This window comes from Argopecten irradians, chromosome 3, assembly GCF_041381155.1.
Source record: "Argopecten irradians isolate NY chromosome 3, Ai_NY, whole genome shotgun sequence".
Lineage (NCBI taxonomy): Eukaryota > Metazoa > Mollusca > Bivalvia > Pectinida > Pectinidae > Argopecten > Argopecten irradians.
Genome location: NC_091136.1, coordinates 1,838,414 through 1,960,309, shown reverse-complemented (window position 1 = coordinate 1,960,309; position 121,896 = coordinate 1,838,414). Strand labels below are relative to the sequence as shown.

The following is a 121,896-nucleotide window of genomic DNA, read 5'->3' as shown; positions in this document are numbered from 1 at the left end:
AATTTAATGTACAGTATATATTACTATATAATACAATATTTTTTAGTATACATGAATAAAACCTTTTCACTGCAAAAGTAATAAAGATTGATTTATATTCATTAAGTATATGCCTATTTAATTTTATATCAGTATTTTCCATTTCTTATCTTAAATTGTCTATATTACGTTTTCAAAAGTAAATGTTTTATGGGTAAATTGCATTAAATATATATATGAGCCGAGAAAGCGCTAGGGAGAAAAAACTGTTTTATAGTTGTGGTTTTTTTTTTTATGTATATGGAAACCATCACATGGACATTGTTCTTTTTTATTTATATATATATATATATATATATATATATATATCGTTTACATAAAGCATTTTCACAAGTCAAAAACAACTTTGAATTGCAGCAAAAACCAGTCCTAATGTGCTTTTGAGACACTTTTTTCTTTTATAATAAGCTATCAGCAAGGATTTATAAGTCATATACGTCCTTGGCTATCAGTAATACAATAATATACCGGGTAATACATAGCTTTTAAACAAAAAGCTTTGGTGCCTATCAATCAGTTGTCTAGCGATACCCTTGTAGATCGTCTTTCATTAAAATATATACACTTTTATAATATTTTTCTTGCTATTTTAAGTTCTAAAAGTATTGTACGTAAAAATAGCTTAATTATATATTCTTTACTAAAAACTGAACGTCTTTAAAAGATCATGCAGAATTAAATCCACTTCAAACTATATGACGTCCTCCACTAATTGGTGGCTAGTCTACCTACATGTACCCAATTCAGCTTGTTTTGATTCTTAATTACCGGTACACACAATAAGTTTATGATCCCAACCCCGCAAGTTATCTTGATCGTATATTGCGTCATGGTCAAATAATTATAACTTGTCAAACATACAGGTAAGCCACAGTATCCAGCAATACAGGTGGCTCAAGGTGACCATCGATAGATGGCCAGGGGCAGAATCGTTACCTTCTGTGTTTGCACGGCTTTATGAGAATGGGGGCAGTATCTTTATATAAGATGTGATTTAATATACTTTACCGTTTAAAAATCATATAGGTTCATGAGTTTGAAACACATAAGTACCATTCTTATTAGATACATGCTTGTTGTAGAGCCTGGGTAAACATGTACACCGGTTCCCGGGGGGGGGGGGGGGGGGGGGGGGATTGGGATGAGGGATGAGGTAAAAACTAGCTGGCAAAACATATAGTAAGTGATGCTGAATACACCTCAATTATTGTCATGACAGGCAGTCGTGAAGTGGAGCTGACGGTAGCTGTACAATGCGTAAATCATACATGTCTGTCACAACCTTGAATTTACCAATAATACATGTATATATTATAATCAAAATTAATGTAGATTAGGTACTTATTCAACATTGTAATATGGTATTTTATATACATAGTCATGATAATCAGGTTTCTGATATATGTAAAAAGCCAGTGTAAAAAAATTAAATTAATGAAAAGATATTGGATGAAATATGATATTCCAATAATCTTGAAATAAATGTTTTAGTTAGCTATACACTTGGTATTTAGATTATTTTTAATTTTAATATATAAAGCTTCATTAACAAATAAATCAAAATGCACTACCAGGTAAAACACATATCCCTATTGACTAGCATTGTTGTATAACTGTACGTATTTGTGTGATGAGTACAATGTATGTATATAGAGAGGCTGCCACCTAAGTACAGCATGCTATAAAAGGACCTCCTGGGGTTGGGATAAGGTGCTACATGAATACAGGTGTTGTTAATCTGTGATACACTTGACTGAACATATAGAAGGGTGCCCAAAGAAGGCCCCAGGCCCCTGGCCCCACTCTGACCAATGTTAGGTAATTTAGATTATCATACCCGTGTGGTTGATGGAACAGTATGAAGTCCAAGTGACCATGGCAACTACAGTCCTAGCCTAGGGGTCTACCTTTCGAGCAGGCAAATTTAAGTGATCAATATACTACATGTGTGGATCATACATTAATATATATATTGTTATCATCAATTATCATATAACTCACGCGGTTTGTAAAAGAAGGTCAGAATAGGATATTTTCAAATTATCAAGGTTTCTAGAATTAAAATAATTATGACAAATTCAGAATCTAATCAACAACTATGAATCTACAGTTTAAATGGGTAGAAGTTGGATTTATTTTGATTCTGTCTGTTTGATTTGTTATCAGACATGTGACCTACATTTTAGCGATCGGTCCTTTGAACAGTGTTGATGCTCACGAGCAGCCACATGCCCGATAATAAATTTTTGCTTTCTTAAGCCAGTGCTTACAGGTTCCTCAATCGGTTGAGTGTAATAAAGTGTAATTACTAATGCCGATTTTTAACGTCTATGGACGATTTCTCATTTTTTTCCAATGCTTTGCAACGCGCCAGGTTCCATGTAGCAAATGTATACGTATTATACAAACTATTTCGCGCACCTTGCCGTTTAGAAAACTATATTCCATACATACATAGTTAAACATTTTATGAAGAATTTAATTTGTTTATGTTTATATGTCCTTGCTTTTATTATGTCCATCAATATATTCTTTTTAATCAAAATAATTTGCCGATCAAAATATCTCTTTGGCGACGATTTGCTTACACTGAAAATCTTACTCCACGCAAAGTGCATCACTTTATGCGTTCGAAAAAGAATTCCATCTTTAAACTACTTATCACTAGCTAATTATAAGAAAAATAGTTTTTACTGGGAACTATCCATTGATGAGACATAACCAGTATGTTGTTTACCGTACGCAGTTAATTTGCTTTTATAAATTTTTTAATTAACGTCCTTATTTATAAATTAAATTATATGATAATATTTATTGATAAATTTACTTTATATGTATCTATTCAAATAAACATTACACTACGAATGATTTCCAGTAATTAACGGCAATTTTTATGTTGCAATACATATTTATGTTTCTGATAGCAATAACTATTTCTATCTGTCAAAGTCAATATTGACTGCAGAATCAATACATATTTTCTCATATTTCTGTGGCACATCATCTAGTATGTCTTTGGTCTGGATGTAGTGGATATTTTACCTGGACACGATGTCCACCTGTAGTGGACACCGTGTTCACACGTAGTGCACTCCGTGTCTACCTGTGGTCTAAATCTTGTGCACTCCGTGTCTACCTGTAGTCTAAACCTCGTGCACTCCGTGTCCACTCGTAGTTCACACCGTGTGCACAATGTGTAACCTTTAGTCTACTACCAACTGTACATGTAAATTGACTGTATACTTTATAGAAAAAAATGAAACACGTTGGGTGAAAGCAAGGACGTATATGAGACACTTATAAAGCCTTGGGTGAAATCAAGGACGTATATCAGAAGGATAAGTCACACTGAGTTTTGGGCAAAGACAGCGCAGGCGCTTTTGTGTTTGTGCACTGACCGTGACGTTGGGCAAGGATTTATAAGTGATTTCCTTTGATATCCGCCGCCGCAGCCTTTGATGTAGCATGGGGGTGTGAGGGTTACCGTCTTCACTTTCTGAAGCGTGCTGCCATTTCATGAGCGGTCGTATTTTTTTAACGATAGTTTAAGACATTTCTTATAAATCTTCCGTTTTTAAAGCAAGTTATAAACGTTGTGAAATTTAATTTACTTTACATTGGCGTTTCGTTTGACTCGATAAGACAAGTATATGTTGAGAAAAACGGCTTTTATTCCCGGTTCATAAGCGTCTCGCGTGGTGTTTAGTAGAGTAAAGTGACAGACACGAATCCTTCTCACTTATAAATCCTTGGGTGAAATATAAAGGTTTCTACACTGCACTTCATTTCATGTCTAATTATCATCTAATGAGTTCTTGGTGAATTATCTTTAAAACTACCATTTATATTTCCGAAACAAAAATGTAAAACCCAGTAGATTGTCTAATAACATAAGAAATAGATCTACACACCGTATGTTGATGCCCTAATGGCTAAAACACCAAACAAATACAAGATGTCCTTCGAAACATATATGTTGACAGCGAAGATTAATTTCGTGTATTCTAATATATAAGTTATATATAAGTTAATAACTGTTGCAACCTAAAAAAATGATCACTCTTGTGTGTAAGGAACGACAACTCTTACATTGACCAGGTGCGAGCTGATCATGAATTGTCGACCGTGTTTAGTACAAACACTCCCCGCTAGGATTATATTTTGCTTTTGTCACGCGATTTTCATATTGAAAACAAACCCCTACAACACATGATACAGTGACAGAGTTGCAATATTTGAATTTCCTGAAAGGGTACAGCCATATCACAAAGTCTGCATTGGAAAAGGGCGTCGCATATTGTTTCTGAAGTTGGACTCTGCTACTGTCACGTTTTAATATAGCGGAGGAAATTAAAAAAGAGCGTACGTGACCAAAGGTAACACATCGACTGTCTCACAGGTAAATCGGAAAGACATCCCTATCAAATTGATACTAAATATAGATTTGGCTAGCTATAGCATACTGCAAGTCTTTGAATAATTTAATACTTTTCTTCTCAAAAGCGTTGCAAGCCGGATATAAAATATCTATGTTGTTTGAATTTATTTTACACTTGACTAGGCCAAGGATTTATAAGTGAGAAGGATTCGTGTCTGTCTCTTTACACTACTAAACACCACGCGAGACGCTTATGAACCGGGAATAAAAACCGTTTTTCTCAACAAATACTTGTCTTGTCGAGTCAAACGAAACGCCAATGAAAAGTGCTAGGCCTACAGTACACTTTAAACTGTTTAACGCAAGGCTACCTTTTCTAAATGCACTAGGCCCTACTGTAACATAAATTGCACAAGATTACATTTGTGTATGTCTATAGTTAGGTGTCCTGACAGTGCCTATCTCCTTATGTAAAGGATCATTATGATGAGTACAGTACACATTGGGCTACTTAAATAGATATCATATATATTTCTGTTAAAATGCTTCAAATTCTGACTCTTAAATATATGCAACGACTTGTTTCCCACGACCGTAGTCATTAGCATATAGTAAAATGATACAATTAATTTGTATTGCACTGGGTTCGACTGCCGCGTTAGCTTGCAGATTCCTAATATGTCTCGCTATAATATTCACAGGTACTGGTGAGTATGGATAATGGATGATATCAAATTCATTTTATAGTTTATTAATGTTTAACATATGTAAAGTCAACAACAACAAGAAAATACCCGCGTTGCTCAGTGGGAAGTAGTGTGTAATGGACAGTTTTGCTGCTATCGCCTATAATCTCATATTTCCACTATCATAATTAACACCTACCCATCAATGAAGGACCAAACACGTGGCGCTACCCACCGGGCCGATTATCGATAGTTCAACCTCCAATTTCACAAACACTGTTCTCCAGCGAACATGCACAAAATGTCTCCTTAAAGGCTACCCCGAAACTCAATACAGGAGGCTCTCACTCTTTTCCAGCCTACCAACGGCTCTCAACACAAGAGTGAAGACTATTAATTACGATCGAAACTCGTCTAAAAGCAAGACATGCCAAGTCCAACATTGCACAATTTCACAAGTGTTTCAAACTCAAAATATAGCAAAAATATCGACTGACAGTGAAAAATACACACACAGTAATGTTAATGCATTTCCATACTACAGGATAACAGCAAATTATGGAAAGGATTGGCGACAGATATTTAAAAATTACATAAGATTCAAAACTAAGTCCTCACAGATCAAGGCCAGGTAGAAAACTGAAAGTCTCGGCACAGTCCCCAGATCTCGTGCCCAGCAAAGTCTCGGTTAATATAATTTCTGGAAAATGTAACAACGAAGCTTACCGCAGCTTGGTTACATATACATATACTGTACATAAATTTAAAATAATATAAATTAAACTGTTCAATAATGTTACTTTAAAATCACTTAATTTTGTATTGCGGTTATTATACTACTCTACATCTATATAATTTCTTAGACTTTATATTTCCTTGATTTTTCTGATTGGGAATCATACCCAGCAAGTTAGGAAAATATAACAATAATACAGCAGAGGAAGACGTGAATTTCTTACCAAAATGCACAAAACAAAACATCACTGCCCTGAGGGTATAATATATACATTGTACAAGTCCTTGAATTTGTATGCAAATTTTTATTGTAATTTCTCCTTTTTTGTTACAGAAAACAAATTCAATTTGAAGAATTTTTGAAAAATCACTATGTCAAAAGTAAAGTTTCCTGGTGATACGGATGAGGCCCACCCAGAGAAGTTTAATCTGGAGGCAATGCCGCCACAACCAAAGGAAAGAAAACCAGGACAACTGCCAGAGGATATGATCAAACAATTCTTTACTGAGGTAGACCAAATCTTCACTTATGTCTTATAGATATATTCAACCAAAAGGGACTTTACAACTAGATAAATATGCGAGGAACATTTCTAATGAATCCTGCTTATAAGTGACCTGTGTATATAGACCACCTGCTTGTTAATTAAGAACACTTTCTATAGTGTCCCAATAAATGACTAATTATGATAAATTTGACATGTATATAAGACCACATGGTGACTTGGCTATATAAAGACTACTTTCTTCCTGTCCCTTTGATCCATGGTCTTTAGACAAGCTTGACTCTACTTGAATCTACAACAATTGCATGGCCACAGTTACGGTAAGTGCAACTGATAAAATGTGTGACATACCATATTCGACCCAATAAGTGCCCCTTTCCCTAGCTAGAAGGACCCCTCTACCTTTTTTTGGCTTCCATAACATTTACCTAGACTGAAAATACGAAAACTGTTGGTTTGCTTACTGAATTTTTTTTTCGCAAATTGATTTATTGCTTACTTTGTAGGATAATATTTTGAGAAGCTAGTCCAAATTTGTTTCTTTTAAGCACCAGCTTATTTGCTTCAATTTTTTAAGCACCCAGGACACTTATTGGGTTGAATACGGTATGTATTTATTGAAATGATACATTTTGTATTTGATGTACACAATTTAAATAGATGGCATATCGAGGTACATTGTAGATATATAATTGATTTCCAGGGATTTGTTGTGGTAGAGGACTTCTTTAAAACAGAGGAGCTGGAGGCGTGTAAAGATGCAATCCGGCGACTCATTGATGAAATGGCCCTCAAGCTGTATAACGCTGGCAAAATCAAAAGTAAGACTTTTAGTATTAAACATAATGTATTTGCTTTAATTAGTGTCCAGGGCACTTAAAAAACTATCGCAAAGGGAGGCGCTTATTAGTTAACCAAAATTTTAATTGTAGATGAAAAATGTCAACCATAATTTAATTCTTTCTCTACTAATGACACATTAATCTGTTACAATAAACATGCATTATGCCTTTTAACCTTTGAGATGCATTATCATGTCGTGATTCACATGTAAAAGACTCGCAAGTTTATGTAATATGGGATACAATGTTCTATGACATTAGTGGCATAACATGTTGTAAAACATTGTTAAATCCATGGGATTGGGGCCTTATACCCTATTTACTTATTACAGAGTTATCTACCCTTGCAGGTAGGTATTGATTGTGACATCATGTGTTTGCAAGTGTAACTTCATTCGTTTATTGGAAAATGATGTGAATTGCGCTCACAAAATAATGACGTAACAATTGATACCTCCTGCAACTCTGTATTATGCAAAGACGGAATAAGGTGAGGGGCGCTAATTACGACAAATACGGTAAATCATAGAGATATACATGGTCAATATTACCAACATCAGTATATTCTCTTTTGATGAAAAATTAGGTCATACCACTCTTGAATACAAGGAGATAGTGTTAAAGCAAGAGTTAACATGCTATTTCTTGTGATCTATTTCTAAGCACAAAAAAGCCAAAACAACGCAAGGAATTCATATTTAGATCAGGCCCATGGATCACAAAACAGATTTAAGTCTAAAACAGTCTTAAAGTTATATGTGCCGTAACTGAGATATATTTATTCATCGGCGTATTTTTATTGGAAATTTGATGGAATTGATAAATATTAGTTTTTAAATTATTCGCCCCATGTAGTCTACCTATAATAATTCTAAAGATGTAATTATAACGCTGCGAAGAAATGGTACGGGAAATGCTTAGCCCCGCCTTCTTATGCATATTGAAACAGAGAGGTACCGAAAAGTCACGTGATTGTCATTCGGAACACATCAAAATGGATACCGATCGTAAGTGCCATGCTTGTTTTTGTTTACCTTACTGCAAAGTGAAAGTATGCTTTCGATAGGATTTTCCCGTAGAAAAGTTGCAATTTGTTTCGTAATGTGAACTTATCAGAATAAACATCAGCTAAGAGCGATATAAATAGTGTCGTTTGTTGTAATTGTCACGAATAAAAATTACGAAGAATGGCGGGGCACCATAGGGGTAATTCTTTACGAAATATAAGGGAACTTTAGCTGTCAAACAAACCAACTATTATATAATTTAGTGAAGCTGTTATGAATCATTTAAATATCAGTATACCGAGGTATACAAATGCCGAAGTCACAATAAACTTCCATGCTCATCTGGAAGAAAACTAAATGGAGACTTATCCGACTACAGTATACAGTGCATGTAAATGTTACATCTGTATGCATTATAGAGTTATATGTACCTGTATATATTATAATTACCGGTAATAAGTGTAAGCAAGCACACTACACACAACTGTACATTCGCAGGAAATTCGGCCCCATTGTAAGTCTGGAGACTTATTTTATTATATGTATATGTGAGTAGAGGCATTACATATATACATATTTATTATCATATGCTAACTGATGTTTTACGCAATTCCATCAAAATTATCTCCCCCTGAATGTATATATGAAAAGACAAGATATTAAGTTATGCCATTTATTACATCAACAAAACCTGTACATTGTATTTACAAAGAAATGCCCTTTCACCCAATGGCTACATAAAATTTGAGTTACAGTTCAGATCAGATATATAATACATTATAATATTACTCTAATACAAAAAGGGATGAAAGGGCAATTACCAATATACATAATACATGTATAATGAATCTGTATTATAAATACAGTGTTGTATATGAATTAATTACAGTGAAAAAATAGCAACACTATATACATGTACATTTATATATAGTTATAATATGCAAGTTAACATACAGGTATAAATATGAAAAAAAAAAATTAAAGAAAATTTTATCCTGCACAAGTAGGTGTGCTGTGTAATGTTCTACTTATAAAAAACGTAGCAGCTTGTGCTAACCACATCCTAGATATTTATAGTTATTTATGGGGAGGGATAGGTGGGTGCAGAATGAAATAAAATCTCTGTGAAAAAAAACCCACCTGCAGTCGTCCTTGGAATCAGAATTGGACTGAGGCTTAAAAGATGACTGACCAATGAAAAAAGATACGCAAACGTATCGGTCGAACTTGTGTCAAGGTTGCTGAACCGTGGGGTGACCACAACTCGGGCCTTGGCCTACCAGGCAACAAATATAAAAGCATACAGTACCGTGTTTATACAACGAAATATACATGTTTATTTATGTATATATACATACATGTATGAAGGTATCTAATTAACCATTTTGAAACAAAATATACAAATCAATGGTTTTATTGTAGTGGATTAGCAGTGGTGGTGTGCTCATGATCAGTTAGTGAAGTTGTATGGTGTTTGTCTAGTCCAATAATCTGTGAGATGTATAATTTGACTATAGTGTATATATATGCCACATGATGGTTTCAATTCGACGCAGTGGCTGAGTGGTTAAGATATCAACATATTACCACAAGCCCACCTACTGTAGATTTCTAGTTCAATGTGGGGCAGTTCCACATACTGACTGTTTTTTCCGGATACTCCGGCTTTCCTTCACCAACAAACCTGCCTGTTAATATGGCGTTCAACTATAACACCCCAAACCAAACCAAATCCATATGAATGAAAGTAGAATGCAAAAGAAAACAATGGATTACCAATTTTAGGTATGTAACAGGAGAGCGACCAGACCGGAATTCGAACCTGGGACTCTCCGAACACTAGCCGAGTGCTCTACCGATCGAGCTACTTGGTCACCAATGGTCGACCCAGTCCAATCCCGCTACAGGTATATATATATATATTGCTGTTCCTTGTTTTCTGCACCCATTATTTTTACATTGGCTGTCACCAGTCTTTTTGGCAATCCTTTTCACTCCATCTGAATTATCATCGACATCAACTGTTTCATCTCTTTCGAATTCTGTCTCATTTCACTGTTTTCGTACTCAGACCAATTTCCAGGAACCCTTTCGAAGATATTAAATGTGGAGGTCAAGATACATGTATTTCATGAACTCCGGATATTACTGGTCCACTGAAATCAACATGGAAATTTTTTTGAATTACATATATTTTCAGAACAATAAATAGATGTTATCTTATTTCTCATACATTAAGATAGCATGTCATATCAGTACTTTACATAGGCTGGACTTACACAATCTCTGATTTTGTTAAAAATAAGCAAATTCGTGGAATTTACATGTATATCCCAGTTTTCGTTAATCAAAGGCCGATAACTCTGCCAAAAAGGGTTAGCTGAAAGTGTCAATCAAACTTGGCCAAAGCCCTGAGACATTAAACCATGTTACAAAGTTTTCGAGAAAAGCAAGTAATATTTGTGAGAGTTACTGAACGGAAACAGATGAAAATGGTATTTTTCATTATTCAAATGGCCATAACTCCGCCAAATAGGGTCCGGTCTAATCAAAGTCCTGATCGAATTTAAGCAAGGCCCTAAAATATTTATCCAGGTTCCCAATTTTCAAGAATATTCGGTAATATTTGTGAGAGTTATTGAACAGAAACTGACAGAAATGACATTTTTCATTAATCAAAGGGCCATAGCTCCGCCAAATACGGTCCGATGAAAGTGCTGAGCAAATTCATTCAAGCCCTTGGTACATTTGACCATGTGACCAAGTTTGAAGAAAATCAGTTGATATTTATTACAGTTATTGTACCGAAGCGGCAGAAACTGACTTTTTTATTTAAGCAAAGGGCCATAACTCCGCTAAATAAGGTCCATTGAAAGTCGCGATCGAACTTGGCCGAGCCCTTAAAGTACTTAACCTTGTCACCTAGTTTGAAGAAAATTGGTTCACATTTGTTACAGTTATTGCACAGAAACAAAGTGTAACAGACAGACAGACAGACAAACCAAAATTAATATCCCCGTTTCGGAGAAAGTGGGGGATAAAAAAGTATCAATATATACCTTAAGCTGTGAATTAACCCTAGTGCTGATGAATCTTCTGATGAAATTTCCAATTTTATACCATACAAAGACACATAAGGTGGTCTGAAGGTAGTCCCTTTGTCAGGTGTTGATATCATATTGGATGCAGGGGCCTGTCTCACTTTACTGTAGCTATCATAGCTTAAAGAAAAAACATACATGTACATGAACAGCTATAATAGTATTGTAACAGGCTGAGAGTAGTGTGCTGCAGCAGGCCTTGAACCTGTGACCCCTGACTTACTGGTCCGTCGCTCTACCGACTGAGTTAAAGGGAAATTCCCCCTAACGCGAAGGTAGAAGGCAACCGTATCACTATCCATATGTACAATAAAACCTGCTACAGTATCAAATATGTACATAGATATTGTATTAATGTAAATGAAAAGATGTAGAAACACATGTAGCAAAATATATGACATTCAGTTGAAGTGATTATTACAGGGACACGCTAAAGATTTTAAGCATTCTATGGCTATATATTACATCTAAGAAAGTGTCATATCAATCACATTCAAACTTTATTGACATCGCCATGCTCACTGTACGGTAGATTACCCCTAATCGAGCCCCACAATCTCTATCAATACACTGGTACTCGATGTTTTAATACACAATCTACATTGTCAGAGTCATTTCCACTCAAAAAGTAAATATATATCCACACTTATCGATACACGAGAGCGAAAAGCGATGATCACGTTATATATTTGCTGTAGTCATCTAGGATCTAAGTCACTGTTAACGATAACGATACTCACATGGCGAGGAAGAAAGCTGCTAACTTCATGGTGGAACATGAGGTTTTCTCTTTCTTTCACCGAATTCCAACGCTAGATGTTTTCGCCAATAACCACTTTGCTTTTATGGCGCTGTTGTTGATACTCTAGGTTGATTTCCTTCTTCTCAGATGGCTATAGGTATGACGGCCTTCCACGCTTTCGTTTTGAAGTGGGGGAAGCCATATTGTTTTTGTTTGTGACCTGCTGCTTTTGTCACGCATGCGCTGACAACATTAAGTGGGCGGAACCTATGATTTTTAGCAGTACTGCCAAAAATCGAATTATTAATTTTGTAATTTAATTACTTTTAAACCAGTAACTTATTTGCATCGTAATTAACGAAAAGTTCACAACTTTTGATGTTTAATGATATATATAAAACTCTGCTATATTCGCGTCAGAGCTAGTTACGGCACATATAACTTTAAGTGTAGACTTAGCCAATCACAAATGGCGTTACAAAACTTTACTTCATATCTGATTGACTTAGCTAAAACTTAAGTCTAAGACTTTTTCATGATCCTGGGGCCTGGCCCCGATTTCTCGAAACAAAAGTGCAGACTTAAGTCAAAACTTTTCTCCTTATGTAACTTATATGAAAATTTATGACTTAAGTCGGTTTTTGACTTAAGTTTGATTCGAGAAATCGGGGCCAGGTCGCCATCGGATAAAATTTTCCCAATAATGTATTTTTATATTTATATGCATGTAGCTATAAACTCTATATCAATATTTAACTTGTGGTTTATTGTTGCAGAGCTGTACACAGAGTTAGGGTTTTATGAAAGACTGACTGCTATTGAAAAAGAGTTTCCTGGAGCTAACATTGTCCTCCACAAGCTTGGAGCCATGCCTTTGGTAATTGTCAAATTCATCATGATATTGACTTTAAACAATATTTATTCATTATGATTTAAATATAAAAACATTTTTTGTTATACCCCTATAAAATAGTTTCTATATAAACAAAATGCCAATAAATGAACTGTTCCGTCAAGCCGTCCAAAGAACTATTAAAATCGACTGTTAAAATGTGCTGTTGGACCGGAGTGACGTCACAATGGGATATAACAAAACAGTTATCGACTGGGCTTTCGGGTAACAGATGATTTGTTGGACCCTCACACAAACTGTTTGTCTTCGGGTCCAACAAATCATCTGTTTCCCTCAACCCCAGTCAACAAATGTATAATATGCAAACTTTAAATATTTGGATCAAAATACAAAATTAAAACTTGTGTTACAGTAATTAGGGCCCCGCATCGAGATGCGGGTGCCCTATAGTAATCAGGTTGTCCGTCCGTCCGTCCGTCCGTCCGTCTGTCTGTCTGTCTGTCTGTCTGTCTGTCCGTCCGTCCGTCTGTCCGTTTTTTTTCTTTTGCACATTAATGATGGAAGGGAGTGGAGTATTTTCCCCATATTTTACATGATGATTCCCCATCCATCCTAGATCTGCTTGGTAATTTTTCAGGCTGAAATTAAATTAAAAAATCGGCCATCTTGGATTTTAACATTTAAAAAAAATCACAATGTTGTTGCTCTTAACTGATAAACATTTTGTTATAACATTATGATGCAAAGTTGTTCAGAATTAAACAAGGAGTTGACTGTCCAAAGGTAAGGTCATGGGCCAAGGTTACTAAGTCAAAGGTCAAGGTCAAATTTAAAAAATTATTTTCTCATGAACATTTTGCTACAACATTTATAATGAAGCAGAGTTGTTCAGAATTAAACAAGAAGTCAACTCACCAAAGTTTTGACTGCTTAATGCACTTTTACATGATTAAAATATTTGAGCAAGACCTTTATTCCCTTCCTTTCACATTTGTTATGTGTTTCTTCAGCAAACTATGAGGTTTACCTTGTTTAAAAGGGGTATTTGAGTTAATTGTATGCTCTTAATGTAATGTTAGCTTGGAATCAGGATTCAAGTTAAATACTTGGAAGACTTTTTCCAAAGAATTATAATAATGTACCATCATCGGTTTCCCAATTAATGTTGACATTAATTATTTATTAGCAACATATAGCTAACACGGAAGAATTCGTTGTCAAAATACTACTTTTCCACTTAAGCACGTCAGACACATAGCGGGGCCCTTTCTGACGTGTCAGTGTTCTAGTTCTGTTACTAAATTCTATGTAAATTATTTCAGTTATATGAGGAGAAAAACCAGCAAAATTTGTTTCAAATCTGATGCATACATAGTTCTATAATCAATGGTATATATGTTGCAAGAGTCTTTGATACAAAAAAAGATCAGTGAAATGTAGTGGCTGAATTTTGGAATGTTGTGGTTAGAAATAGTTAAAAATGCACTGGTGTTTGTAGATGGATTTAAAGGTGGTAGATTTTTAAAGTTGTTTTCAGTGAAACATTTTTTGAAAGAAAAAGGTAAAAAATTATTACCTTTCTGTTCAAAGATATAAATCAATAAGGTTTGACAGTACAGGTTGCTTGAAAAATACTTTAATTATTCTAAATCTGTAAACCTTGAGTTTGATTTGTTTTAATTACCTTTTGAATCTAAATTGAAAGTCAATTTAATATTGTTACTGATTTAACATTTCGTAGGAAATACAACAACTGTGGTCCAATGAGCGACTCTTGAATGTAATAGAACAGCTGATTGGTCCGGACATCATCGGACATCCCGTGTGGAACCTCCGTACCAAGACACCTCAGAATGAGGCTACTACAGTTCCATGGCATCAAGGTAAAAAAAAAAGCTTGAATAATTAAGAAATTAAGTGCTTAGATATAAGTTAATCAGTAGAATGACAATATACAATGAAAGGTTATACTTCCAAAAAGTAAAGAAGAAATATCTGAATATAATGACTAAATATGGTCACTCACAACACAGTTAGGTGCTATACTGGATTCAGTTAGTCTGTCTGTATACATAACAATAAACCAGTTGCTTCTTCTAAACTACTGGATTTACTTAAGGAGGAGTAAGATACCTCCATTTTTTAGTGGGAGTGTACTCGCTCTATTATTTTCCTTGTCGGGTGTAGAGTCTGTGTACATCCGCTATATGCGCAGATTCCAACTGCACACGTGATACCGGAAGTCGGTGTCACATACCGTTTGATAGATTTTGCCGTGATTTAAGTGACACCAACCTTTCAAAAGCATATACTAAGACATACTTGTCAGCAATAATCTACTATAAATTAAGAACAGTGACATTACAAAGTGCTAAACGCATTTGTTTTGTGTAAACTTCAAGCGGCGTATCATACAAACTCTTGCATCGGTCACAATATTCTAAGCATCTGATTGACTTCCGAAACTTTCGGAACAATACAATGCAAATCAGGTTAAAATAGTCAATAAAAGAAAGTTACGAAACAGATAACTTTTAGTACAGGCCACATATCTAATGTATTTCATATCATTCTAGGTCCTAGGTGTACATTCCACTACTGCTTACTTTTGCTGCAGTCGGGTGTAGAAATATTTCTAAAATCACATATCCTTGCGTAAGAGAAACAAAAAAGACAATCTATAATATCAGTCTGGGTGTTTGAGCTCTAGATCTAATGTACCCAAGAAAGGCGTTCAAGCGAGGCACAGGTAAGTCACCACGTGCACAGACACTGGACAGTTTTCTAGCGGACGACTGTTTTGAACATCGAAACGAGTCTATCATATTAATATCTATATAATAATAAACACACTTCTATTTAACAAGGAACACACTTAACAAAGTTCAAAGGTATTTCACATTTAAAGTTCTGATGAAGTAAAGGAGAGTATTTATTACAATACACCAAGGGCGTAAACCATCTCCTTGCAATAGTTCCAAGGATAATGAGCGAAAGTGCTACGTACACAGGGACACCTGTTCCCGAGGATGATTCCATACTTGAAATTAAGGTTAGGAAGTATAGTTAGCGAGCACTTAATGTCTAACAGTCATATTTCTAGTTTCAGAGTTATGTCCCTTTACTTTTAAACCAATGACAAACTACTTCTAAACTACTGGAAGGATTTTTATGAAACTTGGTGGCAATAATCCTTATATATGTACATTTTACATGTAGATGTGTGTAATCTATATTGGAACAAGATACTGTACTTTCACCTTTTCAGAGTTGTACCCCTTTGTTAAAAAACTATAAAATAACTATTCCTCCTAAATTACTTGATGGATATCAATGAAATTTTGTGGGAGTAATCCTAATACAGTGTAGATGTTGTTAAATCTGAAATCATTGGTATGTTTGTTAGGATGGTATTGATTAAGATTTTAGACCCTGGTGAATTAATTTGATAGGTAAAGTAAAACATAGTTATAACCAATATATGAGAATTTAGTTCTTCATATTTACTTACATATGACATGGCCTTCATTGGGAAATCAAAAACACAGAATTATATGCATAAATATATTTTACTCTATATGCCATATGAGATTTCCTTGATGCAAAATTATACGATGTATGCTTTCTAATATGTTATGTAGGTATTGATTATGACATCATGTGTTTATGGGTGTAACGACATACTTTTCGGAGAAAACAATGTGAATTGCAGACACAAAACAATGACATAATAATTAATACCTACCTGCAAGGGAGCTAACTCTGTAATATGCAAAGACGAAATACATGAGCCAAGTTTAGCACTGGTTATCTCCAGGAGTACACAAAATACACATATGGTTTATATATACCGTTACTCTGGTATTGTTTTACAGATGTCGGTTACCTTGACAACAGTTCCTACACTGTTCTCCAGCCTACAGCTTGGATCCCACTGCTCGACACGGATGAGAACAATGGATGTATGCAGGTATTATTTTAGTCCTCCTGTAATTGTTATATAATACTGTACTCGCCGTTTTTAGTGCCCCTCCACTATCCACGTCCCTTCCCTTTTCCAGAAGAGTTGGAAGTTGTATAACACGCCCATGGACATAACAACATATGATGCCTCTAACATCAGCATTGTATACCATATTACCTAAACTTATGAGTCTGTTACATGTGAATCATGACATAATGTGTCTCAAAGGATAAAAGGTATATATATATATATATATATATATATGCATGTTTAATGTGCCATAAGTGCAGAAAGATTTAAAATATGGCTGACTTTTTTGTCCACAACTTACATTTTGGTTCATTAAAGCGAATAGTCGGGCAAGTGACTGTAAAATCGGTAAAAATGGTATTATCCAGTATAATTTCTTATGAATTAGAAAAATAAAACTTTCCGTCAAAATCGCTGTACATGCGAAGAAAATAATAATATCTATGGGAATCCTAAAAGTCCTCCCGACCGGCTATGAGTGCAGTTCAACCTTAACGCATGCGCAACATCCACCACTCTCCGTAGTAAACAAAACATGGCTACCGTAGTTTTGAACCAAAAGGTTTCCGCCAACACAACCAACTGACTCACCTAAAATGCGAAAGGAAAGGCAATGGAGCAGCGACAATCCCAACAAATGACTCGGTAAACATTACGACGCATGGAGAGTGTTAATACAACTTGTTATAGTGAAGAGAACAGTTCAAACGAGCACGCGGCTCCGGACCGCTACTGTACGTACCTAGGCCTACTACCCGGTACTCCCTGCTCAGCTGATAGTGAGTGAGTCTTCGTATTTTGATCATTATGTAAATAGTCCCTAGCAGTATTTTTTCATAAATGAGTGGTCACATATGGTCACATGTTTCATACCTGTTCCCCAATCGCGTAAAACGTAACCCTGGGGTAAATAGCGGTTCTTTCGTGGGGCCTCTTTAGGGGTAATGAATGCCCTGTATATTTATAAAATGTACCGTTGTAATGCATGTACAGTTAGAATGTAACCGCTAGTGCATTATCAAGCTAAGATTTGTTTCAATTAATCAATAATATTATGCTACCGGTCAATTCATACAGTTCTGATGTATATATTTATAGATTTTTAATTTGTAAATTTTTGTTCTGTACATGTTCTGGTAGTGTTATACACATACATTGTATATAGGATTTACATTGTAGGTTAATTGGTAAAATTGTATTGTATATGTTCTGATATACACATATACATATTTATCCTGCAACTGTCCCACATACTGACCGATAACTACTGCCGGATAAACTTGTGCTTTATCCGTCAATACGATATGCTTTATCCGTCAATACGATCACAGTGAATTTGTTCCATATCTGACGGAACTTTTTCTAACTTGACCCAGAACTTGAACCTTCCGGTGAATGAAACGTCATTCAGTCCCGCTAAAACGTGACGTCACATTCACCGAAATGACGTCATTTTTACGATATCGAAAATCTCGTATGGCGGTGCCGTCTTTTTCTTGGCTCATGACAAAGGTATGTATTGTTAAGTAATTCTTTAATGGGTATTTATTGTTATTTGAGTATTTTCATTTCCTTTCATTGATATATCACACTGAATAGAATTACGGTGACTGTTTGTGAATGCGCTTATTTATTTCCCACGGCAGTAAAAAGGAGTGCACTCTCATTCGGTTAAGTGAATGAATCTTTACCTCCGCATCAAAGAATCGTCTCGCTTCGAGCGAAACAAAGTAAGGAACTGTCAATTTGCTTTCGTTTTGAATGCCATAATGGTTGCAGGATAAACAGAATACACGGTTAGTATCTTACAATACAAGGTTTATTTTGGTGCTCGACACGGAAAGCCGAGATGACTCGGCAAAGCCTCGTCATCTCGGCTTTCCTAAGTCTCGCACCAAAATAAACCTTGTATTGTAAGATACTAACCGTGTATTCTCTATGTACATGTAGGTTTTAGCTTGTTCTTTAGATATATTTGGAGGACACATACAGTATTATTTCTGGTCATAATAATAAATAGTGTTTGTATATTTATTACAACTGTACCTGGTTCATGTGTATATGACAAACTTTACAGAGTTGAAATGTACTGCAGCCATGTATCATTTATAATTATTTTTATTTTTTTTTTGGAACTATAGATAATGAATTTTGTATCTTTTTTGAAACAATATTTGATTCTATCAAATGCATCAGTGACACATTCACAACTTATAAAATGTTTTCTCTAAAATAAAAAAAAACCCTGTAGAATGAACCTACATTTATTCATTTATATATATTTGAAATTGATCATTTCAATTTTTGTCATATTCAACAGATATAAAAAATTGTTGGTTCTTTTTTTCAGGCACCATGCATGCATAGTGACATGAATACATCTAAAGTTCATCCCTTGGACCTGTATACAAGTGTATGTATACATATACATACAATTAGCATCATATGAAGACTGTAAGAATGTTGATATGAGTGCTCTTGAAAGTAAACTTTTCCAATATGGACCTAGAAGATCATGAACAGAACATTTAAACAGTATTAATTTATTAAATGTTCCTTTCAACTGTAATCATTAAATAAAATTATGATGCAATGCTTTTTCATTGTTTAACTTTGTAGAAATATTTGTTTATATTAGTCCTCTAGATCCAGTGATTATAATTCTTGCATCCATATGCCGGCCCATTTGTTTGTCAGGGCTTGTGAGATAGCTTTTCAATTACTTTTAAAATATAAGGATTTTTTTTACATATAGCAATATAGATACCATTGTCTTAGGATTTCTAAATTCTACTTTACAAGAGAGTAGACTCAACATATAAATAAAACCATAAAACTAGCAAGTTATCTGAAATGTTAAAAATCTTTTTGTCTGAACCAAATTTCACATTTATTGTCTATGTGTAACTTGTACATAGATCATTTATGTATTAATACTGTAGTAACAGTGATTACAAACACATAGACTAAAATGTAGTATGTAGTACTATGTACATCTGTCTTTGATTTGAGTTCTAAACAAAAAAGTGGTACCTATTGGGAAGTTGTGACTTGGGCGGAGGGTGAAATACAGAAGAAATAGCTACACATGGAAAAAAGAAAGATATACAGTACCATATGGATTCAAAGTTGCTCCAAAATCAATGAGACTAAATAACCAAAAAAAAGCCATGTAAACCCCAAATATGCAATGACAGATCAATGATAAAGCACCATTCCACTTCCAGTTATCTGTAGCTATTTCTTCTATATTTCAACCCCCCACTCAAGTTACAACTTCCCATCCTCATGATTCTTCTGTCTTTTAGCCCCACCCCCCCACCCCACACACACATACCTGATTGATTGTCATGTTATTTCAGGTTCCTATTCAGGTATTATTCCTAAAAACCAAAAAGGGTATACACACTGTGTACTCTCAAAGGAGGGGAACCACTTCATTCAAAAATGGAATTTACAATTTCATCTTAATTTTGAAATTTTCAATTTAATTATTAATTACTGGACTATTAAAACAGTGTAGAACCCCTCGGCTACAGACAAAGTACTGTGGTACACATTTCTCTTAATTAATTACTTTTCTTCAACTCAATCATCTTTTTCTCCAGAGCACAAAAAAGAACAGGAAACAACAGAAAAGGAAAGTAACATACATGTAGGCCTATATGTTTTCTGGAAATATATATGATGTGTTAATTCTCACAGCATAGGCCTACATGAATGTGAAGAATTAAATATTATCAATGTTTGAGAGAATTTCCTAGTTGTAATTCTATAGCAGCTACATGGAATGTACGTTTACATATATACATTGTACGATACATATACATCATAAAAGTTTCTTTCCTTCCAGCTGGACATTCATGTCATCTCTCTCCAGAACTCAAATATTGTTTACAAAAAAAAAAAAAAAACAGAGACATAGATAATTTAATTAAATCTCTGCAAAAAAAACTACACGAATAATTGAACACATATATTGTACTTGTAAAATATCTATGTATGAGCTAATTTATTTTCACATCTTTGACAGCTACATGCATGGACGTTCTATGGAACGTTTTCGTGTGTGGTTTTAAATGGGAAATTATGTTACGATTATTTGTATTTAACCTTCATGATTCGGTTGATGTATAAATACGACGAATGCGATGCTGCAATAATTGCCCCTTGCCGGGGCCCATCTCTGCATCGGCCGAATATTTGTGTCGATTTCCATGTACAAGATGCTTTTATCGAAAAATTATTACAAAGCATTGTCATTAATGTAAGAATACTTCATTTGCATCAAATGTATCATCTCAAAACAATAATTTGCATACCGCATTAGTGGTTTATCACACGAAACGAAACCGACACGACTGAGAAACACATGTCCATGTTGACATTTCCACGCAGCCTCGTTTTCAAAGAGTTTGGCGAATTTATATTTAGAACTGTGCTAAATTTACACAGGGCTTCCCCAAAATTTCAATGGTCAAAACTGGACACCGTAAGCAGAACTTGACCATCATTATGGTATACAATGACTTTTGGAAGGCCAAAGAACGCATTTAGACTGGTTTCCTTTGCCCGACTATTCACTTTAATAATGATTGAAAAAGATAAATCAACATTTAAATTTTGTTTGCTTTTCGTTTATTACCAGGGTAGTACCTTTAAAATTTCTTGTTTATATGTATGCTAGGAAACGTGTGTGTAATTGCTAAAGAATTGATTGTATCCATAATACTCACCAGATGATGAGCAAGGGTCATAAGACTGGAAAGATAGCCACTCATCAATGTTGTCATGGTGGCACATGGTATGTGATGCTGGAGGAAGAGGAAATGAAGAAATCTTTAGGTAAGCTGGGCGACAGCTGTATGCTGCCTACCACACTGACTACTGTAAGCATGGAAATTTACGCGAGGTGGGATTTTCGCTAATTACATGAAGTTCGCTTGATCATGAAAATTTCCCATGGTTAAAATTTTGTACATGTATAAACCTTGTTGTTAAAAGTATGAAAGTGTATCTATCATGAAAATAAAGAAAGTCTCACATGTGCAAATAGCGAAATTAAGCATAATATTGTGTAATATTATTTTCAAAATTTTTACTTTGTAATTTTACTGATCTTATTTTCTGATCTGAATGGTATGGATATGAGTATTTGTAATTTTACTGATCTTATTTTCTGATCTGAATGGTATGGATATGAGTATTGTGTTCTGTACCAATTATTAATGTATATCCTCATCATATACCAAAACAAGGGATATTCATTTTGGTTTTATGAACTGTTTGCCTCTCTTTATTTAGCAATTACTTATATATAACCCATCTGTAGACACAACAATTGACTGACTACCCTCCTAAGCTACTGGACAGATTTCAATTAAACATGGCGAGAATAATCCTTACACAGTGTCTGGATGAAGGTTCTGGTTCTGTGAAATAATAGTAACAATTAGGCCCAAACAAAAAAAAATGTCTGTTTAGGGTTACCCGACGACCCTAATTTTTTACCCCCGACCTTAATTTTTTTTCCACTTTTCTACTAAAAAAAATTTAAAAAGTCGGGATTTGGATCTCTGACTCCGGTTCCGACCATCATTTTAGAGTGAAAGACACTAAAAAAAATTCAAGAAAAAAAAAAATTTCTCCCCACCTACCGACCCTATTTTGATAAGGAAATTAAATGCCTGAATAGGCTTTTTTGACATTATTTCTGTGTACAATCTGTCTCCCTTTCAGTGACACTTTCAAAATTTACCAAGTATGTAACTATAAAATGTCCTCAAGGCCGCGATATCAATTAATCACAGCTTTTCACTTGTATTTATTTCATTTTTTTCACTGTTTGATGTGATGTTAATGAAATCTTTTTGCTTCCTTTTCAGATATTGATGTTGAAAATGATAAACAGATCTGCCCTATACCATATAGAGGGATGCTTCTCTTCAACAATCTCATACCACACAGGAGGTACGACTATAACAATGTCTATCAGTGTAGTATGGTTGGATTAAGGAGGAAATCTGATTTGTAGTTACAGTAAAACATGTTTATAAGGAACATGCTTACAATCAATTCATGGTTATTACATCATAATTGACTGGTCGCCAGGCAGTATGTGGCCATGCCTAGTGTTCACACACAATTGTTCTAAAGCATTTTAAGTTTTCGTTTAATGTCAGAGCAAACATCGTAACATACACAATACAAAATGCTTAGTCACGTGCGGTTTGATTGACAGCTGGCAATCACTCAATTTTCACTCCCCGTCAAGATTCCTACAAATTGTCTGTAACATGTGTACAATGTATAACAATTTATGTTTTACAAAGTGATTTCGTTGGTCCCCCAGACCTCATGAGGTTCGTTAAACCATGGTTTTACCGTACACATGTATATTAGATTCTAGTTATTGCCAATTTGATTATCATAGTTAGAGTTATTGCCCTTTGTACAGGATTTTGAAACACAAATGCTGGGATACCTTTTGATGACTTCCATGGAATGAAAGCACACACAGCTAACTGTAAATACAGGGATTCTTTGGTATAGTTGATGTATTCGGAAGTTCTAACAGTACATCCCTAGATGTTGCGATTCTAGGCCAGGGGTCATGCTGATGTGACCCCGAACGGAGAGTTGTTAGATCTTGTATTGGAGCGTAACACAGACCATAGTAGTGGAGCAGAATTACAAGTCGAATTTTAATTAGATTGCACTTTTCTGAGAGCACAATTTTGAATTTAGTTTAAACCTTCTACATGTTCTGACTGAAATGAGAAAGGAATTAAGACTTCAATGTGAAAAAAAAAAAGATTTATAGAGCTATGTATAATAAAAACTATATTTATCAAATCAGAAAATACAGGAAAAAAGTTTTGAACTGTTTACTGCATTCAAAAGTTAAACCATTTTACATTGTTAGCTCACCTGGCCGTAAGGGTCGGTGAGCTAATGTCATGGTGCTGTGTCCGTCGTCCGTCATCCTTCCGTCCGTCGTCCTTCAACATTTCCTTTAAATCTCTACTAGTCATAGAGTTATTCATGGATTGTGACAAAATTAGACCACAAACATCCTTGGGAGAAGGGGAACAGAACTTGAATAAATTTTGGCTCTGACCCCCTGGGGGCAGGAGGGGCTGGGCCCAATATGGGAATTAGAGGTAAATATTCAAATTCTATCAGAAATGAAACAATGAACCTGTATTCAGAACATTTCTTGGCATTATACAAACCAGGTGAGCCATACAATAACTCTGGGCTCTTTTTTTCAGTCTTCCAAACATGTCCAAACAAATTCGATGGAGTTTCGACTTAAGATGGCAGCGACCTTCAGAGCCTGTTGGATTTTATGGTATAAAAGAAGGTATATTGATGAGATCGTCAAAGGACCCAGACATGAAGATAGACTGGGAAGAGTTTAATGGTTTGAACAGACATGTTAAAGCTCAAGAAGCTGTGACTGGCCAGGCAAGTATGAAGCATTTAGTGTCTTTCAATTGGCATTCATAGCCAAAATGAACGCCAACTGGAAAGAGGAGAATTCCATGAAGCGCGCTATGAATGCCAAACTGAAAGACATTCAAATGCTTATATTTACATTTGATAACAATTTTATGACAAAATCTCAAGAGATTTTGCGTCTATGATGAATAAATAATTCATTTATATCATTAAAGATAAAACAGCCATTTGAACAGCCATCTTTCATGATTGCTGCCACAACACTTGTGATGTCACGATGATAATGATGTCATAATAAGCATATGGCAGTTAATAGACTGATGAATGCCAACTGCACTTGGTAAGATTACACAGTGGGACTGCAATAAAAATTTACATATAATTTATAATGTCCATTTCTTTAAAGACACCCCAGGATATACTCTAAGTAATATTATGATATCCATGTAATGTCTGTTTTGTTTATTTTCAGGACGTTAATGAGGAGTTTGACATCACTATACAAGGTCCATGGATGAAAAAATGGGAAATTGTGCATGTCAACCATCATGTGAATGCTCATCGCGAGCAAGAGGGGGACGCTTCAAAATGGACAAAGGCATAGATTAGTAGGGGACAAAGGAACAAAGGCTTAGGTCAGTTGTAGATGAAGTCTTAGATCATTTATATATGGACAAAGGCTTAGGTCAGATGTGGACAAAGGCCTAGGTCACCAGTAGACCAGGGGTCAATAGTGCTTGGAAATAGACATACTAACAGGAGTTGAAATATATCTTTAAAAAAAAACAAACAGAAGGTACCCCAGAGAGACCTATTGGTTGTGTTTACAATGATGACAAATTCTGAGATCGGAAAAGTTCATCCTGCTGAAAATACAGGTGCAAATTGGGAACATTATTTTTTCATAATGTTTACTTTGGAAGATTTGAACAAAACAGACATGATGTTTTATTTTCAAAAAAACTTGACTGTACCTATCCTCACTATTCCAGGGGTTAAATGACCAATCACAGGCCCACAGAAACTGCCTTAAAGATTAGAGTGTGGTGCTCAACTTATAGTGACATAATGTGCCATTATTCAATTATTATGAAGTACAGAAAAGGAACAAACTACATGTCTTATCTGTTGTCGCACAAAGTCTTCAGTTTTGCTATGACACGTCCAGGGCTGGATATTACAACAGTGATAGTAACCCCTGGAGTATTAAGGGATGATAGTACCTTGAGGAGCTGATAAGTGATGTGATCAAATAAACATTGTGATAACATCTATTGTTCTAACGGGATATTTACATAACCATGTTATCTATCGTGTTTCACTTTCTGTTTACGTTATGTTTAGTTGATTGAAACATCTAAATATTTTTTATATGAAAAGTATAATTTTAAAAGAAGTGTCATGCGTAGAGTATGTGGTGTGGGTGATGGAATTATATTTATCAGTTTTCTTTAGACCTTTTTAGCCCACCATCATCGCTTTTATGTCTGTGGTCCGTCATTTTTCCGTCGGTTAACAATTCTTGTCACGGCTATTTCTTAGAAAATAGTGAAGGGATCTTTTCCAGTTTCATGTACAGGCTCCCCTAGGGCCCTAGTTATGAATTTAGCATTTTGGGACAGATCTGTGACCAAAATGACCGACAGGATGCCATCTTGGATTTGATAATTGAAGTTTGTTACTGCTATTTCTCAGAAAGTACAGAAGCAATCTTTTTAGCCCACCATTATCAGATTCAAGTAGCTTTTTGTCTGTGGTCCGTGGTCCGTCCGACTGTCCATTGACAATTTTTGTTATCGCTATTTCTCAGAAAGTACTGAAGGGATCTGTCTCAAAATTCATATGTAGGTTCCCCTAGAGCCCTAGTTGTGCATATTGCATTTTGGGACAGATCGATTCAAAAGATGACCACCAGGATTTTGATAGTTAAAGTTTGTTATTGCTTTTTCTCAGAAAGTACTGAAGGGGTCTGTCTCCAATTAAATATTTAGGTTCCCCTAGGGCCCTATAGCTAGTTGTACATATTGCGTTTTGAAACCGATCAGTCCACAAGATGGCCACCAGGCAGTCATCTTGGATTTTGATAGTTAAAGTTTGTTATCGCTTTTATTCAGAAAGTATTTTCTTACATTTCATTTCATTTCATTTCAGCAAATTTTATTGCAAATAATGTGCAAATGGATTTGGCAACAGGCAAAGCCTTATTAGCCAACTCCAAACAAATCTGGTATAGTATAATTATTGACCAAATATTTTAACATTTAAAGTGAATAGTCGGGCAAAGAAAACCAGTCTAAATGCGTTCATTGGCCTTCCAAAAGTTCTCACATATTAATACGACGGTCAAGTTCTGCTTAGTTTCCTAGTTCTGACCATTAAAGTAAAGAAAAGTTGAAAGCATTGAAAGCGAGGCTGCGTGGAAATGTAACCACGGACATAGTGAGCCGAGAGGACGTTTTAGAATTTCAATACTTTAAATTAATTTCTTCGTACGCAGACAGATTTTGACGAGAGATTTTATTTTTCCATTTCATAAGAAATTATACTGGATACATTCACTCCATTTTTACTGACTTTAGCCATCCTTGCCCGACTGTTCACTTTAACATTACATTATAATGAACATTATTATTAGTGTATCTCCCCAACCTATCACAGTAGAAAAATCTAAAAAAATCTTTCAGTTTCAGATATCTATTCTGATACGCATTGCAATAAATATGTATTTTTTTCTTAATCACAATTGTCACAGTCATGCATTAGAGTTTTTGTGTTAAAATGCGAGTGGGGAATATTAGAGTTATGTATTTTGGTTCTGACTGGTTATCTTTGTTCATTAAATAATGGACATATGAATTTCTGAGCTGGCAGATTAATATTCATAATTCAAGAACTTTTGTTTATAAAAGTATTTGTTTTATCAGGTTCCATTCATAAAGTATTGAATGGACATATGTACAGTTGTGTGACCGCAAAACATTCCAAAAACTGCGTGCGCACTTCTGTGTGGTTCGTATCGCACAACGCACAGATGTGTGATCTGGACGATTGGTCAATCACAATTTGCGAAATCATTCCATAAACGGACCGTGTTGATGAGTCTAATTTACTTGTACTGTCATTTTAGTGATATCTAAATCTAATACTTAATTTCTGTTTAAACATATGTTTCTACACGTGTAATATTCCATCATAACATTTGAAATGTAGTTTGTTTGATACACATTTAATTGTATTGACAGTTTGGGCAATCTTTATATATATTATATATATAAACATGAAATCGATATTAAGTTGTGTACATTTATTACAAGATAAAATGAATTTATTAACTAAAAGTGATGATATAAAATAATGGGGAGTGTCATATATATATAATTCGAATGTTGTCAAGAGACATTTTATTCATACATGTAGATCTGTTTTAGTGTTTACACATACAGTGTACATGTATGCATAAAATAAAATACTTTATAACATTACATGTTTATAGATGTACATATACATGTGTAGTATACCCAATGTAATTGTTACAAAAGTCTGTCACATACACTTATTGGGATATAGGTATACACTCTACCTGCATACACGTAATTAGAAATGACTTGCGAACTGTTAAACTATGTAGGCACAATGGGCTGTCGTTATGGTCACTCTGCCTAGGGCCCTTTTCTCCCTCTTTCCCCATCCCACCACCTAAGAAGGTAACACCTTACCTGAGATGATCAGTCAGGAGCACAGGTAAGGTTTACCTATTTTCTTTAACCCCGGGGGTCCATTATAGCATTCAATACAATTGATAGCATGTTGCGATCGCCTCTGTACCTGTATAACCTGATTAGTTAAGTTTACTTTACCCCATGTGTAATTTTGTTTCAAATAATAATAATAATAATCTTATATATAGCTACCTTTTTATCAAGTGCGCTTGTTCTTTCAATTGAGAATAATTTTTATAATATTGATTTTTTTTCTCAAAATGAAGATTATGTATACACATTGTTTTGTACATGTATCTTGTTTGTATTTTATTTATCTTTTTTTAGGGAGAGGGAGAGGGGTTTATTAATAGTTAAAAGTTATACTACATGTATATATGTACACGTAGAGACAATACCCAATGGGCTCCCTTATACCCCAGCCCCACCCCAAACCTACCTACAGTATATATATATAGCTAGCTATTGCATGTGTTTTTCGCCGCTCTGACACTAATTCTGCACTCTGGTCATGAATTATTTTACCTGCAATTTAACTAATATCCTGTCTCAGGTATGCATACAGTGTATATACAAGTCCAACAGATCTAGTATAGAAAAGGATGTGAATACCTGGATGAATGTACGTAAAACCAGATAATTAGATAATATATAATATAAATTTCAGGTAAAATCTATAATATAGCTAAAATAAATGTAAAACTGTATCTTTCAAACGATTTTGCGTATAGTTAAGTTAGAATATCTAAATGTAATTTCTTAATTGATAAAGTTGTCCTGCTTTAAAATATCTATATGATTTGTTTAGTTATTTATATACAATCAAATTTTAAAACTGAAATACTGATAAGTTAACAATAGAAAAAAACCTTGAAGACGTTTATTAAATACGTAGTAAATCAGCATTGTAAAGGTCGAATTAGCCGTTACAGTAGACTGTTTAGCAGCCCCAGGAACGTAAATTGTCAAGTAAACAAAACAAAACAAAATATTGTTATTTTCAAAATTAAAATTGATATCCTTTTATATCAGATTTAGATTTACCGTGTCTTCAATACAGTAGAGATAAACCCCATCACTGTTTCGCATGTTTACTGAATGAAATTGAATTCCTAAATTTATATCAACCACGATAACTATCGCCCAGACACCGTTCTTAACGCACAGACTGCACATCGTGGGCACATCGCCCAGACTGCACATCGTGCATACATTGTGAGACACCGCACATCGTGTAACGTTGTGTGGTCAACTGTAGGTTCCCCTAGGGCCCTAGTTGTGCATATTGTGATTTCGGACTGATTGATCAACAAGATGGCCGCCAAGGAGCCATCTTGGATTTTGATAGTTGAAGTTTGTTACTGCTATTTCTGAGAAAGTATCTGTCTCAAATTTTATATGTAGTAAGTTTGAAAAAATTTGAAAAGTAGAAAAAAAGATCCATCTTTCCATGGTCAGACATAGATCATTATTTGGTGGGCGCCAAGATCCCTCTGGTTTTATATGCAGTATGTAGTAAAAGTTTTAAAAGCAAAGAAAAGATCCCTCATTCCATTGTCCGACATGGATCATTCTTTGGTGGGTGCCAAGATCCCTCTGGGATCTCTTGTACATTTATATTACACTATGCAATTTAACACCATTGTACACATGTATAATATATATATAGTACACTGTACATTGTATAGTATGATATTCATGGAAAACAAACTGATCCTGGCAAAGTGTCAACTTTTCCTCAGGTGCAGAAATTCAGGAAGAAACAAGAGAATGTGTAAAGTCAGATGTAGCTGATTGGTTTGTTGTTTTATGTGTTAATTAATTTTGTACTTTGTTTTGTTAACTAACATAGTTTACAACAATCTTTGGTTCAGTGTCTTGCGTCTTTTTGGAATTGTTATTGTCACTTTGCTATCTATTTACATGACCAGTAAACATTTTACTAGCAATACTTGAACCACTCTGATGATATTTACAACGACTCCTGAATTTCCTGAAAACACAAGCATTTGTGTCTAAATCAAAACAAAAGCTAAGCAACTCATTTGATGTGTTTTACACGATTTAATATCAATTATTGTCCAAATTATAACTATTGCTTTATTTGATTGTACACTGTTGTTTGCAGTAGTGTAAATATCTTTATGGAAATACTAGCATGTTGCCACTGTGCATGGATTCGTAATTTACTAGAACAGTTATAGATTTACCAGTATGTAATTTGTGTACTAATGATGTAATTATAAATGCGGATATGTACATGTATATTGGTTAACTAAATTTATACATATATTGATATATATATTGAATCTTTAAATCACACAGGTCTTGAAAAGCCCTTGAATTTGATGCATTTCTAGAAAAACCCTTGAAAATTGCTAAATGTCTGAAGAAACACTACGCATAAAAGCCTTTAAAAACCTGAAATTTTAGTGATTTTTTTATGTATTAATGAATAGATGGCTTTAATTAATGTTAATAAATATTAAGTACATCACTGCAGCAGCCTATATTTCAAAGAATTCCGATATCAAAATGTATTGCAAGAAAAAACTTGACGAAGGCAGCAATTTTGTCACTCAGTACTGAAATCCTGGTGTTACCTCATTGGTGTCTGACTTCTTGTCATTGTTCATTTAATTCATCCCAGCTGGTAAAATTAGATAGGTGACATAAGCAAGTATATTACATGGATGAAGTCAATGCATAATTGTGTATTAGAGCAATTAACACTGTGATTTGACATAATTAAAATGTTTATTATATAGCTGAACTGAAATTTACATCAGGGGGTGTTAAGATAGATAAGAACATTTTACTGTGAAAAAATATCCTTTGCCCAATATTGTGTGTATTTATGAACTGTAGCTTAATGTAGTCCAATGTCTAACACTGGTGCGGAAGGCCTGGAAATTCTCAAAATTTAGCACGTTTATAGTATATGAAATTGTGAAAGGATCATCTTTATAGTTACATGGCATTCCATCATAGGAAATTTGTATTTGTAATATCCTTTTAATTTTATCTTCTCTTTAATCATTTATACATATATATGCTGGATTTTTTCAGAACGCATGAAAAAATGGCAGAGGTGTTAATATTATGAATTTTTACGACTTTTCCAGAAATTGTTCTAAAGTTAAATGATGTATGTTTTTGTATGTCATTTAAAAAGGTATATATTTACATTGCTCATATTTTCACCTGTTTTGTGTGTACTACAACATATACGGAGCTTTTACAGGGTAGAAAATAAATATGGTATTATAATATACCTCGTTGTGTTGACTCTATACTACTACATTTATCAGATTGGCTCTGATGCACGGAAGTAAAGGCTGTCAGTACCGTAAACGATTCGCTTTTTAATACAACGCGACTAGCGTTTTTAATACAACGCGACTAGCTGTTGTATTAATGCTATCCGGTTTACTATTGATGTGTAAGACTGAGTAGGACTTGCCCTACAATGACATCTAGTGGTGACCTCTTGAACCATTTCATTCATAAACTTCTATTCTTAAATTCCCTATTCATTGAATAATATTCCTTTGGACCAATCAGTAGTCATGGGAAGACTGCCTTCTGATTGGTAGAATACACAGAGTGTGTATAGAATACACATAGTGTTATATAATACACTGCCCATCTAGGTCAACTGTTGCTTGCTGGTGACTCCTCTGTCCAACTTACATAATCTCTGTTAATGATAACTTACTATCTAAGGCTTATAGACATAAGAGTTTTAAAGTAAACTAATCATATGCCCTTTTTGTGTACTTTAAAATAATGTTTTTAAATGAATGTTAATTACAGATCTGAGGTAAAGGCAGAATAATGTATAAGGCTGCCCTCATATGTGCATGGTTTTACCAAAATAGGTGTATGTCCAACATAAGAAACAAAAGAGTATATTAAGGATAAGAACTCATTTTAATGAAGACTTTTGTTTTCTTTGTAATTTTCATGTAGGAACTTTAATGAAGAAAAATGTCAAACAAAACATGTATTTTCTGTGATCAGTTGAATGTTCTTGAAATAATTGATATCAAAGTCTTTATAATATGGTTTATATATTTTGATTTTGGAAATTCATTTGATTTCATTTTATTTTTCTGTTTCTGTTGCGTTGTATTTGCAGTACTTTGAGTACTTTGATTATTAATGCTATCCGGTTTACTATTGATGTGTAGGACTGAGTAGGACTTGCCCTACAATGACATCTAGTGTTGACCTCTTGAACCATTTCATTCATAAACTTCCATTCATAAATTCCCTATTCATTGAATAATATTCCTTTGGACCAATAAGTAGTCATGGGAAGACTGCCTTCTGATTGGTAGAATACACAGAGTGTGTATAGAATACACAGCGTGTTATATAATACACAGCCCATCTAGGTCAACTGTTGCCTGCTGGTGACTCCTCTGTCCAACTTACATAATCTCTGTTAATGATAATTCAAATTGAACTTACTATCTAAGGCTTATAGACATAAGAGTTTTAAAGTAAACTAATCATATGCCCTTTTTGTGTACTTTAAAATAATGTTTTTGAATGAATCTTAAACACAGATCTGAGGTAAAGGCAAAATGATTTATAAGGCTACCCTCATATGTGCATGGTTTTCCCAAAATAAGTGTATGTGCAACATCATTTTAATGAAGACTTTTGTTTTCTTTGTAATTTTCATGTAGAAACTTTAATTAAGAAAAAAATGTCAAAAAAAAAACATATGTATTTTCTGTGATCAGTTGAATGTTCTTGAAATATTTGATATTAAAGTCTTTATAATATGTTTTGTATATTTTGATTTTGGAAATTCATTTGATTTCATTCTATTTTTCTGTGTCTGCTGCGTTGTATTTGCAGTACTTTGAGTACTTTGATTACGTTGGTGGGAATCTTTTAAAGAGGAAGAATCGTCTTAAATACATTTTTAGAAATGTTTCCGATGGGTTTTTTTTTATTAGTTTGTGTTAGTTTGTTACAAAACATTACCACATAATGTGGAACTTTCCGTGATTATATTTTAGTTCAGTTCTAGTCTTATCCACAGAAGGTTAAACATTTGTTCAGAAAAAAACGCATTTCAAAATCACAGGAGTTTTAGATATCTTGTTCCATTAGACATGAATAAACGCACTTCCCTTGCGATATGCCATAAACACGATTCCCTCTCGATGTCGTCTACACCCGATGACAAGACCAAGCTTTGGTAATCTTTCTTAACATAGCTTTATCATTTATATCCTCCTAAATAAAACCGAACCTGTCGTCATTACTACAACACCTTCATTTTGGCAGTAACTTTCGTCGTATTTGGTTCACTATAGTAAAAGCATGTAATGTATATTTACACTATGGATCTATCCCACCCCAGCCTTTTGACTCCTGGCGGTCCAGACCCTTAGTTGATACAAAATTGATTTCCTTTCGGTCAAGGACACTGCCGCAAAAAATGTTAAACCCATAAATACTTCCATGATTACAACAAAAGGAGCGATTTTAAAGATTTGTATGTTCCCTTATGTAGGATGATTCAGGTCAAACTTGGTAGCAATCCACTCAGTTGTTCAGGACCTAGTAGCGATTTATTGGAGATGTTGACGGACGGACATTGTGCTGTGGTTTTCGAGCCAGGTGACCAAAAAAAAGTGATATTACCAAAAATAACGTATGCTCGTTTGACCTTTGAAAGTGAAGATGGAATAGACTTTTGTATAGTGTAATCAAATATGAACCAAAAAATCTATCGGATACATGCTCTCTCGGGAATGTCTCTCCTTTATCAGAAACAACGCCACTTGAGTTACTATTTATTCCAGACAGTTTCTATGACATTTACATGCTATCTAAGTGCGACGTAGATTTGATAACGCACACAACACGAGCGGAAACGCAAATGTTTTGAATTCCCCAAAGAAATTAGGCCTGTTCAAAATTGCAGGCATTCGGAAATTACATTTATGGATTTCTTCAGGAACTACATCTATGAAACGGGTCTACAAAGGTGTCTATTTAAACCACAATATTCAATTTGTATCTCGCCCAGAAATATTTCTTTCTAGAGAGTCATCAAATTTGAAATTTCCATTTAAGAAGAAACTTTTTCAGATGTAGAGACTAACAAGCACAATGCAACTAGGTCAATGTAAACTTGACCTAGCGATCAAAGGTCAAAACTTGACCTAACGACCAAAGGTCAAATGCCAATCGGATCCCCTCGGACTTATTTCCGCTAATCTACGGAAATATTTCCGAAGATTGACGAAAATTACTCCGAGATGTCGCGATTGGGTCAGCTGCATAGTGCTCGATTTACTGTTTGAAACTTATTCTCGGGGATTATTTTTGGAAATTATTTTTGTAGCCTTTGAAAACGTCACTCATCAGACTGGTTGTGATCAGTAAAATCATAATTTCGCGAGGTAACGAACTCCGCAAATTTAACGAAAATAAACCTCCGCAAATATTTGCAACTATACAGTATTATAAACCTTCACTTTCGCTCGTTTCGGGCCAGGTGAGCTTATGTCATGGCGCGGCGTCCGTCGTCCGTCGTCCGTTCGTCCTTCCGTCCGTCAACATTTAATTTAAATCACTACTTGTCCTAGAGTTCTGCATGGATTTTAACCAAATTTGGCCACAAACATCCTTGGGTGAAGGGGAACAGAACTTGTTTAAATTTTGGCTCTGACCCCCCGAGGGCAGGAGGGGCGGGGCCTAATACGGGAACTAGAGGTAAATTCTACAAATCGCTACTTGTCCTAGAGTTCTGCATGGATTGTAACCAAATTGGCCACAAACATCCTTGGGTGAAGGGGAACAGAACTTGTATAAATTTTGGCTCTGACCCCTCGGGGCAGGAGGGGCGGGGCCCAATACGGGAACTAGAGGTAAATCCTATAAATCACTACTTTTCCTAGAGTTCTACATGGATTGTAACCAAATTTGGCCACAAACGTCCTTGGGGGAAAGGGAACAGAACTTGGATAAATTTTGGCTCTGACCCCCCCGGGGGCAGGAGGGGCGGGGCCCAATAGGGGTAATAGAGGTAAATCCTATAAATTACTACTTGTCCTAGAGTTCTATATGGATTGTAACCAAATTTGGCCACAAACATCCTTGGGGAAAGGGGAACAGAACTTGTTTAAATTTTGGCTCTGACCCCCCGAGGGCAGGAGGGGCGGGGCCCAATAGGGGAAATAGAGGTAAATCCTATAAATCGCTACTTGTCCTAGAGTTCTGCATGGATTGTGACCAAATTTGGCCACAAACATCCTATGGGGAAGGGGAACAGAACTTGTATAAATTTTGGCTCTGACCCCTCAGGGACAGGAGTGGCGGGGCCCAATAGGGGAAATAGAGGTAAATCCTATAAATCGCTACTTGTCCTAGAGTTCTGCATGGATTGTAACAAAATTTGGCCGCAAATATCCTTGGGGAAGGGGAACAGAATTTGTATAAATTTTGGCTCTGACCTCCCTGGGGCAAGAGGGGCGGGGCCCAATAGGGAAATAAGAGGTAAATATTCAAATTCCTTCAGAAAAGAAACAATGAACCTGTATTCAGAACATGCCTTGACATTACAAACCAGGTGAGCGATACAGGCCCTCTGGGCCTCCTGTTATTTACTTCATATATAACCAAAATTCCTTCATATATAACCCAATAAATGCCTTTATTTGTTAGCGGGTATTACGCTGGCCAGTCCGTTGACCTAAATTTCTGTCCTAATTTCATTGCATCAGATGTGCTTCACACCCGACGATCATTAAAGTTCGCTATACCTGTTTATCTGTCGCTTTAATTCGGATAGTTAAATCAACTTAAGTCGTACAAGATTCACGTTTAGTGAAAATATACTGCTGTCAATGAATACAGTGTAATGCATATCAATAGGTTCTGGATTTGTCACGCGGCTTGCGAAATGTTACAACATCCAGGATCAGGAATTTCCTACCAAATTAAATGTCATCGAATTATTCGTTGGTTAATTTTGTGGTTAGCGTTCTTTCAATCAATTACAGGCATCGTTCTACACAGCTTATCACGCGGAACCAAATTGGAGGAGGTTTTGGATTCTGATATATGTTTAGAGGCAATCATGAAGGATACTTTGGAAAATTGTTTCCATAACGATTGTTATTCCGTCTTTGCATATCACAGCATATCCATTATGGCGTCATCATTTTGTGAGCGAAACTAACGTCTTATTCTCTGAAAACCATGACGTTACGCGTGCAACGCACGAAGTAACAATCAATACCTATCCGCAAGGGCAGATAACACTGTAATATGCAAAAGCGAAATAACCAACCATGTGACAATTGTGACTTAATAGAATCTTACATGGGCCTGTCAGGTGGACAGGGATATCTCAACCCGAGTGAAAGATTTTGGCTATTCAACCCGAGGCCTGCCGAGGGTTGATGGTCGAAATTTTTCACGAGGGTTGATATATCTCTGTCCACCTGGCAGGCCCATGTAAGATTCTTTTTCTCACATATTTTAAAGACAAATGATGAAGAAAGTCGCTGTGCGTAAAAATGGTCGCATGTATTGATGACGTCACTGTCTAGCGCGTGTGAGCTGTCTTTTCCCTACCCCGGTAAAATGCAGAGTTATCTTTTCCCTAGCAACCGCGGGATAACCCTGTCAAGTATGGGAGAAATCACAATTACAATGACGATAGAATAACAGATTATATGACTTTCAAGGGATTTTGGTGTTTTGCAGTCCGTTCGTACACTTCATTCTAATCTACATCATGTAGTAACTGTCACTATAGAAATGACTGACAACAAAGATATACAAATTTGATTAACATTTAATTTATAAACGTGTGTACAAACAGACTTTGTGAATGGATGGCACACATACGTACAATAATAGGTGAGAGGGGAAGACGATGCATGTCTTTGTCATTTGTAGAATTGTGTATTGATAGACAAAATAATTCACATCAGGAACAATAATGTAAAATACAATTACATGTATATAGTATAGCCGGTTATTTTTAGCGGGGAAGATATTTTCGCGATTTCGCGTTACATTGCTATGAACGCAAAAATTTGAAATAATGAGAAATGATTGAATGTAATCTGCCTTTAAAATACATACCGCAAAAAATAACTGGTTATACGGTATTTCATCGAGTTCCCTCGTGCTTTATAGAATATTCTCTGAACACACCACCTCCTAACTCCATGCGTAAACTGATGCTTTTTTCAAATGTGGACAAAAATCCTCTTTAAAATGATAATGGGACTACCAGAAAAATCTGATATTACGTCACATTCCGGTGAACGACAATTGGCTGCCTAAATTGCGGATTATCATGATCGATCCTGGTGTTTCGAAAATCAAAACTTTTTGGAATATTTTACCAACTGCTTGACCCTGAGAAAAGACTGTTTTACGATGTTTTGGATATCATCAGATACCTTTGAACAAGATAATATATAAGGTTAACACAAAAACAAACAAATACTCCGTTCATCACTTTCCTCTTTCTATGTATGAGGTGTGTCAGATGAATAATGGTACAAAGGGTGCACTAATTTCCTTGCGAACCTTCATGACGTAAACTCTTGTGGGGTATTTTGATGATCACGCCTTTTCAGACATACATTATTCACACATAAATTTCCACAGGCGATTTCATCGTCCCATTTATTTTGCTAGCACGTTCCCACAAGATCCACGAAAAAAACGTGGAATCCCATTGGCTTGCGTCATGAAATGATGTCAAAAATCTACTGACCGAATGTACTTCTTTTCCGCACCACATAAATGAACTACTTTTCATCGTTCGATTCTTCGTCACTTTCGTCTGATCCTAAGTCCGGGGGTGGGGGAGAGGCATTGCCTTTTCCCTGCCCTAACATAACTTTGATGGTTGGGAAGTCAGTTGGTTCCACAAGATCAAGAGGCCGCTCTCCGTCCTCCGTCAATAAATCCTTCTTAGCTCCGTGCTGGAGAAGCAGTCTGCAAACAGATCATCACCGATTACTCACATATCTATTTAAAATTTAGATCCAATCATGTTTATGAAAGATTTCATTTTTTTGCGTTCTTGATAAATGTATTGAAAAGAGATGGTTCTGTTAAGTTAACAACGTACATTAGTATGTACAATACTATATCACGCCAAGCACTGAAGAGTAAGTGTTCTCATTCAATACATATCTTAAAGCGGATGCATTAACATTTCTTAAACCGAATACAATGTATTTCAATATTAAGAATTTAAGGAAAATTGTTGTTTTTTTTTTTTTTTTTTTTTTTTTTTGTTGTTGTTGTTGTTTTTTTCTTTGTTCAAATACTTATTCAGTGTTCTTTATAAATTTAGAATTTCTCTATAATGCATTTTAGGATGTAAAGAGGAATTCCGATATAAACGTCTACATACATGTGCAAAGGATGTTATGTCTGTAAAGACTTGTACACCCCAGACATTATACTCTACAAGACTTACTAGCACATTGGATAATGACGATTTTGGAATTCATGTCCCGTAATATTACCACAACATAATAACATTATGATAAATTGATGTTTGAATTTTACAGGAGTCACACAGACGTGCTGTCATTTAGGGCGCCATTGGTTTGACAAGTTTGTAAGTATTACAGTCAATACAACAGTCAACTGAACCACGCGGAATGAGGAAACAATTCGAACTAAGAATCCTTCAGTTACAACTTACTTTGCAATGTCGGCATGTCCTTCTGCGCATGCGGCATGTAAGGGAGCCCAGCTGTCTTCGTCTTGTTTGTTAACGTTGGCGCCATGTTCAATGAGCAGCCGAACGGCCATGATATTTCCATCTAATACTGCCTGGTGTAAGGGGGTTAAACCTGTGAAATATAAAAATTAAATAGACAATTGAGAAAACTTTTCTATCAACATCATACACTGGCTCACCAGAAACCATTTTGTGATAACAAAGCAATTGATTATGACCATGGTGTCTTATTTTTACTCGCCTTCATACAGTTTGTTTTCACACTAACTATTCACATTAACAGAACGAGGAAAGATTAAGGAGAAGAGAAATATTGCAATCAAATGGTTAAAACTGAAATGTCATTCTGTCGTCGACTTCTTCAAGGACTTGGAAATTAACACTCAATGACAAAAACTCTAAAGACAGTGAAGGGAGGAAAGTCTGAAATCAACTGACGTTATTTGATTAGCAATCAACGTCATTCACGCGAATCCATTTACACTCATTTATTAAAACCAAGCTTGTTGTAATGAATATCTGGTTCCACCACTGTCGGCGGGACGCAGTCGATGCAGTCACCATGATTACTAAACATTTGTTTTACTGATTAGGTATGTTGTAATTCAAATTAATCTCAACGCATCCCCTTTCTTCTCAGAACATACTTCAAGAGCGGGTAATTGGCATATTCATATATATGTTCATACAGATGGAAGGAAATAACACAGTTAGATAGCACTCGTGTCTGTTGGAACACCCTAGACTGGCCACCAGACCCTACGTAGTTGAGCATAGTTCTTTACTAGATTATCTCCCCCTAATTTGAAACTCAACAATCAAGCCAGATTTAAGTGATTTGTTTATAATATTCTAGAGACTGGTGGTCAGTTTAGGAACTCCCTTGACCTTTCAACCTTTCTTTAACTTGTGAAATAGAAGTATCCTACCCACAATAAAGAATAAGGCAATGACCTTGATATCTCCTTGGAGACCAAATATTTTTGTCACAGATTTGATCAGCATCAAAGATGAAGAGAATGGACGTTGACAAATGATCGAATAGAAACTATTTAGGTTAGACGTAACAAACACACACTACTTCTCTGTGGTTGGATGAACGAATACTAAAGGATTGGATTATTGTTTGATAAACTATTTTTCCTATTCGAGCTTTAAACCAATATAGTATCAGTCGAAATTGTGCGAGTATTCCAAAACATAAATTGATGTTTTTGTAACAAAACCTCTCGGCATGTGTAATTGATAAAACGGCAAACATAACAAACGGTATCAGCGCTTTCATGTTAATGAAGGTACCGCCTTCCATATGAACAACAGCTTTTAACACCCCAAGAAGGAAAAGCATGGAGAAAACAGTTTTTTGAGAAGTTGGAATTTGTATCAACTATGGTCTTTTATCACTTAGTTCCGTCCCTTTTGACGTATGAAAGAAGAAATTGGAACACATCATGTTACTCTCCCCCCTCTAACTATCTATAATTTCCATGTAAGTATTCCATTCTGTACCCATTCTAGCTCATAGGTATGATGCAGATTGTAGAACAGAAAACACCATTGTTCAGGAGGCACGCGCGGTATACATTTCCGCGTGCGTAATGCACATGTAAATAGCACGCGGTACTGACAGCAGTGTGTAAGACAGATGTTATATGCAGCAGTCTCTGCTATCTTGTTTTGGCTTCTTGTAATATGTCATACATACGGTATGTTCCAAGTCTCGCCGTGTTGTGTAATCTGTAAAAATCTAGTCCAGAACAATCCATAAACACATCAAATTTACTGCGCCAATCTTATTTGAGACAACATTTTATCGCTCAAGTCGTCAGTTACCTAGTGACTTCGCCTTGTATTGTTTTTTACATGTACGTATACGGCTGGTGTAATATCAAGAACGTTGTGACGTCATGATAATTAAGGAAAACGACGTAATGGCAGGCATAGAAACAAAACGACTTATAACCCCCTTAATGTTTTGCTTAATACATTGTGCTGATTTTCGTGTTATACTGTTCATGACCCGCTAATTTATCGCTTGCTTTACTGATGTTGGTATTTTATTATCTATATCTCGACGATATATGGTTTAAGTTTAGACTGCGTGTTACCGCTACTGATGCCATTTTGGCTGCGTCCATTCACATACAGATTATGTAATCATGCGCTTTAATAATTCGACAAATACAGGTAAACAACTATGTTCATCTTAAAGACGTTTTCGCTGGGAAAACGATTCGCGATTTTACTACGATAATATAAATAACTGGCAATATTGTATCTGGTATTGCTGTTAAGTCTTATTTTTTGTGTTAAATGATACCTGGTATGGTATTTCTTAAACTAACACTATAGCCATTATTATTTTTAACATGGAGGCAGACTTGTCCAGGGGCTTTTACAATGTCTGTATGACTTTATAGATAAGGCCATAAAATCCGTTTCTAAAATAACCCATGAAATCACGCATGCCTTAATCAATGACCAATGAGATTTGCCCAATCTATACGGGATTATTCAATCATTAGAACATCTATTCAAATTTAGAAATAAACGAGCAAGACCTTTGGCGTGATTATAGTTTGTAATTTTTGAATCTCCATTTTAACTCTAACGTTCTGCTTTTGAATTTTTTTTGTGTGTGTCTATATTTCATTTACATATTTATGATACTGCTCTCAAATATGCACTTTAATATCATACTTTGATATCTAACATTAACATGTATTCATATATAAACAACACCATATTATTATAAACTTCTCTATAATATCACACCATCAACATATCCCGTCATTGTTCTATATATAGCCGATTTTAATTGCTACAATACCGTAGACTAAACAACCGCCATTACTGTTCGAGAACAGCAGAATCCTTTCCATTAAATGATTAGATTGAGTGATCCCGTTAAGAGACTGTTCTTAAACATTGATGATAACCAGTGATGTTATCTGCAAACGACGGCAGTTCTGTTCTATCTACTTGAATGCTCGATGAATTCTCTGTGTGTCACCTGTCTGTCTCGACGTTCAGATTAACTAACACAAAATGAAGCGTTTAAAAAGTGTATCGTAAACAATGCATGTTATCTAAAGTACAATTCTTGGTAAAAATAGTTAAGCATCTACACATCTAACCTTATGTAAACGTTTTGGAATTGTTTCAAAATTTCGATCTTTGAACAAAGTTTGAGGTTACATTTTTTATGTCAATTGATTTAGATCTGTGCATATTTTACCCGTTCTCCATATTATATCTTTAAAACAAATAAATAAAATGAAATGAAATAGGAAAATATCATGCCTTCATCACTCATAGGGAGCTAAGACTAGAATGTCAAACCACCATAACCTAGAGATGGAGGGCTATTGGGCACTTCAGATTTGTGGGAAAAGAAAGAATTCTTTTTTTTCCTTTTTTTTGTAAGTGAAACCGTCACCTCATTGTAAACTATGTATTTGATTCCAGTCATATTTAATTCCAGTAAAGTTAACACCATTGTTGCCTTGAAAATACTACAATATAACATTAAGAAATAACAAAGCAGCTATGTATTGGGCAGGATACGTTGCACCAAGCAAATTGACAACCGCAGATTTTTAAACCATAATGTCCATAGCATCTTTCTAGGCACTAGATATGGGCGTAATTACGGATAACTACCGGCTTTCATAATTATGGCATGTGCAGTTAGCAATGTAAACAAAGCGTTTCTCGCCACAGCTGGCCTGTACTGGCCCAGGCAGTCATGTAGCGACAAGGCAGTTGTTTACACTAGAGTTTAAAATATTGTTTGAATCAAAGGCGAAGGTCATGCCATTCCAGCATCCTGCTGTATTTATGCCATTTTTATGTGCTGCCAAGAAGCTTATTGCTGTGTAGAGATTGTAATTACGAGGCTGTCGAGGGCTGGCGTAAACAGAACACATCTTTGATGGTTATGATTGTGGTCAGTGCATAAAATAAGCACTTGACGTCGTATGTTAAAAGTAGCAATAGGAAAGAAAGGAAATTTCAAACGTAACATAGAATTGTTACGGTTATGTTAAAAGTTACCCCTCATGTGATTTATATCTTCAGTTAGTAATCCAACTTAAAAAGTGTTAAGTACATATTATATAATCAAAGTATTGGGACGCACAATATATCCACAGAAAGAGGATTTAGTAACACGAAAGAAATAACCTGATCACACCGATCAATATTTAGAATATCCATTGCAAATGTTAAAAGGTTTCACCAGACATCTTTTATAAGGTAGATTTTAAGACTTTTGGTCAGTAGAATTGGGTCAGTGACGTACTCTATTTCTCCACCAACCAATTGAGGGAGGACAACACGTGCTCTTTTATCAAGTTGTTGTACAATATGTAATTACAATACATAACAAAGGTTGGCATGCGCAATTTTCAGTTGAACTTCAATGAAACTCAAACAATTCATGTCAACATATATAATAACTGAAATAGTATCGATCTCCTTATCTCTACCTTTCTCCATATTTCCAAACACCCTCCCCCGTCACCTTCCCATTACGTAGAGTCAGTTTCGACATTCTCTCTCTTGTGTAAGAATTCTTCTCTCGTCATCATCTCCGACCAGCTTTCCCCTCCCCTTCTCTGTTTTGATAACTGACCTATCAATTATATCTCGCCCTTCTATATAGCCTAATAACAATTTTGGTGATTACCTTTATGCCACTTCTCGTCGCTTTTCACTTTTGAACTCTTTCTTCTCTCCTTTATTTTAATGTATTGTACGTGTACTAATCTCCTTTCCCTCTCTTTCCCTATATTCCACTCTGCCATTGTCAGTACCTCTATCCCTACCCTGTTTCCAGCTCCTCTCCTGCTATTTTGATTCTATTTAATCCACTGGGACACCCTTACCTGTGTCGGCCTACCCACCCTTATCGATCACTTATCCAGCCTCTTCTTCCCTTCCACCACCCCCTTATCATTTTCCATTATCAATATTTTATCACTTACCCGCATCGTTGATCCCACTTATATCCACCTGTAAGCTTGCTCGCCGTAACATGTTATTCAATCCCTGGATATCATTTTCTTTTATATTGTCCAGAAACACAAGTTCATCCGGGAAATGCACCTTCGGCCGCGACTTTCCCGGATTTTGTTTGGCGTATAAACTTGCCCTTCGACTCATGTTTATGATCCAAGTTTTCCTAGAAGCTGCTGAATCTCAACTTTTACAAGTAAAACCATTCTTCTTTATACGGGTGAATCCCCTTGAAATCCATCACACAGTCCACACACACCCCATACTGTAGTAATGTTACGCCCTGTAGTCTGCTTGACGTAGTAACCCTCCCCGTGGCTATCTTATATCTCGGGATACTCTTGGTGCACACAGATAGTCCATCCACATCTGTATTATGGTGCCGAGAGTATGGCCGGGTTCAAAACGGAGCGACGTATGGTAGCAGACGTGAGCGAGAGCGTGCTGGTATTGAGTTACACCATCATCGTCCCGGCTTTATACCTCAGTACTCGTCCAGGTCCACTCTGCAAAAAAGCCAATTAATACGAGGATAATTAGAGGGTTCTACACCGTGAGAAAGATGCTCAACATTGCCTATTGGTACGATGTGTTACTTTGTCTGGTACGTGACCTTTTTCAGATCTTAAGTGATAAAGTACGTGTAGGGAACTGAACACTCTTGCCGTTATCTAATATCATTGTAGGCTCAAGTTATTTTCGTGGTTTGTGCGGTCACAGAACCGCAACCAAAAGTTTTTTGTACTAACACATCAAATTTGCGTTAAGTTAAAATTAATAATAGAAAAAGTTGAGAAAAAATACTTTGTGCAAATAATGATTTTATTCGTATAGTGTTAATTTTCTGGATACAAGGGCAATTTGTTACAGTCTTAGGTACAATTAGTTTGATTAATAAAGTATTAATGTTGCACATTATATTTATAAAAATATCATAACGTAACGATATATCATGAGATAAGTAAGGCTAAGTTCGCTTATGATAACGTTACCACTGCGTCATTATGCATATTAATTAGGAATTTACAAATCTGATTGACCCGTTGGTAATCACAGTCTAAAACGTCTAGATGTTGATGGGATATGATCAATGGATATGATATACCCCATATTGTGAATCAACGATTGCTTGTTACGCGATGTTTTTTTGTGAGCCAAAAACGTAAGCACAAATCTTAATCGAAACAGGCAACACAGGTACGTAGTCTCTCTATGTTAATACTCAACATCGTTATCAAACTTTTTCCTTATTTAGTTCGTCTATCTTACATTTTGGATCTAGACATTTCAAAGAGTTATTCTTGTCGTTTTATTATCTAAGTAGTAATTTGATGTTGCTGGTCGGATGACTACTTAATTTGCATTGATCTTAATTTCAAATTACAATGATGTCTTGCCATGTAATCGAACGCTCCTCCATCGACATTTTCGATATAATGTGTTATAATCAGTGGGATTGCACTTTATAACAAGCAGTACGTTCAGGTGTCACAAAGGGACAAAGACACCAGGGATCTTATCACACATATACACATTACATAAAGGAGAGTAAGTAAGGCGGAATAAAACCGAACAACATCTTAAAAAGGACCATTTTGGAGGATTGAAAGGCGGGGATCGACTGCCTGTTGTCCGACAAGTTTAGCGGTATCTGTTGTTAAATTATACATGTGTCTATTTCACCAGTAATCGACACCAAAATTGCAGTGTTAATTGCTGAGCAAGATTAAAGTTTTGTTCAAGATAAACGTAGCAGATAGCTTTAAAATGCCACACTGAAATAATTAGTGGGGAATTCAAAGGCGGCGTAACATGATAACAATCTTGATAAAAATTTAACAATTAACATTTCTCATGAAGCAGGAAAGTTTGAAATCTTATTAGTTAACAAAAACACGAACAGGAGAGAATTCGATGTTCAAACAAAAGAAAACATGTTTCATTACAGCGTCACCATAAGAGTTTACAAAAATACTTTGTGTCATTTATCATTTACGAAGAGACTAAGAAGCTTAAAATTGACAATGGAATCTATAAACAAAGCTCCCCGACATTTCAGCATTAAGAGATTAAACGAAGCTGTCGACATATCGGTGTAAACGTAAATGGGACATTTTAAAAATGATGTACTTCCAATGATTGCGAGCAGACTTCATTATGTGTCTAATGATTTGCTTAAGAGAACTGACAAAAAATAATGAAGAATAGGCTGCATGATAAAATCTTACAGATGTTGCTAAAAATAGAAATTATTCAGCAGAATTTAATTTCCAGTTGTATTTCAAATATTTGGCTCTTTATTGCGTTTTGTGATCTTTGGTAGATTAAACTTTCAGTTGGGTAATTAGAAATAGCAAACGTTCGACTCCAGTGCCGTGCTCGCTATGAAAATTTCATAGGCAGGTGAGTTGAAATATTTTGAAGAGATTCATCTGTCGCAATTCTTTTTAACTCCACTTCCTCTAGGAAATCATTTATCAAACAACCGGAAATAAAGACGTCCAAATGGATTGTCGCTCACAAATTTCCATGGACTGATCTCTATCTATGATTTTTCATTTTGGGGACTCGATTTTATAAATGGGTTTAACTAACATTAAAGATATGTTTGGAATTATTGATCACAATTCACGAACGTCAAACACGTTAATATCTCATGACACTAGTATATGAGGAGGAATTAATGTTTTACTTTTTATCTTTTTCATGAAATAATCCGAGGATGCAAGGTAAAAGCACAGGAGCATGACGTATTATATGGGTATTTTTATATATTTATACTATATATCATTCATAGGAAGTCAAGCTCCTGTGATAAAAGCTGTTGCTGTTATCAACGCTGTGAGCGACAATATTGTGTTGCAAGTGAATGCGAGAGTCATATACTGTGAAATAATATTTTTTTAAAGATTTCGTGGTAAAAGTATTTACAAAACCAGTAAAACGTTGCGTTCAAAAATTACTCTAGATTTTTTATCCTCATTTTTCGTCATTTTGCAGTAGAATAATTAATTTCACTTTTTCATTATTAAAGGAAGACGCGAAAAAAACACAACATATGTGCGCTTTCGTGTCACGGGAAATGTCAATACTGTGTACACATTCTAGTGACGGTGATGTTTTAACTGTAGTTTTTAAGACAACTTTACGATTGCAATTCTATCTCGCAACCACTTAAATGTGGTGCAAGGACGCTTCCCGATAACGCAATTAACCCGTTAAAGGTTACACTAGTGTTTATTGATCACATTGGGCCGGGATAATTCCATCTTCAAGTTAGCTAGAATTCCACTAAGCGCGCGCGTGAATTAAGGGCTGAACGACGGCACATTTTGTGGGAGGAGAGGGCAGACTGCGGAGTGATTCCAAACAATTACCGGTACGTTAGTCATTTATCAACACAAAACTTCTGTTGGTTTGATCTTCGTGACGTATCGATCAAACGCGACCTGAAGATCAGGAGGATGACGTCATAGCATGACGGCAGCGAGGATGTCAAATTGATTTCCCAGGTATTCCTTACAACGGCCAAGAAAATATGACGTCACACTGTAGATAAAATTGTAATGTATCACATGGTGTGAGCGATGAGGTCGCTAAAGCAGAAGCTTCTTCTGACGACACGGATGATCAAAAAGAATTTATCACTAAATATCATAGAGTTTTTTGCTTAACTTTTTTTTATCAATTTTTTTTTTATTTTTTATTATTTTTTATTTTTTTTTTTTTTTTTTTTTGTAATTCATGTTTCCATCAATACTAATTATCCGTATATAAATAGTAAATTTTATAAGCTAAATCCGTTAACCCTTTTCTCTATTCCTTTTAATCATAGTTGTGAATAAAAACTGATAGAAAAGCTAAAATTCTTATAGACACCCAGTGTATATTCATGGGGATTAACTTATTGTAGTATTTATAGTGCAATCACACTGAAGCATACTACCGAGAACATTAATCCGCCATCTCACATCACACTCAAAATGGAGTTACTAGTCATCTCACTACTAAAAAAACAAGTGCAATATTTTACTCTCCTTATCATATACTTATGTACAACAATGATGCATGTTAATAGAGGAAACTACGAAACGAAACAACAGATTAAAACAAACACGTTGTGGGACTAAGTAGTTTTTAATATACTGGTCAGGACCACATCTCAATCAGTCGTGACGATATCATTGAGAGCCAGGCTAGGATAAACACCCCTGTGTTATCAGTAGGTAGGTACCACCGTCATTTTTCGGCCTGTGGGACGCCAAAGTATACCAAGAGGTCTATAACTCGGATGGTCTGATCATTCTTTGAGCCTGATGGTGTCCATCAGAGCAATGTATGTAATTACTTTCGGTACCAAACTAACCCACTAGAAACCCACTGATACGTTTTGGCAATAAGTCTTTTCTCGTCTTATAATAATGTAGAAAAGTACATGTATATTACAATAATGAAGACTGTGTCATCTCAAACCACATTTAGGTTAATGAGCTTGAAATTAGGAAGAAGTATTGTTTTAACTACGCTGTTGAAATTACGCCAAAACATTACCCTATATCCTCACTTAAGTGAATTTTCTAGATTCCTCCGAAAAATCAAGTGGTTTAGATTTATCTACAGCATATGTGTAAACATCCCACAACTGTGCTCGGCGGATGAAACAGACGTCATCGCACCAAGCTCGTAAAGCCAAGATAATAATAAAATGCAATTATAAGTTTTCAATAGTCTCAATGTGAACAATTATTCTTATCTATTTTGTAATTGGTGAATCTCCGCGAATTTAGATATCTCCGACTACTACAGAAGCACGCCTCTTGGGAGTTTGCAGTTTCGCTTTGGTTACAGATAGCATATAAAATTACCGGAAAGAGGATAATGAAAATTCCTATGTCAGTTTCCAATAAATGAAACTGCCGAAATAATTCTACGGGTTTACATGTTTCCCGAAAGACCCGCATGCTTTAGCTTGTTTTAGCAAAGAATGCGCCAAAGAGTTTGCATGAATTATAAACTGTTTGTGTGATATTGGTTGTAGTTACGACAATTTGTTTGTTTGTTTGTTAATTTGTTCCAATGAAAGGATATGATCATTCAGTATTCCATTGCATGCGTTAGATGTCACACATTGTTGTTCGTGCAAACATCAGTGTATTTATGATGCAGACTGAAATCAACTACCTTATGTAACCCCGACAAGAATTGTATATTCTATCAACTGTTCGTGAATCCATTAATGTTAAGACATATTATAATTATATACATGTATGCCATTTTACATTTTGAAAATTTTGGAAATTCGCTACAAATTCTAGAACGTTTCGAAATGCTTGCACTATTGAAACTTTCTGACGCTGCAGAAAACTTCTTTCGCAGAGTGGTCTTGAAGGGAATATCGCCAGTATGTTTAATGCTGTACGACCTAGTACGTCTGAGTAATTGAATATAATTGAATTTGGGATAAATTAGAGGTTATGGGCTCTCATGCATGTCAAGATTACATTTGCTAACCCATTTCTCTGCGTGCCGTTAAATATAGACTCCTCGTAAGTTTGTGGATATATATGAGCATTTCATTGAATTCAGAACCCGTAAGCCATCTGGGCTTAAATTCATTTCCCAATGAAGTGATAAGAAGGCCTACATACACATATCTGTAGAATTGTTCTTCCATGTAACTGTGTCTGTTGAATTATGTTTTTAAAATTAGTGGTAAGTTAGCTTTCATTGGTCGATTTGCTTCTTCCGAGATCAAATATCGATTTCAATCGATTTGTCTATCGAAGATGTCCTTTAGTAAGTAAACATCAATACTGTTACAATGGAATGGATACAAACTACTTTTAAAGAAAGGATATGCACGTTTTCATAATATTTCTAAACATTTCCTTCATGTTGTAAATTAAGCAGCGAATTATTCGTAAGGTTCCTTACACCAATAAATCAATGTATGCAACAAATGTTATAAACTGTCCTTCACCTTTGTCTGAGCTGCAAATTACACAAAGTTGTACAAGGTATATCTGAAACTATACGAATGGTGCACATTTCAGATAGAATAATTTACACAGAGCTCCAGAGCTCTTTCTTGACGATTTTGAATTTAATACTGAACAACAAGTCGAAATCGACACCGGGCACCGTCTATTTTTATTTACTTTCTTGTGCAGTCGTTGCATAGATAATTATGCCATCATCATCATCGGTAAGGTAAAACTGAGAAATTTAATCCCTCATCTAGTATTGTAGGGTTGTAACTCAGTATTTCTACCTGTGCTGATGTCATTTTATTATGAATATAACAGTTCGGCAATATAACAAAATGACACATTTGATAAGTTATGTCGGAAAAGGTATGGAATATATTGCTTTGTATCAATTATACACCTGATTGTATTCACGATAATTATCAACATCTATCTGTCTCTGTTTACTACCGAGGACATCGCGGGCAACAGTCAGTAACACACCTAACACATTAACATGACAGTATGATTAAATGATATACGTTAAGAAAGTTATTAAAAAGATATATTGAATAGATATACGTTTTATTGACTGGAGATCGTTATAAACTTTCAATAACTTTCTCATTAATTGTCTTCCTTTTCGTGAGGATGCTAAGAATTTGAATAAAATTTTGTTGCATTGAAATATTATAAACGTGTAATATGTTTCCCATACACATAGGTATGGTTAGCAGAGATAGGTAGGTAGTATATGATTCGCCCACACGTATCACGGTTGTACCGTAAACAGGATGCGGTGTGTTGATATATGAAGAAACCTGATTGAGCCAACTCATTTCGTTACGTCATCACCTGACAGCATACGCATGAGCAATGCCAGTAATTTGCTTCATAGTTACGAGCTAGATAATCAGAACAATCTATTTAGTGTGGTTATAGTCGTGTGGATCGAGTCCCGAAATCGATAGCCTGACATTTCGTCGGCTCTATTCCCTACTGCACCAAGATTCCCGCCACTCAGATGGTATCCACTCCCGGTTATAGTCAGTTTCATACTTATGTGGTTCTCTACATGACATTCATTTTGATATTATCCTCCTGTGATTTTAGTTTCGATGCAGCAAATCTCTTTTATCATTAACAGCGATAAGCTTTCCTCCCATCACATTTGTGATTTAGCTCCAGAGAATAATATCCACAATGTTTACGAGACCACATTCGTACATGATCCGTGAGTGTACGTAGCTTTGTATATGATACTGAGAACGCCACAACAAGAGTGGTCTATGAGACGGGCTTTAAGAAACCTTTATTAATTGCTCTATGTCAGAATGCCTTCTATGAAATCATTTCCACAAGAGCGTTATGGTGACATATGATAAAACTTTGATAAAGTCAGAAAATGTCCCTTGGAAGAAACCTTTCTCTGAACAATCTATTCCATATACATGTACGTGTTCCATAGATATGTTTATCTCTCTCATAAACCAAAAACTGTCTATACATATACATGTGCATGTACTGCTTATAACTAAGCAGTCAAGGCGCAAATAGAAAAAAAATATTAATTAACTGTTCCGTTCTAAGATAAACAAGTACGGTTATGATGCTCTCTAAGAAAAGTACAAACATAGCATTGCATAGATATATATATAAATCCCTTATGCAAATTGACTCTGTGATTAAACTACGAGAATAGGCTCGGTATGACACTCAATACATCATAAGTAGAATTACCATCTGTAATCACCCAGGTAACATCCATCTTCTCTATTTATATAGATGAGAAGTTATCTAGTTTTAATGATTTGTATGATGAATGGAGCGAGAATGAAAGATCCATACAGAACGAACTAAGTTCAATGTGCAGCATAGCGAAATCTGAAGGTTGTAAGCAGCATAGCGAAATCTGAAGGTTGTAAGCAGCATAGCGAAATCTGAAGGTTGTAAGCAGCATAGCGAAATCTGAAGGTTGTAAGCAGCATAGCGAAATCTGAAGGTTGTAAGCAGCATAGCGAAATCTGAAGGTTGTAAGCAGCATAGCGAAATCTGAAGGTTGTAAGCAGCATAGCGAAATCTGAGGTTGTAAGCAGCATAGCGAAATCTGAAGGTTGTAAGCAGCATAGCGAAATCTGAAGTAAGAAATCGAGGTTGTAAGCAGCATAGCGAAATCTGAAGGTTGTAAGCAGCATAGCGAACTGAAGGTTGTAAGCATAGCGAATCTGAGTGTAGCGCATAGCGAAACTGAAGGTTGTAAGCAGCATAGCGAAATCTGAAGGTTTAGCTAGAATGAAGCACATTTGAGTTGAAGCAGCATAGCGAAATCTGAAGGTTGTAAGCAGCAAATTGAAGAAGGTTGTAAGCAGCATACGAATCGAAGGTTGAAGCAGCATAGCGAAATCTGAAGGTTGTAAGCAGCATAGCGAAATCTGAAGGTTGTAAGCAGCATAGCGAAATCTGAAGGTTGTAGCAATAGCGAATCTGAAGGTTGTAAGCAGCATAGCGAAAGGTCTGAAGGTTGTAAGCAGATAGCGAAATCTGAAGGTTGTAAGCAGCATAGCGAAATCTGAAGGTTGTAAGCAGCATAGCGAAATCTGAAGGTTGTAAGCAGCATAGCGAAATCTGAAGGTTGTAAGCAGCATAGCGAAATCTGAAGGTTGTAAGCAGCATAGCGAAATCTGAAGGTTGTAAGCAGCATAGCGAAATCTGAAGGTTGTAAGCAGCATAGCGAAATCTGAAGGTTGTAAGCAGCATAGCGAAATCTGAAGGTTGTAAGCAGCATAGCGAAATCTGAAGGTTGTAAGCAGCAGCGAAATCTGAAGGTTGTAACATATCATACGATAGATCAATATTGTAATAACGCATCAGATCAGAGACTATTGTAAACAAATAAAATGTAAATAAGATGCCAAAGTGGACTAAGTAGATAAACTCCATGCATTAATATCCAGCTCTCCCCGTTATGCATTGATTTGTCGGTTATCTTTATTCAGTACCTGTGTTATGTGTATATAGGCAATGCAACAAGAAGATAAATGTATATAGTGTAGTGATAGGCGTAAACCAAATTTACACGAAAGACTCCTGGATGGGTGAAGTACCTGCTACTCCAAAGGATGAAGAGCGCTATGAACAGTATCTGTATTAGTACGTTACGTATGTATGATGTTACTACTTTCCTATGTTTAGTGGGACTATAGTTATGTTATTGTTTGTGGGCGTAACGTCATACCTCTATACAAACTAATGAGGTACCAATCAAAAGGATATTTTCACTGCCAATGCTGTATTCCGATTGGTCAAAAGCGAGTGAAAATATTAAAATTGATATTTTCACTGAAGTTAAATATATCGCTTTTATTTTCATCGAAAAACCTTATACAACGTATTTCACTCCAAAAAATGTAAGAAAAAGCATTATCAGACCAAATAAGGGTTTTTTCAAACAAAAACGATTGCTTGACCTTTTGGTAGACGATATGCTGACAGTGATAGTATATATGGGCCTCAATACTCCCATTATATTCCTTCAGCTCTGTAATTACATTACGTAGAGCGATCTATCTCCCGTATGATTACATTCTTAGCCCAGAATTAGATCTTTCACTAGAAAATACAATACACGCGTATCGATCGAAATTCAGGTTACATACGTTAGGCACAAGAGAAGCTTTCATTTATAGAAAGTTACACCTAATCTCGTACTATATTTTGAAACGATGTTGTCTATATAGTTTTCTCGTAACGGTTACCGCTTTTAAGTATGATTGCACTTATATATATAACTGATACTCGGGCATAATTTGATCACTTAAATTGGTGATCAGGTCAATCTCAAGTGAATATTTCAAAACATTCAGCAAATTATATTACAGTTCAATGCGTTTTACAGGTGCCTCGTTATTCTAGGTCACGAGAAATGATGTTAAGGAACTAAAGGTAATAATGATTGTGGGCGACTTAAACATAATTTTAAAAGGGATAGATGAAAAATACCGACGACATCGGATGGAAGGTGCAAACATCGCTCGGAAAATAACCGAGAATATTTTCAATAGAATAAATAATTTTCAAAAATTTTCGAATGAAAGTACATTATTGTACTCTGAATCATGTGACCGATTGAATCCATGACAGTAGATGACGTCATATCAAAGGACTTAACGATCCATCAGCAGTTTGTACCACCTGTTATCTCTAATGAATTTACAAAAATATATAGATATATTTTCTGAATCGATATACAGTGTATTTTGTAATCACTGACCAGTTCTTGGCGGACAAAAACAAACGTTTCCGCCATGTTTAAAAAATCGCAATAATCGAACCATAAAGTCCGCCATGAAAGGTCATGTTATCAATGTAAACTAATGTTAAAGCTCCAAATACCCACAATTTACAACCTCTAATATTGACTTATACTTGGTTTGATACTCGCCATTAAGGTTGACGTCTGACATTTCAGCCAATGTTGACAATTCGTGTGAGTTTATTACCCAATATACGGATGACTTGATTGATGGACAAATCAACAAATACACGTCTATACCTAAAGTGTGTACTTAGCATGCTATCTCAAATCTGAAATGAATACCAAACAGAAAAAAACCAGCTATTAAATAAGAACAGCTACATTGAATTGTAGTCGATGTAGACTACTTTAGAAAATCTCAGTACCGTTTCCATGATCTAGAATTGCAGATGATGGAGGTCACTGAACAGTGCACATGCATTACACAAGCTAGTTGCAATCATCCACGATTTCGTAAAAAGTGATGATTTTTTTTCATTTTAGGTTTTCTTTCAAACACACTTAGTCTGATAAGGAATAATATCGGAAACCGTAACAAAAGTATTAAAACATTTTCTTTTATAAAAAAAAAGTGGGGGAAAGACAGAAAAATAAAATTTAAGATCCAAGGTCCTAAAAAGAACAGTATGTTTATGTTTGTTCAATTAATCGATATCTGTTACATGGCAGCTCGTTATCAATTTTTGATACACACTTTTGATGAGTTTTATATTCAATTGTATTTGGGGGCATAAGAGGTTTTTTACTTTAAACTCTCGTGTCTCAATTTTAATGGAAAAGAGAACAGTGCTTGTGTAAGCAAACTATATCTAATCATTCTGTAGACATTTAAAATGTTTACGCAGAAATCTAACACTCTAGATTATGTCGAAAAGACCAACGAACGACTATAACATTTTATCCAGATTATGCCAAGTATTATCTGTGAATTATATAGATATTTCCGCTAAATGATAATGTGCATTTTTCTCCAAACATGAGTAGCGGGTTACCAACACGACAGATTACTGCGATGAAATATGGCTGCTAGGTATACGTGTTGGCGCTCATTAGAACACTGATGGGTGATAACCACTCGCTAATTCAGAATCAGTCATGTATGATCTGGAAAAGTGGCATTTTGTAATTAATTCATGGTGTTTGTGTGAAATTAGTGTTTTCGTTATATAAATTACATACACACGCATGTATCAGACTTTCAGACTGTAAAATATGACTGAATACCACCAAATCTAATATAAGATACTGTTGAAAGCTCTATCTTGGGTTAGTATCTACAATATTTAAATGTTCATTTACAAATACACGAACTCTTATCGGGGAGCATCGTCTGCATCGATTTGACAAAGCGTCTTATTTTGTAGAAGGATGTGAAAGCGTTTCACTCAAAAGATAACCGGAGACCATGCATCAAAACCACTAGATCCTTCAGAGAGCCTTCAAGTCTATCACTCGTTTTAATCAAACATATTTCCCTCATGCTGTTTATTTGTATAACAGCACAGCTTACTCGAAAATAGAGAATCAGAAATCAACTGGGTCTCAGCTCAAAGTTCTCCGTAGTAGTTCATTAACTTTTCCGCTTCAGATAGACAGGAATCTCGAGAACTCGTACAAGTGACGTCATTGACAGACAAAGTAAACAATATCGTGAAAGTCACATGAGGTAACCAAGGCAACGTAGAACATACACTTCCTGACCATCGTGACGTCACTTAAAAGCACTCCGTGACCATACTATGAAATTTTGATCTTATCTTGTTTACAGTCAGGTATCAACTTCACAAAATATCAAAAAGAAATTAATTGCTCTGAATGGGAATAAACTATATATCACAATTTACTGATAATGATTATCTTATCACCCCCTTCTTGAGACTATGTCTTCCGGAAACTAGAGGTTTAACAGCGTGTTCACGTCATCAGTTTATCCGTAAATATAGGGCAAACTATTCTATAATTCTAAACAGTTAAACTAGGTCGGGGATGAATAGATATGGGGTAAACGAAGACAAGTGATTAGTTTTGTTGTTGTTGGGCTTCGCTTTGTAATTAGTCGGAACATAGACCATCTTAGCATCAGAGATATTTCCATGCATCATATATATAACTACTAGGGACATAATGACAACACTACACCCTAAAGACAAAACAATAAGTAAAAATGCATGAAAAGTCATTAAAAAGCATAAGGGAGTGTTAGCATAATCTTCACTTACTTCATCGACGACACACGTGATATAAACCTAGGTCACATCGAACACTCCAATGTGGGTCAAGTTATTGACTCAAATTTAGGTCAAGTCGTTAACTCTAATGTAGGACAAGTAACAAACTTTAATGTAGGTCAAATCACAAACTCCCATGTAGGTCAAATCACAAATTCTAATGTAGGTCAAGTCACAAAATCCAATGTAGGTCAAATCATCACTAATTCTAGTGGGAATCAACATCTAAACACGATACCATGACACGCATACACGATCCTTACACTGCAGTGGTTTTAATTGTTGATAGGACGTAAAACAAAGCCAAACCAAACACAAAGGAATAAAACAAACGAAATCGACTGATATAGGTAAGTATAGGTTTAGTGTTTTAATTAAGATAATGCAGGGATAAAAATAGAATTGTCGGAGGCGAAACCTGCCTGGATAAAACTCTGACATTCATCGTACATTGGATTATAGTATGGACTCGGACAACGAAGATTGATTACAGGATCCGGAAACCACAGAATCCTTGACACCTCATCTCGGAGACCCAGACAGTCCAAACTCAATCATAGAAAGCATTATTGATTAAGGTTGGTAATGACACCGGGAACGCGTCTGTCGACTGGGAGCGACTGTCATGTGCCTTGTGACATGCACGAGAACGTCATTAGTGTGTACATATATCAGACTTATGAATTTTTAAGACAAGGATGGATGCTGTGTTTATAAGTTCATATCTGAAGCTCGTTCTTTGGGCATCTGCTCGAAGCTTTGGAATTGTCACGCAATCCCACTGATTGCCTTGATAATTCAATTTCGTTGTATTTCTAAGTTGGTGTTAGTTTGTATCCAGAGATTGCTCGTAGAATTTATTTCTTTTGTCTTTTAACCACCATGTAAACATACTTTTGACTCGATGACAAGTTGTGTGAGCAACGATGAAATCTGGTCAAAATACATTTGGTTTTAAATCATTTTGAAAGAAACTGTACGTGTTGGATATTCGTCAATATTTTAATATTAAATCATGTAAAAGATAGACCGAAATATCGAAACGGATATATACTCGTATGTGCAGCTCATTTCAGATAATTCTGTCTTCAAAAAAAGTAATTGCTTTCAATACATTGTACATACAAATAAAAATATCTGTAAAAATTACTTATATTTCAATCAAGGCGAGTCTTTAGTGAAATCACTCACATCTTACAATTGAAACATTTAAGCAAACCCAAATGCCAAACAAAAATTGACCAGGTGCGTCCACCGGAACATGGAACACCCAATCAGTCTCGGAAGAGGTAATTTTTCCCACTGGACAGGCCAGGAAAGTCTTACCATCAGTTGAGGTGTCCATCGCGATCGATTGCTCTAAATATGTATCGCTTACAGTTCGGTATACCATCCCCTTGGCACCGTTACGTTGTCGTGGTATGGCATTTTGGTCATATAGACGCTTTGTCCGATTAGTTACTCCATCATGAATTATTCAGATGATGATACACAAGGGTTATCTGTACACGGATCGGGGCCGAGAATTCCTATGTTGATCGGTCATCAAAACTCCTATCGATAATAAGGAATATCATGCATTGCACTGGGTAATATTGGCCATTGTACGTTATAGTGGAAATGCAAGGAACATGTGCGCACTGACTACATTGATCTTATCATTGTTTTGTTAAACGGTATCATTATTATTGGCTTAAATGATTGAAAATGAAACATTTATGTGACTAATAATGATACTTACAGTAAGCGGTATAAGTATACACCTACGGATATATATTGAAAGAAGAGCGACCATTATTCTAAAAATATTTTCTATTTTTGGATTTTGAATATTGAATCTAAAATAAACACATACCCTCGTAATTTGGATGATAGAAAATTAGAAATAGAATCCTCTTTAAACACATCATTATCTTTGGAAGACTCCCCGCTCAATCGAATACGCACGGTCATTGCGTGGCTGCCGTTATATTGTACCTATGTCACAGTGTGTTCTGTATAATACTTAAATAATGGGTAGGGTATATGGTCAACATTTTAGTGTGTTCATTGTACAACGGCCAATTGATAATATGAGATCAGAAGAAGAGAGAATTACATTGTGTTATATAACATATGAATAAAATACACGCAAAACAGAAAATATGGAATGTTTTATGAATAATGGTCGCTCCCCTTTCAATATGTATCCGTATACATATACCGCCTATTGTAAGTGTCCCTAATATCATGTACTTGTATCTTTTATTTTGAGAAATAGAGATTAGTATAAATGTACTTATCAATGCCTTTTCTGGAACTTTAAACTAGAAACCAGGTCTGGATTCATTGGCTAGACACCTAGTGATATATTATTTTGCATATGCCTTAGAGCATTGAAAACCTCATCCTTCTTAATAGGTCCCTCAACAATTTGGATAATTTAAGAAGGTCTTCGCAGAAACTATCTGCCAGTCTAACATAATTTGGTTCCTCAACATGAGAAAATCGGTCAAACGGTTAAACAACCACTACCGGTGTTTAGACTTAACAACAACCCGCATTGTTGATGTTTATTCTACGAATCAACTTCGACGAGATCAACATTTTCGTGTGTTTAATGTCTTTTTAATTACCTAATATCAAAGTTAGCCTTTGGTGCCCCATACTATACATCAAATCCGCTCATGGGGTCGGCGAAAGCTTACAGATCGTGGTCTGTTGATAAAAAGATATCGGACTTAATCTTCGAATAACGTGTTACATTTTATTGAATCGGTGTTACCTTACGATACCGAGGCGATAGTTCCGGTCTTACCAGCATAAGTGTAAGCTCTCCGGGCAACTGAACACAAATATATCAAAGACTTGTTTACTTATGTGATTATAGAGGCAAATCAGCAATTGCTAACAGTACAGTTCTCCTTAATAAATAAGGTATCGAGTCACAGTAAATATCCGAACGAGACAGGCCAACAAAGGATTCTAAATCCGAGCAACCTCAGAGATTCAAAGATCATTCTAAGTTGTTATCAAAATGGCTTGAAGGCGTAACGGTTTATCAAACAGTCGCGATTTTAACACGACTGCTAACAACTTCCTCGGCCAAAGTGACCACTCAACGGTCAACAAGACATTCGATACCCTTTTTAGGAGTATAAACTCTATAATTTACTAGGCCCATTAACGAAATTCTCAGGATTTTATTTTCTTAACAAGTATGTTGTAGATAATGACAAATTCATGCATGCTTAAAAAGTTTTATGGCATTGTCGGCAGCCGTTTGTAGCGCCTTATAAGACCAACATGTAAAACTTAACAACATCCTCATTGAGTAATTAAATCGGGAATCAAATTACTACATTTAACCGATTGAGTTGTTAAAATGTTTTGATGGGCCGAGACATTTAAACTCCATCAAGGGCAGGGTGAACGGCGCGAGAGTATGTTAAATATAATGAATCATTTGTATCGGGATTGTTTACATATTTCTCAACTTTTGTTTAATTTCCCGTGCAGCCAATTCAGCCGCATGTTTACATTTGATAAATGCGCAATTACACCTAGACCATGTCTGTAAATAGGCGCCTTATATTCCTATTCTAATTATATTGACTTACACCCCATCAAACCCCGTCTGATATCACATTTCTAATTCTACTCAAAGAAAAGAATTAATTCTTTTAAGTTGGAGTAGATCGTATTAAATTAATGTCATTTGTAAATGTATCTTTTCAGTAATGTTTTCTATATACAATTTCTGAAAGTCCCATTTGTCATTTAACTTGAAAGAATTACCCAAGTTTTGTCTCTTATCAGATTTCCTTTTAACACAAACTGAAGTCTATATTTGTTAGACGTCTAACTGTCCACCGGGGCCATACCCAACCCCCATGGGTTCCTATGAATGAATTAATTGAGAAATGTAATATTCAGCCATGCGAACCCTTACAAACGACCACCTTGTACCTCGGTTGGTTGTAAACACGTTCGTTTTTATATGCAAAACATTTTTTTTAATATGTATATGAACGTTTGAAATAAAATCAGCGTGCCTATATGCATGGCCATTAGTGAAGATCTATGTAATCCATACTTTACTTCCTGTGCTTTAGTTTGAAAGAATATTCTGGCTGCGGGTAAAAAACGTGGAAAAATTTAGAAACAATTAGGTTTGCTTGCAAACAAACAAAAACCATCAATGAACAATCGAACAAATATCTAATACATTAGGTATGACACTTAGCCCGAGTTTTAACCCTAGGTAGGATCGGAGTTAATTTTACTACAAAAAGAAGGTTGAATGAATCTAGGCTACTTTTATGTTGCACAATTGATAATGATCACAATGGGATGGTGCAATTTACCTATTTAGATACAAATGTTAGTGTGTATGTAACTTGTACATACCGTCTGATGTTCCAGCGAAGACAATATATAACCTTCCGTTTTAAATCCCTGAGTTAACTTTGCTGTAGAAACTTACTAGCTGACACGTAAGATAAATTCATCACTCGGTATCCTGTACGTTAGAACGCCAGAGGATATGGGCCTAATGGCGATCATATCATACACCCATATAACTGAAGGAGGGCTAAGTAGATTTAAACTATCAGTGTTTGTATTAGTACACAATCGTAAAAGAAAAATACTTACCAAACACCTGTGGAGCGATATTCCTCGATAATCACACGTATGTGATGTAATTTGTTACCCGGGGCAACACCTTGACGGCGAATTGTTGATCGTGTGATAGTGGACAAAATTTACAATGTCTATATAACGGTGTCACATTGGACGGCAATGGTCATCAATCTCTCCCTTGTTGTCCAGTCCCGAGGTTCATCGTCTCACCCTTGGGAATACAGAAAAAGAGGGCGATAAGGTGTCGTATCAAAACGAATTGGGCGTTCCTAGAGACCAAGACACGTAGCCAATGGTCAATTGGTCAAGGTCGAGCGTTATCCAGTCTAAAATTACTCTCATACTTTCGGAATACAGCGATAAACAAGTTCAAATCATGTCATGATATATAAGCATAGAACTGTTTTACTGACTAATTTAGACTAATGACTAAATTATCCTCACTAAATTTTGTCCTTTTAAACATATTCATACTTTAGTAAGTTTTCTTTGTCTTAATTATACAGTTCTCCATTTCACGATTTCTTTCATAATAAAATTCACAGAGGAGTTCAATAGGTTCCAAACAAAAAGATATACTGAATTAATTTTAAGGTATCAATATCAATGTTCAAAGCTGTAGCAAATTTTAGCGCGTACCGTTCATGTGAATCCCGAAGCTATCGTCTCAAACACTGACCAATGTAAATCGTTTCGCGGCGTTATGTATCGTTATAAATCATTCCATAAGATTGGTTACATTAGCAGGCAGCCGACATGCGGTTCCTTCACGGTCGAAAAGACGTTTGATTACAATAGTGTTTTGCCTTTAGGTGATTGTACGACGGGATCCGATCGCGGTGCTAATGGCGCTTGCTAACAAAGTGAAAAATGGGTTTATCGAAAATCGATTGGAGCATCTGATTTAGACAAAACATGGGTCCGTTAATGACAGCTAATTATATATAGTGTACACCAGCCGAGTCTAAATGTTACACACTCTTCTTAACGCTAGGCAATCAGTATTTGTCCTGCGGAAGAGTTTCTGATTGAAAAACAATCAGACGCAAGACAGAAGGAAACGGTGACAGTGTAACATCGTTAAGCGAGATATAACCGTGTTACTTACTAGTGCTTAGTCGTGTAGTAAATCAGGCTGACTGTACCACTTGAAATAAAGACCAAAGAAAAGGTGGCAATTACAACGTTTACATTATCTTTACAACTGTAGGTCGTTAACGATGCGGTATTATTCAGTCACTAGTACAACTCAACAAGTCGAATTTAAAACTTTTCTTTGACAAGCAGTTTTTTGTAAATGTCGTTTCCCGGTACTCGTATTTGTTATCTTTGGATATCTATATAAGTTTTGATCTTCTTTTTTCATTATTTTGAAACTTTGTCATTCGACATTGAGCAACGCAGTGTCATAAAGGGCTCTATTCCAAACATTTTTAAAGGGACATGTATTGAAAGCAGACCTACATGTAGAATTCCTTTATATCAAGATAATAAAACAATACAAACTTGATATTTGCCAAAGATGGTATTTAAATCAACGTTTTTCCAACTTAATTATTTAAAATTTTGTAATTGATGTCGACTGGATTACAGTTTCAAGTTGATAGTTCCAAACGTCAATAAATTCTGAAGTGAAGCGAAACACATACCGTACAGCCGGTAATTTTCACGAGATGATATTTTTGCGTTTTCGCGGCACATTGCTATTATCGCAAAAAATGATGCGGAAATATTGAGAAATGGTTGAATGATATCTACCTTTAAAACCCATATTGCTGAAATTCAAAATCGCTAACATATGATTTTTTCGTTTTTAGATCAAATCGTGAAGATTTTGGGAAGCGAAAATAACCGGCTATACGGTTTTTACGAATGTCCAATTTATAACATTCTTCTTTTTCCAGTTCGATCTCACTAGCAATCGGAAATTCGGGGTTTACGACCTTGTAGACGCAAAAACCTGATCGATAGAGCCAATATAAGTGGCCGTATCAGTGCCCATGCCTGTGTTGGTTGTTATAGAGGTCTGTGTATATCAATGAAGATAATATTAAAACATACCCCTTATCATATCGCATGTCCAATACACGGCCGATTACCTTCAGCATGTTATTACACTTGTTTGGAAAGAGCACATGGACCTGATATCTTATCACTTATATTCGATGTCTGGGTTTAGGAAAGGATACGATTCGCGTTATATTAATGAAAATTTTCATAACCTATTTGTAATTGTTCTACTTATGAAAGGGAATATCAAGATATAATTACTCAGTGATAAACTGCCAAATCCCAGTAGCATAGCAGGGTACCCCATTCCAAGGTTTCAGATGACAATGCATTCATGGTTGAATGAATTTTATCCGAGTAACCCCATTATGTTTCATACCCAATAAGGCGTTATGAATTTTGCCTTTCCTTGACAGAAAAGTTATTCATTTGCCCTTCGTTATCGTTTTACATGTTTATTAAAAACGTCGCTTTTGTTAAAAATGTGCACGCTCATACCCAGGCATCTTATTAAATTAGGTGATATTTCTTATTACAGAGCTACGTATCGGAGTGTTGCAGGGGGACGATGGTGTATGATAGCACGTCTGGAAAACCAACATAGAGAGAAAATATCGCCTTATAAATCTATTTGTAAACACAATTTAATAAATGCAGCATAAACCGCAGAGTCACTCACAAGGGAGTTAGCAAAAAGAACATAACTCATCTAAGAAATAAAGAAGTATGTATGGTTGCGTAGAGCGAGCAAATTAATGCGTGGAGTCCCATTTTTTGTAAATAAAACGTTACCGCTTGTATATTGCCGTTGAAAGACTAATATATATAGACAAACGATTGTTAATATAATATGATAATATATGTCGTACATCATTTGAGGTAAGCATACACTATTTAAATATCAGAATAATTGACAGTCTACCCATCTTTTTAATCGAGGCATCTTGTTAAACGTCATAAATAAAGTAATGTCTGATTCAACATCTTTACAACAAGTCAAAGACGGGAATTCGTTTTTGTTCTTCGAAAGATTTTTGATATTTTAGATTAATCATGCCTTCAAGACATATAAATCAGAATCTTCTAAGTACATTTAGTTCTTTCAAAATAACCATTTTCCTGTTTTCTACTATCAAAAACTTGTGTTCCTTGCACTTTGAAAGAGTAATTTCGTGAAATTGACAACTCTATGTGAAATCTATATGAAATCGACAGCGAGTCTGGTGAAATTGATCACCTTTTAACATCCCCAGTCCCTGACGGAGTGCCGGTAATAGTGATTACGATAATGACATTCCGCTATTTCCCGAGTTACACTGTAAAGAATGCGATTCGGGATTCCATTGGCGTCATACATACTTTATAAATTATATGTATACTTTATTTAATGTCAGTGTGTCGTTTTAATTATCCGGCCTACATGCAGTTTTGTCATATTGTTTATTTACGTTCATAAACATATGGAAACGATCCACATGTGTGTGTATACATATAATGTACAATGCTGAGCGACCTTATTCTACGACTGTATCATGTTTTCAGCTTGTCTTATTTTATACCTTTTTCGTTTTGATAATTATTAATAATGCATGCATATTAAGCTTCCAAATCAACAAATACTCATACCTTTCGAAGTTAAAGGTGTCTTTTTGATCATTGTTGTCTCGCTCCTGATTGTTGTGGAAACTGGATTAAATATAAATTATCAAAATAGAATTTGTACTTATTGTGGTACCAATGATGTTGGTGATACATTTTCTTATTTATTAAAGTGCTCATTTTTGACCTTAAAAAGAACATTATATTTAATGAATACCACTACACGAGACCAAATAATGTTCATTTTTTACATCATATGAACTCTACGAATATAAAAATATTAAGAGATTTATGTAAATTTATCATAGTTATGTTTTTAAAAAGTTATATAATTTGTCCACCATCTATGTTGCATTTATTGTATGTAGTAAATAACTGTTTTTCTTAAAAAATGTATTTTGTAAAGAAATTTAATAAATTTTGAAGTTTGAATTTCTACTTTTACGTATGTAGTAACTTTAAATTTCTCCTTCGTCATATATTGTTAAACCAAAAATCAATATACAATCTACAAGGACGTTTCACATATTTTACATACCAGTAAAATACTACATAACTATTGCCTATTGCTTATCGAGCTTTATCTTAAGATATTGTCAAACATCTAGTAACAAGGAAAGAGATAATGTCTTCAGATTTGCACATTGTCTTACACGCTATGCAGATACCGGTAATAAAAACACACGGACATAATAAGTGTTTTGTTTAAAACGCGTCCCATACACAAGACCTACAATTATAGAGATAGCAATCGGTTCCCGTAGTAGTGCCGTGAATATTACGGGAGCCAGAATAATATGTAATCCCACAGTTGTCTTCAGAAATAAATTACTACAAGGCCATCTCTCGTAACATCTTACATACGGTGATAGCTCCTGCTAGTCTTTTTTCCTGATAAAGATCTGGGATATGCTTGACTCATTCTGCCTGTAGCAGTATATATAATATACTATGTCCTAGTGATAAAGTGTTTTATAAATTTAACGAGGTCCCATATTGGCCTAGTTCCTATCTGTATATACAAAAGTGTTACAAATGAAGAACTTGTCAGAGTTGAGAAGTGTCTGGCATTTTTTTCTTGACAATTTAGAATCTGAAAGATGCTCCACCGTTGACGAATGGTGTTTTTTTCTCTATCAAAAAACAGGAGCAGAGGAATTAGTATTTTTCTTCAGTTACAAAAGTTACTTACTTTACACCATTACCATTATTGAAAATTTTGAATTTCTTATTTTACTGCAAGACAAAAATATTAAAATATTTAATTGTGTCCCGAAAAAAATCCATGTCACTATGCCATATATGGAATGAAGTGCTGATTGCGCATGTACCAAAAGCAAAATAAATGATTTTATACATATTTTTGTGCTATTTAGACATACAATATACATAATTAAACATCAGTTATTGTTCAAATGATGGGATTCGTTTGTGTTCTGTCAGCAGTGGAGCATATTTAAGGCATTATTACATGCAACGATAGCTATTATTTCCACGATTTCGCGGGAAAATGCTCTGATCGAAACAATTGCATCCGAAATTAATATATTGAGAAATTGTTTGAACTATACATTACCTTACAAGCAAATTGCGAAATTTGTAAAACGCTATAAAATTTAATGTTTCTGTTTTGAGTCAATATCGCGAAAACATCGACCCGCGGAAAAAAACTTGCTATAATATACCTTCCAAGCTACAGCTATGATATAAACCAGATGGCGATGCATTCGTGAGTTAAGATAATGCGATTCATAAATATGAATAATTTTCGATTGTCTGTCCGGTCAGCTGTTACGAGGAAATGCGCTTTTTTAATCGGATGTTAGGAAAACTTGAATAGTTTTAGAAACGAGAGCGAAAAAATAGTTGATTTATCGATATTGATTTAAACATTAAGCTGTTGTACACGTTCGGTGTAAACATAAACAACGGGTAACTTCTAAACAATAAAATTCACATAGCTCTTTATTTGTTCAAAATGTTTTTCACAAAACATTTTTTTTTTAAAGATATTGTTTTTGGTTTGGGTTATTTAAGGACGTGCCAGTTAAATGAGTGAAGGAAAGTCGGAGTACCCAAAGTAAATCCACCGACCAGCAGTCAGTACCTAACAACTGTCCCAAGTCGATAGAACTAATCATATGGGACGAAATAAATATATATCAAAATAATAGGTTAAAATTCAATGTACCATCACACTATTGTCAAGTCTTTATCAATAACATGTACATTTCAAAAGGATGTCATATAATTGTACCATGCTGCACAAGTTCGCTCTTATTAATAATCATCATCGACATAATTATTGTAAATATTGTAGTGTATCTTACCTACAAGGATTCCACGTGCTGTCCAGTCAAAGAGAAAACATACCTGTTTCTTACTCAGAGGTTAAGATCCTGGTGTTTTGTATATTCTGTTGTCAAACTGTCAGCTATCTGTACATGTGTAGCGGTATATTTGTGGACACGTCACGGTACGACAGTCGTCCAGGTAGGTCACCTTTTAAGATTGGATAAGTGTGGTTAAGAACATTACAACAGTACACCAGAAGGTTTGTTTGGGTTGCCCGATTTATGACATCAAAGATTAAACGTTTTTTCCACACAGTTAAATATAACAGGATTAAACTTAATATTACATGTACAGTAAACATAATAAAACCAAATCAAAATTGCATTAGTGCACAATGTGAAATATGTCAATACTAACAGTATTAGTGCACAATGTGAAACATGTCAATACTAACAGTATTAGTGCACAATGTGAAACATGTCAATACTAACATATCACAATGTGAAACATGTCAATACTAACAGCATTAGTGCACAATGTGAAATATGTCAATACTAACAGTATTAGTGCACAATGTGAAACATGTCAATACTAACAGTATCAGTGCACAATGTGAAACATGTGCAATACATATAACAGTATACTAGTGCACACAGTGTGAAACATGTCAATACTAACAGTATCAGTGCACAATGTGAAACATGTCAATACTAACAGTATCAGTGCACAATGTGAAACATGTCAATACTAACAGTATTAGTGCACAGTGTGAAACATGTCAATACTAACAGTATCAGTGCACAGTGTGAAACATGTCAATACTAACAGTATCAGTGCACAATGTGAAACATGTCAATACTAACAGTATCAGTGCACAATGTGAAACATGTCAATACTAACAGTATCAGTGCACAATGTGAAACATGTCAATACTAACAGTATCAGTGCACAGTGTGAAACATGTCAATACTAACAGTATCAGTGCACAGTGTGAAACATGTCAATACTAACAGTATTAGTGCACAGTGTGAAACATGTCAATACTAACAGTATTAGTGCACAATGTGAAACATGTCAATACTAACAGTATTAGTGCACAATGTGAAACATGTCAATACTAACAGTATTAGTGCACAATGTGAAACATGTCAATACTAACAGTATCAGTGCACAGTGCAGTACCACAGGTATCAGTGCACAATGTGAAACATGTCAATACTAACAGTATTAGTGCACAATGTGAAACATGTCAATACTAACAGTATCAGTGCACAGTGTGAAACATGTCAATACTAACAGTATCAGTGCACAATGTGAAACATGTCAATACTAACAGTATTAGTGCACAGTGTGAAACATGTCAATACTAACAGTATCAGTGCACAGTGTGAAACATGTCAATACTAACAGTATTAGTGCACAATGTGAAACATGTCAATACTAACAGTATTAGTGCACAATGTGAAACATGTCAATACTAACAGTATCAGTGCAAATGTGAAACATGTCAATACTAACAGTATAGTGCACATGTGAAACATGTCAATACTAACAGTATAGTGCACAATGTGAAACATGTCAACAACAGTATCAGTGCACAGTGTGAAACATGTCAATACTAACAGTATCAGTGCACAGTGTGAAACATGTCAATACTAACAGTATTAGTGCACAGTGTGAAACATGTCAATACTAACAGTATACAGTGTGAAACATGTCAATACTAACAGTATTAGTGCACAATGTGAAACATGTCAATACTAACAGTATAGTGCACAATGTGAAACATGTCAATACTAACAGTATAGTGCACAATGTGAAACATGTCAATACTAACAGTATCAGTGCACAATGTGAAACATGTCAATACTAACAGTATCAGTGCACAATGTGAAACATGTCAAACTAATATAGTGCACATGTGAAACATGTCAATACTAACAGTATTAGTGCACAATGTGAACATGTCAATACTAACAGTATTAGTGCACAATGTGAAACATGTCAATACTAACAGTATTAGTGCACAATGTGAAACATGTCAATACTAACAGTATTAGTGCACAATGTGAAACATGTCAATACTAACAGTATTAGTGCACAATGTGAAACATGTCAATACTAACAGTATTAGTGCACAGTGTGAAACATGTCATAACAGTGGCAAAAACATGTCAATACTAACAGATTGTGCAATGTGATGCAACGTCACAGTGTGAAACATGTCAATACTAACAGTATTAGTGCACAATGTGAAACATGTCAATACTAACAGTATTAGTGCACAATGTGAAACATGTCAATACTAACAGTATAGTGCACATGTGAAACAGTCAATACTAAAGTATTAGTGCACAATGTGAAACATGTCATACTAACAGTATTAGTGCACAATGTGAAACATGTCAATACTAACAGCATTAGTGCACAGTGTGAAACATGTCATACTAACAGTATCAGTGCACAATGTGAAACATGTCAATACTAACAGTATATGCATAATGTAAATGTCATACTAACATATTAGTGCATAATGTGAAACATGTCAATACTAACAGTATTAGTGCACAATGTGAAACATGTCAATACTAACAGTATCAGTCACATTGCAGTACCACGGAGGTAAGGTAATCTATGTGTAATTGTGGAAATGTGTACAAAAAATTATTGTCAGATGAAAATATTTTTTCATTTGACAATCATTTTTTTCTTCTTTCAGTGACAATACGTTATACTATACAGGTAAATTCGCGCAATAATTCAACGGTATATGAAGCAAGCGTTTTTGTAACGACACACTAGAAATATGCTTTGTAAAACTTCGTCTTATACAAGATTCATGGAATTATTAATGTTACCGATTTTTTATCCAGCTCCTAAAACGTCTACGAATGGTCTATGATCAATCTGATGGGCCCAAATATAACTATCACTGCGGCTAAAATGAAGCAACACCTTCCGGCGATTCTGACGTTTAAATATCAGGTCAAAATATATGACGTCACAATGACCAGAAGTTGGGACTATGTTCTTCCTTCATTAGACAACACATGGTATATTTCATACAAGTGTTAATATTTTATATACAAACATATTTACATACGTACCTTTACTGTGACAATCATGTGAAAAAATTGCTTCGACCTATGAACCTGTAAATTAATATGTATACTCATTAAGTCAACAATCGTACTAGTAGACACTACATGTACATATAATTAACTATAACGTTTCGAAGTAATGGTAAGTTCATGTACATTGTAGATTTATAATGATGTTGTCGTTGTATGCGTAAAATAAACCCACTAGTCATACATTATATGTAGATATGCACTTATCTTCTATTTAGGCATCAGGCTTGTTGAGTTGCTTTGAGCACATCCTCATTCACATAATTATGGTACAGGGATGAATACATGATGACTCCCATAAGATACGATCAAATATAAGAGGTGGTTTATGTGAGCATTTCAATCAGTAACGGGTCATACTATGGTAAACGTTTTGGTAGGTAACGGGTCATATTGTTATATGGTAAGTCGTTTTGATAAGTAAGTATAATTTCCAATGATGGCATACAACGTGCAGGGAATAATATCAAAAGCGTGCAATGTTCAGTACAAGTACATATATTTTACTATTTGTGTACTACCTATACGTGCATGTTTGGAGCAAAATTGAATTAAAGAAAAGAAAAAACATGAAACAAAATGCACTGTTTGAATTCAAACCATATTACATGTTACATCTATATATTACGTTCAAAATATGTTATAATATTGAAGTCATACCGATCTTATTCAGTTATCCATCAATCCACACATTTTGATACCACGCATACATTTCATATATTTGATCTGCAGCTATAGTTGAATCATGAACATCAAAGACAGATTACAACTACGTGAGCCACAGTTTTGTTGCATCCATGAACATCTATACCTCAAGACATTTAGAAACGAATTCTATTTCACTTTAAATAAGAAGGTATACCATACATTTCAACTCGAATATCAAAGCCAAAGTTTTCTACTCATAGAAACAATCACAATAGCATAGAACAGGTCGTCTCTCAAACATGTGTGGCTTAAAGCTGAAGTAATAATGGACCAGTGAAAACACCATGCTTCCGAGTCACCGAGAATTAAGAAATGTTTATGGATGTCCAAGGATTTTGTTCTGTGTTATCCTACCTAACATAAATAAATTCTACAACTACAAAATAAACACATTTCATGTAACTTATTTCAGCCGTTCGACATGTTCAGTCAATTTTAACAAGAATCAGTGTAACGTGACATATGGGTCGATACGTCACGGTGTTGCTGTTGTCGGAGGGCTGAAGTTGGTTGCGAGTTCCTAGTTCCTAGTTCCGTTTAATAAACGGAACTAGGAACCAGACCCGAGTTCCGTTTAAGCTTATACGGAACTAGGAACCAGACCCGAGTTCCGTTTAACAAAAGTACTGGCCAACGAGCCGAGTTCCGTTTATTAGGATTTCTACCTCTAATTGAATGTTCAATTACATATTATATATCGGAATCGAACTCTGAGCTTTCAGCAGCGATACGACACAGAATTAATCTCTATAACACAGATTTTCTTAAACGGATCTGACACCTAGACCTCAGTTGTACCGACACCATTTAACTTAAAACGGAACCAGGAACCAGACCCGAGTTCCGTTTAAGCTTATACGGAACTAGGAACCAGACCCGAGTTCCGTTTAACAAAATTAACTGGCCAACGAGCCAAACGTTTCCGTTTATTAGGATTTCTACCTCTAATTGAATGTTCAATTACATATTATATATCGGAATCGAACTCTGAGCTTTCAGCAGCGATACGACACAGAATTAATCTCTATAACACAGATTTTCTTAAACGGATCTGACACCTAGACCTCAGTTCCGTTTAACTTAAACGGAACCAGGAACCAGACCCGAGTTCCGTTTAACTTAAACGGAACCAGGAACCAGAATTCCCGAGTTTGAGCTTTCGTTTAAGCTTATACGGAACTAGCGTCGTAACTTAAACGAACAGGACCAGACCCGAGTTTCGTTTAACGTTTAAACTAGGAACCAGACCCGAGTTTTTAAGCTTTAACTGAACTAGGAACCAGACCTGAGTTCCGTATAACCCAACGCTTGTATAAACATTTGTAAAGCTCATCTGACCTGAAGGGCCTGATATCGAATATAATAATATATGATATCTTATATAATTCGATCAAATTCTGGATGGACCTTGCTTCTTCAATAAATTTTAAATTGGCTTGCCATAGCATTTACTCATTTTAGCTCAACTGGTCCAAATGACCGAGTGAAGTTATGCGATAACGCGACGTGTGGCGTTTATGAATGAGACCGGAATTCTTTTGAAATTAAATGGAAATTCCTAGCAACAGATCTAGACCGTTTAAGCCCAGTACATACGATTTTTACAGATATCTTTATCTAATCCCCATGGTAAAAGGATTTTATTTTTAATTTTAAATCTAACAATGTTTCATCGAAATATTTAGATTTCCAGATTATTTTTCTCCATTTATTTTTATTTTTATGTGAAGGAGTATTTCAAATTAATATTTTTCTGATATTTTAATATCTTGTTAAATTGATGTGCATTTTATCGAACTGCAAGCATAAACCAAAACTGCCTTCGAAATATACATGTATATTTGTACCTATTGATCTTGGTTAAGAATATCCTTCCGTGAGTCAACAAAATAGATCACGAAGAATCACCTGTTTTATGAAGTAATTGTCACAAAAACTCTTACAGTTGGAAATAGCAAAACAGGCTCCACGATTTGCTTAATTTAAATCTCCATCATATAATGATGCTTTCAATATCATATGATTATGAGTGCAAATCAATAGTGGTAGAGAGTCAGTCCCAGCATTTTTACAATTTTGAATTCCTTTAAGGATGCTACCATCGCAATATGAGTACTATCCCATACTTAATTTCAGAGAAAAAAAGTAGTTTATATGGAAATAAACAAATTGACCCCTTTTGGCCCCGCCCCTCAGGCCCAAGGGGATAAGCCACACCCTTTTTATAATTTTGTATCCTCGCCCCATACAGATACTACCTTTGCAATATGAGTTGTTATATATCGTGCTTAGTTTTAGAGAAGAAGTCTTTTATAAGGAAATTAGAGTTTTTTTCAATGTTAAGCCACTTTCATGATATAATACTTACTATAACTTTATAATTCAAATTCACTACATACACCAATTTTTATAGCCCTGAAAACATTATATTTGAGAATCCCGTCTCCCTACCGTACCTTATTTCGTACTCGACGAGAGTATATAGAATGATGTCCCTTCCTAAACACCTCTATGTAGCCACGAGGCCAAATGACTGAGGATGAAAGGGAGGGAGGACAGAAGAGTGGAACCCCATAAAGTCATTGTTAGTTTTACATCATGTAAATTGGTTTTACATTGAAAAACCTCAATTTCTTTACAGTAATACGCTACTATAACTTTAGTATGCGAATTTGTCTTTCTTACCGTAATGGCGAGTCCGAAGCCAGGCAGCCCAGTCAAATGGTAAATGTAGGGGACAGGCCCCAGGCAGAGAATATAAAACAGGGTTGAATGAACAAAGGTAAAAACGGATATACCTCTCCGTGGAAAGAGGTGCACCATTGTGAAACCTGCTCGCATGAGGTTAAAAGACCATAAATGCATTTAATGTATACTGAGGAGGAACAGTCACAGACAGAAAACAGTCCATCAGAGTGGAAGGACGGAGACCGGAGGTGAAAGTAGACTGACCACGCCAAACGGCAGAAGACATTGATGTCCTGGTACAAGGACATATTGCGGAGAGCCAAAGAAGTCGTAAGGGCTCTAACCTCATGAGCCCTCACCTTGCATTCCGCATGAGATTGATCATTAGACGGCTCATAAGCAATCTTGATCACCTGACATATCAATGTGGAGATGGACTGGAAGGCGATATCCTGCTGACCCTGTTTTAAGGTCCCGACAGGAACAAAGCATCTGATAATTCTCCCCAGACTCAATAGAGACTGACAGGAAAGGGATTCTAATGGAATGGGGCGAAAAACCTGGTTCCCAATTCTTTGCCCAAATTTCAGGATCAGTGAGAAGGGTAACGGCAGAGCTAGCTCTTGCCCATGAAATACGCGAAGAGCGAAAAGACAATGCATAAATATCACTTCTCATGTGGCCTGAGGCAACAGCAAGCAGAAAGACAGTCTTAAAAGTTAAAAACTTTATGAAGTCCGATCCTAAAGGCCCATTAGAAGCCGAAGCCCCCATTTATGACTCTAAAACGAGTTCTAGGTTCTACTGTGGAGCTAACTACTGTACGTTAGGCCTGTCCAGATTGAACCCCCGAATAAAGAAAAACAAAGAAATGAAGATCCTACCTCTGGTTTACCACGGAAAGAAAGTACACTGGCAATAGCTGTGTGATAGCCTGCAATAGTACATGATTGTGCTCCCTAAACAAGACAGAGAAGGAAACTCGCAATCAGCTGGGAAGAGGCCATGACCGGATCAATCTTCCTGACGCCAATCAAAGAAGATTTTCCAGCGTGACTGGAAGGCGGCAGAGGAGAAAGACCTAATTGATCGGGCGATGCGAGCTGACATATCCGAAGAAAAGCCTGTCTGAGCTAGGACTCCTGAAATCACGTCCAAGCGTGAAGGTAACGTCTGGGGCCGATGCTAACGAAAGACATTTGTTTTTGGTGAGGGAACCAGAGGACGAGCCACCAGAAAAACGACAAGAGCTCCGAAAACCAGGGTTGACGCGGCAACAGTGGCGCTATCGGAAAGAAGGAGCAATAATGCCCCGGAAACTTCTGTAAAAACCTGCGTCCATGGCCCAAGCCATTTGGTTTGCCACGGAGAGACAAAGGTTGACAACTGATTATTGAGAAAAGAGGCAAAAAGGTCGAGGGATATAGATGCCGTTCTGTCATAACCAGCTGGCGCCGCCTGGAGATTATCCGCCAGAACATTTGCGCTTCCTGGAAGATGCTTGACTAAAATTGTTAACTGCATTTCCTTATAGATAGGAATAATACGGAAATACTGATAGCGAGGGCACAAAGGACGTGAGCTGGTGTCCCTTTCTCTCCAGATAAGTGACCACTGTAGAGTTGTCCGTAGCCATTCAAACTGCATTGGAATGCAGAATCTTCTAAAATGTCTGCAGAGAAAACAGAAGAGCCACCATCTTCTGCATGTTCCCCAGACCACTCCATCGACTGGCAATGGGTGTCGAGGTAAGCCCCTAACACTTCCATGAACGCATCCGTGAACGTGTTAACGGTGGGAGCTGGCATGGACGACAACGAAACCCCCTGAAATACATTTGTAATTGCCTTTCAGAGTACACCACCGAGCAAACCCCATGAGTTGAGATAACACAGAATATTTAGATACCAACGAGGGGCCAGCCGTTGAAGGTCAGAGGAATATCTCTGGCCTTCTCGAATTTCTTCAAAGTTGGAATGACAATACCATGAACCGCGTGGAAACGGTTTCATAAGAAGACAATGTTTTAAGAAGGGGAACCTCATACTCTTTAAGGAACTAAGCCAACTCTAAGCAAAAGTTTCATGACCAGACGGGTGTTCCGATCCAAAGATTCCCGAACTAGATGGATCATTAGGAATTCGTCGACATAGTTGTGAACATGTCTTCCCTAGAGTGCAGAAATCACACTACAACCAGCAGCAGTTGATGGGACACCAAGCTCCAAACCTCTTGCGGATCAGAATTATTCTGGAATAGAAGCCGAGTGTGTAGTCCATAATAGGCACCTCCTCGACCGCGCCCTTTAAAAGCATGGTCCTTAGTTCCTCCCGGATGGAAACTGCCATCTCCGGATCCCCCGAAGGAGGGAAAAAATACATACTTTGACACAAAGTGCGGATGCCGCAAGTATGGAATGCCAAACCGCTCCTTCACTACAGAAAAGGCTCAAGGGTCCTGGGTGATATCCTTCCATTGACTCTAGAAAGAAGGTGGACTGACGATCTCCTACAGGAAGATGAAAACGAGGAATATCGAGACCTTAACAGATGGAGAATTGTTGCCTAACCCAAACCCTACTTTACGAGAGGAGGACTTGAATCTGAGACTGGCTGAATTCTCAAGAACAGACCTTTCGTATGGAACGAGCAAGGACGGAGAGACGAATCAGGAACTTTTCGTCTTGTCCCAATGATTTGTACTCTTCCTACCCTTCCCAATGTTACCATTGAAATAAGGCTTTGACTTCGGTCGTATATAACAGTGGGAGCAGAATTTCTAGCTTTCTTTTTTGGTGGTACTGACCCCTGTGAGTTAATGGCCTTCAACGTCTGAATTCTCTTCAAAAAAGGCAGGAGGGGGACCACGTCTGACATTGACGAGTAATGACACCTTCAAAGAAGCCAATCCTCTCAATGTCCTGTTCAGGGCAGAAGTTTTCAAGTTTATATATGACATTCTGGATGGAGAGACGCAACAGCCTCTCCATCGTGTGGTGCTCCTTGGAGCCGAACACTACCTGGTTCATTGACCAAGTTTCCAGAGTTCAACACTCAAGCTTAGCAGGCAAAGAGGACGGCAGTCTATCGTGTATTGCATAACCAGGGGCTTGAACCTTTGACCAAAACTGAGGTGCAACAGGGCTAACTTAAGCGTGCAAGATGAGGAAAAATTCTTCTTCATAACTCGAGTTAAGATATGAATGCCATTGACCACTTTTCCTTGTTAGATAAACACCCGTCATATTGTCCAATGAAAATGTCCATTTAAACATCTTATTACACGTGGGAATCATAATAAACGAACTCATTGGTCAGTAAAAGCACGTGAACTGAATATGGAATTTGATTGCGTTGGGTTAAAAGGAACTCGGGTCTAATTCCTAGATTCGTATGATCTTAAACGGGCATGGTTTTTCGACTCGGTTTCTACGCTATATTGAGTTTTTCTGTGATTATATGTTCCTAAAGGTTCCGAAGACGATTACTGTTAAATACTAGAACACTGACACGTCAAAATAGGCCCCGCTCAAGGTGCTTTGCGATTAGGAAAAGTAATATCTTGACAATGAAATGTACAATTGAAGCTCTGATTTCGAAATGATTGATGACAGTATATATTACAAGATATCTTAGAGGATTCTTGGCGCGTACCAAAGAATGATGTATGTCTGACGAAAGAGGAATATTTTCTCTGCTTTTTAAACAATAAATATTAAAATCCAAGATGACTGCCTCTTGGCCATCTTGTTGATTTTGTTTGATTGAGTTGTATGGCCCATTTGGGGCTATCTTGTTGATAGATCGGTTCAAAAATGCCATATACGCAACTAGGAACCTAGGGGAAACCAACCTCTGAAATTTCAGACAGATCCCTTTGGTGCTTAATAGAGATAAATATCTTCAACTACCAAAATCAAAATTGTTTCTCTGTCGGCCATCATATTGACCGATTGGCCCAAAAATGTAATATGCAGAACAAGGGCACTAAGGTAACCTACATCTGCAATTTAAGACTTCTTGGTAACAAAAAAAAGAACTAAAAAAGGACAAGCAGACGGACGGACGGACAGATAGACCGACGACGACCTGATTACTATAAGGCACCCGTATTGCGATACGGGGCACTATTAAGCATCAGGATATTCATTAAAGTCTTAAAAGGCAATGTATAGGCCAACATCGGCTTAAACAGAACTAGGAACTGGTTCCTAGATCCGCATAATATTAAACAGAACAGAACAGGTCTCGTTGTCGACTTTGTGTAAAGAAATCTACACTGAAATGATTTTTATTTTGATTACATGGTCCTGAAATTTCAAAGACAATTCCTGTAAAAATATATCTAAAAAAGTCACATCTATGCAAGCGTCGGCTCTAAACTGACCTCGAGTCTGGTTCCTAGTTCCAATCAAATAAACGGAACTCGAATATGGTTCCTAGTTCTGTTTGAGCTTAAACAGAACCCGGGTCTGGGTCCTATTTCCGTTTAAGTTAAACGGAACACGGGTCTGGTTCCTAGTTCCGTAAAAGCCTAGTTAAACGGAACTCGGGTCTGGTTCCTAGTTCCGTTTAAGTTAAACGGAACTGGAGTCTAGGTGTCAGATCCGTTTAAGGAAACTTCTGTTAAGGAAATTAATTCTGTGCTGTATTATTCATGGAAGCTCTAAGTTCGATTCCTGTATATAATAGGTAATTGAACATTCAATTAGAGGTAGAAATCCTAATAAACGGAACTCGGCTCGTTGGCCAGTACTTTTGTTAAACGGAACTCGGGTCTGGTTCCTAGTTCCGTATAAGCTTAAACGGAACTCGGGTCTGGTTCCTGGTTCCGTTTAAGTTAAACGGAACTGAAGTCTAGGTGTCAGATCCGTTTAAGAAAATCTGTGTTATAGAGATTAATTCTGTGTCGTATCGCTGCTGAAAGCTCAGAGTTCGATTCCGATATATAACATGTAATTGAACATTCAATTAGAGGTAGAAATCCTAATAAACGGAACTCGGCTCGTTGGCCAGTACTTTTGTTAAACGGAACTCGGGTCTGGTTCCTAGTTCCGTATAAGCTTAAACGGAACTCGGGTCTGGTTCCTGGTTCCGTTTAAGTTAAACGGAACTGAGGTCTAGGTGTCAGATCCGTTTAAGAAAATCTGTGTTATAGAGATTAATTCTGTGTCGTATCGCTGCTGAAAGCTCAGAGTTCGATTCCGATATATAATATGTAATTGAACATGCAGTTAGAGGTAGGAATCCTAATAAACGGAACTCGGCTCGTTGACCAGTACTTTTGTTAAACGGAACTAGGGTCTGGTTCCTAGTTCCGTTTAAGTTAAACGGAACTCGGGTCTGGTTCCTGGTTCCGTTTAAGTTAAACGGAACTGAGGTCTAGGTGTCAGATCCGTTTAAGAAAATCTGTGTTATAGAGATTAATTCTGTGTTGTATCGCTGCTGAAAGCTCAGAGTTCGATTCCGATATATAATATGTAATTGAACATTCGATTAGAGGTAGAAATCCTAATAAACGGAACTCGGCTCGTTGACCAGTACTTTTGTTAAACGGAACTCGGGTCTGGTTCCTGGTTCCGTTTAAGTTAAACGGAACTAGGGTCTGGTTCCTGGTTCCGTTTAAGTTAAACGGAACTGAGGTCTAGGTATCAGATCCGTTTAAGAATATCTGTGTTATAGAGATTAAGTCTGTGTTGTATCGCTGCTGAAAGCTCAGAGTTCGATTCCGATATATAATATGTAATTGAACATGCAGTTAGAGGTAGGAATCCTAATAAACGGAACTCGGCTCGTTGACCAGTACTTTTGTTAAACGGAACTCGGGTCTGGTTCCTAGTTCCGTTTAAGTTAAACGGAACTCGGGTCTGGTTCCTGGTTCCGTTTAAGTTAAACGGAACTGAGGTCTAGGTATCAGATCCGTTTAAGGACATCTGTGTTATAGAGATTAATTCTGTGTCGTATCGCTGCTGAAAGCTCAGAGTTCGATTCCGATATATAATATGTAATTGAACATTCGATTAGAGGTAGAAATCCTAATAAACGGAACTCGGCTCGTTGACCAGTACTTTTGTTAAACGGAACTCGGGTCTGGTTGCTGGTTCCGTTTAAGTTTAACGGAACTCGGGTCTGGTTCCTAGTTCCGTTTAAGTTAAACGGAACTCGGGTCTGGTTCCTAGTTCCGTTTAAGTTAAACGGAACTCGGGTCTGGTTCCTAGTTCCGTTTATTAAACGGAACTAGGAACTAGGAACTCGCAACCAACTTCAGCCCTCCGCTGTTGTCACGGAAAGTAAACAAAGCAGGTTCAAGAAAGCGTCAAAAGTACAGGGAAACTGCTCAAAAGTGCCATACACCAGAAGATATCGATCAAGTTGAAGCACTAATAGTACACTGCATTATGGCCATATCATAGAACCGGGAGACTGTCCTAGCAAACTGGACATTTAGTCTGTATTTTTGTAAGCACAATATCTTATAGAGATCAGGTGTTTTTTATTGTTAACATTTACGATGTCTAAGGACATGTCATTTTTCCGATAGATTATCTTAAGCGTCTGCCTGTTTTTCGCTCTTCTTGAGAAATCTCATTCAATGAGAACATATTCATATATGGCACCAAGGCACCTGTTTCGAAAAACTGATTTATAAGGATGATGTTGTGTTAGTTTTGTGGATATGTCTGGCTTTTTTAAAAGAAAAAAAAACAACTCGACCTTTCAAATAGTAGTTACAGTGTCTGTGAAGATCCACAAGAAATATTGTTTTCCCTCGATAAAGCTAGGCAGGGTAGATTTTTCTAATGGTGAACTTTTTCCTCTGTCTTCTTTATAATTTCAAATTTTGGTTCTTTAGTTGGTGTCTGTGACGGACTAGATTTTCTTCGAAAGTGAATTGCAATTCCATATAAGACTTAATGAACACTGTAAAAAATGGAAACTTTATTTTTAATTGTCAAAATATTAATTATTGTATATAATTTCAGCCATGACACCGAGAAAAACGGCTCAAACCTTGTATTATATTGTGTTTTGATATGGATAGAGAGGATAGTAGCCTAGACACATTTTTTTAAAATTTGGTCAAAACAACGTTATTTTTGATATTTTAGCAACTTTTGAACACTAGCATTGAAGATTTGTTCTTATTTTCTAATGCCTAATTTTTGTATTGGACAATATTTTCTGGTGTTGATGAATATGTTCTGTATTTCTTGTAATATTCGCACAGAAAAAAATGAGCTGTTGAGAAGTGGGGCATTACATGACCAAAACACCGTTTTACAAAGCATAAAACATTTCATAGTGCCAATATCTTAAAAATGATGACGTCAATGGTTTTCAGCATAATCTTTTTTTTTTATATTATCCATACAACAAAACGTTTGATTGCATGTCTTCATATACCAAAATACCTCTTTTTATAGTTCATATATGGGTATGGTCTACTGAGCATGTTGTGTCAAGTTTTTTACGAAAAGCTGATGGAGTCCCAAAAGATCCTGCATAAGGCACTAGACTGTTGTAAATAGACACACGAATAAGTTTTACTCGTCTCCTAAAAAAAATTGACTTATGAATTTTTCAATAGCTTTTGGTATAATTCGCCATATTGGCAACAAAACATGATTTTATACAACGATAAAAAAAAAGAATAATTACATTATACTGTACATATTATAATTTACTTGTCAATGAATATATATTTAAAGTAGACTACAATTTTTGTGATATATCTCCATAACATAAACTGTATCGAAGTTAATCTTTATAATATAATCTTACCAGTAATACAACTTTATTGACGGACTCTTTTCTCTTAGAAAGTTTTACTCCGCCGGTGTAACGTTGAAAATGGACCTCCGTTGAAAATTGACCTCGGGTCATTTTTCAACGTTGAAAACGGACCCCGAATGCCGTTGAAAATTGAACATGTCGTTGAAAATTGACAGTGTCTAGGGTCAATTCTCAACGGCAGGTCTGTTGAAAAATGACCGTTGAAAAATGACCTTGGCAAACTATCAACGGATGGTCTTTTGAAAAGTTTTTACTATGTGGAGTGTTACAAAACTATAATTATATGATATTATTAATTTGTTTCTTAATGATTTTTTATGATTATATTTTCGACGATTTTACGTTTGTCAGGTATTCAGTAATTGTTAATATCAATTTATTCCCTGCAATACAAGAATACATGTATTATTTATAGATCTGCGTAAGGATCAGTTATGTTGTGTTCTGCGTATGGTTGTGTTAACGTTGTGGTGTTGTTTTGTGGTTGTGTGTTTGTGTTGTTGTGTGATGTTGTGTTGTTATGCTGTGTGTTGTTGTGTGTTGTGTTGTGATGTGTGGTTGTGTAATGTTATTGTGTTGTATGTTATTGGTGTGTTGTGTGTTGTTGTATATTGTGTGGCTGTGTTTGTGTTGTGTTGTGTTGTTGTTCCGTGTTTGTGTAATGTGTTGTTGTGTGATGTTTTGTTGTGTAATTTTGTGTGGTTATGTTGTGTGATGTTGTGTTGTTATATGTGGTTGTGTAATGTTATTGTGTTGTGTGTCATTGGTATGTAGTTGTGTTGTTGTATGTTGTGTGTTGTGTTGTTGTTACGTGTTTGTGTAATGTGTTGTTGTGTGATGTGTTGCTGCGCTATGTTGTGTTGTTGTCGGGTGTTGTGTTGTTGTGTATTGTTGTGTTGTTTTTGTTAGTTGGTGTTGTATGGTTGTGTTTTGTGATGTGTGATGTGTTGTGTGATTTTGTTGTTGTGTGATTTTGTGTTATGTTGTGTTGTGTGATGTTGTCGTGTGTTGTATTGTTTTTGGATGATGTTGTATTGTTGTGTATTATTGTGTTGTGTTGTTTTTGGATGATGTTGTATTGTTGTTGCGTGGTTGTGTGTTGTGGTGTGGTTTTGTTGTTGTGTTGTGTGATGTTTTGTTGTGATGTTTTGTCGTGTTGTTGTGTAATGTTGTCTGTGTTGTGTGGTTGTGTTGTGTGATGTTGTGTTTAGTGTAATGCGTTGTTGTGTTGTGTGATGTTATGGTATGTGATGTTGTGTTGTGTGAAGTGTTGTTGTGTTGTGTAGTGTTGTTGTGTTGTTAGTGTTTTGACGTGCAGTGTGATGCTGTGTGGTTTCGTGTTGTTGTTGTGTCATGTTGTGTTGTTGTGTAAAAACGAGTTCTTATGGGGTCACTTTTCAACGGGGTCTATTTTCAACGGGTCGGTGTAAAAAGTGCGCTGAAAGTTCAGTTTTCAACGGTTTTCGGGGTCATTTTTCAACGTTGAAAAATGACCCGAGGCCAGTTTTCAACGGGTGTCCATTTTCAACGTTACACCGGATCAACCAATCAAATGCGACGTTATAAATGACAAAGCCATTTTTACGTATACGTAGCGGGCTGATAACATTCTAACCCAATAAAATGCTTGGTACAAATAAGATAAAATTATTATAATACATGTACATATATGATGTGTTTATGTACTTTTAATCAAGGTGAAAGACTGGTCCCCTGATCGTCAAAAACCTCGCCAATTAATTAAAACTAATTCAAATATTCCGTACGTATACAGTCAGCAGTCTGTTCGGTAGATGGTCTTAAATGTTGCTACTCATTTAATATAAACCGTCGCAAGGTACCGGCGTTAAAGAAAACGTTGGTGGATACGTATATAAATGTACCCCTATCACCACCTCTACTGCATTGCATATCATGATCATCGCATCATCGTCATATATATCATCATCATCATTAACCTCATGTTATCATTGGAATCATTGTTATTGTTGTGGTGGTATAGAGATGTAAGCTCCATTCATACCCACCGAGGTTCTCCATTACCCCCATATCACCACCTCTGCCAAATCATCATCATCACCTCCTCTTCGTCCGACACATAGTCACTATTCAATGTTATTGGTAAATTCCTTACTTTGTTGGTTTAATTTATTAATTAGCATACTACAAGGACGTATATGAGACACCCATGGTCATATAAGGACGGCCTCCAATGTATGCAGCCAGTGTGAAACCTCGAGGATATGAGAATTAGTTACAGTTTATATAATTATGGACTCACAAGACTTCCCATTCACCATTTTTTGGACATTTTAGGGGTCTAGATGAAAAAAAAAAACAGTAAAAATACTATTCTACATTGTACTACATACATGTACGTAAAGAATGGAAAGCTCCCCGACACAAATCTTCTACCCCACCTAGCTTTAGCGGCTAAAAATCACATCTCTAAGATGTCTTTATAAAAACGGTTACTACCGTCGGAAAGAGTGATTCCTTTCCTTTCAAAATCATCCTACAAATCTATACAAAGTGCCATCACTAAGACGATAACATTCTGTTTTAATAAAAATAACACGCAAATATCATGTGGGTTATTAAATAAATTTTGCCTGCAAACTTTTGTAAGAATCCGCTAAGCGTATTCAACAGTTTGCAACCAAAATTACTTTCATACCCCGATGAAACAAGGGCCCAATGGGCCCGAATCGCTCACCTGCATTCTGGTAATCATGTGTGATTCGTACTTAACAAAAAGAGTAAATAAGAATTTATATAATCCTAAGCACATTAGAGGCCCCTTTGCCTCTTGGTTATTAAAAAGAGGTCGTTTAAAGATTTTAGCCTATTTGACCCCTGTGACCTTGAATGAAGGTCAAGGTCATTCTTTTGAACAAACTTGGTAGCCCTTTATCCCAGCATGTCACAGGCCCAATATCAGATCTCTAGGCCTTTTGGTTATTAAGAAGAAGTCTTTTAACAATTTTAGCCTATTTGATTCCTGTGAACTTGAATGAAGGTCAAGGTCATTGATTTGAACAAGCTTTTTAGCCCTTCATTCCATCATGTTACAGGCCTAATATCAGGTTCCTAGGCCTCTTGGTTATGAAGCAGAAGTCTTAACAAGATATTTCAGCCTTTTTGATCCCTGTGACTTTAAATGAAGATCAAGGTCATTCATTTGAACAAACTTTGTAGCCCTACATCCAAGCATGTCACAGGCCCAATTTCAGGTCTCTATGCCTCTTGGTTATATAGAAGACGTTTCTTGTAGATTTTCACCTATTTGACCCCTGTGACCTTGAATGAAGGTCAAGTCATTCATTTGAACAAACTTGGTAGCCCTTAATCCAAGCATGTCACAGACCCAATATCAGGTCCCTAGGCTGTTTGGTTATTAAGAAGAAGTCATTTAAAGATTTTAACCTTTTTGACCCCTGTGACCTTGAATGAAGGTCAATGTCATTCATTTGAACAAACGTAGTAGCCATTCATCCCAACATATCACAGGCCCAATATCAGGTCTCTAGGCCTTTTGGTTAATAAGAAGTCTTTTAACAATTTTAGCCTATTTGATTCCTGTGAACTTGAATGAAAGTCAAGGTCATTGATTTGAACAAGCTTTTTAGCCCTTCATTCCATCATGTTACAGGCCTAATATCAGGTTCCTAGGCCTCTTGGTTATGAAGCAGAAGTCTTAACAAGATATTTCAGCCTTTTTGACCCCTGTGACCTTGAATGAAGGTCAAGGTCATTCATTTGAACAAACTTGGTAGCCCTTCATCCCAGCATGTCACAGGCCCAATTTCAGGTCTCTAGGCCTCTTGGTTATATAGAAGACGTCTGTTGTAGATTTTCACCTATTTGACCCCTGTGACCTTGAATGAAGGTCAAGGTCATTCATTTGAACAAACTTGGTAGCCCTTCATCCAAGCATGTCACAGACCCTATATCAGGTCCCTAGGCTGTTTGGTTATTAAGAAGAAGTCATTTAAAGATTTTAGCCTTTTTGACCCCTGTGACCTTGAATGAAGGTCAAGGTCATTGATTTGAACAAGCTTTTTAGCCCTTCATTCCATCATGTTACTGGCCTAATATCAGGTTCCTAGGCCTCTTGGTTATTAAGAGGAAGTCGTTTAAAAGATTTTAGATCTTTTTGACCCCTGTGACCTTGAATGAAGGTCAAGGTCATTCATTTGAATGGGCAGGTGAGCTAAAAAACTTGACATCAATGCTGAAGAAAGAACAAAAAGAACATCAAAGATATAACATTTTGTACTGCATTTTATTATCCTGCTCATACAGACAAACAAATGAGAAAATAACGTTGAATAACATGAAAAGGATCTTTTGGAATTTAGTAGTTCTCATTTATGTCCATGCATTTGAAAGAAAGGAAACATAAATTTTGGGATGAATTTGTCACATTCACCACCATAAACAATATTCAAAACGAGACATAAAGTATTGTACAACATGAAATTTTTCTATGTTTGAAAGTTTGTTCCGTGGTTACTTAAGAACTACAAATATCAAAACAACAAAATCTGTTTAGATTAACCACAACTTTTTCTACCAAAAATATCATTTGAAATCACAAACAAAAGTACCAAGGAAGATTTCATGTTCAATACAAAAAAATGATTTAGATCTCTGATTACACACTGGTAATAACATAGATTGATTTTATTTACAGTGATATGGTAAAAGTTACATACCTTAGATATATATATATATGTATGAGAGGTGATGTCGTCAAAATTATTTGTACAGGAATTGCACAAGATTTACACATTATTTACAACATTAATATTTTTTACACAATAAATTAAAGAATCGATAAACACACTATCCTCAACATTCCAGGGGTTACTATCACTTGGAGTATCAAGAATGTAAACGCACATATGCAACGTCTTTAAAATTCACTCTTGTCAAATCAAAAAATATTTTTAAATCAACTGAATTCTGAATCAGTAACTCAACAATAACTACTACTGAACAACAAGAGGAGGTCCATTGGCCTAATGGTCATTAGAGTTTTCATACAGCATGAAACAAAGATGTGTAAATGTTATATTGGCCCCTTAAACCCATCAGGCTCTTGGTGTCAGTCAGTATAATTTGAGTATACATGCATTTTATATGGTGCCAAAAATAGCCCAGTATGACAACAGATATTCGATAGAATTACAAAGATCTGTAGTAACTTTTACATAAAGAGAATTTTTTTACCAATTTGACCTTAAAATGTATGAAGAATATTTGATTCTGTCACATCTGTGAGTTCAGAAGATTTTAGAAATTTCAGTCAGAAGACTTCTTGAAACAAATCAAATAAGTTACTTCCCTTTCCTATAAAATGTGAAGTTTCACCAGTTGTGAACATCGTACGAGTTACTCCCCTTAACTTTATACAATTTGATAAAACAGGTTAATTACTCCCCTTTGTTCCGATTTGATCCAAGAAAAATGTCAGAACTAAAGTAAAACAGACTTTGTTGATAAATACAATTTACAATTTACAAAATTCTTGTCAGTCTTTACAGGTCAACCCTGGAATCAGAAGACTGTATCGTTAAGTTGATCAGTCATGGCTCACAACAAATCATATGTTTATCGTCAATCATTAGTTCAACAAAGTTTTATTTCAATATCACAGATCTCTAATCAAAGTCCCTTAAACTGAATTCTAATTCAAGATTTCTTAAAATCATACATTTTTAGCTGCATGTTTACATCATATATCTAAGACTTATCTTTATGATTTCTCATGTGAGATACTTTAAATGTCACAATTTCAATAATACATGTTTATATTAATGTCCCAATAGATTGTTTTAAGAAATCTTGAGTCAGATTTTATTTTATGTTTTCTGCAAGTTTAGTATTTTTCCACATTTTCAGAGGTCGTAGCACTGGGAATATTTTGGGACGGAACACCTTTAAAGCTAACATCTATGTCCACACTAGATAGGGTTTGTGCTTCCAACTTCTTCAATATCTTATCTTGTCGTGCCTTTTCTTTCTCCTCCTAGAAAAGAAATGGTGGATGAGTCAAAATGGGTTTTATTCAAAGTGTCAATATTTAGATAAAGAGTTAATCTTTCAATAGTTTTTGGATTTAAAACAATAAAACAGCATGTTGATAACTTGACAAGTAAGACACATGGTTTGTGTTTTATTAGTTTAATGACCTATTTACACCCATGGTCATGTGAAGACGTTTCAGGATTGTTGGTGGAGGAAAGCCGAAGTACCCGGAGAAAAACCACCGACCACCAGTCCGTACTTGGCAACTGTTCCACATGGGATTTGAACTTGCCACCCAGAGGTGGAGGGATTGCGTTAATATACTGAGACATCATAACCACTTGGTCATATTTTGACATGTAACAAAGCTATAGTAACAAATATTGATGTAGAAGCCAAAGAAAGCAACATGATATACTCAGAAAACACAACCAAAAATGTAAAATTCTGTAAACAATTTACAGTAAATGTTCTGTATTGGCAAATAAGACACAGAAAAAACACACTGAGATGAAAGGCACAGAAGACAACAGCAACAGAAAACAACAGGTAGAAAAGAAAGACAGAAAATCACTTTAATGAGACACTGCTGAAAGCAATAGAATGATGGGAAAAAAAGTCTCACACTGCAGTACACTAACATGTAAGATGGAGAAAACATATATGTTGAGGGGAAATAATAGCTGTTTCAGAATGTTTTTTAAAATGATAAAAATTCAATTTTAACCTTCTCCAAAATTACCGTATTTCATCCTTAAAATGTCCAAACTGGTTTTTTTTAAACAACACCTATCAAGCCTACATTAAAGGCAGAAATTAATGATAGTTGTTACAAATAACAGCATTTCACAACTTCATGTAAAATCGTAACCAATGGAGACATCAAGGTGCTTCCATAGCAACCCAACTGGTTGCCATAAAATTGGAAGAAAATAAATTAACTTGCACTGAAAATGTTTACCTCTTCCTTTAATCTGTAAAATTCATCTATTGCATACTGGTATTTAGGTGTTGTGATTCCGAAAAACCAAGCCAATTTTTCACCACAGAAATCTGCTCCTAGAAAATAGAAATAGTTAAATCTAATGAAATATATTATCCACGATAGCTTTCTATGTGTAACAAGAAACTAAAGCATGCTAAATGTATATTAAACTATATGTATATACAGTAAAACACATTTATATCGAACCTCTGGAGACCACCAAAAATCACTTTGTTATCAGCCTAGTTTGTTATAGTCATATCACAGGTCTTGATTAGGAATATTGAGGGGGAATGAAAATTGTTATACGAATCAAAATTTTGTTGTTAGCATGTTTGTTATAAAGATGTAATACTGTATATGCATAGATTAATTACTGTCTTATGAAGACTGTATGTAAGGCACCGAGAGATTTAAGACTATTTTGTAATCAGTGTAACATTTTATACCCTTACATGTGACATTTTAAGAAAACATTTGAATATTGTGTTGACGATGACTTAAGATTTAAATTGGCAAGCTAAGTACAGTAGTGTCAGATGAAACAGGTTCCTTTGAAATGTACGTTGGCCTGACAGAATTACCTTTTAAGGTTTTTGATGCCGCTAGCACTGTGTAATACCAAACCCATGGAACCCATGTTAAAGATTTCTGAAAATGAAAGTAAGTAAAAGTCAGTATAATCAGTGCTATAATTCACAAAATACAGTTGTATATGCAATAATTATATGATTACGACAGTCAAATGTAGCTGTACTCTAATGTCTTAGTTGTAGTTTTAAAGTTTAATTTGAATGATAAACTAAAAGATTTAGACTTGAGTCACTTGATTTTCACTTGTTGCACATACATCGTCGAGTCAAGGTTTAACAGCTAGGTAGTTACATGAACTCAAAATATTCTTAAGAATAATATCATCTTTTCTTAAGGGTATCTGAAATGTCCTTTAATGGGCATGTATAGCTGTTGACACAAACCCATCAAAATATGGCAAGCCAAGTTACTTTTTATTCTATAAATTATAATTTTCCATATCAGAAATTCTACTTCTGATATGGGAAATTCTATTTCCGATATCAGAATCAGAATTTCCGATGTTAGAAATTAAAAGTAATTTCCTATATCAGAAGTAGAATTTTTCGATATGGGAAATTCAATTTCATATGTCGGCAACAGAATTTCTGATATCGGGAAATGGAATTCCACAAATCGGAATTAGAATTTCCAACATGTGAAATTTGAAATAAAAAGTAACTTGGCTTGCCATATCAAAATAATATTACACTGTTAACTGTTATATATAGGCACCAGTCATCCTTTCTCTATGAGTTATACATGGAGTTGTATATATCCATTCCTATCTGATAGAGTTACATTCCCTTGTTTCACTCCAGCAGCTCTGATGCCAAATTGCAATATGGCAGGTTACACACGGAAGAAAAATTTGGCAATCTTCTGAAAATTATCGCATTTAATTTCCAAAGATTGTTGGAAATTTCTCCAAGGTGATACGATTGCACTGACAGAATGAAACATCGCTATGAAAGGTCAAAGAATTGATGTACAAATAAAACGCTAAAATAATTCCATATAATTTCTACATTATCATATTATTTCTTTTTCCTGAAGGTGGATGTGAAAGTCATTGGAACCTTTCATTGAGATATGATATTGAGTCATACTCCATGGTTCTTGTTCAAATTCACAAATTCTTTGAAATCAAATATCTATATAATTATGTAATAAATTATTAAATCAAAATATGACTTTGATATAAATTGTTAAAATAGAAATATACAGGGTCTACAGGTGGCTGCGATGTCTTCTTTTCCACCTCTTCTTCATCTGTAGAGTATTCCTCTAAGATACCATCGCTGAAGTGTAGGATTCTCCGCGGCTGTTTCTTCTTTACTGGTGGTGCCTCCGCATCAAGTGACACATTCGTAAACTCTGTACTTTCAGTCACCTAAATGAAGAAATAGTCCAAACTAGAAATAACAACAATCGTGACATTACCAGTATCCATTTTGTTAATTTCACTATGAATAAGGGCAAAAATTGATAACTAAATGAAAGTTCTTTACAAAATATATTCAATATGTTTCGATAAAATAGACTAGAAATCCCATTTGATGTTTTGAAAGTATTCCTACCAGGCATAACATAACCATAATCCATAATCATTTCTGTTTACATGAATCATACATTTGGAGATTTTTTATAAGATATTTCATTGCTGAATGTTATAACAACAATGTATGTAATACTTGGCTGTCTTTCATATCAATCAAAAGGAAAGCAATGTTGGTATTAAAAAGCATAAATTGCACAAAGTACATGTATATAAAACATAGTGGTTTTAGGGACATCCATACAGATAAAATAACCAGGAAAACTAATCACCTGCTTTCTAAAATCATTTACCTTCGTGTTGTTTTACGTTCCTACCGACCCTCTTTTTTTGCAAGTTAATGGAAACACAGTTTTTTTTATTAGGCCTAAAAATATACAAAACAACAATCTAAATGGACAACTATAACCCATTCCCTTGTTTTACATTCCCCCCATATACACTCTTTCAAAAGGGTTGTTGTTGTTGCAAATTTTCTGAAAAGAAATTACTTTATAACTATTTGTTTACGTCCAGCACTTTTTCATTTACATGTACTTCATTAACCCCTGCTCTGGCTCTGGCACTGCTTCCAAAAGGGGTTTCTCTGGTTAAAAAAATGCTATGGTAAACGTTAAATTTGTTAAAATAGTGTTAAAATAACTTAGATTTATGTATTTGTAAACTCAAACGGACGGTTTCCATATAAATAAAACTGTCGAGAAAATAGAAATTATGTGTGCCTGGTGGGGTTTGAGCGAGCTCTTGACACTTCGAAAGGCCGCCATTTTGGAATTAAGCGCGCCTACTGTCATTGACCCCATCTCGAAAAATATACATTTTCGTATGTTTCCCGGGATTGTCAAATGTATTATTATATACTAAAAAATACAGAAATGGTTAAATATTACAACTAGAACAGTAAGGGCATTTGACTCGGCTGAATTCAAGGAAGTAACAGTATTTCAATTTTTCAATAAATCGCCGTATCTTACCCCTCTGCCATTTCTAACATATAAAGTGAGGTTAAACCACAAGGATTCCGAATGAACAGATTGGTGTCACTTTTGCGTTTGTAAAGAACAGTTAGGACACATAAATCTTCCGGATAGTAAACCCATTATTTAGGGTACGTGTTTTCAAGCGTTTCGGAGATACCAAGACGAGTTACCTGCCCTTTGGTTGAGCATCGCTACTGAAGGTGGATGTGAAAGTCATTGGAACCTTTCATTGAGATATGATATTGAGTCATACTCCACGGTTCTTGTTCAAATTCACAAATTCTTTGAAATCAAATATCTATATAATTTTGTAATAAATTATTGAATCAAAATATGACTTTGATATAAATTGTTAAAACAGAAATATACAGGGTCTACAGGTGGCTGCGATGTCTTCTTTTCCTCCTCTTCTTCATCTGTAGAGTATTCCTCTAAGATACCATCGCTGAAGTGTAGGATTCTCCGCGGCTGTTTCTTCTTTACTGGTGGTGCCTCCGCATCAAGTGACACATTCGTAAACTCTGTACTTTCAGTCACCTAAATGAAGAAATAGTCCAAACTAGAAATAACAACAATCGTGACATTACCAGTATCCATTTTGTTAATTTCACTATGAAAGGGCAAAAATTGATAACTAAATGAAAGTTCTTTACAAAATATATTCAATATGTTTCGATAAAATAGACTAGAAATCCCATTTGATGTTTTGAAAGTAAGGAAATTACGAAAAATATGTACCGAAGCTTCTGCACCAAGTTCTGTCATTTTGCAGGCTGTACTTATTCAACGTCAATGAGATCTTGAACGAACGCACTACCAGCCTTGCACCACGGAAAACACTTATGTGATCCAGCTTTGTTGCGCGATCTAAACCTTGAAATGGACCCTGATCCGGATACTTCACTACTCAGTAAATTATTATTATTATCATTTTTTTGTAAAATGAATTTCAATTAACATCGATTCAATATACAAAAGACACAAAAACCATTATGTGAAATATACATATATGTAGATCTGGACAATCAAAATAAACTAGGCCTATAGCTACGTATACATCCGTAGCTGCTACCAGATCTAAAGGGAGTTGTCGTTCTTAGCATGCCTCGGGCATGATTCTGAAAACATGTATGACATTAAAAATACTATTTTCGGAGTTTTGTATGGAGCTGAAATCTAATGTAAATAAAATTACTGGTAAGTATCTCATATTATATAATTTGACACGTATTTTATAATGGTATGGCTACTGTATAACCTCCGTATTCCATTACATTTTTACCTGTTTTACCTGATCTTCGGTTAACATTGTAGACTGTATAGGTAACAATACCTCTTGACCTCCTCAACTTAGACTTGAGTCACTTGATTTTCACTTGTTGCGCATACATCGTCGAGTCACACTCATAGATGCCCACATACACAAAAGTTAAAAAATAACTGTCAATATTTTAAAAACTGTGTTTCCTTCTGTCTACTGTTTTTATATATACAACACTTATATTCCACATATGGTTATGGATGCACTATACGATGTCCATTACATCCAAACCCTTTCCTTTTGGTGGCAGATGTGATCATGACCTCACACGGTATCATCAATAGCAATCCGGACTAAATTTCAACGAGTGATTTCTCCATTCCTTGTTTAGTTTGGATTTAAACGCATTTATTGTTTCTGCACTGACAACATTTCCCTTGGCCACTGCATCACTTCTCATAGGAAAAGCTCTAACTCTTGTATCAATGAATTTACTTGTATTTATTGATAACTAGCGATAGGTATACGCCGACACAATTTATAAATATTCAAACTCAATCTCTCATCCACATCGTACTATAAACCTACATTAATCCCCACTGTGCAAATCATAACCCTTATGAAATACAAACCGATACAACTTGCTTAAATGTATATCTTCTAAAATATATATATATATATATATAGATATAGATATATAAAATATACAATTGTTAATTCTCAATAACACGTGTGTCGCCTCTGGTCTACCCTGGCTGAATGACACACGTTGTACTTAACACCGTGAACTGCACGTGCAAACACCCTTGCGCCACCTATGAGAAAACTCGCAACATAAGGGAAAATAATTTCCGTCTAATTCGCTCCGCTCAAACCACGGAAATTTTATTTCCCTTGGCCACTGCATCACTTCTCATAGGAAAAACTCTAACTCTTGTATCAATGAATTTACTTGTATTTATTGATAACTAGCGATAAGTATACGCCGATGAATCTAAAAGAACGGGAATCGGAAAATATCGTTTATAAATCTTTATAAACCTAAACTTTGAGAAACAAGTAATCTCTCACAAAAAGAATCTTTGACATAACCATCTTTAGCGTTTTCACTAACCCATCTACCATGTCGTTTAAAAAGTCTATCTCCTATTCCTCGATTTGCAGCTGCAGTAGCTCCCCCAGAACGCAAAGAATGTAGACAATATTTCGATATATCTTCGACATGGGGCTTGAAAGCTTCTATAAACAATTCGCGTAAAGTAGTGTAAGACATCACTTTTTTATCGTTCCTTAACTTATAACCTTCTTTCAAAGCACTCAAACTACACAACAAATGTACATCATCACTCTCATCCACACCGAGCCATTCAAAATAACGTTCAATATTAACAACTGGACACAACTTGGTCCCTGTCCGTGAAATAACAATCCAAGCACCATCTCGGTACGTATCAGTCTTACTAGATTCTATAAACACGCGCATATGCGTGGAATCTATTACAATATCAGACCGTTTAATTTTCAATAACTCTTCACTGCGTAAAAATCCCGCGTATCCCAATAAAGAAGCACATAGATACGTTGATTTTTACTATTACCCTCCATGAATAAAAAATCAAACATATCACTCAACATACGAATGGTTACAGGTTCCTTCTTAATCACTGGACGAGCCAATTTCCGCTTGCCGGCCTCCAGGATATTCACAACTAATTTAGAGTCAGTTGGAGATTTAAAATCAAAAATATCATGAAACCATTTTAAACTATAAAACACGTTAACCAATGGACTAGGTGAATTTGCGGTTTGAATAATGGAAGTCAAATAAATTGCTACATGTAAAGGTTTTGCCGGTAAGGTGTCCTCCAAATTTATACCAGAGTTGATAGCCCACTTTTTCCATCTAAGAAATCCCCTCTTATAAGCCTTGCATGTATTCACAGCTCGAGAACTCTCCAAAAGCTCAGGTATCTGGGTCACCTTATCCAGCAGCACCTCTGGCAATTCATTGATCTCCCGACCGAAGCTCTGCAAAAATAGACGTATAAAAAAAATACATTATAAGATATATACATATATGTACACACGACTATCTTTCAACCTTATGAAAAATATTTTTAAACACCAATTTGAATCCATAGTGTAATATCGATGTAATATTATAATACTACTTCCAATATTACCAGATTTCTCCGAAACAATCTCCGACATATTATCATGGCTTGTCAGCCTGTACATTTATTACTGTCACACATATTATCATGACTTGTCAGCCTGTGCATTTATTACTGTCACACATATTATCATGGCTTGTCAGCCGAGATAATCTCCAATTATCCCAGCAATTATCAAGGCAGCCACGCCTAGCATATAGCATCAGCAAATTCAAAATCTCAATTTCAATGCTAACATTTTGAATTTAAGATCCTCCACTCCAAAAATTCCACTTCCGTTTTTACACGGAACGTAAAATTCCTTTAACGACGGTAACTCTAGACAATCCACTACATTTCTAATAAATGTACTACTAGTAGAATTACTCCACACGAGTGGCCAAAAACTCGCAGATCTCCACATAGGTGCCACCAATACACCTGACGCATGCGTACGCATCATCTGTCTTAACACTCTGGGAATCCAAAAAATAGGTGCAACAAACAAGCCGATTTTTTCTGTCCAACTTACAGTGAAAGCATCCACACCGGCAGAGTTTTCATTCCAAAATCTAGAATAAAATAATGTCTTTTTTGTGTTATGATCTGAGGCAAACCAATCTACTTCTAAACAGCCCCACTTTGCTTCAATAATATCTAACAACTCAAAAGATATACCCCAATCATCTCGGTCTACAATACGAGATAAATAATCAGCTCTGTCATTGAGACTCCTGGGTAACCATTCCATTTCAATCGATATTGATTTTGAAATACAAACTCGATAAATCTCAATCGCTACATCCTGTAACTCGCCTTTCATCGAACCTTTATGAACTATACTACAGACACCTGCATTGTCTGAAAACCATTTCAATCTGTGTTCCTCTAATTGTCCCTTCAAAGAAATTAAAACCCTCAACACAGCTACCAACTCTCTCCAAGTAGACGATTTTTTACTTTCATCGACAGACCACATCCCATGAGCTACACTATCAACTGTATTCACTTCATAACCGGCAAATCCCGTTCCGCTTGCGTCACTATAAATAATTTTGGAACAAACCCCTGTGTCACGCAATCGTCTGGAATTAAGTTTACTTAAAGTTTGTTTCCAAAACTGAAGTTGAACAATACTATCCTCAGACAATTTGATATACGAATTCCAACTATACGCTGTATGTACATCCATAGATAGATACCGAGTCATAATCTGCGAAACATTTCCTATCACTACGTTCATAGAAATGATCTGCCCTACGAAACTAGCAACTTTTCTCACCTGTACTCGGTTACTCTTCTGAATACTACCCTCAAGTTCAGCCACTGTAGCTAAAACCTTATCAACTCTACGGACAGGAATGTGCATTAACCCGTTTAACGCATCCAAGATCACACCTAAAAATTCTAATTCCTGTGTAGGTACCCACAAAGATTTTTCTGCTTTAGGTACAAAACCGGATTTCAACAAATCCTCCTTAATCTCGTCTGCTGCTATTTGAGTGAGAAAAGCATTAGGACCGCAACCAAATCCATCGTCAAGAAACATAACAATCAGCTTACTCTCACCTCTCCATTTAGCCACCAGTGGCCTTGTTATTTTCGTAAAAATATAAGGAGCCGTTGATAAGCCGAACGGTAAAACCAAAAATTTGAAATAAACAATTTGACCGTCCATCAGCCAAGAAAACCCCAAATATTCAGTATGAGGCCCATAGATATCCACAAAATGATACGCTGAATGTATGTCAAATTTAAACATAAAAAATCCCTGTTCTGAATACATCAGAACCAGTCTCAAATCTTCAAATTTTACAGACTGTTTCCACAAATGTTTATTGATCGACCTCAAATCTAAAATCAGTCTCTTTTCCTTGTTATTTTGTATCTTTTTTCCTCTTAACGGCCCTAGCCTCTGCTCGATGAATCTTGTTCTCATCCTCTGAATCACTGGCCACCGGATTACTCTCATATTGCCGGACTGTCTCCCAGCCACCTTCGGAAGTATCCGCGATACGAATAAGTTTGTTTCGCTGTTTAAGTTTGTCCTCACACTCTGACAATACTTCTTTCAAATAATCAACTTTCCCGTTCTCCAAAGCCCACTGTGCTTGCTTTACAGTATCATGTATTTCATTGTTAAATAGGTACTGTTTCTTATTTCCTTCGTATTTCCACGAAAGTTCAGTTTCAGTTTTCAACTTTTTGACTTCGGAAACTACCGTCTGGGACTGACCACGCACCTGCTCCTTCAATTCATTCAATTCAATTTTCTGGCTTCTAAATTCACTCAAAATCTGTTTAAGAGTGGTCGAAACCTCAGACTCGCTTCCAATATGAGCACTTCCACTTTCCATACCCGCATTTATAAAAAATATTCAATTGTTAATTCTCAATAACACGTGTGTCGCCTCTGGTCTACCCTCGCTGAATGACACACGTTGTACTTAACACCGTGAACTGCACGTGCAAACACCCTTGCGCCACCTATGAGAAAACTCGCAACATAAGGGAAAATAATTTCCGTCTAATTCGCTCCGCTCAAACCACGGAAATTTTATTTTCCGGGAGACTATTCCACACATTCACAACTCGAATCGCAAATGAGTTGGTTCTACATCTCAGCCTAGTCCTAGTTTTTCTAAGCTTTTTACTATGACCCCTTGTTCTGTTGACCTCATTTAGAATGAATAAACCTCCTGGTGTTACACTGGTTATGTCAATTTTATTTAGTATCCTGAATACTTGAATCATGTCATATCTTATTCTTCTATACTGTAGACTTGGAATTCCAAGTGTTTTTAGTCTTTCCGTGGGCCTATATGTTTTGTCATGGAGACCTGTTTTGTTACATGTACATGTATTATGATGAAAATTACATAATAGCACTAAAATGAATAGCATTATACATGTATACTTATAATTATGTCTGAACAAAGAAGATCTATTAATAATCTTTATTACCACCCCACCCCCTTAAAAAACCCATGTGTGTTACAATCGCAAAAAAAAAAAAAAAAAAAAAAAAAATGGGTCGGTACATGTACACGTAGGTCGGGATTTTTTTTTATTGTCTTTCACTCAAAAGTAGGCCTAATAATGGCCGGTGGCATTTTCATTTGTGACCGTTTTCATGTGTGACCTGAGGCGCATTGCGCATACACGAGGGAAAAATAATGACATACATGTAGTTTAATACATGGATTGGCAATGCTCTAACAGACGAACTTGTGTATTACTACAACGTCAATATGGGAAATGTGGCCATTCTAGTCAATATATGTAATAATACATGGTGTTTACAAACTGTAAGACTTATATTTTCCTAAAAAAATGTAACTGATAGCAAATAAAACTTTAATACTATAGGCCTACACTCATGTAGTATAATGGAATGTGATAATGATACCACATCGGAGTGCCGTTTATGATACAAATTTGAGGATCATCAATTGAAAATACCCAGAAGAAATATTGAGATAGGTGTTTGATATGTATATACATATACAATTTAAGTTATCGTTATAACAATTAACATTTTCAGTGAAAAAATATGTCTTTTGTATGACCAATTTGTGAATAAATGTGCATGCTTTGAAACTGTGACATGTGACATAAAGAATTTGCCATTTTATTTAAATAAAGAATAATCCTTCCATTTCCAAGTGTCATCCTGACAATATACTGACTCCACTCGTTTTCTAATGTGACCCCCGCAATATACATAGTACACCCATTTTCAAGTGTGACCCCACAATATGCAGACTTCTCCCGTTTTCATGTGTGACCTCCACAACATACAGACTCCACCCGTTTTCAAATGTCACCCTCACAATATACAGACTCCTCCTGTTTTCAAGTGTGACTCTAGCAATATACAGAATCCTCCTGTTTTCAAGTGTGACCCTAACAATATACAGACTCCTCCCGTTTTCAAATGTGACCCTCAGTGTATACAGACTCCACCTATTTTCAAATGTGACCACCAGAATATCCAGACTCTACCCGGTTTCAAGTGTGACCTCCACAATATACAGACTCCCCTCGTTTTCAATTGTGACCCTAACATTATACAGACCCCTCCCGTTTTCAAATGTGACCCTCAGAATAAACAGACTCCACCTATTTAAGTGTTACATATATTGCGAAAGGTCTTAGTCCAGTCCATGTATTACATAGTGCCCAAGGTCACACTTGAAAACGGGTCACAAAATGAAAATGCCACACCGGTACCGGATTCCGAGATCGAAATCCAGACTTTTAATAGTTTTTCCGAGAGAAGTGGGGGATGTTAGGGTAGGGGGTAAAAAAATTAGGGTCGGTCGGGTAACCCTTAACAGACTTTTTTTTTTTGCCTTAATAATGTATTAAGTTAACATAAGATCACTGAATAGTGTTAGTCGGTTACAATATACACATGTAAGATAATAATATAGTTAAAAAGTATAGGAATTTGATTATAAAAACAGAATATCAGTGTTGCGCGATTACAAATAACTTAATTATTATTATATTGGATGTTGTAGTAATAAACAATGAAATTAAAGAAATTCAAATTAGCTATCGCCATATGACTGACAAGCTCCAGCATGTTTGATCAATACGTACTAGTGTATACTGAAACACTCCTATGAAAAGTTTAGATAATCTAAAACAATAAATCATGTTAAAATTAACAAACACAATGTAACATCACAAAGATGAAACATTTGTGTATAACACTATTTGTCTGTTTGATACCTTTGTTAGTGACAGATCACAAGGAGCGAGATGACACTAAAATAAAAAAGAGACTTTTATTGATACGTTTGGACAAAGATGTTTGGACTTCAGTGTTGTACCGAGGTGTGTCTTTCTGGTACAAAGGTGTGTCAGTGTTGTACCGAGGTGTGTCTTTCTGGTACAAAGGTGTGTCAGTGTTGTACCGAGGTGTGTCTTTCTGGTACAAAGGTGTGTCAGTGTGGAACAAAGATATGTAAGTGTGTTATCGAGGTGTGTCTGTGTGGTAAAAAAGTTGTGTCTTTCTGGTACAAAGGTGTGTCAGTGTTGTACCGAGGTGTGTCTTTCTGGTACAAAGGTGTGTCAGTGTTGTACCGAGGTGTGTCTTTCTGGTACAAAGGTGTGTCAGTGTTGTACCGAGGTGTGTCTTTCTGGTACAAAGGTGTGTCAGTGTGGAACAAAGATATGTAAGTGTGTTATCGAGGTGTGTCTGTGTGTGTAAAAAAGGTGTGTCTTTCTGGTACAAAGGTGTGTCAGTGTTGTACCGAGGTGTGTCTTTCTGGTACAAAGGTGTGTCAGTGTTGTACCGAGGTGTGTCTTTCTGGTACAAAGGTGTGTCAGTGTTGTACCGAGGTGTGTCTTTCTGGTACAAAGGTGTGTCAGTGTTGTACCGAGGTGTGTCTTTCTGGTACAAAGGTGTGTCAGTGTGGAACAAAGATATGTAAGTGTGTTATCGAGGTGTGTCTGTGTGGTAAAAAAGTGTGTTAGTGTAGTACAAATTGTGTGTCTATGTGGTACAAAGGTGTGTCAGTGTGGAACAAAGGTGTGTCAGTGTGGACAAAGGTGTGTCAGTGTGGTACAAAGGTGTGTCAGTGTGGTACAAAGGTGTGTCAGTGTGGTACAAAGGTGTGTCAGTGTGGTACAAAGGTGTGTCAGTGTGGTACAAAGGTGTGTCAGTGTGGTACAAAGGTGTGTCAGTGTGGTACAAAGGTGTGTCAGTGTGGTACAAAGGTGTGTCAGTGTGGTACAAAGGTGTGTCAGTGTGGTACAAAGGTGTGTCAGTGTGGTACAAAGGTGTGTCAGTGTGGTACAAAGGTGTGTCAGTGTGGTACAAAGGTGTGTCAGTGTGGTACAAAGGTGTGTCAGTGTGGTACAAAGGTGTGTCAGTGTGGTACAAAGGTGTGTCAGTGTGGTACAAAGGTGTGTCAGTGTGGTACAAAGGTGTGTCAGTGTGGTACAAAGGTGTGTCAGTGTGGTACAAAGGTGTGTCAGTGTGGTACAAAGGTGTGTCAGTGTGGTACAAAGGTGTGTCAGTGTGGTACAAAGGTGTGTCAGTGTGGTACAAAGGTGTGTCAGTGTGGTACAAAGGTGTGTCAGTGTGGTACAAAGGTGTGTCAGTGTGGTACAAAGGTGTGTCAGTGTGGTACAAAGGTGTGTCAGTGTGGTACAATGGTGTGTCAGTGTGGTACAAAGGTGTGTCAGTGTGGTACAAAGGTGTGTCAGTGTGGTACAAAGGTGTGTCAGTGTGGTAGAAAAATGTCAGTGTGGTACAAAGGTGTGTCAGTGTGGTACAAAGGTGTGTCAGTGTGGTACAAAGGTGTGTCAGTGTGGTACAAAGGTGTGTCAGTGTGGTACAAAGGTGTGTCAGTGTGGTACAAAGGTGTGTCAGTGTGGTACAAAGGTGTGTCAGTGTGGTACAAAGGTGTGTCAGTGTGGTACAAAGGTGTATCAGTGTGGTACAAAGGTGTGTCAGTGTGGTACAAAGGTGTGTCAGTGTGGTACAAAGGTGTGTCAGTGTGGTACAAAGGTGTGTCAGTGTGGTACAAAGGTGTGTCAGTGTGGTACAAAGGTGTGTCAGTGTGGTACAAAGGTGTGTCAGTGTGGTACAAAGGTGTGTCAGTGTGGTACAAAGGTGTGTCAGTGTGGTACAAAGGTGTGTCAGTGTGGTACAAAGGTGTGTCAGTGTGGTACAAAGGTGTGTCAGTGTGGTACAAAGGTGTGTCAGTGTGGTACAAAGGTGTGTCAGTGTGGTACAAAGGTGTGTCAGTGTGGTACAAAGGTGTGTCAGTGTGGTACAAAGGTGTGTCAGTGTGGTACAAAGGTGTGTCAGTGTGGTACAAAGGTGTCAAAGGTGTGTCAGTGTGGTACAAAGGTGTGTCAGTGTGGTACAAAGGTGTGTCAGTGTGGTACAAATATATGTCAGTGTGGTACAAAGGTGTGTCAGTGTGGTACAAAGGTGTGTGTCAGTGTGGTACAAAGGTGTGTCAGTGTGGTACAAAAGGTGTGTCAGTGTGGTACAAATGTGTGTCAGTGTGGTACAAAGGTGTGTCAGTGTGGTACAAAGGTGTGTCAGTGTGGTACAAAGGTGTGTCAGTGTGGTACAAAGGTGTGTCAGTGTGGTACAAAGGTGTGTCAGTGTGGTACAAAGGTGTGTCAGTGTGGTACAAAGGTGTGTCAGTGTGGTACAAAGGTGTGTCAGTGTGGTACAAAGGTGTGTCAGTGTGGTACAAAGGTGTGTCAGTGTGGTACAAAGGTGTGTCAGTGTGGTACAAAGGTGTGTCAGTGTGGTACAAAGGTGTGTCAGTGTGGTACAAAGGTGTGTCAGTGTGGTACAAAGGTGTGTCAGTGTGGTACAAAGATGTGTCAGTGTGGTACAAAGGTGTGTCAGTGTGGTACAAAGGTGTGTCAGTGTGGTACAAAGGTGTGTCAGTGTGGTACAAAGGTGTGTCAGTGTGGTACAAAGGTGTGTCAGTGTGGTACAAAGGTGTGTCAGTGTGGTACAAAGGTGTGTCAGTGTGGTACAAAGGTGTGTCAGTGTGGTACAAAGGTGTGTCAGTGTGGTACAAAGGTGTGTCAGTGTGGTACAAAGGTGTGTCAGTGTGGTACAAAGGTGTGTCAGTGTGGTACAAAGGTGTGTCAGTGTGGTACAAAGGTGTGTCAGTGTGGTACAAAGGTGTGTCAGTGTGGTACAAAGGTGTGTCAGTGTGGTACAAAGGTGTGTCAGTGTGGTACAAAGGTGTGTCAGTGTGGTACAAAGGTGTGTCAGTGTGGTACAAAGGTGTGTCAGTGTGGTACAAAGGTGTGTCAGTGTGGTACAAAGGTGTGTCAGTGTGGTACAAAGGTGTGTCAGTGTGGTACAAAGGTGTGTCAGTGTGGTACAAAGGTGTGTCAGTGTGGTACAAAGGTGTGTTAGTGTGGGTACAAAGGTGTGTCAGTGTGGTACAAAGGTGTGTCAGTGTGGTACAAAGGTGTGTTGTCAGTGTGGTACAAAGGTGTGTCAGTGTGGTACAAAGGTGTGTCAGTGTGGTACAAAGGTGTGTCAGTGTGGTACAAAGGTGTGTCAGTGTGGTACAAAGGTGTGTCAGTGTGGTACAAAGGTGTGTCAGTGTGGTACAAATGTGTGTCAGTGTGGTACAAATGTGTGTCAGTGTGGTACAAAGGTGTGTCAGTGTGGTACAAAGTTAGTCAGTGTGGTACAAAGGTGTGTCAGTGTGGTACAAAGGTGTGTCAGTGTGGTACAAAGGTGTGTCAGTGTGGTACAAAGGTGTGTCAGTGTGGTACAAAGGTGTGTCAGTGTGGTACAAATGTGTGTCAGTGTGGTACAAAGGTGTGTCAGTGTGGTACAAAGGTGTGTCAGTGTGGTACAAAGGTGTGTCAGTGTGGTACAAAGGTGTGTCAGTGTGGTACAAAGGTGTGTCAGTGTGGTACAAAGGTGTGTCAGTGTGGTACAAAGGTGTCAGTGTGGTACAAAGGTGTGTCAGTGTGGTACAAAGGTGTGTCAGTGTGGTACAAAGGTGTGTCAGTGTGGTACAAAGGTGTGTCAGTGTGGTACAAAGGTGTGTCAGTGTGGTACAAAGGTGTGTCAGTGTGGTACAAAGGTGTGTCAGTGTGGTACAAAGGTGTGTCAGTGTGGTACAAAGGTGTGTCAGTGTGGTACAAAGGTGTGTCAGTGTGGTACAAAGGTGTGTCAGTGTGGTACAAAGGTGTGTCAGTGTGGTACAAAGGTGTTAGTGTGTGTACAAAGGTGTGTCAGTGTGGTACAAAGGTGTGTCAGTGTGGTACAAAGGTGTGTCAGTGTGGTACAAAGGTGTGTCAGTGTGGTACAAAGGTGTGTCAGTGTGGTACAAAGTGTTCAGTGTGGTACAAAGGTGTGTCAGTGTGGTACAAAGGTGTGTCAGTGTGGTACAAAGGTGTGTCAGTGTGGTACAAAGGTGTGTCAGTGTGGTACAAAGGTGTGTCAGTGTGGTACAAAGGTGTGTCAGTGTGGTACAAAGGTGTGTCAGTGTGGTACAAAGGTGTGTCAGTGTGGTACAAAGGTGTGTCAGTGTGGTACAAAGGTGTGTCAGTGTGGTACAAAGGTGTGTCAGTGTGGTACAAAGGTGTGTCAGTGTGGTACAAAGGTGTGTCAGTGTGGTACAAAGGTGTGTCAGTGTGGTACAAAGGTGTGTCAGTGTGGTACAAAGGTGTGTCAGTGTGGTACAAAGGTGTGTCAGTGTGGTATACAAATGTGTGTCAGTGTGGTACAAAGGTGTGTCAGTGTGGTACAAAGGTGTGTCAGTGTGGTACAAAGGTGTGTCAGTGTGGTACAAAGGTGTGTCAGTGTGGTACAAAGGTGTGTCAGTGTGGTACAAAGGTGTGTCAGTGTGGTACAAAGGTGTGTCAGTGTGGTACAAAGGTGTGTCAGTGTGGTACAAAGGTGTGTCAGTGTGGTACAAAGGTGTGTCAGTGTGGTACAAAGGTGTGTCAGTGTGGTACAAAGGTGTGTCAGTGTGGTACAAAGGTGTGTCAGTGTGGTACAAAGGTGTGTCAGTGTGGTACAAATGTGTGTCAGTGTGGTACAAAGGTGTGTCAGTGTGGTACAAAGGTGTGTCAGTGTGGTACAAAGGTGTGTCAGTGTGGTACAAAGGTGTGTCAGTGTGGTACAAAGGTGTGTGTCAGTGTGGTACAAAGGTGTGTCAGTGTGGTACAAAGGTGTGTCAGTGTGGTACAAAGGTGTGTCAGTGTGGTACAAAGGTGTGTCAGTGTGGTACAAAGGTGTGTCAGTGTGGTACAAAGGTGTGTCAGTGTGGTACAAAGGTGTGTCAGTGTGGTACAAAGGTGTGTCAGTGTGGTACAAAGGTGTGTCAGTGTGGTACAAAGGTGTGTCAGTGTGGTACAAAGGTGTGTCAGTGTGGTACAAAGATGTGTCAGTGTGGTACAAAGGTGTGTCAGTGTGGTACAAAGGTGTGTCAGTGTGGTACAAAGGTGTGTCAGTGTGGTACAAAGGTGTGTCAGTGTGGTACAAAGGTGTGTCAGTGTGGTACAAAGGTGTGTCAGTGTGGTACAAAGGTGTGTCAGTGTGGTACAAAGGTGTCAGTCAGTGTGGTACAAAGGTGTGTCAGTGTGGTACAAAGGTATGTCTGTGTGGTACAAAGATTTGTCAGTGTGGTACAAACGTGTGTCAGTATGGTACAAAGGTGTGGCAGTGTGGTACAAAGGTGTGTCGGTGTGTTACAAAAGGTGTGTCAGTGTGGTACAAAGGTGTGTCAGTGTGGTACAAAGGTGTGTCAGTGTGGTACAAAGGTGTGTCAGTGTGGTACAAAGTGTGTCAGTTGGTACAAAGGTGTGTCAGTGTGGTACAAAGGTGTGTCAGTGTGGTACAAAGGTGTGTCAGTGTGGTACAAAGGTGTGTCAGTGTGGTACAAAGGTGTGTCAGTGTGGTACAAAGGTGTGTCAGTGTGGTACAAAGGTGTGTCAGTGTGGTACAAAGGTGTGTCAGTGTGGTACAAAGGTGTGTCAGTGTGGTACAAAGGTGTGTCAGTGTGGTACAAAGGTGTGTCAGTGTGGTACAAAGGTGTGTCAGTGTGGTACAAAGGTGTGTCAGTGTGGTACAAAGGTGTGTCAGTGTGGTACAAAGGTGTGTCAGTGTGGTACAAAGGTGTGTCAGTGTGGTACAAGTTGCAGTGTGTACAAGTGGTCAGTGTGGTACAAAGGTGTGTCAGTGTGGTACAAAGGTGTGTCAGTGTGGTACAAAGGTGTGTCAGTGTGGTACAAAGGTGTGTCAGTGTGGTACAAAGGTGTGTCAGTGTGGTACAAAGGTGTGTCAGTGTGGTACAAAGGTGTGTCAGTGTGGTACAAAGGTGTGTCAGTGTGGTACAAAGGTGTGTCAGTGTGGTACAAAGGTGTGTCAGTGTGGTACAAAGGTGTGTCAGTGTGGTACAAAGGTGTGTCAGTGTGGTACAAAGGTGTGTCAGTGTGGTACAAAGGTGTGTCAGTGTGGTACAAAGGTGTGTCAGTGTGGTACAAAGGTGTGTCAGTGTGGTACAAAGGTGTGTCAGTGTGGTACAAAGGTGTGTCAGTGTGGTACAAAGGTGTGTCTGTGTGGTACAAAGGTGTGTCAGTGTGGTACAAAGGTGTGTCAGTGTGGTACAAAGGTGTGTCAGTGTGGTACAAAGGTGAAGTGTCAGTGTGGTAGAAAGGTGTGTCAGTGTGGTACAAAGGTGTGTCAGTGTGGTACAAAGGTGTGTCAGTGTGGTACAAAGGTGTGTCAGTGTGGTACAAAGGTGTGTCAGTGTGGTACAAAGGTGTGTCAGTGTGGTACAAAGGTGTGTCAGTGTGGTACAAATGTGTGTCAGTGTGGTACAAAGGTGTGTCAGTGTGGTACAAAGGTGTGTCAGTGTGTGTACAAAGGTGTGTCAGTGTGGTACAAAGGTGTGTCAGTGTGGTACAAAGTGTGTCAGTGTGGTACAAAGGTGTGTCAGTGTGGTACAAAGGTGTGTCAGTGTGTGTGAGTTGACAAAGGTGTGTCAGTGTGGTACAAAGGTGTGTCAGTGTGGTACAAAGGTGTGTCAGTGTGGTACAAAGGTGTGTCAGTGTGGTACAAAGGTGTGTCAGTGTGGTACAAAGGTGTGTCAGTGTGGTACAAAGGTGTGTCAGTGTGGTACAAAGGTGTGTCAGTGTGGTACAAAGGTGTGTCAGTGTGGTACAAAGGTGTGTCAGTGTGGTACAAAGGTGTGTCAGTGTGGTACAAAGTGTGTCAGTGTGGTACAAAGGTGTGTCAGTGTGTACAAGTGTGTCAGTGTGGTACAAAGGTGTGTCAGTGTGGTACAAAGGTGTGTGTCAGTGTGGTACAAAGGTGTGTCAGTGTGGTACAAAGGTGTCAGTGTGGTAAAAGTGTGTCTGTGTACAAAGGTGTGTCAGTGTGGTACAAAGGTGTGTCAGTGTGGTACAAAGGTGTGTCAGTGTGGTACAAAGGTGTGTCAGTGTGGTACAAAGGTGTGTCAGTGTGGTACAAAGGTGTGTCAGTGTGGTACAAAGGTGTGTGTCAGTGTGGTACAAAGGTGTGTCAGTGTGTCAGTGTTGTGGTACAAAGGTGTGTCAGTGTGGTACAAGGTGTGTCAGTGTGGTACAAAGGTGTGTCAGTGTGGTACAAAGGTGTGTCAGTGTGGTACAAAGGTGTGTCAGTGTGGTACAAAGGTGTGTCAGTGTGGTACAAAGGTGTGTCAGTGTGGTACAAAGGTGTGTCAGTGTGGTACAAAGGTGTGTCAGTGTGGTACAAAGGTGTGTCAGTGTGGTACAAAGGTGTGTCAGTGTGGTACAAAGGTGTGTCAGTGTGGTACAAAGGTGTGTCAGTGTGGTACAAAGGTGTGTCAGTGTGGTACAAAGGTGTGTCAGTGTGGTACAAAGATGTGTCAGTGTGGTACAAATAATATCAGTGTGGTACAAAGGTGTGTCAGTGTGGTACAAAGGTGTCAGTGTGTTACAAAGGTGTGTCAGTGTGGTACAAAGGTGTGTCAGTGTGGTACAAAGGTGTGTCAGTGTGGTACAAAGGTGTGTCAGTGTGGTACAAAGGTGTGTCAGTGTGGTACAAAGGTGTGTCAGTGTGGTACAAAGGTGTGTCAGTGTGGTACAAAGGTGTGTCAGTGTGGTACAAAGGTGTGTCAGTGTGGTACAAAGATGTGTCAGTGTGGTACAAAGGTGTGTCAGTGTGGTACAAAGGTGTGTCAGTGTGGTACAAAGGTGTGTCAGTGTGGTACAAAGGTGTGTCAGTGAGGTACAAAGGGTGTGTCAGTGTGGTACAAAGGTGTGTCAGTGTGGTACAAAGGTGTGTCAGTGTGGTACAAAGGTGTGTCAGTGTGGTACAAAGGTGTGTCAGTGTGGTACAAAGGTTGTGTCAGTGTGGTACAAAGGTGTGTCAGTGTGGTACAAGTGTGTCAGTGTGGTACAAAGTGTGTCAGTGTGGTACAAAGGTGTGTCAGTGTGGTACAAAGGTGTGTCAGTGTGGTACAAAGGTGTGTCAGTGTGGTACAAAGGTGTGTCAGTGTGGTACAAAGGTGTGTCAGTGTGGTACAAAGGTGTGTCAGTGTGGTACAAAGGTGTGTCAGTGTGGTACAAAGGTGTATTAGTGTGGTACAAAGGTGTGTCAGTGTGGTACAAAGGTGTGTCAGTGTGGTACAAAGGTGTGTCAGTATGGTACAAAGGTGTGTCAGTGTGGTACAAAGGTGTGTCAGTGTGGTAGGTCAAAGGTGTGTCAGTGTGGTACAAAGAAGTGTCAGTGTGGTACAAAAGGTGTGTCAGTATGGTACAAAGGTGTGTCAGTGTGGTACAAAGGTGTGTCAGTGTGGTACAATGGTGTGTGGTACAATGGTGTGTCAGTGTGGTACAAAGGTGTGTAAGTGTACAAAGTGTAAGTCAGTGTGGTACAAAGGTGTGTCAGTGTGTGTACAAAGTGTCAGTGTACAAAGGTCAGTGTGGTACAAAGGTGTGTCAGTGTGGTACAAAGGTGTCAGTAAGGTACAATGATGTGTCAGTGTGGTACAAAGGTGTGTCAGTGTGGTACAAAGGTGTGTCAGTGTGGTACAAAGGTGTGTCAGTGTGGTACAAAGGTGGTCAGTGTGGTACAAAGGTGTGTCAGTGTGGTACAAAGGTGTGTCAGTGTGGTACAAAGGTGTGGTACAAAGGTGTGTAAGGTACAAAGGTGTGTCAATGGTCAGTAAGGTATAACGGTCAGTCAGGTACAATGGTCAGTAAGGTACAATGGTCAGTAAGGTACAATGGTCAGGAAGGTACAATGGTCAGTAAGGTACAATGGTCAGTAAGGTACAATGGTCAGTAAGGTACAAGGTCAGTAAGGTACAATGGTCAGTAAGGTACAATGGTCAGTAAGGTACAAATGGTCAGTAAGGTACAATGATCAGTAAGGTACAATGGTCAGTAAGGTACAATGGTCAGTAAGGTACAAGGTCAGTGGTACAATGATCAGTAAGGTACAATGGTCAGTAAGGTACAATGGTCAGTAAGGTATAATGGTCAGTAAGGTATAATGATCAGTAAGGTACAACGTTCAGTAAGGTACAATGGTCAGTAAGGTACAATGGTCAGTAAGGTATAATGGTCAGTAAGGTACAACGGTCAGTATAAGGTACAATGATCAGTAAGGTACAATGATCAGTAAGGTACAATGTCAGTAAGGTACAATGGTCAGTAAGGTACAATGATCAGTAAGGTACAAATGATCAGTAAGGTACAATGGTCAGTAAGGTACAATGGTCAGTAAGGTACAATGGTCAGTAAGGTACAATGGTCAGTAAGGTACAATGGATCAGGTAAATATCAGTAAGGTACAATGATCAGTAAGGTACAATGGTCAGTAAGGTATAATGGTCAGTAAGGTACAATGATCAGTAAGGTACAATGGTCAGTAAGGTACAATGGTCAGTAAGGTACAATGGTCAGTAAGGTACAATGATCAGTAAGGTACATGTCAGTAAGGTACAATGGTCAGTAAGGTACAATGTCAGTAAGGTACAATGGTCAGTAAGGTACAATGATCAGTAAGGTACAATGGTCAGTAAGGTACAATGGTCAGTATGGTACAATGGTCAGTAAGGTACAATGGTCAGTAAGGTACAATGGTCAGTAAGGTACAATGGTCAGTAAGGTACAATGGTCAGTAAGGTACAATGGTCAGTAAGGTATAATGGTCAGTAAGGTACAATGGTCAGTAAGGTACAATGGTCAGTAAGGTACAATGATCAGTAAGGTACAATGGTCAGTAAGGTACAATGATCAGTAAGGTACAATGGTCAGTAAGGTACAATGGTCAGTAAGGTACAATGATCAGTAAGGTACAATGGTCAGTAAGGTATAATGGTCAGTAAGGTACAATGGTCAGTAAGGTACAATGATCAGTAAGGTACAATGGTCAGTAAGGTACAATGGTCAGTAAGGTACAATGGTCAGTAAGGTACAATGGTCAGTAAGGTATAATGGTCAGTAAGGTACAATGGTCAGTAAGGTACAATGATCAGTAAGGTACAATGGTCAGTAAGGTACAATGGTCAGTAAGGTACAATGATCAGTAAGGTACAATGGTCAGTAAGGTACAATGATCAGTAAGGTACAATGGTCAGTAAGGTACAATGGTCAGTAAGGTACAATGGTCAGTAAGGTATAATGGTCAGTAAGGTACACAATGGTCAGTAAGGTACAATGGTCAGTAAGGTATAAATGGTCAGTAAGGTACAATGGTCAGTAAGGTACAATGGTCAGTAAGGTACAATGGTCAGTAAGGTATAATGGTCAGTAAGGTACAATGGTCAGTAAGGTATAATGGTCAGTAAGGTACAATGATCAGTAAGGTACAATGATCAGTAAGGTATAACGGTCAGTAAGGTACAATGGTCAGTAAGGTATAATGGTCAGTAAGGTATAATGGTCAGTAAGGTATAATGGTCAGTAAGGTATAATGGTCAGTAAGGTACAATGGTCAGTAAGGTATAATGGTCAGTAAGGTACAATGGTCAGTAAGGTATAATGGTCAGTAAGGTATAATGGTCAGTAAGGTATAATGGTCAGTAAGGTACAATGGTCAGTAAGGTACAATGGTCAGTAAGGTACAATGGTCAGTAAGGTACAATGGTCAGTAATGGTCAGTAAGGTACAATGGTCAGTAAGGTACAATGGTCAGTAAGGTACAATGGTCAGTAAGGTACAATGTTCAGTAAGGTACAATGATCAGTAAGGTATAATGGTCAGTAAGGTACAACGGTCAGTAAGGTATAATGGTCAGTAAGGTACAATGATCAGTAAGGTACAATGGTCAGTAAGGTACAATGGTCAGTAAGGTACAATGGTCAGTAAGGTACAATGATCAGTAAGGTACAATGGTCAGTAAGGTATAATGATTAGTAAGGTACAATCGTCATTATGGTACAATGGTCAGTAAGGTACAATGGTCAGTAAGGTACAATGGTCAGTATGGTACAATGGTCAGTAAGGTACAATGGTCAGTAAGGTACAATGGTCAGTAAGGTACAATGGTCAGTAAGGTACAATGGTCAGTAAGGTACAATGGTCAGTAAGGTACAATGGTCAGTAAGGTATAATGGTCAGTAAGGTATAATGGTCAGTAAGGTACAATGGTCAGTAAGGTACAATGGTCAGTAAGGTACAATGGTCAGTAAGGTACAATGATCAGTAAGGTACAATGATCAGTAAGGTACAATGGTCAGTAAGGTACAATGGTCAGTAAGGTACAATGGTCAGTAAGGTACAATGGTCAGTAAGGTACAATGGTCAGTAAGGTACAATGATCAGTAAGGTACAATGGTCAGTAAGGTACAATGGTCAGTAAGGTACAATGGTCAGTAAGGTATAATGATCAGTAAGGTACAACGGTCAGTAAGGTACAATGGTCAGTAAGGTACAATGATCAGTAAGGTACAATGTTCAGTAAGGTACAATGGTCAGTAAGGTACAATGGTCAGTAAGGTATAATGGTCAGTAAGGTACAATGATCAGTAAGGTACAATGATCAGTAAGGTACAATGGTCAGTAAGGTACAATGGTCAGTAAGGTACAATGATCAGTAAGGTACAATGGTCAGTAAGGTACAATGGTCAGTAAGGTATAATGATCAGTAAGGTACAATGGTCAGTAAGGTATAATGGTCAGTAAGGTACAATGGTCAGTAAGGTACAATGGTCAGTAAGGTACAATGGTCAGTAAGGTACAATGGTCAGTAAGGTATAATGGTCAGTAAGGTACAATGGTCAGTAAGGTACAATGGTCAGTAAGGTACAATGGTCAGTAAGGTACAATGGTCAGTAAGGTACAATGGTCAGTAAGGTACAATGGTCAGTAAGGTATAATGGTCAGTAAGGTATAATGGTCAGTAAGGTATAATGGTCAGTAAGGTACAATGGTCAGTAAGGTACAATGGTCAGTAAGGTACAATGGTCAGTAAGGTACAATGGTCAGTAAGGTACAATGGTCAGTAAGGTACAATGTTCAGTAAGGTACAATGGTCAGTAAGGTATAATGGTCAGTAAGGTATAATGGTCAGTAAGGTACAATGGTCAGTAAGGTAAGGTAATGGTCAGTAAGGTACAATGGTCAGTAAGGTATAATGGTCAGTAAGGTATAATGGTCAGTAAGGTATAATGGTCAGTAAGGTACAATGGTCAGTAAGGTACAATGGTCAGTAAGGTACAATGGTCAGTAAGGTATAATGGTCAGTAAGGTACAATGGTCAGTAAGGTATAATGGTCAGTAAGGTACAATGGTCAGTTAGGTATAATGGTCAGTAAGGTATAATGGTCAGTAAGGTATAATGATCAGTAAGGTACAATGGTCAGTAAGGTACAATGGTCAGTAAGGTACAATGATCAGTAGGTACAATGGTCAGTAAGGTACAATGGTCAGTAAGGTACAATGGTCAGTAAGGTACAATGGTCAGTAAGGTACAATGATCAGTAAGGTACAATGGTCAGTAAGGTATAATGGTCAGTAAGGTATAATGGTCAGTAAGGTATAATGGTCAGTAAGGTATAATGGTCAGTAAGGTATAATGATCAGTAAGGTACAATGATCAGTAAGGTACAATGGTCAGTAAGGTACAATGGTCAGTAAGGTATAATGGTCAGTAAGGTATAATGGTCAGTAAATGGTCAGTAAGGTATAATGGTCAGTAAGGTACAATGATCAGTAAGGTACAATGGTCAGTAAGGTATAATGGTCAGTAAGGTACAATGGTCAGTAAGGTATAATGGTCAGTAAGGTACAATGATCAGTAAGGTATAATGGTCAGTAAGGTACAATGGTCAGTAAGGTATAATGGTCAGTAAGGTACAATGGTCAGTAAGGTACAATGGTCAGTAAGGTACAATGATCAGTAAGGTACAATGATCAGTAAGGTACAATGGTCAGTAAGGTACAATGATCAGTAAGGTACAATGATCAGTAAGGTACAATGGTCAGTAAGGTACAATGGTCAGTAAGGTACAATGGTCAGTAAGGTACAAATGATCAGTAAGGTACAATGATCAGTAGTAGGTCAGTAAGTACAATGATCAGTAAGGTACAATGATCAGTAAGGTACAATGGTCAGTAAGGTACAATGGTCAGTAAGGTACAATGGTCAGTAAGGTACAATGGTCAGTAAGGTACAATGGTCAGTAAGGTACAATGGTCAGTAAGGTACAATGGTCAGTAAGGTACAATGGTCAGTAAGGTACAATGTTCAGTAAGGTACAATGTTCAGTAAGGTACAATGGTCAGTAAGGTACAATGGTCAGTAAGGTACAATGATCAGTAAGGTACAATGGTCAGTAAGGTATAATGGTCAGTAAGGTACAATGGTCAGTAAGGTACAATGGTCAGTAAGGTACAATGGTCAGTAAGGTACAATGGTCAGTAAGGTATAATGGTCAGTAAGGTACAATGGTCAGTAAGGTACAATGGTCAGTAAGGTACAATGGTCAGTAAGGTATAATGGTCAGTAAGGTACAATGATCAGTAAGGTACAATGGTCAGTAAGGTACAATGATCAGTAAGGTACAATGGTCAGTAAGGTACAATGGTCAGTAAGGTACAATGGTCAGTAAGGTACAATGGTCAGTAAGGTATAATGGTCAGTAAGGTACAATGGTCAGTAAGGTACAATGATCAGTAAGGTACAATGGTCAGTAAGGTACAATGATCAGTAAGGTACAATGATCAGTAAGGTACAATGGTCAGTAAGGTACAATGGTCAGTAAGGTATAATGGTCAGTAAGGTACAATGGTCAGTAAGGTACAATGGTCAGTAAGGTACAATGATCAGTAAGGTACAATGGTCAGTAAGGTACAATGGTCAGTAAGGTACAATGATCAGTAAGGTACAATGATCAGTAAGGTACAATGATCAGTAAGGTACAATGATCAGTAAGGTACAATGGTCAGTAAGGTACAACGGTCAGTAAGGTACAATGATCAGTAAGGTACAATGGTCAGTAAGGTACAATGGTCAGTAAGGTACAATGGTCAGTAAGGTACAATGGTCAGTAAGGTACAATGGTCAGTAAGGTACAATGGTCAGTAAGGTACAATGGTCAGTAAGGTAAAGTCAGTAAGGTATAATGAGTCAGTAAGGTACAATGTCAGTAAGGTACAATGGTCAGTAAGGTACAATGATCAGTAAGGTACAATGGTCAGTAAGGTACAATGATCAGTAAGGTACAATGGTCAGTAAGGTACAATGATCAGTAAGGTACAATGGTCAGTAGGTACAATGGTCAGTAAGGTACAATGGTCAGTAAGGTACAATGATCAGTAAGGTACAATGGTCAGTAAGGTACAATGGTCAGTAAGGTACAATGGTCAGTAAGGTACAATGGTCAGTAGGTATAATGGTCAGTAAGGTACAATGTCAGTAAGGTACAATGGTCAGTAAGGTATAATGGTCAGTAAGGTATAATGGTCAGTAAGGTACAATGATCAGTAAGGTACAATGTCAGTAAGGTACAATGATCAGTAAGGTACAATGGTCAGTAAGGTACAATGGTCAGTAAGGTACAATGTCAGTAAGGTACAATGGTCAGTAAGGTACAATGGTCAGTAAGGTACAATGATCAGTAAGGTACAATGATCAGTAAGGTACAATGGTCAGTAAGGTACAATGATCAGTAAGGTACAATGGTCAGTAAGGTATAATGGTCAGTAAGGTACAATGGTCAGTAAGGTACAATGGTCAGTAAGGTACAATGGTCAGTAAGGTACAATGATCAGTAAGGTACAATGATCAGTAAGGTACAATGATCAGTAACGGTCAGTATGGTACAATGGTCAGTTAGGTATAATGGTCAGTAAGGTACAATGGTCAGTAAGGTACAATGATCAGTAAGGTACAATGTTCAGTAAGGTACAATGGTCAGTAAGGTACAACGGTCAGTTAGGTACAATGGTCAGTAAGGTATAATGGTCAGTAAGGTATAATGATCAGTAAGGTACAATGATCAGTAAGGTACAATGGTCAGTAGGTAGGTCAGTAGTAGGTACAATGGTCAGTAAGGTACAATGGTCAGTAGTAGGTATAAATGGTCAGTAAGGTACAATGGTCAGTAAGGTACAATGGTCAGTAAGGTACAATGGTCAGTAAGGTACAATGGTCAGTAAGGTACAAGTCAGTAGGTATAATGGTCAGTAAGGTACAATGGTCAGTAAGGTACAATGGTCAGTAAGGTACAATGGTCAGTAAGGTACAATGGTCAGTAAGGTATAATGGTCAGTAAGGTACAATGGTCAGTAAGGTACAATGATCAGTAAGGTACAATGATCAGTAAGGTACAATGGTCAGTAAGGTACAATGGTCAGTAAGGTACAATGGTCAGTAAGGTACAATGGTCAGTAATGTACAATGGTCAGTAAGGTACAATGGTCAGTAAGGTACAATGATCAGTAAGGTATAATGATCAGTAAGGTATAATGGTCAGTAAGGTATAATGGTCAGTAAGGTACAATGATCAGTAAGGTACAATGATCAGTAAGGTACAATGATCAGTAAGGTATAATGGTCAGTAACGATCAGTAAGGTACAATGGTCAGTAAGGTACAATGTTCAGTAAGGTACAATGGTCAGTAAGGTACAATGATCAGTAAGGTACAATGATCAGTAAGGTACAATGGTCAGTAAGGTATAATGATCAGTAAGGTACAATGATCAGTAAGGTACAATGGTCAGTAAGGTACAATGGTCAGTAAGGTACAATGATCAGTAAGGTACAATGGTCAGTAAGGTACAATGGTCAGTAAGGTACAATGATCAGTAAGGTACAATGGTCAGTTAGGTATAATGGTCAGTAAGGTATAATGGTCAGTAAGGTATAATGATCAGTAAGGTACAACGGTCAGTAAGGTACAATGGTCAGTAAGGTACAATGGTCAGTAAGGTACAATGATCAGTATAGGTACAATGGTCAGTAAGGTACAATGGTCAGTAAGGTACAATTCAGATCTGTCAGTAGGTACAATGGTCAGTAAGGTATAATGGTCAGTGGTATGGTACAATGGTCAGTAAGGTACAATGGTCAGTAAGGTATAATGGTCAGTAAGGTACAATGGTCAGTAAGGTATAATGGTCAGTAAGGTACAATGGTCAGTAAGGTACAATGGTCAGTAAGGTATAATGGTCAGTAAGGTACAATGGTCAGTAAGGTATAATGGTCAGTAAGGTACAATGGTCAGTAAGGTACAATGGTCAGTAAGGTACAATGGTCAGTAAGGTACAATGGTCAGTAAGGTATAATGGTCAGTAAGGTATAATGGTCAGTAAGGTACAATGGTCAGTAAGGTACAATGGTCAGTAAGGTACAATGGTCAGTAAGGTACAATGGTCAGTAAGGTATAATGGTCAGTAAGGTACAATGGTCAGTAAGGTACAATGGTCAGTAAGGTACAATGGTCAGTAAGGTATAATGGTCAGTAAGGTACAATGGTCAGTAAGGTATAATGGTCAGTAAGGTATAATGGTCAGTAAGGTATAATGGTCAGTAAGGTATAATGGTCAGTTAGGTATAATGGTCAGTAAGGTATAATGGTCAGTAAGGTATAATGGTCAGTAAGGTATAATGGTCAGTAAGGTATAATGGTCAGTAAGGTACAATGGTCAGTAAGGTATAATGGTCAGTAAGGTATAATGGTCAGTAAGGTATAATGGTCAGTAAGGTATAATGGTCAGTAAGGTATAATGGTCAGTAAGGTATAATGGTCAGTAAGGTACAATGGTCAGTAAGGTACAATGATCAGTAAGGTACAATGGTCAGTAAGGTACAATGATCAGTAAGGTACAATGGTCAGTAAGGTACAATGGTCAGTAAGGTATAATGGTCAGTAAGGTATAATGGTCAGTAAGGTACAATGGTCAGTAAGGTATAATGGTCAGTAAGGTACAATGGTCAGTAAGGTATAATGGTCAGTAAGGTACAATGGTCAGTAAGGTACAATGTTCAGTAAGGTACAATGGTCAGTAAGGTACAATGGTCAGTAAGGTACAATGGTCAGTAAGGTACAATGGTCAGTAAGGTACAATGGTCAGTAAGGTACAATGGTCAGTAAGGTACAATGGTCAGTAAGGTACAATGGTCAGTAAGGTACAATGGTCAGTAAGGTACAACGGTCAGTAAGGTACAAATGTCAGTAAGGTACAATGGTCAGTAAGGTACAATGGTCAGTAATGTATAATGGTCAGTAATTGTCAATGGTCAGTCAGGTACAATGGTCAGTAAGGTACAATGGTCAGTAAGCTATGATGGTCAGTAATGTACAATGGTCAGTAAGGTACAACGGTCTGTAAAGTATAATGGTCAGTATGGTACAATGGTCAGTAAGGTACAATGTTCAGGAAGGTACAATGGTCAGTAAGGTACAATGGTCAGTAAGGTACAATGGTCAGTAAGGTACAATGATCAGTAAGGTATTATGGTCAGTGAGGTACAACGGTCAGTAGGGTAAAATGGTCAGTAATGTACAACGGTCAGTAAGGTACAACGGATAGTAAGGTACAATGGTCATTAAGGTACAATGTTCAGTAAGTTACAATGGCCAGTAATGTTCAATGGTGAATAATGTACAATGGTCAGTAAGGTACAGTGGTCAGTAAGGTAAAATGGTCAGTAATGTACAATGGTCACTAAGGTTTAATTGTCAGTAATGTGCAATGGTAAGTGAGGTAGGATGGTCAGAACCGTTCAATGGTCAGTACGGTACAATTGTCAGTACCGTTCAATGATCAGTAAGGTAAAATGGTCAGTAAGGTACAATGTTCAGTATGGTACAATGATCAGTAAGGTACAATGGTCAGTACGGTAGAATGTTCAGTACTGTAGAATGGTCAGTATGGTACAATGGTCAGTAAGGTAAAATGGTCAGTAAGGTACAATGGTCAGTATGGTAGAATGGTCAGTACGGTAGAATGGTCAGTATGGTACAATGGTCAGTACGGTAGAATGGTCATTGAGACACAATGGACATTATGTTGCGCTGGTCAGTGTGATACAATGGTCACTCAGGTACAATGTTCAATAAAGTGCAATGGTTAGTAAAGTATATTTTTCAGTATTTAAATATGTCCGGTATAATGGTCTATCTGTGACTTTGTTAGTGGTTTTAATTTATTTCGGAATACTTTATGATGTTGTCTGATGTTTAAGACAATCGCGATTGAGCAACAGGCACCATGCCAATACACGGAGGTCCTTTTATGTTATAACACACTCTGTGTGACAAAATGGTCAGCTTAGTTTACAATGGTCAGTATTGTGTAATGGTTAGTTTGGTAGAATATTCAGCTATGGGAATGGTCAATATGGCTCTGTGGTCAGTATGGGACACTGACCAGTTAGTTGCCTAGTAGGGCACAGACACATTAACCAGAATTGATCACAGCCAATACAGTTTTACGTCCAGATAACACAGGTATATATGAATCTACTTACATAGAACTACGCGAGCTGACCGCCAGCTGACCCCAGGTTTGAGCAGTTCAGCCAGACGCGACAAATGTACTTTGTAGTATATCTATTGTTTTACTGTGAAGAGGCTTAACTTAATAAACAATACTATCGACACATCCCATTTAACCTTATTCCCGCAGATCTGCTAAAGCATCATTGGTCAAGCAGTGAAGCTGTTACACTAAAAATAAATCGAGCGGTCAGTGTGACCTATCGCTCTGACCTTACATACACTCGGTCTCCGCTGTGTATTGTCTGCGCTCTCTTACTTGGTCAGTCTAAGGTCGCTATGTTGTTACGAAATTATTTTTCACTGGTTTGTGTCGGTGCTATGTCTTTTAAGATGAAACTGTATGTCTAAAGCTATGGAACCCGGTGGCTAAGATTAACCTACACTGCCTCGCGTTATTAGCCGAGGTCAATTCGGGTCATTGTAAACTTGCTGTATCTGCCTGACCGACACATCTGCTAACTAGTGGTAGTTAACACCTTGTTTTACATGACCAGTGACTAGTGACCAACATTAGCAATCATAGGAACTGGATTTTTCTGACGTTAAAAAGGTAAGGGTTTTTTTAACTTTCCTACGTGTGAGCTATTTACATAATAGCATTTCCCATTACATATTTTTGCTTCAGTTTTTTTTTCTTTGGAACATTGCTTATAAGTAATCATTATGCGCCTAAATTTATGACAAAAATCCAAATACTTGTTACACACGAAATATTTGTGAACTACAGACTTTGAATTAGGTCCAACTGCACCAGTGTATGTTTTCGTTGTTGTCTTGACAGCGAGAGAAAATAGTTCGACACGGCATACGAAGGTTAAAAGTAGAATGTCGGACACCTTTACCACTCAGCCACCACGGGCAGGGGCTAGCATAAGAAGGTTAGAAGTAGAAAGTCCGACACTTAAACCACTTGGCTATTGAAGTGTTTTGTTAGTATACTATAAATCCAGGCCTAAATTCTATGGGTGAAACAATGAAAGGACTGCTCGCTTCCATGGCCGAATAAAACGTAGTTTTCGAACCATAAAATGACATGCATCTAGTCAATTGCATTTTAAAACTATTAACGACTGGTGTTATTATATTTTGAATACACTTAATATATTTATGGATGTTATAAAATCAAATTTATGTAATGTTTTTCTTAGATTCGATCTCTATCACACTCAATATAGAGAAAAATAACACTTTCGAAAATGACACTTTTACTAATTCGTATTCAATCAACACATATTATCAAATACTTAAATATTCCAAATCTAAGCTATTCTTCTAGATAACTATATTACGTGCTCGTTTCGCCGTTCGCAAAAGTAAGCATTAAAACAAAATTGTTTGCTTTGGTAAACACATTTGCCATTCAGATATGTGTTACATGTACATGAAGTACATATATAGTAGAGGGACTTAATATTTAAAAGTTTAATAAGGGAATATGTTAGGGGTACTTAGATCGCTGTCTATGCCTCTAGTGGTGCAATAGGCACAAACACCTTTCCCGTATGGCTCTCTTAATCTTAAATGATATTTTCAGATACACATGTCATAGTTCATTTTATTTAACAACAAGTTAGCACCTGTATTTTTAACCTCTGATGGCATATGTAAAGGTTTTCACAAGTCTTTCGCTGATTTATAATATACAGGCGAAAATAAATTCGTGTGATTTATATATTCTTTATTTAAAAATGCGAATATACTGGAAAGAACAGATCATATCTTACTAAAGTCTTTCCGTTGCTTGACCAGACTTTCACGTGTCAAGAACATAACTTTCTTCTATTTGTTATCAACATCCTTTGCTATAACTGTACGTCGGAACATCCGCTCAGCGACTCTTGAACTCGATGCAGTTTGGTTTGAAGACATTTTGTGACGTAATTGTTGAATATTGATTATAAAGCACGCGGAATAACTTCCTCACTATACATGCTTTTATATGACACCTTTCCTTCAAATCCCTGCTGGACATGATTCTCTGACGTTCGAGCTGACCCATGGTGCACTTTGGATAATGACGGTTTGCAAATCAACGTTGGCAGCTTTTGTCAGCAGTTTTTGCTGTTCACGTTGAGATTTGTCCCTTTGAGTCCTATCCTCTCAGTTTTGTTTAGTAAGACATTCAGGATGTTTGTGGAGGATGGATGCCATTATAATCGCCATCAACTGATAATGAATTTAATGAGCATATTATCGTTAATGAAGTTTACAATGAAATGAACCCTCAAAGAAGCACATAAATAAACCGATAAAACACTTAATTTAGGGTCAAATGGTTGTTTAAACAGTTTTACAAGTCACAAAATGGCTAAAAGTAAAGAACATTCATTCTCGTGACAATTTGTTGTGGTGTAGTTGTCAACGTCTTTAGAGGAATTTAGACCATTCTGTTTGAGTTGTCTACACCTGTCTTTAAAAATATGATATTTTATAACTCCTGGCATTTTTCCTTTCCTTTTTTTTTTGAGAGAAAAATAGCTTTGACATAAGATGTTACTTCTTTCCTTTAGATGTATAAGGTTGCGAATCTTATAAAAGTTTGTTTTTTCCCCTTTGATTTACCTGCCTTGTGACTCGCGCTTTTTGCTGTATTTTGATTGGCCGGTACGTTTATCAGAAGTATTCATCAACTGCGATGTCAACCCCGAAATCGGCGGCGAAAAGCACGCGAGGTTACTGGACTCAGTCCATATACCTCACGCGTGTCCAGTAACCTGTGTCAAAAATAGATCGAGGAGAACTCCCTTGAGGTGTGACGTCATAATCACTTTTGACGTCGAGTCGTACCCAGATATAGCGAAATAGGAGTTTCCCTCTTTCAGAGACGTCGGGATAATCTATTGTGACGTCAATATTATAGTCGGCAACATATATGGCGGAAGGCAGCAAGTTTACTGCGATCAACGGTGATCAACTGCAAACTTCAATTTATGGAAAACGTTCAAGAATGTCAGACGGGCTGCAGTTGGTACAATATTTCGGTTCTACCAGTCTACACCGTTAACAAGACGCATTTGGATATTTACCATATACTAGCCTACATGTAAACAGAAAGTTTGCATATATCGTCCTGTTTTTTATAGATAAGTCTTTTTGAAGAGCCGGGTTAATATCATATAAGTGTCATATAATAAAACAGTTATCGACCTATTTTCAGGTGGATACGGTGAGTTATCGATAAAACCCTCGGCCTCCGGCCTCGGGATATATCACTTACTCCGGTTGATAATTCACCGTATCCACCTGAAAATAGGTCGATAATTGTATAGTATAACTAAACAAATGTTCAGACACAAGTTATCGAATTTAAAAAAAGAAACCGTCTCCCATCATAATATTACAACAGACTATTGATGATAATTTCAATATTAAAAGCGTTTGCGTATGTGTAAAGCTTATATCTATGTTTAGAATATAAGATTTCACATGTCCAAAATCTAAAATTTTCATAATTCACTTTCAAAACCAAATTACCATCCATATGAAGTAGCAAAGTAAGGTGTATTTCCATATTATGATCATTAATTTCACTAATTCACCTTTTCATGGGCAGCTAAATAATTTGGACAATCAATACAGTAATGATATGAATTTCTACAGTTTGTGCAATGATAAATAGATAAATAATCTTTATTTCCCCATACACATGAGATTACAAACACACAAAACAAAACAATC

General features: G+C 36.8%; 3 protein-coding genes and 1 long non-coding RNA gene across 7 annotated transcripts; 1 reads left to right on the top strand and 3 right to left on the bottom strand.

The window, feature by feature from the left end:
* Nucleotides 1–4,179: 4,179 nt before the first annotated feature.
* Nucleotides 4,180–32,865, top strand: LOC138317290 (phytanoyl-CoA dioxygenase domain-containing protein 1 homolog). Of its 2 annotated transcripts, none has more exons than XM_069258857.1 (10): nucleotides 4,180–4,415; nucleotides 6,173–6,348; nucleotides 7,048–7,165; nucleotides 12,813–12,913; nucleotides 14,631–14,772; nucleotides 16,765–16,859; nucleotides 21,623–21,728; nucleotides 22,769–22,853; nucleotides 24,158–24,353; nucleotides 24,820–32,865. In XM_069258857.1, exons 2-10 carry the CDS (start codon nucleotides 6,211–6,213, stop codon nucleotides 24,949–24,951), a joined length of 1,113 nt encoding a protein of 370 aa, XP_069114958.1. In that variant the 5' UTR covers nucleotides 4,180–4,415; nucleotides 6,173–6,210; the 3' UTR covers nucleotides 24,952–32,865. The 2 variants fall into 2 exon arrangements, with proteins under 2 accessions (XP_069114958.1, XP_069114957.1); XM_069258856.1 differs by having other exon boundaries at nucleotides 4,180–4,438.
* On the bottom strand, nucleotides 8,825–12,371 carry LOC138317297 (uncharacterized). Its single transcript, XR_011207755.1, has 3 exons — nucleotides 12,035–12,371; nucleotides 11,253–11,414; nucleotides 8,825–10,349 (listed from the first exon to the last, which is right to left on the bottom strand). It is a non-coding gene; the product is annotated as an uncharacterized lncRNA (long non-coding RNA).
* A 4,018-nt stretch (nucleotides 32,866–36,883) lies between the features above and the next one.
* Nucleotides 36,884–67,038, bottom strand: LOC138317258 (protein phosphatase 1 regulatory subunit 27-like). 3 transcript variants are annotated; one of them, XM_069258808.1, is made up of 5 exons: nucleotides 66,910–67,038; nucleotides 60,983–61,181; nucleotides 43,808–44,344; nucleotides 38,781–38,931; nucleotides 36,884–38,059 (listed from the first exon to the last, which is right to left on the bottom strand). In XM_069258808.1, exons 3-5 carry the CDS (start codon nucleotides 43,983–43,985, stop codon nucleotides 37,870–37,872), a joined length of 519 nt encoding a protein of 172 aa, XP_069114909.1. In that variant the 5' UTR covers nucleotides 43,986–44,344; nucleotides 60,983–61,181; nucleotides 66,910–67,038; the 3' UTR covers nucleotides 36,884–37,869. The 3 variants fall into 3 exon arrangements, with proteins under 3 accessions (XP_069114909.1, XP_069114910.1, XP_069114911.1); XM_069258809.1 differs by lacking the exon at nucleotides 66,910–67,038 and adding an exon at nucleotides 64,607–64,666; XM_069258810.1 differs by lacking the exons at nucleotides 60,983–61,181; nucleotides 66,910–67,038 and adding an exon at nucleotides 60,737–60,862.
* Nucleotides 67,039–85,460: 18,422 nt separating this feature from the next.
* LOC138317257 (protein FAM177A1-like) lies at nucleotides 85,461–92,200 on the bottom strand. The gene is made up of 5 exons (XM_069258807.1): nucleotides 92,062–92,200; nucleotides 91,693–91,860; nucleotides 88,797–88,863; nucleotides 88,189–88,286; nucleotides 85,461–87,228 (listed from the first exon to the last, which is right to left on the bottom strand). Exons 1-5 carry the CDS (start codon nucleotides 92,086–92,088, stop codon nucleotides 87,079–87,081), a joined length of 510 nt encoding a protein of 169 aa, XP_069114908.1. The 5' UTR covers nucleotides 92,089–92,200; the 3' UTR covers nucleotides 85,461–87,078.
* Between the last annotated feature and the right edge of the window lie 29,696 nt (nucleotides 92,201–121,896).

Bases quoted from the DNA above. Each gene is read 5' to 3' on its own strand.
- LOC138317258 (XM_069258808.1), bottom strand. From the start codon at position 43,985: ATGAGTCGAAGGGCAAGTTTATACGCCAAACAAAATCCGGGAAAGTCG. The intron at 38,932-43,807 runs GTAAGTGATAAA...TATATTTCACAG, and splicing joins AAGTGGGATCAACGATGCGG to GTTTAACCCCCTTACACCAG. The intron at 38,060-38,780 runs GTAAGTTGTAAC...ATCTGTTTGCAG, and splicing joins GGACATGCCGACATTGCAAA to ACTGCTTCTCCAGCACGGAG.
- LOC138317257 (XM_069258807.1), bottom strand. From the start codon at position 92,088: ATGACAGAACTTGGTGCAGAAGCTTCG. The intron at 91,861-92,061 runs GTACATATTTTT...TTCTTCATTTAG, and splicing joins AACTTGGTGCAGAAGCTTCG to GTGACTGAAAGTACAGAGTT. The intron at 88,287-88,796 runs GTAATTCTGTCA...TCTATTTTCTAG, and splicing joins GGCATCAAAAACCTTAAAAG to GAGCAGATTTCTGTGGTGAA.
- LOC138317290 (XM_069258857.1), top strand. From the start codon at position 6,211: ATGTCAAAAGTAAAGTTTCCTGGTGATACGGATGAGGCCCACCCAGAG. The intron at 12,914-14,630 runs GTAATTGTCAAA...AACATTTCGTAG, and splicing joins AGCTTGGAGCCATGCCTTTG to GAAATACAACAACTGTGGTC. The intron at 22,854-24,157 runs GTACGACTATAA...TCTTTTTTTCAG, and splicing joins AATCTCATACCACACAGGAG to TCTTCCAAACATGTCCAAAC.